Consider the following 144179-nt stretch of genomic DNA (forward strand, 5'->3'; position numbering starts at 1 on the left):
ATAAGTGACACACAATACATAAGTTACAGCAAAGCAAAGAGTTTCAAACGGCTTTAATCGCAAATTCCTCAGCGAACAAGTCCCGGTAGATTGGTGATAACCATGAATATTTCAACTTCCAAAATTTTTTAACCCATCATATATCTTAATCTGAGCGCCACGATTACAGATAACGTACAATATATCAATTGGAATAGTTATCTCTGCACGATTTTGTATACATAAGCGACTTCAAGAACCCGTTTATTCGTTGCAAGTTTATTCACATTTACCATACAACTCCCAGACATGAATATCTTTACAGTAGCTGCGATCCTCATCGTCTGCGCTCACGCCCAGGTATTCACGCCATTTTTCTAAATTTGTCATATGATAGCATGATGATAGCATGCCATTACATATATATAAATAATATTGTTAAACTAAGTCACTCTAAATTAGACATAAAAAAATATTCAGTATTTTTTTGCATTTTCTACTGAAGTTCTATAAATTCTTCCCATTCTGTCTCATTACTCTCAATATTTTAAAAGTTTCATAGCTATGCTTAGGTACTAAATATATTAATAAATTTTCTCATCCGCTCAATTATTTTCACAGTTTCACTCATACTCTCGTATTCAAAAATTGAGGGCAGCAAATATGAAGGCTATTTTCAAAATAAGGAGAGAAAACATTTGAGCACATTTATTTGATAAATTCTGCAAAAATTGTCTCTGTGCACTTGGCTTAATGGATATATTTAGTATGATCCGCTAGATTAATTATTGACCACGGGTATTGAGTTACCATTTATATTTACGAAAATTTTAGCCAAGTGCCAAATGAGACTACAAGGATTACGATTGTATACACTGTGCACTTGTGAGCTCCATAGCTAACATGTAGGAATGAATATGGAAAATTTAGGAATCTATCGACCCGTAATAGCCCTCTTTGTAAAATATATTTCTTCCACGGTCGTAGAAACTATCAATGACTCAATTTAAAATTTAGCCGTCGCATAATAAGTGACTTAAAAATTCCCTCATTCTCTCGTGTAGACCAAGAGGGAATTTACACCTAGGCAGAATGTAACTCCGCAAGTGCTGAGTTATTTTTTGAAAAAGATAAACTTGTTCTGAAATTTTCAACGAGTTACTAGAATTTATATAGAAACTTTAACATCATTTTCATAGGAAGATTTGCTTATGAGCAGCTTTAATAAATTGTTTATAATAAATAACGATCTTTAAATAGGCATTCGACGTGAGGAGACTTCATCCTGTTGGGGGCCCACTGGATAATGCGTCCGTGGTCAAGAAAAATACCCTGCAGGGGACGGTAGAAAGAGGTAAATAAAAATTCTATAATACATTATATTAATGTCCATGATTTTCATTAAGAATACCTACTGATATTCATATCGCCAACTTATGGACTACATCACTTCAACCTTGAGATGAAATATGCATATATGTCCAGGTAGGTAAGCATGGTAGCCTAATGAGTAAAATAAATCCTAGGAAAAAGATTACTAGGAAAGTCCGATGACAAAGTGAGAGAAATAAGCTACCACTCCCTCATTTTACCCTATTTAGAATACGCTGCCAGTGTATGGGATCCTATTGAGTTAGAGAAACAGAGTTAGAACGCATGAAGAGAGGTACGTGAAAAGTCGTTACGATAGTCTTATTAGTGTAACTGACCTTTTAGATAAACTGGAATGGGAATCTCTGGCAGATCGTAGACTGAAAAATCGAGTAAACATATTATGAAAATTCAAGAGCAGTGTATTTTTGAACAAAAATATCCATATCTTACGACCGCAAACATCAAATTAACGACAGAATTAGAACTCACAAATAGATCAGTGGAGACTATAACGCCAGCGTTATAATGGTTACTCACAAATAGGTTAGTTGAGTACTTTAGCCTACAAACCCATGTATTCCTTAATGCATGTTTTTGAATTTTCTTAGAATTTCTAACAGCATGTTTTTTTGCGTTCTAGTTTTATTGACATATTGCCTTCATGATTATTTGGCAAGTTTTGCATGAATGTGTAAGTATAATTTGATTGTATGCGTAACATTTTTATGTCCGTGGGGTGTGCAAGTGGAAATCCTCTTGCATGCTTCATGCTGGTGATTGATCACCACGAACCAAACATCCTACAGATGGCTCATACGGTATTATGAAGACGAATGAGTAGTGCGCTTGCCTTCGGTCCGTAAGGGTCGTGGGTTGAATTCTCGGTTGGATCCATCGCACACCTCTAAAAAAAATAAAAAAATTAAAAAAACATTTCAAAAGCGAGGTAGTTCAAGGAAAGAAACTGGCCCCCGCCCTGAATGTGCTGATCAAGTAATACACCTGTAGTTTGGTCTGGGACGAGCCTTACCTTACTATTCCAAGCAAACATTTGGGATAAAAGTCAACTTTTTGTGGAGAGAAGTCTCGGAACAAAACAACTAATGATTAACGAAGATATCGTATTGCCCACGATTTTATTAACAGAGTACTACACGTGTTTCAATTGTTTACTATCATCATCAGGTAGTAAGAGAAACTAACAAAAGAATTACATTTATTCCATTCTGACAGATATATGTATCTTCAAAATAGTGGGGCGGTAAAAGATCAGAAGAAAAAACGTGGTGGGGGAGGAATGAGGAAGGGGCGGGTGACATGGGGGTAGGAGGAGGCACAGAAACAAAGTTGAGATATTATATCATACAGAAAACCAAAAACTCCGGACTTGTGCCATGTCATAAGGTGAGAATGTGGGGTCACATCACGTGCAATACTCTGTTACTCTGTCGAACGGATAGATATGCGAATTCGTTTTTCCCCCGAACCATAAAGGACGGTGGTAACTTCGTTGGATCGTTTCCTTTTTATGTGCAAATGGCTGGTGTCCTAACACCCCCTGCCACACGCCTTTTAGGTGGCTTGCGGGGTAGTATTTAGATGTAGATGTTACTAAAATGTTGGGCAATACGATATCTCCGTTGATCATTACTTTGGATAAAAGACAGTTTATCGTGCGCGTCATTATAAAGTTGTCATTACGTGAAACAACCATCATGCCCCGAATATGTGAAATTCACAGGTATTTAGTTTAACCAGGAATGATCTCTACCCTCATGCAAAGCATACCAACCGTTGGGTTTAATCACCGAGTGAAGGAAGGCATGATTTCCGGAACACGTTAAGTAAACAACACCATTGGCTGGAAACATTAATTTTTGCATCTTTATCTTTCAGAGCACGATGTCAGCAAGCCGAAGATAGCAGGCGGCAAAACAGCCGAACTGGGAGATATTCCCTTCCAAGTTTCAATAGACATAGATATGGCTGATTTCTGTGGTGGAACCATCATCGACCGTTTCTACGTGCTAACAACAGCAAACTGTGCTATGAAGTGAGTCAAACTTCCCTACATTACAAGCAGGGAAAGAGAAATAGCCATAGAAGATTAGTAACATAGCGATACCTACCTCCACTGCAGAAGCGCTCAACAACCGCCCACCGAATCCAATCCGCTCATCTAGGAGCTCGACAATACGAATGCGCTCAGATGGCTGTATCCGGAGCATAAACGCTCACCTCCGATTCTCCAAGCGCCAGGTGAGAGCGTTTGTACTCTGGCTACTTCCAGCTGAGCGCATCCGTATTGTTAGGCTCCTAGATGAGCGGATTTGATTCGGTAGGCATTTCTGGAGTGTTTCCACAATGGAGGTATCAATAGTGGGCAGGGCGTTTTTCCACTAACCAAAAGTTCCCGATTCAAATTCTGTATGAATATTTTGGACGGCCCCTACAAAAATGACATAGGTGACAGGGAAAGGCACTCACCTTGAAAACGCGAAATCAACACGCATAGGCCAGAGTCTGAGTTGAGCTCTACACAAAACCTTATGGCTCACTACTTCAGTCATTGAGTTATTGTTAAATTATGAAATATATTTTACATGAAACTTGATCGCCATTATTTTTTTACTACACGTTGGTTTGGCGAAAAGTGAGATTAAATATTCTTTCACAACTTTCCACTAAAGTTCAAGGTTTACGACTGGACTGAAATCGTATATAGGGAGTGAAAACAATTATTGCAATATTGCCGCAGTGGTCCATTTCAAAGGAAGAACAGAAAAAATACACCCATTTCTCTCAGAAATGTAAGACTGGAATTGTTGGGGTCTTGAGTACTCCTGAAAATAAAGAAATAGAAATGTCGGGAAAATTACAATTACTTTGAAAAAGGCCAAAGGGTTAGAATTGATAGGGGTTAAAGGGATATGTAAGGAAAAAATCGTGCTAAATACGCTGAGGCACTAGGAATTAAAACCATTCACAACAGCTTGACATTAAATGATCCAGCATGGCTTACTATGAACTAGATAAATTAAGATATTTATTATATACATACCTTCCATCATAGTACAAACCATGTATTGGTCGTGAAAAATATTTGGATGACCACATTTCAAATTCTGAAAACGTAGGCTTCAGGTTTTTTTTCATGAATGCCTTGTAGATTTCATTGGCACACTTAGAGCCGTTTTACACGGGGATGGTCTTTGCGCCATCGGACGTATGTATGAAGGAGCAATCGAAATTGCGTCGTGTAAGCGGTGAATAGCTAGAGCATATGCGAAAATGCCTGGATGCGAGACGGCAAAATAGCCCCTTCTCTAATTCCGAGTTGGCATTTTCGCAATTTCAATGTTTTCAGTGCTAACCTGCGAAGAAACGTGCCCCGCGTAAAACGGCCTTTAGAAAGACACCAGTCGTCCACTCATTATAGCTGTCTTTCAGTAATATAAAGTAATTCCTTCCCATATTTTTTCAAACGACTAGTCAGAGTTTTAATACGAATTCTTTTATCTTCAATCAATTATACTTTTCACCCAAATTTGATAATGACATAGAAAATATTTAGAATAAATCCGTTTTCCCTAGAAATTATGTAGAAGTTTAGTATGGATGTTTAATTCCATGAAAAAAGGTGATGCATATGACAGCTGATCATCTTGAAATTATTATGACTTCAGCTTATCCACGCAAAATTTTAGTTATTTCCTGAGTCCTTTGTCCACTTCAGTTTATGGTATCGTTTCAGAACTAAAATAAGTATGATTTAATAACGATCTCTAATAATATTAAATTTTTTTAGAGGGAGCCAATACGTCATTTACGCAGGTGTTGTTAAGCTACGCGGAGATGAGAGTTCACGAGTGGTCATACAATCCAGTCACGCTATCATTTATGAAGGGTTCAATCCAGGCAGTTTCTACGGAGACCTTGCCTTGATACAGCTGCCCAATTTTCTCGAGTTCAATCGTAAGTTTGATTTTTTCACTTAGCCCTTTTAAAAAGCTTCGCAAGCCAATTACATTTTAATTTTTAGCAGCAAAAAGCAAATGCAGCAAAGCACAGAAAAGATAGGTGCTCATGGGCAGTGGTTGATCTAAGATAGGTACAAGAGGGGGCTAAGATTACGATTCTATCCAGTGTAAATTGAATACCCAAGGGGGGGGGCAAAGCTTCCCTAGCCCCTCTCTGGATCTACCACTGGATTTTAACATACCAAAAGCGTGTAAAATATGGCCTAAGTTCAGAGCTAATTTGTAATTCAATTCTTTTAAGTAGGAAAATGCATAGAAAAATATACCTAAATATTTTAATACAAAATGGTTACCCCCAAAAACTTCGATTTTATCTAGTTTGTGTTTCGATTCCAATGGGGAGGGCGCTATAGCCCCCTTAATCCCCTCCATAGATCCACCACTGCTCATGGGTTCTTATCAAGACAACATAACAAAATTTTTTCCCAAATCACGATATTACAGGCTGATAATTGTCCTAATGATGCAAAAAATAACATATAAGTGCATGTATTCACTGAATATGATCATCGTCGTAATAAAATAACTTTTCAACGATTTGTATTAATTATCTATTTCCAGAGTTCATTAAACCGGCCTATATTCCAATAAATGATGATACGTACGCCGGCGAAATTGCATGGATTAGTGGCTGGGGTGCATCTTCTTCTGGTATTGATATTTTTTATCAGTAATCCATCATTCTAAATCCCGTTAGTGAATTTTGAGTTACCAAATATTCTAAATTGGTACAAGTGTTTCGGATGAATCTCAATTGTGTGATCTCAAGTTCTTCTCACTCAAAGCCTTGTGCATTCATTTTGGTTAGAAATCAAAAATTCTGAAAAATAATCCTTTTCGATAACCAATTCTCAACGCAAAAGAATATGTCATTATTGGCACGTAATGTTCTGATATTATCACCAATATATAAGAATTTCAATTTTTTCACCAAGTTTCTCTGAATGGTGAATAAGTAAGAAAGAGAGTAGTGCTACCGACGGAGATTGGCGAAGCTTGGTGGTTGAGCCAAAATAAACAGAATCGTTTTAATTAAAAAAATGAAAAAAACATTGACAGCTAAGATCCGTAGGGGATACGTAGTAAATAATAGCACCTTAGTGAGTACTTCACTGCGTAATATTTCGCGAGACTGCACTGCTCAACTGAACGATTCATGTAATAGGGATGCATACCATAAAGAATTGAAAACTTAAATCTGAGTTTAGTTCAAATTGGACGATTCACCTACTTCACCAAATTGATTAACATAGTGAGTAGTTCATTTTGAATCGTTCATTCGGGAACTGCCCATCACTAGAACAGAAAAGCCAATTGATAAAGTGCTACCGACAGCCTACACAGGGAGAGTGCAGAACGAAAAAAAGTACCCATTGTTTTCGTAAGGCTTCTATCACTTGCTTTAGTACCTACTTCATTGCTCACTTCATTGATTGGTATGACAATGTCACGATGTCATACAAATGCCATACTTGACAGGCATTGTTCTTCAATCTCAATAAGTTACAAATTGTTTAGCTCTTTGCTTCTGTAATGCAGTTAACGTCTATCTCTCGCTTTCATGAGTCAGAAAAAATGAGCACCCAGCTATTATCACTATTCTTTGCCTTCAAAACTTATACACGCAAAACTATTAATCTATAATTCGAAGCCACTAACTTTCTGCCCATCTCTCTCGATAGCACTGGAAGGAAAAAAAGAATAAATTTCACCACATTAATTTACTTAATCACCGAAGAACACACACTACTTGTAAAAGTCATCTTTTTCAATTTCTGAATGGCTTCTCTGTGATTATATCTAATTTCAAAATTGATTTTTTTTAGGTGGATCTTTAGCTAGTGAACTTCAATACACACAAGTGCCTATAATGTCCAATGAGCACTGCAGAGTACACGTCGGAGCTTACATAACCGACTATATATACACTACAACGGACTATATTTGCACTACATATTTGCAAGGTCATGGAGAATGCTTTGTAAGTACCTCATTAGTGTAGACAATTACCATGCATTAGCCAATAGCTTATTTAAGCAGTCTTACTTTAGATACTTATACGTATATCAGATTAGTGATAATCTATTTCAGCATTGATAAATTTAGTCAGTTCATACATATTATATTAATGCATTAATACCATTCATTTTTATATATTGTATTTGGCAAGACTTGACTCGTATTTGAAATTGCATCCAACTTTCAAATACGCTACATTAACACATGCGCTATCTTTAGAAGCAGCCTTTGTTTCCACATATGAATGCTGATAGCGGTGATGAGAATATCACGCCGAAAAAACGCAATCAACTTAAATAAAAAGCATAGCGGTGCACTGCAATTGGACAGTTGGAGTATCCATTTAGATCGGTTCGGTGTCATTTTGGTAAAATTGTGATTAGCAAAACATTTTCAATCTAAATCGCAAATTTATTTTAAAATTTGCATTATGAAAGGGAAAGATAAGTTATCGTGCAAAAACATCCGTTTGTTTTTTATCTCATAAAGTTTTTCAAAAAATTGCGAAAGTTGTCGGATACTTTTCAGTAGTTGGTGACGTCATTATTATTTCGGTGTATCAAATCTTTCGATGAGATCCGCTTATCGATATAAGGATTCGCCCACTAGAGTGTAGGTACTAGCCACGGAGCTATGCCACGTTCACATTACGATTGTCCGAGCGATCGTCCAAACGATAGTTGGCCGAACTAGCCGTGTGAATGCATGTCCTGACAATAGTTCACGTAGTTCCGAACGTTGCCACTTTACGATGGTTAGGCGCTGGGAGACCGGAAACGGAAGCGACAAGAGAAAGACGAAAAGTTCGTGAAGTTCTCTTCGCTCTATTTTTTTCATGGATTTGTCCTAGGAAGGAAGAATATGGGCGGAAGAAAAATTATTCGGTAAATACACGTTGAACACAGTAATATCTTGACCCTGCAACCTGAACAGCTTTGCTAACCGTCAATTTCTCGTTCACTTTAGATGTCAGCACTAGAGGGCAGCACTGGTTTTTAACCATCGTCGTGTGAATGCACGATTGTTCCGACGATTGCTGGAGCAATCGTAATCTGAACGAGGCATTATATTTTACTCAGTAATTTAGATCAGTGGCCAGGCTATTTTAAGCTTTTCACGTGAAATTCTGCGACAAGTATTTCGATAAGTCATGTCCCAGTTATATTCTCGTTGATCTAATTTCGCGTCAACGTTGAACATTTAATATATTTCATCCTAATTAGATTTTCCGTTATGCCACGCACGCAGTTCCCGATGCCCCTTAGGGCTTATATTTGCGCTGCTATCTGTGGTAAAACTTTGGGAAAGCGATAAAATTGGCGTCATCAGCTATTATGGCTGGCATAGGAAAGTTGCCGTAAGCTGATACAAGCAAACTAATAGAGGCCGAGAATTGACAAAGAAGCGGTGACACGCTCAGCACTCGGAGGTATTACACAACACAATTACAATCTGCGTCATTATCTGATAATGACGAAAGCGTGTAAACCCGGGTCGTGAGTTCCAATTAGTTATTGTGCTGCTCAGTGGAGTACCCAGGAATTTTGTTCATGGGGGATCCAAATGGGGGTAATTTAAAAAACAGGGTACTTAGCAGAGGATTTTAAACAAATTTTTATACGTTTCATAATCGAAAAAAAACTTCATTTTTCAAAGGAATCTTTTGTAAATTCATGATTTTTCGATATTTTTTTTATTTTAAGCATTGTATTTGTGTTTTTATATTTCGGGGTGGGGGATACGGAACTCCCCCCTCGCTACGCCACTGGTGCTGCAAAAAAGACAAATAATGAACCCATTGTCAGTTCCTAATCGTGGGACACTTCTAAATCCGAAGATTGGCTTCCTCCAGAAGCTATCTATTTTTACTTGACAAGCCTTCTAATGACTTGGCCGCCCCGCGATTTTTGCTATGTAAATTCATAAGATAATTACGAAAGCGATAATATTATCAAAATATCATTCGCTATCTACGTAAGGCCTAATTAAATCCCAAATACATTGGTGGCACACAACTAAAGCCTGTAATATAGGAGAGCAATTAATACGGCTATAAAGTAATGTACGGAACGACTTTCTACCGATATCTTTAATTTAAAAATTGAGTGGCGACTGTGCGGACGTTTTTCCGGATTAGATACGTTATCTCCTCAAAAATTACGATAAATAATGATCAGTGTTAAGTATTAATAAGATAAGTAATGATAATATGTGGTACCAAGAGCCTCGGAACAATTATCATGGCAATTCAGGAATTTGTATAGCGTAGTGGTCTGCGTAGTGACCCGCAAAGCCAAAGGTCCATGACTCAATCGCCTGAACAGGGGAATTTTTTCTCATGGCAAATCATGTGTAGGTAATGGTTATTGATAGAGATTTGAATTCATGGTTATGAATATAATGAGCAGCCATCAGACATATGTTGTTAGTTCGTTTAAAATAACTGAAATAATCAATAAGAGTTTAACGAATAACAGCTCCTCAATTTCCCTCAGCCCTCAGTCTGGCTTCGTCGAACAATCTGCACCTGCTTATATAATATCCATAAATGATACACTGAAAATAAAATTTTCCCATCAATTACCCAGCAAAATAGGTTAATCAATGTATGAAAAATGATTGAACTACAAGAATCAGTTGTATCCGACTAAAAAGCGGCACTAATGAAATATTTATTAATTAAAATGGAATGTTTTCACTATGAAAACTATCCTTTAAATAAGTTGTGTTTAATTAACCCTCAACCGCATGAATTACTAGACAGGTGCCAAAAAATGTTTCATTATAAAACCTATCCTAAAACGCTTCAACTGCTACATTTTAATAACTTTTTTTGGTATTTTTTTTAATTTTTAAGAAAAATTATAAATAAGTATAACATATGATACATTATGGTCATGGACAATTTTTACATTAAATGGATATGTATCACAGATTTGGCAATTTTCCACAAAAGGTTTTCATTTCTCATACTGATTGAAAACTTCGCATTGACGCCCGTACCTTTACTAATTACATGTATAGATATCATCCGGGTAAATCCTCTTAATCGTTTCCCTTGCGGGGAGCTGACTTCCTTCAACCTAATTAGCAGCAGACCATTTTTGGTACCTACTGACTGCTTCGAGAACCGCATAGTATAACGACGGGATGTATCATTTCTGATACACCACGTGTTAGAGAGGAATAAATGTGCCCTTTAGGAAATAACACAGACAATGAGTGTAGTGTATCATACATGATACAAAATCCAGTTAAGGATTAACAAACAGCACTAGTGAAGTATTTCTTATTTACAATGTAATATTTTCCTTTCCACTACAGGGAGATTACGGCGGCCCACTTTTTGTGGGCAAGTTAGGAGGTTCAGCCACTCTCATTGGAGTATATACCGACTCCACCCCGGCACATTGTGGACAACGAACTGATGTTTACACGAGAGTAAGCTCGTTTAGAGGTTGGATAGATGGCCATATACGCTGAACCTGCAAAGAAGGGCAACTGTCATCCCTAGAGGAACCTGATCCTTTATTTTGATTTTTTCCGGAATCTATAGTGCTTGTATTTATTTCCTCAATAAAAAACATACACGCTATCAAAATATAAGGCAACACGTTGATAAAATCATACATCTTCCCATTCGCTTTTGGTCGCATTTTAATTTTTCAAACTAAAACAATCAGTTACAATAAAAACCCTGTAAACAATATTTGAGCACTTTTCTGTTAAATTTATAGCCAAATCAATGTTTAATTATCACGTGTCAAATTTGCCTTTACATGAAAAGTTTTTTACCTTAGAATTTTATTTGTATCACATGAACGTTTATGCTAACGTTGAGAGTAAAATATCGGGTACAAGCACCTTACATAAGGGAAGTCATAGGGCCACCATCATTTGAGGCTAGCTCATAAGGTAACTTGAACTTTTTTTATCGCCACAACATAAGAGCAATCAAAATAAAATATTTAACTAAGAAAATTATGCATATTTCCATAACATTTTTATTATTCATTAATTCTTCTGTGTAACATATTAGCTGGAATAAAAAAAATCAAACAATATTTGACAATTTTTTATCTTTTTAATTTGATTGTGATCAAAACTTTTATTTGTTTACTCCAATTGGTTTTACGGTTTATTGCTCGCGCGATCGTTGACCATTTTCTTTTGGAGATGTTGGCATGTAATGCAGGCTAACATGTTTTGGCTCGCAATATAACGGATCGTTTTACACTAAGCGCATACTTTGTGCAGTGTCGTAGATACAGGGGGGTATTTTCTGGGTTACAACCCTCCCCCCCCCCCCCCACTTGAGCCTTTAAAAGAGGCGCCAAAAACGAGTGAGATGGCCTCAACATATATGCGATAATATACATATAGTTTTTGAGTCCTAAAAATCACATTTTCAGCATCAAAAATGCCAAAATTTTCAGAAGGACCCCCAAACTCCATTTGATATTTTGAATTCACCCCGTAAGAGCCCAGAAATGACAGAAGTTTCCATTTCAAGATCCTGTCCACGCCACTGACTTTGTGTGATACATTAAAGTGCATACAGACTCAATATTTTACACCATAGACGCATTAATTTCGCCAAGAGGAGAAAAATCAATGCCATTTTGAAGCATCTTCAGCAGCAGCGATGATTCATATGTTGGTGAACAATAGCTTTACTGATTGTGAGTGGTCAACTTCATGGGCATCTTAGCGTTAAGGTACTGCATGCCACGATAAACAGCTTAAATCGTGGTAAGAGCACTATTTCTTGGTAAATTATGGCAAAAATATTTACTTGCTCCAAGCGAGCGTATTATTTATTATTTGTTCTTCTAAGTCGGCAATCCCAAAGAATAGAGCAAATGGTGAGAGAAAATGACATATTTCTGAAGGGGCATATTACTTCTGAGCAGCTAACTCGGCGGCGTGGATACCGGCGAGCTGAAGGATCCGCAAAAATAAACAAGAGAACGTCGCCGTTGACGTTTCTACCACGAATATTACAAAAGAGGATCCTAAAGTCGGCCTCGGCCTCTAAATCTGTTCTCCCCCACCGTACATTTAAATGGGTTTACAGAAGCCGGCACTCGCGTCGTAGACGGATGAATTTATACGAGTTCCGTGGCTCGATGGCCGTGGCTCGATTCCCGGTCCAGGGGAATTTTCTCTAATGGCGTTTTTCAGTCTGACGTCACCGAATAATCTGCACCTGCTTTATTATATCTATAAATGATACACTGAAAACACAATTTTCCCATCAATTACCCAGCAGAATTGGTTAATCAATTTATGAGAAATAACTGAACTACAAAAACTAGCTTTCAAATCGGATGTGTCCAATTAAAAAGCGGCACTAGTGAAATATTTATCAATTACAATGGAATACTTTCAGAGTAAATCTAGCCTTTAAATCAGTTGTGTCTCATTAACCCTTAACTGCATGAATTTCTGAATAGGTACCAAAAAAATATTATCATTATAAAATCTGCCCTGAAACGCTTCCACTACTACATTTTTAATAGCTTTTTCAGCTTTTTTAATTTTTTTCTGCTATTTTTTTAATATTAATGAAATATTTCGATATGTATCACATATTATACATTATGGCTATAGACAACTTTGACATTAAATGGCAATGGCAATGGCAAAATATGTATCACAGATTTGGCAATTTTCCACAAAAGGTTTTCATTTCTCATACTGATTGAAAACTTCGCATTGACGCCCGTACCTTTACTAATTACATTAATAGATATCATCCGGGTAAATCCTCTTACTCGTTTATCATGCGGGGAGCTGACTTCCTTCAGCATAATTAGCAGCAGACCACTTTTGGCACCTACTGACTGCTTCGAGAACAACATAGCATAACGACAGGGTGTATCATATCTGATACACCAAGCGTTAGAGAGGAATACATGAGCCCTTTAGGAAATAACACAGACAATTAGTGTAGTGTATCATCTATATGATACAAAATGCAGTCAAGGGTTAACAAACAGCACTAATGAAATATTTCTTATTTACAATGGAATATTTTCCTTCTCACTACAGGAAGATTACGGTAGCCCACTTTTTGTGGGCAACTTAGGAGGTTCAGCCACTCTCATTGGTGTATATAGCAACGACAGCCCGGAAAATTGTGGGCAAGGAACTGATGTTTACACGAGAGTAAGCTTTTTTAGAGGTTGGATACAATAGAACCTGAACCTGCAAAGAAACACAACTGTCATCCCTGGAGGAATTTGATCATTTATTTTGATTTTTTTTGGGATCTATGGGGCTTATATTTCTTTCCTTAAAAACAACATATCATCTTCATCACCTGGTTTTCTACCTTTCACAGGCAGGTCCTAAACATCAAAGTCGTTTCCACTTAATTCTGTCCAAGGCCTCCCCTTTAGTTTCCTTATGCCTTCTTCCTAACCTCACTGCGCCGGTTATATTCAGCCTTCTTCTTCCTCTTCCCTTCTCTCCTTCCGCTGTTCGCTCTACTGCTGTTTTTAAAATCCCCTTCCCTCTTAAAATATTCCCGATCCAATTCCCCTTTCTTTTTTGTGCAGTTCTAAATAATATTATTTCCTCCCCAACTCTTTCCAGCACCTCCTCATTCCTCATTTTATCCACCCACTCCACTCCCTCCAGGGTTCACACCCACATCTCAAAAGTGTTGATCCTATCCCAATCTCTTCTTCCCAAGGTGGACGTTTAAAAAACATATATTCTATCAAAATATAAATCAACACATTGATACAATCATACATCTCCTCATTCACTTTTGGTCGCTCATTACTTTGTCAGCCTAAATCAATATGTTATAATAAAAACACTGAAAACGTTATTATCGAATTTTCCCTTTAAGTGTGTTGTCAAATTTTGTTTGACGGATCATTGTTTAGTAATCAAATGTTTCAAGTATACCTTTACATGTAAAATGTTTCATCTCAGCATTTCATCTGTATTTAATGAGTGTTTATGCTCACGTCGGTAGGTGTAAAGTATCGTAGGAAACATAATGAAATACACTTTTGTATGTTCCACAAGAGTTTTTAATCCCGACCTAGGTTTCGGCAGTACACACTGACATTATCAAGGTAAGGTATCAAGGTAAAGTATCGTGTACAAGAACTTTACTCAACATACGTAAGGGAAGTCATAGTGCCATTTGAGGCTAGCTCATAAGGTAACTTGATCTTTTTTATCGTCACCACATAAGTGCAATCAAAATGAAATTGCTAACTAAGTAAATTATGCATATTTCTATGACGTTTGTTTTTCCTTTAATGATTCAATGTAACACATTAGCTGCAATTAAAAAATTTGAACAATATTTGTCGAATTTCTTTTTAGGTTGATTGTGATCAAAGCATTTATTTGTTTACACCAATTAAGATTTATTGATCGCGCGACAGTTGACCATTTTTTGGAGATCAGTTGGAATTGAATAGAGCCGAATATGTTTTTCCTCGCGGTATAACGGTTAGTTTTACATAATACAGTGTTTTTTACCGAAGGATCGACCATACAGTTTTTACGGTCGGTCCAAGGCCCTTAAAGGACCATGGGTCGGTCCTTCCCCCCCCCCCCCTCTCCCCCGGCACTCGCGAACCCGCACGGGCCCGCCAGCTACCTGAGTCGGTCCCATAGAGTTTTTATGGTTGGTCCTTTCCTCCCACCGGCGCTCTTGGCTCGCGGACCGGCTCAGGTAGGTGGCGAGCCTGTGCGCCCACCAAATTATAGTCTGTACACCCGACGGTGTACAGACTATAATTTTGTTGTCACCGAATGAGAAAATAGGTTTTCCGAAGTCGCCACTTTCTTCGCTGACTGACAAATTGATCCGAGTTTCACGGGGAAATTAGAAATAATTAGGGGCATAAATCAAAATTTACATTCATGATGATTCGATATATCTAATTGATAAATCTTGTACACATTCATTGCATTTGCAAAGACCATACTGCAAAATATTGGAAAAAAGTGGATCGCATTGCACTCATCACCGCGCCGTGGACATTTTTGAAAGTCGATTAAAATGCGACCGAAATGGCAACAGAAATCAGCTTTCTATGGTATGGTATGGTATGGTATTGGAGGAGGCGACCGACAGCTGAGGTCATTTGCGCCATTGGGGAAGGGGTAGTTAAGGAAGGGTGAAGAGAAACCCGGCGTCACCATTAGCACTTAACGAAAGGGGCCTAGGGGGCCACGGCTTAACGTCCCATCCGATGGATGGAGTGTTACGCTTGAAATGTCCTCCACACCCCATTCAAGCAGGGATCGGGCAGTCTCTGAGAATTCTCTGCCATCGCTGGGATTTGAACCCGAGCCCGCCGGGTGGGAATCCAACACTCTAGCCACCACACCAACCCGATCCCCCTTTCTATGGAATGGAATTGGGCTTCTATGGAGTCCCCTCTGTTTCTACAGCCGGTGCATACAATAGGGAAATTGCATACTTTTTATAGACAGTATGCTGATATACTTCAGTAAACACTTAGTACCGCAATATACTTTTTTCCCCTTAAAATTCCGTTTATACACTAGGAAATGATTCCCAAAAGTCTTCCGAGTTTCGCGGGCTATAAAATGCCGCACCCACTTATCTTACGCCGCGGCGTGACGTCATAAGTAGGAGGAGTCCAAGATCCAAGCCCAGTGACTGCAGGTTTGGAAGAGCCACGTTGCGTTTAAAAGACAACATGGCTCAAATAAGGAAATATTACAAGTGGTGCATTGATCCTCTATGCAATAACACCCCAGAAAAAAATTTTCCTCTGCATTCCCTCGGAGGAAATTAGAAGAAATGCCTCGATGCATGCCGTCTGTCGGGATGAGCGTTACGGAAAAATAAGAGTATAATAAACGGAATGATAAACCCGTGTGCTATGTGAGCGAGGATAACTTGAATATAAATAATATTTCCATATTTCATCGACTGAATAACGTGAAACAGATTTTTCTGTAATTCGGCCGCCGTAGAATAAAAACTCAACTTCTCAACAAAAATCGAGATACTTGTTTCTCGATGGTTACGATGGACTCGAATTATTTATGGCACTTGTTCAATTTCAGTTACGGAAGGACATATAAAATTCCATGATGTTTAAAATCAAGGGAGGAAATATGAAAATAAATAGCAACGTTGATCTTCATGCATTCGACTGCCAGCCAAGAAGACAGCGTTTTCTTCTACTGTCGGCGTCAAAATAATGTGCCACTGTACTTTGCAAATTTAAATCCTGGTTTCACTGCATGCTATAATAATGAATTATACGTCATTTTAAAGAAAATGTTATCCAAAATTCTGATTTATTTTTTTTCAAATAATTCGAAAATGTAGACACCAGTGCAATAAATGACTCCGCACACCGTAAAATTAGGCGTTTTGTCAACTTCATGAACTTTGTAACTCAACCTAGGGAAAACTACTACGTCTACAGCATTCATCTTCCACAATAATTTACACTCATCAGTGAAGATTAATAAAATGGCTTTTGGGTATTTTTAGAACATATATTTTGTTATAAATTAATGAAAATATTTAAACATTATCTTGTCCTATAGTTTACCCCGAAAGAAAAAACAAAACTGATAGAAACACTTTCACCTTATTTGTAATTTTTCTATGATCCATTGATGCGGGAGTTTCGAAAACCGATTCGGATAGTGACTTGAGTCGCTGCGTCTACGACTGGGCTTTTAAGCCCTGAATTGTTGTAGTTGCTTGGGGGTTTATGTGTACCACCACTTCAGAACAGTACCATCACTTGCATTGGAGAATAAATTTATAGGTTTAAGCATTGGCCTATTGGAATCAGGGGCGTAACTAAGAATTAAGGCTGAAGGGGGTTTTAGGTGCAACTAATACCGGGATGGCTGGGGGGACGGAATACCCCCCATAGTAAGCGGTAGGTGCGAGACTTGATAAATTGCGGAATTTTAAGACAAATGATTCAAAATGGTGAATTTACGGCTTTCTGAGGGAAGTTTTATTAATCCTTACACTATTCTATTAGTAATATTAATCCTTACACTATTCTATTAGTAATATCAATCCAATTAAATAAAATGGATTAAACTTAAAAATTTCCCTGAGCTCTGGGGGGGTTTTTCCCCCAAAACTAAAAAAAAAACCCTCGCTGCGCCACTGATCGGAATAATTGATACTTGAAGAGCGTAAGAGACCAGTATTTACTTTTCCAGTGAAAGTGAAGGAGAAATTGAAGTCTCTTCTTTAGATCACATGCATGAACATACATATGTTCATGATCACATGAACAACAACTAAGACTCCCTCTCTTGTGAGGTTCGTACATCAACAAAACAAAAGAACAATAATACAAAACAAGATAACACACTATACAACATCTTCCCCTTAAAAAAAACTATTATATTACTACACACAACAATCAGCAGACAAAGTCTTTAAACTTACTTGGCCATTTGACTTGTCTGCCAGACCTAGTATTAACTACAGGATTACTCTTCTGAAGAGAGAATGGCTCTCCCCTTGCTGACACATTCAGATTACTCTTCTGAAGGGAGACTGGCTCTCCCCTTGCTGACACATTCACTTCATTTCTTTTGTACACTCCCCTTCCTTCCTCACCCTCAACCACATACGATCTGGGAGTTTGACCCTTTTCCAAAATAGTTCCCGGTACCCAAATGGAGTTTGGTTTCTTTTGAAACATGACCTTTTGACCCACCCGGTACTGGGGATGGGATTTTGCAGACCGGTCATAATACTGCTTTGATTTATATTTATTCTCCTGGAGAATGGGACGATCTTTATCATATGTAATCTTTGGAATCAAAGCTTGGAAACTACACGGTATATTCGTGCGCAAATTTCTGCTCATTAGATTTGATGCAGGGGAGTGAACTTTGCCTCTAGGAGTGTTTCTGAAATTTAAAAGTGCTAAGTAGGGGTCTTTATTTGAATCAAATGCCTTCTTAAAAATCTTTTTAATAGACTTCACTCCGCTCTCAGCTAAACCGTTTGACTTTGGATAGTGGGGGCTGGAGAGAACATGAAGAAATTCCCACTCTTTAGCAAATTTCTTAAACATTTAAGAGTCAAAACATAATGCCCCATCTGTATACACAACCATGGGAATACCATGCCTAGCAAAGATCGATTTCATTTTCTCCACCACCGTAATAGTCCTTAAATTGTCCAAGGTAGTTACTTCAACAAAGTTAGACAGAGCATCAACCACTACCAAATAATATTTTTGATAGAGTTCAAATATATCACATCCTACTTCTGACCAAGGCAATCGGGGTAGTTTTTTGTACTTCAAAACATTTTTTGATTTGTTATCCTGAAATTTAAGACAAGTTGGACAAGACTTGACAAATTTCTTAATGTCTTGCCCACATCCTAACCAGAACATGGACATTTCAGCACGACTCATCATTCTGTTAATACCAGGGTGACCTGTACGTAATTTTTTCAGCATTTCAATTTTTAAAGAACAAGGAATTACAATTCTTTCACCCCTAAAAACCATTCCTTTTACCAAAACCAGTTCATCCTTAAATTCAAAATAGGCCCTACAATCAGAATTAACATCTTTGAAGTACTGAGGCCATCCATTAGAAATGTAAGTCTTGAGTTTGCAATACACAGTATCATTGGAAGCATGCTTTGAGATCAGCTCCCAATTCTCCCTTGTCACAGGCAGATTTTCCAACAGCAGCGCTACCTGCATTTCCACATCATCATCAAATTGGGTATCAACATCACAACTTTCAGCACAAAAATCCCTTGACAAAGTATCAGCAATGAACAAGTATTTACCTGGAGTATGCACTACATTGAGACGGTATGGCTGCAGCTTTAGCATCATTCTTTGTAACTTTGATGGAATTCTGTGAAGTGGTTTGTTGAATAATCCAATTCAGTTTCCACCCTGACATAATCCTTTCCTAAAATATACTGATTGAATTTTTCTGCACCAAAGCAAATGGTTAATAATTCCTTCTCAATCTGGGAATATCTACTTTGAGTGTCAGTCAAAGCACGAGAAGCATAAGCTATAGGCCGACCCTCCTGAAGCAATGTTGCCCCAATCCCTATTGAACTTGCGTCAACACTCAATGTTAGGTCTAAATTAGGATCATAAAAAACCCAATACTGGTGCCTTCGTTAATGCAGCCTTCAGATCGCCAAATGCTTTATCCTGATGCTCACTCCAAACAAAATAAATATCATTTCTTAACAATTCCCTCAGCGGAGCACTCCTCACTGAAAAATTTGGTATAAATTTGGACACATAATTAAACATACCTAAAATTCTTTGCAATGACTTTTTATCAGTGGGAGGTTTCAAGGCATTAATTGCTTTTACTTTCTCTTTATCAATTGACATTCCCTGAGAATCAAATGTATGGCCTAAGAAAGTTATTTTATCAGCCAAGAAAACACACTTTGTGTAAATTGAATTTAATACCATTAGCCTTTGCTGCCTCCAGCACCTTAATTAAAACCTGCATAACTTCCTCTTTTGTATCTCCCCATATCAAAATATCATCCTGGAAGGAGACAACATGATCTATCTTATCAAAAGTTTGACAAATTATCCTGTGAAAATTTTCAGGTGCACAGTTGAGACCGAATGGAAGTCTTTGAAAAGAATACCTTCCCCAGATGGTTTGAAATGTACACAATTTAGAGCTTTCCTCGTCTAGAGGAAGCATCCAGAATCCAGATTGAGCATCCAATTTACAGAAATATTTTGCCCCAGCCAGCCTTGTTGCTACCTCCTCAATCGTAGGAAATGGAAAATGAGCCCTCTTAATTGCCTTATTCAGTGGTCTAGGATCCAGACATATCCTTAACGACCCATCTTTCTTTTTAATTACTACCATTTGGCTGACCCAGTCTGTTGGTTCAACAATTGGTTTTATAATACCTGCTTTCTCCATGCGATCGAGCTCATTTTTAACTTTGGGCACTAATAAATAGGGTATCTTCCGTGCAGGGGAAACAACAGGTTTCACCTCAGAGTTAATGACAATTTTCACCTGTTGTGGGAGACAACCCACTCGGCCATTGAACAATTCCTGATAATTAGCCAAAATTACCCCTTCAGGACTTAGTGATATTGTTTCGATTCTTGAAATTAATCCCAAAGCCTCTGAAGATTTTAACCCAAGAATATTGGCACACTTATGAGACACCACATAAAATTCTATTGGATAAAAACCCCTTGAAATCTGCAGTGCAAAACACATTTACCAATAACCGGAAGTTTGTTGTTTGTGAACGAAGTAATTACCACTTTACATTTTTTTAATAAACCGGCATTCAATCCCAAAGCCGTGTACTGAAACAAACTAAGCACATTACACTGCGCACCGCTGTCCACCTTAACCTGAAACAGTTGCCGGTTCACTTCCAGGCTAGCCGTGTACCAATCACCACCTTCCTGCATTTGTTGCTTCACTGAAGATACTACCACTGAAAGTTCGCTTATCTCTTGGTCACTATCACTTTCCTGAATGTCCGGGAGTCCATTGATAGAGTTTACTTGCTGCCTTCCGCCTGCGGCTCTACACATTCTAGCAAAATGATTATTTTTCTTACACCGAGAGCACTGTTTGCCGTATGCCGGACAACGGCCATACTCATGCACATACCCACAAAATTTGCATTTACTCTCATCACCCTTATGAGTATCCCGCAGTTCCTTTGGATGCTGCCTCTGCCGTGTTTTTTGTCGTGTTCCACCAACCCAGTTTCGATTAAGTACATCAACATTGGGCTCATCCTTAACTAACAGTTCTTTGTCCATGTCCTTTTCACTCTTAATATTATGTACCTGTTGAGATACTACTACGTGGGATCTACACAAAGCTAAAGCGCCCTTAGCATCAATATTAGGAACGCTCAACAGCTTTTCTTGGAGTCTTTTGTCCTGTATCCCACTAATAAATATATCTTTTACTAAGCTATCTGTTAGCGTTCCAAATTCACACTGTAAACTCAGATTTTTTAGTGTCGACATAAAATGCTCAAACGATTCACCCATATCTTGGCGCCTGTTGAAAAATAAATACCTCTGGTAAGTCACGTTGGTGGCCGGAATATAGTGTTCGTCAAATTTCTGCAGTACGATATCTAGTTTTTTTTCATCTCCAGCAGCCAGCTGGAAGGACTCGTATACTTCCTGAGCCTCTTCACCAGCTGAATGTAGCAATATCGCTACCTTCCTGGCTTCCGTTGCCTTGTCGTAATAGGCATCCACAAACGTAACGAATTGGCGCCGAAACTTCTTCCAATTCACTGCCATATCCCCAATTGTGCTTAACGCGCCCAACATTCCAACTGGCGAAGCCATCACCGCTGACACCAAGTTTTATTACTGAATCTTTCACAAAAAACATCACATACTTTGTGATACAGATCTCTTCTTTAGATCACATGTATGAACATACATATGTTCATGATCACATGAACAACAACTAAGACTCCCTCTCTTGGGAGGTTCGTACATCAACAAAACAAAAGAACAATAATACAAAACAACATAACACACTATACAACAGTGATTGCTATTCAGAGGTTTTTTTTCTGATGTCATTATGTCTTGCATGTTCTCGCAGTTATCCAGCGTTTTTCTTCAAAGCGAGTCTGTCTGTTGTAATTGAATACGAACGTATTAAGCGCAACCGCAAAGTTTCATTTTCTGCCTTTACCTCAAAATAAAATGGCATCAATCAGCCACTGCCATTAACTCACAAATTACGACCTATACGATAATATTTAAGCCTTAATTGTAGCGATTGTGTCCCTATGACACAAACAGTGAAGAAAATTTGTCTTCGTGGGTGGGTCTCTCGCAGCCTCTCATGAATATTCGTACCCCATAACATTCAAGAGTTGAACATTCGGATTTGTGGCATTTAAGCCAGGCCTAACCGAGAGAAAGCATTTTAAATCTCTTTGGGACCCTACGTGATATAAACGTTAGGTTTTTGTGATTGACTTATGTATGGTACCATTTCCATCGAAAACTACGTAATATTTTGCATTAATATTTTTAAATATATTATTAATGATTTAAATTTGGTCGACATGTCGTAGAGTCGGAAGATATCGAGGTTCTGGGTAAACATCAAATTGAGACAAAGCATAAGCCACTGCGAAACAAAATACCCAACTAACCAGAGTCAAGGACAATCTTGGACTGAAGACACCAGGAGGGTACCAAATACCCTGAGAGTGCGGAGAGGTGTATGTTGGAGAGACTGGCCGGACTATTGAGACTCAGTCCAATGAACACAAGGCAAGCATTAGACTGGCCCACTCCTGGAAGTCAGCCGTCGCGGAACATAACCTCAGCCGAGACCATCGGATCGTTTTTTACGACGCAAAACTTGTTTGCAGTTCTAACAGATATTCGGACTGGCTGACAAAGGAGGCTATTGAGATAAGGTCGGGAGAGAAAAACTTCAACCGCGACACGGTGTACGCAATCAGCCGAACATGAAAACCAGTGCTCAAGATCATTAAGACGTCACGGGAAAACAAAAACGACGAGGTCGACGTCGGCCAATCAGAAATTACCCTTTGCACGACTGGAAGATATATAAACGCAGACAAATCTTGACCCAGCACTCAAAGCCCTGAGGACGATGGCAGAGTTAGCGATTGAAACGTTGGCTCCAATGGACCAGCTCATCTGGTAAGAATCCCGCGAAACATTCATCCACATCGTTCGCCAGGAAAGCACCGAGTTTTATATGCTGTTAATGGTATAATAGGACATGTACTCACTTAAGAAGTTATCGTAATTTTGCAAACGCTCAGTAGTACGTATAGGTGTCTCCTACAAAACTGTTTTCAATATAATGTCAAGTGATTCCTTCTTTGGATGAGGAGTAGGTAGAAAATGATGAATCAAAAACTGCCTCTGAGGCAATCCCTCCATTGCATCGTAACCATTTATCCCTTCTTATCTCCTCAAATGAAGACTGTCCCAAACCACTTGTAAAACTGAAATTTCTTATAGGTGTTTCTGATTTCCTGCTCAAAACATATTCCTTCCGAATTTTTAGGGATATATAGTAAGTATATACATGGTAGCAAGTAAATTAAGTTTACATAGGCCATAACCAGCTTCAGGATCCCACTCTTATGGCAAATGTAAATACTTTTTTCCCATAAAATACCTTTCATACTGCCTCAATTATAATTATTTCTATTTTGTTATCATAACTTTTTTTCTTTAAATATTCTTCAGTTTTCGCCGAGTTGTCTCAGTGTTTTAAAGAGCCCGGGTTCTCACCAAGGAAACTCTTTACTATTGAATTGCGTTGAGAAATTTTCTCGTGATATGACAGGTTGAAATTGTCTCAGCTTTTTGCAATTTGATGTATGTATTTGGATGAAGGTCGAGTGTTTTGAAACTGTTTTGGGATGATACCGGTAGCGGAGATGACATTTGGAGCTATAAAAACCTGCTCCATATTCTTTTTATTTCTATTGCCAATTCTTGGTACTTATTTATTTTTCCGGCTATTGTCTTTTCGATGTTATGCGACAGTGACACAGCAATATCAACTATGTAATAAGTTCTACATTTCTTGTCTATCAACATTATATCTGGTCTATTATTAACTATGGTTTTATCGTTTTGGATAGGCAAATCGTAGTAAATTTTTAATGCGCTGTTTTCAAGTACTGTTTCAGGGTGGTATTCGAATATGATCATAGTATGGGGTCTTGGTATCAATTAACTTGTCTCATTTGGTAGGCCATTTTTTTATGGATAATTTTTGCAACTTGATAATGTCTACTTAAATATTCTGTATTAGCTAACATCTTACAGCCAGATATAATGTTTTGAATTCTTTCAGGTGCTTGAAAACATCTTTTACATTTGTCATCTGTTATGCTTTTATCACCTTTGTACTTTGCATAATTTTTAGAGCGAACAACCTGGTCTTGCCTTACCTGCATGAGCCCTTCGGTTTCTCCATAAAGTTCACCTAATGACAACCATTTGTTCGATGAGACTTTATCAAGATCCTTCAAAAACATAATAGAAAATTCCATCTTCGAAATTTATTTTTCACGCTGACATGTTACGCAGGAGTTGCATCAATGTCACAGAGAAAATGGATATGGTTGGATCCAACTATAGATACTTATGATAATTATTGTCATAACCTTGCTGGTGGTTCTAAAATCGGATTGAAGTGCCCATGGAGACAAGGAGAGTTGCACTTTTTCTCAATAAAAGAACGGTATTCTTTCAGGCGATTTAGAAGGTCAATTGAGATATTGAAATCTTATCACATTCTGATAGACACAAACCTTATAATCCTAATCTCGGGAAAAGATAAAGTAAAACTCATGTCTATAGATCGTTTGAATTGTTATATCTTTGAGTGTCTTCTTTATAAACCCCCACGCTTTACTGTGTTGCAATCTAACATTCTTTTGCAACGTCGACAAAACTACACTCCGGCATGAAAACCTTTCTGGTTCCGGTGGTCCTCATCATCTTCGGTCATACAGAGGTATTTACGATATATCCCTTTACTATATACCCGATATCAATCAGTAATAATACATATACATATTCCAAAGATTATACAGGTAGCGAAATTCTCACGGTTTATTTTGACTTCCATGCCTAAAAGGAAATGTTTTGAGAATATAAATTGCTCATATTTTGGCTAAATATCATCATAAACATAAAAATTATGCCGAAAACGGAATGTTACGTTCATGATATCATAAGAATCACTCCCATCACTTTGCTAAAATATTGTTGCGCGTCTATATGCTTCTACGGGAACGAGCACTATGACGCCATGATGTACCCCTGATGTCGTCACTGAACCCGTACAGCTCCAGAGTGAAACCGATTGGGAGATAGCCTCGCGTTCTACCGTGTTCGAGTGCTCCGAAGTGAGGATTGGTAGCGTTCATTGGACCGATATTGTGCGTTTATCTGTGATTTATTCCGGATCCGCTACCTTGTAAGCAACTTCGGAAGTAAGATACAAGAAATTAGTGTTTACCTTTGGGTAGTGACACGGTGAATTGACTCCTAAAGACGAATTCCGCCCTTGAAAAAGTGAGAGAAAATATTAATGTAAATTTAAGTGGGTATTTTTAATGATTCAAACTAAGCAGTTCAATGAACAATTTAAAGTAGCAGCACTCCCGGTTCTTCCGATGCCTAAATAAACATGTCTGCAATTGCATTCTTCACTAACTACCCTGTCGATTTCTGTAACAATAAAGTCTGTTCATTGTCTGTCAGTTGGCTGTTCGTTCCCTGTTCCCTGACCAAGAGAGAACAGGCAGGCGACTGTTCGTAGAATGTAAATTGGAACGCCTTGTCTGTTCCTTGTCTGTGAGAAAAGGGTTACTTGTCTGTTCCCTCCCTGTTAAGAAAGCGGCATTCTCTGTTCCTTACCTGTTGGACCACAGACAATGAACAGGCAGGGGACTGTGCGCTATCAGTTCATTGCCTGTTTTCTTAGGTTGTTTGTTCCCTGTTCCTTGACCAAGAGAGAACAGGCAGGCGACTGTTCGTAGAATGTAAATTGGAACGCCTTGTCTGTTCCTTGTTTGTGACAATGTGGGAAGATGGTTATTTGTCTGTTCTCTCCCTATGCGCATACTTTGTTCCTTAACTGTTCGCTGTTGCTAAGTTGGACATAATAGACAAGAGATAATTTATGTTAAAATAGAATTAAAAGTTGAAATTCATTTGAATGATTGTAAGAAAAACTTTTATTGTGCTTTTCCACATATTCCATTAGTTATAAAAATCTTGAATAGTTGCAGAAAAGCAAGCTTTGTCATCATTAACAGAACAACCACTACATCAACAAATATTTCACATGCCTTCATCAAAGAAATATGTACTTCCTTAAATTAATACAACTCGGATTCTGCACTATGTCAATATAATACGAGTGATTTTAAAAGAGAAACACGCCTTTAAAGAATATTTATGAACACGATGATTTCACTTCTCACAAACAAACCTACAAGAAAGACAGTCCTCTGACAATGTTTGTTGGTTCTTATTGGCGACGTAACGCACATACGCATAATACAAATACAATACAAATCTCAGTACTTGCTCAAAAACTTAAGAGACACAATAAATTATTAAATAAACACACTCAAGAACAAATATCACTTCACGACTTTCACTATCACTGAATGGATGCACGAATTACTTAATTCGTCACTGCGGGCATTTAGCACAGGTTAAATAATAATCAAATAAATAACTGTTTTCTCCGCAACCAACAACTTCACCACAACACAGTCGACCATGTGCTCGTAAACTGTCCGGATAACGGTATCGGTTATTGGCGTCATTGTTTGCGTTTCCTATCTTCTATAGGTAGGTAGCAGCACCACGCTATCTTTCCGTCCTTGTTGAGAACCTGTTCACTAGCTGTTCACTGTTTTCTGTTCGTACCCTGTACCGTGAAACGGACTATGAACCGGCCCTTGCCTGTTGACTGTCCGTTCACTGTTGTCTGTTCGTTCCCAGTCCGCTGAAACCACAGAGTACATACTCTTTGGCTGAAACATACGGCCCCTGCCTGTAATTGGCGAAGTAAAGTATTTAACGTGCGTAAGCCGAGCAGATAGCTAATATAATTTGCGTGCTCACTTCAATAACCGTCATCCGTGGTTGATGGTAATCGTGATAATGAATTCAACCGTATATAATTACTGTTTAAGTAGATGATATTTTCTTTGGATTCAATCAAACTTCCTTGTACTCAATTAAATTTGGATTAATCCAAATTGTTGTCCAAATTCCGAAACTTAAAACAATTGTTCGTACGTTGTTCATAATCTGTTCTCAAAATCTCCAAAAGGTTCCAAACTGACAGCGAACAGGCATCATTTTTACGTAAATCGATAGGGTGTTTAGTGTTTGTTCACTGTTGTCTGTTCATTCCCTGTTCGGTGAAACATACTACCAACCGGCCCCTGCCTGTTAAAAGCTTGTTCACTATTGTTCCCGAAATGCTTGTTGCCTGCCTGTTAAGGAACAAGCTGCAAACAGAGTACAAACTGTTGGTAGGCTGTTCGTAAGTTGTTCCTACTTGTGAGTGACCCGAGATTGTTCGTTGGCTGTTTATACTCTGTTCACTAATCTCCAACAGGCTATCAACAGACTTCAAACGGACAGCGAACAGGCATTGTTGTTTCAGAAATCGACAGGGTAACAGCTTGTCCTTCAACTCGTAAAAATTTCTCAAAATTTTATTGATGTAAATATCTATAAAATCCGACAGTAGGTGACTAGAATTTAAAAAGCACTCGCTCACAAGGTACTCGGCTGCACGGGATGGTCCGCACACATCAAGTGTACAGACATACATAGACCTTGGGCCCTCGCAAGATTGGTGGTCCTGGTCGGAATTCGCGCCCGCCCGCCAACCCGCCTATGTTTAGATATAATAACTTTCCAAATATGTATCTGTAATATCGGGGCTCAAATATCCTTTCTAGCTACACATGCTTCATTGCCAGGGCTGACACAATGTGACCGAGATATCGGGTCCAATGAACACTTCGTAGAGCTCCAGGCGCTCTCACCCAGTAAGCATCCAAAGTATCGTTTTTTTCGCGACCAGAGCTACTGGTGTTTCCGCTTTGCCTTGTTTTGGGAGCGAAATGCCATGACGTCTTGTAGGCAGTTGAGTACAGTATTGAAAGGGAATAAAAGGCAAAAAGTGCTTGCATGGCAATATCTTTTGCGTCACGAATGGGAACGAGTTAGTCATGGAAATAGCAGGAAACCGGAATAAATAGATAACTCATACTCACAGAGGGCTTCCAGTGCGAACACATATTTGTTTTACTCTTTCGAGGCCTTACGTAGCCATTTTTTCCGTTTACCTGTCGGTAGAAAACTGTTTAACTGACTTAAATCGGACTGAAGTGGATTATTTTTATCACTTCTATGAGGTACACTTCCACATATAAAACTAATAATTGCACTCTGTCATCTCTGTCTATCGGGGTTGAGCCGCGACGAGTTGTCTCTGTTCACATAGGTGACTAAAGTTTCGGAGGCGATGCAGCACTCCATCTTCTGGACCCACGAAGCGATCAATAGGTCTCTGAACACCTATTTAGGTAAAGACGTTTCTGAAAAATAGGTGTAATTATTAAGCTAAAATTTGTAACAAAATGGCTGTAACATAATCTATTTTTTATTATGAGTATTTAAAATACCCCTTAAAGACATCAAAGAAAAACGTAATTCGCACCACTGCCATCTTGAATGACGTCAGTTCATGCAATAGTGTTGTTCTTAACTAACTTGGTCGTGCTCATTATTGAAGTTTACCTTCCAGATATTGTGGTTATTACACCGTATTTTTATTGTCGTAGTTATTCCTCGATATGTCGAAGAGTATCTTCAAGTACTTTATTATGCCTAAGTGCAACAATACGACTGGAAATGCTCCAAAGAAATATTTTCATACGGTCCCCCAAGACGTAGAACGAAGATTGGTTTGAATGAGAAAGTGTCGTCGAATGTACATCCTGTCTACAAAAGCAGCTGTGTGCGAATGCAGTGTTGGATCTATGGGGGGATAAGGCGGTTATAGGCCCCCCTTGTGTATCCAATTTACACTAGATAGAATGGTAATTTTGTTCGGACCCCCACCACTGCTGGGAGGTTGCCCCCTACTTAGACCCTCCTTTCCCTATCCTGAATCCACCACTGTGTGTCCGTGAAGATCACTTTGATGTAAGTTGAATAATGTTCGTAATTATTTATTGTATTTAGGTGTAATAAATCTGTGGAAAAACTATCATTATTAAGAAAGCTATTGCTGAACAAGTCTTCCATTGAGTACCTCCTGATAATCAGTTCTTCTATACTACTATTTTACTGTGTGAAAAAGCTATTTTGCGTACGTATTATAAAAAGAAAAGGTTTCCTTCCTTATGAAGCCTCGTGTTAAAGTTTCTTTTTCTTAGTGTTTCTTTTATCAGGCTCTTCTTCTACTGCGGGTCACACGGGCTCGAACGATACATTTTTTTTGATTGCGCATAATTTGCACATGACCAATGGCTTAGTCACCGTAATCTCCTCGTCCGACCCAAATAAGTGGAATGTCATTGTTAAATTTCATGAACACAATACGTATTTTCCAAGAGCCAGTGATTATATATTTCCATACCTCTGCATCTTCACTCCCCGGCTTTCAGCTAGTAGGTACCTATGTAGCAATTGCTGCTGCTTATCTAAGCAAACATTCCTGTCATCGTAATTTTCGGCAAATTTCTGGAGTCAGCCTTGGTGAAACCAGGTTGCATGGCGTTTGTTTTTTTTACGATAAAACCTTGCGTAAAGACGTTAAATAAACCGAGAAAATTGGTAAACAATGCGCAACGCCGCTGATATTTTCCACACGATTGCATGAGCTGACGTCACTTTACGGCTGGCCAGGGGAATTACGATTTTAGTGGGTGTGTTTGTGGAAATGTTACGGGAATTTTTTTGTTAATTCTTGAGAAAATACGTGAAATAAGTGTGTTAAAAATGCATCAATGGAAATTTTACTATAGTTTACGATTTTTAGTTAACATTTGAATGGGTATTAAAATTTTGTCCCGAGAACTACTGAAGAGAAGTGGTTAGCGCTTGAGGTTAGGGGGCGTCCATTTTTTACGTGAGGTAATTTTGGAGATCTTTCGACCACCTTAATCACCACCACATAATCCCTTAGTGAGGTATCCTAAGATTTATCGATCACCCTCCCTTAGTGAGGTATCCTAAGATTTTTCGACCACTTCCCCTTTCCCTTAGTGAGGATATCCTAAGATTTTTCGACCAACCTCCCTTAGTGAGGTATCCTAAGATTTTGCTTGACCCACACCCCCTCCCTCTAATCTCACGTGAAATTCGCAATGTCAGTGTAAATACGTTAATATATACTTCATTTCGTTAGATTTATTTGAAAAAACGATTTGTTTTATTATTTTTATTTAAGATTAGTCAATTCAACCCAGTATTCTCGCAATTTTACACTCTTTCTTGAGACAGAAAAATTCTTGATACTTGCCAGGACCCCCTCCTACCCCAAAAAAGATTGGGTGAAAATCGGCTTGGCTCCCTCCCCCTTCCCGCCTCACGTAATTAATAGATGCCTCCGTATAAGGGCGCCGTGGCAGAGGGTGTGGGCGATAGCTGTGTGAGGTTTCATTCACTCGATACCTTGTGTGGTGGCATGTTCCGCAGCCACCTCCCTCATGCCTCTTGAAGATTATCCAACGATTTGGTCTTTGGATGTTTCTCTTTCATAGAAAGATCTTCCTAAATCGTTGGCACAACAAATTATGGTCTCGCTAATAGTGGGCCCTGGTCGCTTTCATAGCGGCGAGGGTATTCCCTATTCCAGCCCTTCCGTTCCTATCCCAACCCTGGAGGCGTCGACGGGCTCCTATCGCGGCGGCGCTTCCATCCTTTTTCCTTCCCATTCCACTACCCTCCCCCAGGTTCGCGGGCGTATCAGTTGTATTACTGGTTGCTGGACCCGGTGCGCTGCAATCTTCTTAGTGCCCCCTATGCGTCTTCCTTCGTTGCCTCTTGAAGGTTAAGCCGCATTCACGCGATCATAATTACCATCCTCTCCGGGGGACAGCTCCATCGATCGCCCAAATGATGGAGGAAAAAAATGATCGTTTCACGCTATCATTTTCCGCTACGGCTCCAGGGATGGAGATTCCATCCCATTTCCCATCACTAGGCACGTTCCTTTTTCCGTCGCTGGTACCATCCTCGAACCAATCAGAAAACGCGGGTGCTAACAACGACTGTCACGCCACGCTTGGATTTTAGTTGAATGACAGTCGTATAAATACCGAAAGTGACGGAATTAGGTATAGAAAAAGGGCGGTGGGAATGACCGTGTGATTCATAAAATTTTGGGTCCAGCTCATTGGGACTCATTTGGTCCCAGTAAACTTATCGCTTGAGCGATCAGTCTGAGGGGAAGGAAAATGATCGAGTGATTAAAGCTTTTGATGGCCTGTCTTCAAAATATCGGCTTCCAAGAGGGTGGTTTCCTTTTATTTTTTATTGCCTAAATCGAAAGATTATTACTCCTGGAGAACACATTTCACACTTTTAAATTTTTAAATGACGATATCTATTTTTCGCGATTAAATGAAAAGTGAAAAATTTCAAGAGCGCGAAAGCGTGACGGCTAAGTATGAATGCCGGGAAAAGCCCGAGTGACGTCATTCTGATTTCCGCTGCCGCAAAATGAGGTGACCTTGGGGCGAGGACTGTGCGGCGCTAGGCGCATGCTGCTGATGCAAGCTGCTCGCAGGTAGCAGAGTACTCCTGCTAGCAGGTAGCGCTTGGCTTATGTGACGTCACGTTGAGTGGCATCGCATGGGTGCCAATCTGGCCTTTTTCAAATGAGGTTAAATTGACCATTAACATTCGTCTAAACTTAGATTTCTAAAACCAAATAATTAGTATGTTATGAATACACTAATGGTGGGTCACGAATCGCAATCAATGCCTTTCGTTTTCTTTGATGAAGGAAACTACCCTATTACTGTATGAAATATTCTCTTTATTTTATATGGAAGTTATTAATATGGAAATATTATTGAGTTAGATGAGCAATAAAGACAGTTTTTGAGCCCCATTCCCACTTGAGCGATGCTTTTTTTTAGCCCTGAATAGCGAATGACCAATGACCGGCAAATCTACCATAATGACTTAAGGCTTAAATGATTGAGACTCCATAATGCACAAAATAAAATCAGCATAATGACAACTGTATGAAAAATCTTGTCTATTTTTTAAGTGTCTGGGAGGGACATCATGTGCCCCCAAAGTCTCCCACTTCCCTAAATCTGCCTATGGGGTCCGTGGGATGTAAAGTTACTCAAATTATTTGCATGTGTATTTGTATGCATTAAAAATTATGTTCAGTTAATATCTTTATGTAAAAAGCAATCAAAAACCAGTGGTAAAACAAATCATGCGTATATAACAACCACATTCTGAAAATCTCTACCTACTTCGATTTCAAAAACTCAGTAGTAAAAGTTAAATTCAAGTTTAATTTTCTTTGGATGAATGTTGTCACTCGGCTCCGAAGCTAACTAGATTGCAGTAGCCCCTTCGTTATAGAAAATTCATGCATGGAAGTAGGTGGGTCCTCATTCTTCTTTGGTTCAGCTTGCCTCAAATTATTTTTGTTGTCTTGGTGCCAACTCAGGAGAGAAAATCTAGTGTGACATGGCCTTCAGCTTACTCAACCACAGCGTTTGAGGAAAATATGTCCAAAATTCCATCCAGAGTACATCCCACCTTAAAATGGTTACAAATACCATCTATGTACTATGATTTTGCACATGCTTTTACAAATTTCAAATTCCATCTATAATATTTTCACTTGTACCATGGGCGTACCCAGCAAGGGGCAAGAAGGTGCAGCTGCCCCCCCCACCCCCAGAAGCAAAAATCGCAAATATCTTTAAGGAAAGTAATATTTTTTCAGGCAAATAATTTTAAAAACTAATAAAGAGCTGTTATAGTTTCCTTAAAATGTTGATTTCATTCACCTCTTCCATGCTTAAATCTTACCTACAACTTGAACAGCCATGGCTTGCCCCCCCTGGTTTTGGTCCTGGGTACACGCTTGACTGGTATAGTATTATTTCATTCATTATGTAATTATATATTCCCCTTATTTGTTCACCAAACACATTTTCAACAAGTAGGGAAGCAACATAAAAGTGTGCTGATTCTCCTTAGATGAATTCCCTGTCCAAAAATATCGCACATTTGACTTAGGATGGCAGGATGAGCACTTTACAACCCGTACTCCAAAACAGATTAATATTTTGAAGTTAGGATCCATTGTATTAAGTCCTAAATAATTTTCAGTTTTGACTGGTAGGAACTCCATTCCCCTTCCCAGACTAAAGAATATTTGATAAGGGGTGTGAAGAAATTAAAGCAGGCATACATTTGAGAGATGTCCGAGACTGGTCCTCCTCCTATCCTTGTAAGCTCCTGGCAATGTAATATCATTTTATTAAGTGCTGCAGCTCTTGTATCTTGAGTGCCAACCTTTGAGATTTTTCAAGCTTATAACCAAGGCACTATAATACATTAATATTTTTGGAGGTGACAGAAATGAACGGCATCTCAGCTGTGCAAAGCTGTATTAAAAAAGATGTGTGAATCATGCAGACAAATCTTCATAGGCTAAAAAACTTATCAGGAATACTATTTTACAAAATATATAATTACTTAAAATTCTTCATGGTAATATCATTGAGCATTTTTTTAGAAAATTTGCCACCTTTTTACAGGGCTTTGATATCAAAAGACTTCATCCTGTTGGTAGCCATTTTGAAGATGCTTCTGCATTGAAGGAAAATGGTGAGTAGAGGAAAAATATTTTTAATTCCATTGCATGTTGTCCATAAAGTACACATAAACTTTTTCTAAATTCCTTGAACTGCACTAAATTTGCCTTAGTACGTACCATTGATTACATTTTTAGATGCAATTTTATCACAATAAAAACTGTAATCATTTTTCATTTTAAAATGCTGTTTTTACAGTTATAATATAATCAAGTTATGATCAAGGGATCACTACAAGCCTCTTTTCTCTGCCTTAGATGGTCAAATTTTCACACACATATACGAGGAACAGGGATGCCCTTCATGCATCCCACAGTAGACTAAGAAAAAACTGTAATTAATAACTTTTTTCTTTAGTATTAGCGTTTCTTAATAAAAATTATCATTATTTTTACCATTAAAAATTTTATACATATTAACTGGGAATTTCAAATCCAGTAAAAACATTTTTTAAACTCATTTATGAAAGCTAGGCTGCATTAATTAGTTTACAATATTATTAGTGGAAGGAAATATCAACATTCAAAATTCTTTTACATGCACATTATCTGTTTTTAGGTAGACATTCTGCTGTACCGAAGATTATAGGTGGTGTCTCAGCTTCCCTTGGAGAGATTCCATTCCAGGTATCGGTAGACGTAGACGGTTACTGGTTCAACGGAGGGGCCATCATTCATCCTTGGTACATTCTAACAAATGCTTTCTATGCTCCAGAGTGAGTTAAATTTGCATTGTTACATTATTGTTGTCAAGTCTGTGCATGTGCAATTTTTGCACATGCACAGACTTGACAACAATAATATTTGTTTGAAAGTTTGATTTGTTTCAAAGTTAGGCTCAGCCCGAATTTAAACTGATAGGGGGCATAATTTTGTGGTATTTATCTACAGAATAGTTATTCTGGGCTACATTTCCACACCTCAGGCATAGAGGGTTGCATTGTTTTTTACACAGTATTCAGATGTTAACTGACTTTATTTCTTCAATCTAAGGCAGGTCAAACGTTTTTGTTACCTCATTAGTTAAATCAATTTGTTCTTGGTTATTAAGTCATGTGGATAATTTGAAGGTTATATATTATTGTTAAAACTTTGTTTTATATTTATGCTTCCATGTATATTGCATTAAAGACTTCAATTTAGATAACAGTGACCATAAGAGGCAAGTAGACTGCTGCAGAAGGTTTTTATTCTAAGGGAAGAAACTATTGAATGGAGGTATTAAAGAGCATGCTGAGTAATACACATTTGTTACCCCTCATTGAAAGTCACAGATAAGTGCAGCACAGGCTTTTGGGATATGAATTAACCATTGACTAAAGCACACAAAATCCCAAATGCACTGATTTCTAGGTCTGAAATGAAGTAATTTCAAATATGACATTGATTTCCACTTATTGGTATCATCCAGCCAATTCAAAATCCATTTCTCACCTTAATTAGTGGTCTATTGAGTCCCCTGATCTCACACGAAAATGGAGACAGTGGCTTTAAATTGGAAATCCATCATTTACCATCTGAGTGGAGCCATAGTCGGTCGCAGAAATGTCAGCAGCATCGGAAAGGATATATGTACTTATTTAAGTATACCAGGATTAGTCATGGTGATAACTTTACAGGAGTCTTGCACAATGCACAATTTGTGCAAAAAATCAACAGAGAAAAAATCATTCACCTTGACCAGGATACGAACCCGGATCCCTCGATTTCCAGCCAAGTGCTTTAGCCAGTTTAGCTACCGAAGCGTCATTCTCCCCAGCAGAAATTTGTGGACTACACCAGACAAGGTGGTGCTGACTGCTGAGCATATTATGCCACAAGCAGTCCAAATTGTGCACACAGTGCCACAGCCGGAGAGCAAAGCCAGAACTTAGAACACAAAGAGGTGTTTGCTCTAGATAAATTTTAGTATACCGGGACAAGCCACAGTGATAACCTTTACAGGAGTCACCCGCAGTGCACAATTTGTGCAAAAACAGCAAGCACATACTAGTAAAAACTGGGAAAATAGGTAATTGGTATATCCATCTTCATCGGAAAAAATCCATTCTCCTTCTAATTCTCATGATGCCATCCACAGAAAGTGCCCTAATTAGAGATTTAACAGCAAAAATAAAATTATTACATATATTTAATGCCCACTGGCTATATGCAGTCATAATAATAATTTAAGCACATGAATGCAGAATTTCCATTGGTTTCACTCCATCATATTGATTTTACATAAAGTATTTAAAAGATAAAATCATGACAAATTTTAAGTTAAAAAAACTGAAAGTGTAATCACAAAACACTACTCCAAAACACTTCCTATTTCAGAGCGAAAACATTCACAATCTATGCAGGTGTCATTAAGCGACATGGAGATGAGAGCTCACGGCAGGTTATGGTAGCAACTGAGAAATATGTTCACGAAGATTTTAATAAAACCACTATGCAGGCTAATATTGCCCTGCTGAAACTTCCTAAGGGACTGGAATTCAATCGTAAGTCGAAATTCTGTTGAGATTTTTACTTCTGATTTTTAAAATTGATTATGATCAAATAAATCCAGGCTATAGAGCTATAAGGAAAAGAGTCATAAAAGTTTAGTTTTCCATTATTCTATATTAACTATTCAATTCAGGCTGATTTAGAACACTCAGTTTTCAATTTCCTTCAAAGTAAATATCACAAATATGGTTTAGTTTTGGCAAACAAATCTCCACTTTGATGAATTAATTTTTTCGTCTTGAGTAAAAATTTTACTTTCATACAGTAGAATACGGATCGTCTGTCTTTTGATTTGCCATATCCTCTTTTATTTTACTCCTATTCTTTTGAGCTATGTGGAATTCTTCCCCTCATTACATTAACTAATTTTTAAATGGATGGGAGGTAAAATATCTTGAGAAAGCATGACATAGCAGTAATGTTTTTGGTCTCATTTACCATTTATTTTTTATTTATCAATTGTGATGCATTTGATAAATAAAGGGACCCATAATTTTCCATATTTTGATCTACCACTAACATCACAAGCACCCAATGAAAATCAATAGACTAATTCTCCTATACATAGATTACTTGATGCCATCACAAACTCATCCAAAGCAGGTCACCACTACTCAGCCCCTCCGAGGAGTATGAGAGCATATATGTACGGATAAATAATGTGGATTAGTTGGGTATTTTGGTATTGTTTCAATTATTTTTGCATGCATTTGGATATTCACGTCCTTGTAAATGCAATTTTAAAAATAAGCAGGAAAAAATGAATGGACAATTTTAAATGGAAGACATTTCTTTATATATTTTCAATTCTCAGATGAGCAGCTTGTTTAATTTCATAACTCTACATGACGTCCACCTTTCCCTGGCAGTGGGGAAAATTATATTGTTCTGAATGATTGTTATTTAATATTTAGTGGTTTTTCCTTTTTTTTATTTGAGAGGTAAATAAACAACTGTGTCAACTTACTTCTTGTGTCAATGGCTTCTCTTACCCCAAACATTTAGAGTCAACCCGAAGAGTCTATTCTTCACTTTGCCCCACATCCAAGTGCATGGGTGCCTCTCATGTACATACTTCTCAGGCCATGCATTTCCAAACCCTTTGCTAATTACATTCTCAATACTTCAACACTCTAACACAGTGGTCGTCTTTCAACCCAGGAGGTCATATTAACTATGTACATACATTCTTTCTTTCCATGATTTTGCTGTGTTTTGTTCTGATAACAGACTGGTACCACAGAGCCACAATTAAAATTTCAATAAAATACTCAAAAAGTTTATTCATCACACCGAAATAAAAATGACAAACAAAATCTAGGCAATTTTTATTTACCTACTTTATATTATTATGTATTTTTGGTCCTATAGGTCGCCTGCTGTAGCATCACTTGCGTCTTAGTGCCCTCTATCTTCACCCATATGATTGTGTAACATGTTAGATATCATCAGAGAATTTGGCTATGAACAATACATACATCATGAGAGGGTTTTTCACCAAGTATTGTAAGCTTAGGTTAAAAATAAAAAAGTTAAATTGAATGAACCTTTTTTCTCTTTCAAGAGTATGTTTCAGCAGCCTACCTTCCAGCTAACGATTATTCATTTGCCAATGAAGTCGCATGGGTTAGTGGATGGGGTAATGACCATATACGTAAGTTGTAAATATTATATATTACAAGTACATACTTCTGCATTGGTAATACTTTAGTTTTCCCAAAAGTATTGCGATAGAAATGTTATTTTGGGTCACCTCAGTATTTTTTCTCTAAATATTTTGGTACAACACAGGGGTGCAGCTAGGAATTAAGGGTAGGAGGGGTTTTAGGCATGACTGATACTGGGGGTCTGAGAGTGGGGAATACCCGCCTGGGTGCACGGACCCCCCCCCAGAAAGTTTTTCAGATAAATGGTTCAAAATGGTGAGATTTATGGCTTTCTGAGGGATATTTTATTGATCCTTACATTATTCTATGAGTTATATTAATCCAATTAAGGGAAATGGATTAAATTTAAATATTTCTCTGAACTCTGAGGGGGGGGGGTATCATCCCCCAAACCCCCTCTGTGCCGCTGGTATAACGTACATGCAGTAGACTAATCTTCTTTACTGCTTTCTATCGGTATTTTTTTTTGTTTTCACAAATAGTACAAGTGTAATATGAGACAATGAGAATTACAAATTTGGCCAATTTTTGTGTCAATCCATCCTCAGACATTGATTGTAAATGGGAAATTTGATTGGTGGAGAGCACCTCAATTGTAGAGCCATATTCACAAGCACTGCTAGTGAGGACAGAGTTAAAAACCGAGAATTTAGACCATTTCTCTCTTTTCATGGTCTATGTCATGTAGTCCTCTGGAATATAAATTCTGTCCTTGGGAATTGATAGTATAAATCCTGAATCACGATCTTTTGTCTTCCAATGGTAACAAACGCGAATGGCGAAAATTATAGGAAACCAATTTTTATACAGATTTTTTTTATAGATGGAGAGTATGCCCCTACACTTCAGGTTGCTAAGGTGACAATTATATCCAATGAGGAGTGCCTTAAGGCATGGCCTGACTATGTAGTTAGCTCCACACTTTGCACTGCAGCCGAATATGGAGTTGGAGAATGCAACGTGAGTACTTCTTTTTATTGAAAATAAACTTTGATCCACTGGGCATCATAAATAGCCAAAAAACAGCTTTTTAGAAGTATAAAATCATTTAAGTAAAATGTGTAACGAGAAAAATTTTTTCCCGAGAATGAATATTGCATAGCATATTACCTGTATTCAAAGCTATAAAGGAATATAATTTGATCTAGCTATATACGAGCTAGATTACAATGGATCTACGTATTGCTTACAACGATAAAGTGGCAAATGGACTAAGAAATCGAGACAGAAATGAAACAAAGTAACAGTTGCAGAGTAGCAAAGGAAAAGGCTTGGAAAAATTAAATGATGCTTTCACCAAAGCCACCTTCCCAAGGAGGTTTTGCACCCTCCTGAAATGGAGCTTGATGTTGCTCTTACAGACCGCAGCGGTCGAACGCGGAGCGGGACCCAGCCTAGGCCATGAGGCCGCCTTGCTGTGTGCGCTCCCTTGAATAAAAGTGCGACAAATGACCGCAGATCGCGCCCGCCACGGCAGCCGTGCAGGTGTGGTAGAGCCTCCCTCAGAGCAATGTTAAAAGCAAGCCCTCAGAGTATTTCCCATCTCCCGACGGTAGTTTAGGCACAGGTGATGTCACACCAAGCCTCGGAAGAGCTCGGGTGTCTTCGTGCTGTGGTCGGCTCAGAGAAATTTTGTTCGATTTTAAAAGTCAATTTTTTATTCTTTTTATGATCAATGGAGAAACTTTGGGTATTTTTGCGAGCCAATACATCCGTTTTACCTGTTCAAAATAGTTGGTATAGCAATCAACAACCCATGCAAGTTCCCATTGATCTACCCCACAAACTACCCTGCAGTGCCCATCAGAGATAATTTTACTAATCCTTTCTTGCTTCTCAAGAGGTTGGACACCCTTTAGCCCGATGGTTCTACCCACGGGTGCAGCTAAGAATTAAGGCTAGGGGGGTTTTAGGCACAACTAATACTTACGGGTGTGGGGGTATTGCATACCCAACAGGGTAAGCAAGTGTTGCTGTGGCCCTCCTCAAGAAAATTTTTATGAATAATAGTTCAAAATGGCGAAATTTACGGATTTCAGAGGGATATTTGATTAATCCTAATACTATTCTATAAGTAATACTGATACAAATAAGTAAAATGGATTAAACTTAAAATTTTCTCAGAGCTCTGGGGGGGGTTGCTTCAAAAACCCCCCTCGCTGCGCCAATGGTTCGACCTAAATTTACATAATCAATGGCTTATACATATCAATAAAAGATAAGTCGCGGGTGGATGCCCATATGGGTCTACTTCCAGAATTTAATTTTTGTCCAATGATTTAGCTATCCATGTAGAAGCCCCAGTCAAAATAAATGGATGAAAGTGGGAGTTGGATGGAGGTTATGCGTCTCGAGCTGAGAAACTGAAGCATAATATTAAAGAAATAATTACCCTCATTGATCAGCAGAAGCACAAACTTCCTTGTCTCCTGGGACACTTATTACCTTTTTTTGAACAAGTTACAGGCGAATAACAAAAATTGCTGCAACCTAAACAGTTATATTTATTATCTTCATAACTTCGATGCTCTCTTGATTCGTTCATAGAATTAGAAAAAGATCATCAACATAAAGAACACGGATGAGGTATAATAAAGTTGTGAAATTGGAAATGGGTATAACTGATAATGAGTAATGGTAAATTCATTCGCTACAATAGTTTAAAGCTGGAGGAGGAGACGCAACTACTCAAACTTTAAAACTATCTGACAGATATACGTCGCTATAAAAAGGTTAGCAGATAGAAGAGAGAAATGGAGAGCCAAATCAAACCAATCTTAGGATTGTTGATCAATGATGATGATGATGATAATATATCTACAATAGATCCCATCAAAGTATATAGTATGTTTTGCTCTGAAAATAAGATACACCTATAATCGATCCCAGATTAACATGTGGTTTAAGAGAGCCTTTATTTGCAGAGATGAGAAGGGGGAGATGGTTACAAGGTAATGGACAGACTGCCTCAGAGGTGGTTCATCTTTTTGTCCCTACTATAGTTGTCCAAGTGGGAATCACTTCACTCTGTACTGAAAACAGTACCAAGTCAGGTGATTACCCTTACGTAACAATTAATGTCAGAAAAATTACTTAACCTTCCTAGGTTAAGGTACAAGAGCTCAAAAAACATTTCAAGCATTTATGAAAGAATTTAATATATTCCTAATCCATTTATGAAACAAAAAAATAACTCATTTAAAGTATTCCCAATAAATAATGTGTAATTCCAATACCGCACAAAAGGAAATGTGTATTTATTTTTCACAGCTGCCATACTTTTTGGTTGTCTTTCAGGGTGATGCTGGTGGTCCGCTCTTCACAAATTCCACCGTTGGAACTCGATCCCTCCTTGTAGGAATTGTAAATTTTCATGCTGCAAGTTCTTGTGGTAAGGAACCAGATGTTTACACAAGAGTAAGCTCATACAGGCAATGGATAGAAAACCACATTGAATAATTTTGCTGTAAAACTGTTTTTAAATTTATTGAATGTTGTTCAATCGCTTAATATGCCGGAATTTTCTTCCTGTGAATAGATATACATCCAAACTACATTATCTCAATATTTTTTTCATAAAATATATCAAATTGTGATCTTTTATGGTAAGTTTTCCAATGATTCATTTCTCTGAGGTAGTAAAACTTTGAAACTTCGTCAGATTTTATTCAAAGAAATAACCAAGGAATAAACAGCGGTGTTTCTTTCCAAGCCACCCATTAACGAATCAAGATGCACATGGTACTCGCAGCAACATTTTATTGTGAAATAAAATGGCTGCCAATGGAGACTAGTCTCACATGAGGTGACAACAGATTCAGTTTCTTTGAACTACAGGGAAAATAGTAGTTAATTGGAACGGCAGCTTTCTCCAACCCTAAGAGTTAAAGATTTCTCTTCCGGGATGGGAGATTATGACTTGCAGCAATGTAGTACGTGACATCGCAAAAATAAAACAAAGGCAAACGGAACAGAGGTGTTCATTGCTTACTCCCTGATTATATTGCTGACACAGGATTTAAACCCTTCACTGTCTGAGTTCAATCCATGTGCTCTGACTCCTGCTTCTGGGTATCTCTGTGTTGCCGATCCATCGATACTCCATAATTCGATACATGTAATTGATACCGGTAGATCATGGCAACCCTTTGATTTCCCTCGCATTAAACTATAAGAGCATGTTAGGTAGCTCATTCATTGATTAGTAACGGAAACATCTAGAGGTAAGATTCTTTTATTTGCAAATTATTGAAGTTTTGGATTGTAAATGCTTGTTTTATAGAGCATTCTTCCCGTGATATTATATCTCTTCCCAATTGTTTAACTATGAACGTCACTGAAGCTTTCAATCATTTGAAGTGGTGCATAAATGAAAATTTGAACAAAATCAAGCAACAACCTTGGTATACGGTATGGGAATGAAATTGGAAAATTAAACTTGAAATAGTACACAAATTGGAATCAAAGGGAATGCAAAATCATAAGTACTAAGCAATCAAAAGTAGGAGGCCATCATGACGATAGTCCAGAAAGACCTTACCTTTGAATGTCCTCTGTGCAACTCCATCCCATCCGCCATTATGGCCTCCCCACACCGTCAACTCAAATATTGATAATTAATCAAACTCAATAATTATCGACACACTCATCAAAAATAAACAATGTAAAAAATCGCATTGATTGATTGAACTTTTTAACCAATATAGATTATTTCACTTTGAAATTATACGTTTTCTTTATTTTATTGAAGTGGCGGTAAAGTGACGTGATGCATTGTGGCCCTCCGGACGATGTGAATTCGATTTTTGGCCCTATCATAAAAAAGGATGAAGACCCCTGCAGTAAGCCATGCCACAGCTGCATGAGACGTTGTCTTCAATGATTGTACAAGCACCTATAACTACTTATGCTATGTTACATATTTAAGGGAGGGGATGACAAAGGCCCAGCTATTCAGAAAAATACCACTTTCTGGACCCTGTATACTTGCCGGGTATTCTAAGTGCCACCAGAGAAATTCGAAGATGCAATCCTCTTTCCCTTCAACATTCAAGGATCTTCCCATACCCATATTGTCATATCCAAAGTAATGATCAGCAAAGCATAAATGCTATATCATATTTCTTTATCCTTGGCCGGTAAGTGTATCATGCAAATTTGAAGAAAACTTTTTAAAAACAAGTATTTTTGTAGGCTAACATTTGGTTAACAGTACTTCGCATGATATATGCATATTTATGTTGAGAGTGAAATACATATCTTACTTTTGAATAGAATAAGCAATAGAATGAAATTACTTATTTTATTATTTTAATAAAATGTTGCGCTACTGTCAGGAAATACCAATTCCCTAAATCGGCAGGTGATAAAGAGTGAATGCATGGGATGACTATTTTATTCTCTCATCTGAGAGGAAGGCAGAAGCCATCTTAAATTTTTAGCAAAAATATGGAAAGGTGAGTAGCCTACGCAGAAGGAGTTCATTTTTGTTCATATAAAGGCACCTTTATACTTTAGGGAAACCATAAGTACATATTCCACTAAACCTTTAAACAAGTTGAATTGCTTACTAAAATTCTTGCCTTAACAAGTTGGCAACATGTATAACATGTTGACTCTTGAGGCAAGCTTGTATCAGTTTTGGACGTACAATTATGTAACAGCGAACTTGCAGCAGAATTGTGATGTAAATCCAAATTTAAGATTTGACAAGACAGATCTGGGAAAATTTTTGCGTCATAAGCTATAGCAAGTCTTGTTTAAGCTAGCTTTCTGTCTCCAGACTTGCACGTTTCAGAATTGGCAATGACATTGGTTTTGTATAACTACATGGGAATGGAAATAAATCATGTCCACCACTATGTATTGATTTCTAGCTAAAAAAAACAACATGTCAAGTTTTTTTACTTCTCCCGTAAATACAAAATAGAACATTAGAAAACCACAAAAAATTGAAACTCGAATCGGGTAGTCTAATCTTCCCCGATTACTATGCCAATATTCATTGGTTGAAGAAGCAATGTTCGCTCGTATAACTAAAAACTTAGGTACAAAGATACATAATTCAGTATTCCTGTCTTACGCATGAAATCAGCACCTAAAAATACCTGAACTGGGGAAGCATTAAGAATGAAAAACTCATGTTGCCACGAATTTTCTTGTTTTTTAATAAGAAGCTTGACCTTTCTAGTTATGCTAATAAGGGTCGATTCCACTCCATAACAAATTTTGTCCGGATCAATAACTCTCCGTCGAGCCCCCGTCAGTGTGTTAAAAATATCTTTCCGAAATACACGACCCAGTCTCATGCTGCTGAACTCGAAGAAACTGATCGGGTCCGCGGATATAAAATGGGCAAAGCGTGTCCTGAAGGAAAATTACTAGATGGAATTTTTTAAGTATAGGAGAATTTCCCCACTTTTTGGCCTTATTTTTCATACAAGAATTATCAAAATCTCCCGTTTCTCCGATTATTGAAAAGCTCATCCTCGCATTGCCTCAGGAGTGAGAAGTAGCGTGATAAATTCATGTCAACTCTCCAAGCCCTTCAAATCAACAAGAACCATCTATGCTCTCTGACTCTAACACTCCTCTGACCGACTGATTATTCAAAATTTGCCCCGTTATAGATGCATTCAAGGAAACAATGGACAAAGTAGTGACCCCCTAACGTGACCTAGGTTTGGAAGAGTCTACGGTTCCATGGAGAGTTAGGCTGGGATATAGTGAATAGGACTGGAATATAGGACTTCAAGTCCTCGAATACCAAGCATCTTCCAACTCAGAAGTGTCTGGAAAAGGGCATTAGGAGAAGATGGTAAACAAATGACGGAGGATCATTTGGCTGCGGCCAATTCTTTAATATAGATAACTTTTATAACAATGTAGCCAGTTCTAGATTCCATCCAAGTGGGAAAACTAACGTGACGGGGACACTGAGGAGAGGCAAGAAAGGTATTCCTCTTGTGGTGCTCCGCCAGGAATTAAAGAAAGGTGAGGTGGTGGAGGCCTTTTCTGAGGATGAAATCTGTACCCTGTGGTGGAAGGATAACAGGGAAGTGTGAATGATCAGCGAGAATTCAATGCAAAAAAAACGATTGAATCCATGAAAAGACGAGGGCACTCACCAAGAAAGCTGCAGGCGGTGGTTGAATACAGCAATTACAATTGTGGCATCCATCATTGGGATTAAATGATGTCTTACATTCCCATTGAAAGGAAATTCATCAAATGATACCAGAAATTGGGAATCCACCTACTGAAGTTACTGTTACTGAACCGTTATTTTTTATAAAAAGAAATTTTTTGGAAAATTCCTCCCATCGAATTTCGAATTCAAATTATAGTATCTCCTATGGCAATATCTGTGCTTCCTTGACCTTCGACTCCTTTGAAGAGACCGTCATCCTAGCCCACCTCATACCGAAACCAAGGGCTTATCAGGGCATTTCCCCGATTATATGAAAAACACGATAGACAGAAAAGACGAAAACAGAAGAGATGTAGGCAGTGCTTCAAGAAGAATTTCCACCAGGACACATCATATTATAGCCCCACCTACCTTGCTGAGCCTCGATTGTATCTTGAGTGTTTCCAGAAGTATCACAAGAATTTGTTATGCAGAAAATTATTTACCCAGCGGGCAATATATTTTTTAATGCATACCTTTTATGTTTTCTATTTAAATGTTTCTTTTTAAAAAGTATATTATTTGATGCATAGTAATTAGTAAATGAAAAATTATTCTTCGTATGCCAGTCAATTTCAGATTTGTAAAACAATATGTTTCATTGCAATAATTCTTCGTTTATACAATTTTTCCTTTTCATTTATAAACCAATGTATATCATTACAAAATCTTTTCCAGAGGATAAAATATCGTTCAGTTGCATTTTCCATCACAGGGAACAACACTTTTGCAGGAAATATTGGTAGTACTCACAATATTTACTTTCGTGCAATAAAACATTTTAAATCTTATTTAAATGTATCATTTCCAGATTAAAAAATGAATATCAGCTGCATTATTATTTCCATTAGTTTTTCCCAGAAAATGATAAAGTCTGAACGGGTTTCCGCTACAGTACTGACAAAGAGCAAAGAATTATGGGAAACATGTAGGTGTGTTGCGGGAAGGTATCACAAGTTTGACAGGATACTTAGAAAATTTTAATTTCAAATTTTTAACAAATGAAGGGTTATTTTTGGAAAAAAGTGTGAAAACATGTACCAGGCATCACAAATCATAAGATAACGTCGTTAAAATAATAATAAAAAAATACAAATTTTTGCCAAAAAGTCAGCCACAGGGCATTTTCTTCAAAAAACGGTCAGCACGGAATGTGTTAAACAACCCTTCTACCCATCCCTAACTCCCGAGTGTTTGACGGTCACTGTCGTAAGCGAGAGCTTCACAAACCTGTGTGTGTGTGTGAGTGCGTGTGTCCCGCGCGGACATTTGTTCCTTAGAACAAATCCGCAAGGTGCGTGAGTGTGGGCGTGATTTTCCTAGTTCTATATTTTTGTCTATTTCTTTGGTGTGAGTGGATCACTAAGCTGAAAATTTGCAAACCTGAGTGTGTGTGTGATTGTGACCTACGTGGAAATTTGTTCCTTAGAGCAAATCCGCGTGGTGCGTGACTGTGAGCGTGATTTGCCTAGTTTTATATTTTTGTCGTTTTATTTAGTCATCCTTCCAAATTCCCACACCCACATTTTTTGCCCAGCAAAGAGTAAGGCCTTGGGAAATTTATTATCTTTCAACTGTTAAACGGCCGTAGATCGTTCAATTAACTACATGGGTACAACGCTTCCCTTATAGATATACCTACTACTTGACCGGGAAAAGCCATTTCTATCACATCGCCTAACTTACAGACGCCCAGTGACAAAGTCAGATGGAGGAAGGTACTGTTCAGGCAACGTTTTTAACATAAACTGGCCCGTAACTTAGCCAGGAACAATTTTAAAGTGTGTTTTATACAAATATGACCCTTGGTAAAGCGGTTTTTAATGCCAAAGAGTAGGTGAAGAATATACAGAAAAGTGGTGTCTACCTTCTTCGATGTAACAATCCTGACTGTGACACCTTTTATGTTGACCACACTGGCCGCCAAAAAAAGAATAGGGCCCGTGAACATTTTAATTCGTTTTTAAAATGTGACAATAAATCTGTTTTTGCCAAACATCTATGTGAAATATGTTACACGAGGCTGATTTTGATCCTTGTATTTTACACACTTGCGACAAAAAACTGGACATTTTAGAAAATTTCGAAATTGTGTCATATTCAAAAACTATGTGGTAAGAAATTGCTTAGTGACGTTGTGCCGACCCGTCACCCCTCCTCAGCGTTAACCAACCCCATCCATCAATACCTCCCAATTCCACACCCAGATCCCATTAGGACGTGACCTTCTCCACTCAAACCACCAACCTTCACCCTACCTCAATATCCACATCACCTACTTCCCCTCCCACACCCCACTTGCAGTATAAAATGAACCTGGCTTGTTTGGAGATGGCAGTCTAGCTTGAAAATGACGTGGAACACGTCGAAACCGGTTGCAAAATATTAAAATTGTGTGGAAAGTACAAAGTGCTTTTACTTTATTCTATTATCAATCTCCATTCAATCTTACTTCCCGATCAGATCGAGACTCCTCCACATCACATTACGTCAAGTGCTGATTGGTCAAATGCTTATCCGATGATAAATTTACTCTGCATTTCCTCCTTCTTTAAGACAAGTAGGTTAAAGAGGTATTGAAATCTTATCTCATTATGATAGACATAAACTTTACAGAGTAGACACTTTACTTTACATAGACTTCCTCGGAGAAAGATATAGTAAAACCCATTTTTATAGATCGTTCGAATTATTATATCTTTGAGTGTTTCCTATAAAAACCCCCACTATTTACCGAGTTGCATTCTACCATTCGTTTGCAACGTCGACAACACTGCAGTCCGGCATGAAAGCCTTTTTGATTGTGGTGGTCCTCATCATCTTGGGTCATGCACAGGTATTTACGAGGTCTCCCTATACTATATAACTGATATCACTCAGTAATAATACCGATATTCCCAAAGAATATACCCGCAGTGAAAATCTCACGATTTATTTTTACTTCCATACCTAAGAGGAAATATTTTCCGAATATTAATATCTCATTTTTATAAGTATCACCATAAACATAAAAATGAGGTAATGTTGAATACGGAATGTAACGTTAATGATTTCGAAATGACCACTGCCGTCACTTTCCTAAAATTTTTCTGCGAGTCCATATAATTTGGCGGGAACGAGCACGGTGGCGCTACTTGCTCCGTAAAATTGGTAGCTGTAGCGGCCGTTCGCTTTGGAGACGGGTAGAGAGAAATCACGACACCCTCGCTTTAAGCTCCAAAACTCAACTACCTTTCTTATATCCCGTTTTACCCGGGGCTAAGGCCCATCTCCCCATCCCTTTGTAGAGGGCCTTCACTCCCCCTCCTCCTGGCTCCTCCTTTAAATGGTCAATAATTGATTTTTTTTTCTATGGCATCCCACTGCCAAGGAACAGATCCATTCCCATTAAATAATCCCTGAATAAATCTCGTATTTCTTGACTCTCATAAGATGAGCGATCACCAACGTTCCTGTCAATTCTACCTAGGTTGGTAATTTCACCTTCCGACAAGCCATCCCCAACCCCCTCCCCCCTCGCTGCGCGCCTGCAGCATATTTAGTCGCAGTCCAGCCTTCGAGCAGTGCGGATCGCTGTCTGTCTCTCTTGCTCGTGAAAGCTCTTGCGAAATGCCTAACTGTAGTGCTTGCGTGAAACCCATTAAGCGAGACCAAAAATCGCTCACTTGCGGCAAATGTGGTGACTTCTATCATCCGGTTTGTCTCTCAATATCCGATGATGACTTCAAGTTACTTAGTGAGAAGTGCCGACAATGGTTCTGCGACGCGTGTCGTGCCAAAACGCCGGGTCATCCTGTGGTAGCTGCACCGAGACCTGAGTCTTCTGAGGGCACCTCTTCCGATAGTCAACTTGTGCGCACGATGCTGCAAGAAGTCCTCGATCGCATGAACGCTCTGCAGGGCAAGCAAGAGGAATTAATTAATCTGGTGAGTGCTAACAGTGCCTCCTTAAGCGACCAGTCGAAGCGCCTAGAGTCGCTTCAGAAGGAACTATCAGTGATGTGTAATAAACTAGAATCAGTGGAAGCCGAGAATAGACGTCTTCAAAAGAAAATATGTGACCTTGAAGTTAAAATTAACAAAAACGAACAAGACTGTAAAAGAAACGTTCTTGAAATTCGTGGCGTCCCGGTTAACACCGGTGACAGTTTAACCGGTACAATCCTAAAGCTAGGATCGGTATTAGGTGTCCAAATGAAACCTGAAGATATCGACCAAGTTTTCAGACCGCGCCCCTCTCACAATCCGGAAGGTCTCACCAGAATCCCTCCTATTGTTGTTCGTTTCACAAGACAACTTATTAGAGATGAGTTAATAAACAAGCGACGAACACGCAGGGATCTCAATACCCGAGACCTTGGCATGGACTCCTCCAGCCCAATATACGTAGATGAGTCACTCACAATGGTCAACAAAAAGCTGTTTGCGTTGACGAGAGATTTGAAGAAAGCTGGAAAAATCAAGTTTGCCTGGGTTAGGGGTGGGAATATTCTGGCAAGGAAAGAGACGGGATCCCCCGCAAAAGTTATTTGTAAAGAGGAAGATCTTGATCATTTTTTATAGATACTCAAATAAGGGTACCAGTACAATTACCAGTAACATCCACCTCGCATGAGGAAATGAGAATTTCTCATGTCAACGCCCAGTCATTGATTGCTCACATCGATGATTTCAGACATTACTATTGTACAAACACTTTTCATGTAATCGGTGTGAGTGAAACGTGGTTAAACGAATCAATTGACTCTGTAATGGTTTCCTTACCTGGGTTTGTACTATACCGAAATGATCGTGAAGGAAAACGAGGAGGAGGGGTCGGCATATATGTACACTCATCATTAAAAGTCAAAGATTTGGGTCGATCTGCTAATGTAATTGATAATCAACTGGAGTATATCTCTCTTGAAATTAGCGGTCCATTTTCAAAATTATTAGCGACTGTTGTATACAGACCACCAAAGACAAATGGGTTGCCCGAACTCGAAAGTTTTCTTGTTAATACTGTTCCTAGTTATGTAAATCGAGTTGTCATGGGTGACTTCAACATCAATCTTTTAAAAGAAACAGCTGATAAAGATGCCTTCCTTAACCTATTACAAGTGTGTGGTTTGAATATTGTGCCAACTATGCCAACCTGTCATACGAAGAGCTGCAGCTCTCTCCTAGATATTATCTGTGTTGATGACCTTAATAAAATTACGTCCTCTGGTCAAACACCGGATCCGCCACTCTCATGCCACGACCAAGTCTTTGTTACCTACAAAATGTTAATTCCATCATTTACGCCAAAAATTGTAACCTTCAGAGACTTCAAAAATTTTGACGAGGAAAAGTTCATCACCGATCTATGCCAGATTAACTGGTTTTCCATCAGTAGACTGATTTCTGTGGACGACAAAGTTAACGAGCTAAACTCCCTCCTACTCAACACACTGGACTCGCATGCTCCAATCCGAAGTGTACGTGTCACCCATCCCCCGACACCATGGCTCACACCAGAAATTAAACTGAAGATAAAGGAAAGAAATATTACTCGAGCAATGTTCCGGCGATATAAAGTTCCGGCTACTCTCACTAGATACAAAACCATACGTAACCAAGTGAAGAGTATGATACGCAATGCAAAAAAAAATTATTTCAAACGCACTCTAGGAAAAAAGGGTGATCCTAAATCTATGTGGAAATCCATTCGTAATCTTGGAATTTTACCTCCTAAAACCAATAGCAATATCTTAAATATCCATCCAGATGTTCTCAATAATCACTTTGTCAAAAGTGAACCGCAAATCTCTCTCGAACCTCATATCCCACCTCCAGCGAATCATAATCAGTTCTTCTTCTCACATGTCTCATCGTCCTCAGTTTTTAGCGCGTGCAAAAAAATCACCTCCAATGCCAAAGGACATGATAAAATTCCCATTTCTTGCATTAAGAAGGCTCTACCTGTCATTTTGCCCTCGCTCCTAAATATAATAGATGCCTCACTTCAAACAGCACACTATCCTGCGACCTGGAAGCACTCCCTTATACACCCAATTGCTAAATGCCCCCAGCCCTCTACACCTGATGACTTCAGACCGATAGGAATTTTATGTGTTTTTGCCAAGATATTTGAGCGGATTGTATTTCAGCAATTAAGCTCATATACATCCACTGCTAACTTACTAAACCCCTTGCAGTCTGGCTTCCGTGGTCGACATAGCACTCAAACTGCACTCTTAAAAATTACCGAGGACATTCGTGAGGCAATGGACAAACGCCAGGTGACGATCTTAGTATTATTCGATTTCACCAAGGCTTTCGACTCCGTTTGCCATGAATTGCTCCTCCGCAAGCTGAGTACCCTAAATTTCTCAAAGAGTGCTGTTGACTGGCTTAGATCTTACCTCAGCGGTCGCACTCAAGCAGTGGTGGTCAGTAGTAACCTACAGTCAAACTGGATCCCTAATCCCGTGGGGATGGTACAAGGCTCAGTTCTTAGCCCACTTCTTTTTTCTCTCTTTATAAACGACCTCCCTGATGTCCTCATGCATTGTGACTACCACCTTTACGCCGACGATTTTCAAATTTATCGTCATTCATCGCCGTCCAATATTATTAATTCAATCGCACTTATCAATGAGGACATCGAGAGAATTAACAGTTGGGCGCAGGCTAATCATTTGGTTCTCAATGACAAGAAAACAACAGCAATAATTATAGGGAGCAATTATTTCTTTTCCCAATTAGACCATGAAAATCTACCTAAAATAAGACTCGGTAGCCACAATATACCTTATGAGGAAACAGTAAAAAACCTTGGAGTCATATTCGATCGAACCCTTAGTTGGAAGCCTCAAACAAACTATGCGAGGCGTAAAATTTTGGGATCACTACATCAACTTGTCAGAGCCAGAGAAATACTTACACCCGACATACGAATTTCATTAGTTAAAACACTAGTCTTCCCTCACTTGGATTATTGCGCAGCCTTATTCACTAACCAAGACGACGCAAACAATAATAAACTCCAATTGGCCATGAATTCAGCTGTAAGGTTTATTTACGATTTAAAAAAATGGGACCATATCAGTAACTATTACATTCACCTCAACTGGCTTAAGTATAAAGAGCGTCGCACCCTTCACATAATAACTCTAGCCTTCAGTATCTTAACGACCGGTTATCCGCCATACTTGTATGAGAAATTCATTAGAAAATCTGAGGTTCATGATATACCTACCCGAAATCATAACATTGACCTCCATATTCCAAAACATCACACGCTACATATGAACAAATCATTCATAGTAACCGCCTCACAAATATGGAACTCTCTCCCAGCCCAAATAAGAAGCAGTACAAATGTCAATAGGTTCAAACACAGCACATATGGGTTTCTGAAGAATGCCTCCTTATCCCCAAGTTAAATTTCTTTTGTTTATATTCACTTTCTTATGTTCATATTTCTTGTTTATATTCACTTTCTTATGTTCATATTTCTTGTTTATATTCACTTTCTTATGCTCATATTTCTTGTTTATATTCACTTTCTTATGTTCATATTTCTTGTTTATATTCACTTTCTTATGTTCATATCTCTTGTTCATATTTCTTTTGTTTGTCACCTTTAATTTTGTAATTAGTGTGTTATATCGAAGTGCGATTATTTATTATTTTTTTTTTGTCGAAAATATTGTATTGTTTCTTTCATGTACTAGGCGATATGCACTGTTCAAATTTGACTGTATATGTATATATATTTATTTACTTTTTATTTTATTTATCTATCTCAATGTGAAATGTAGAAAGATGTACTTATATTTTCTTATGGGCCCCAGTGCCTACGAAAATAAACGATATTATTATTATTATTATTATTATATTTGTATCTCATTTCCAGCCTCATCTCTCCGCTGTATCCACGTCCTCGTCCACCTCCTCCTACTCCTCCACCTAATATTTCTTTCTCTTTCTTTCCTAACCACTCTCACTGCTTCGACAACAGCAATGACTCCCAACACGTCCTGAACGTATCGAATATCGGCCATTTTGGAATAGCTGCAGTCACTCGGGCTCTACTGTTTCCACGACTGGCACCACTGACACGGGGTAGAGTACGGCACAGGGGTTGGCTTCGTGTGTACACATAGCCTGCAGGCAGTCCGCTATCGGCTGCCGCCAAGCCATCCCGCAAGATTCTGCACAATATTTCACGCCGTCTACGTTGCCAGAAATATCACCGTGTGTGCAGAACTTTAGGGGATCCGTGCGAAAGGAGAGACCGACCACCCTTTACAGTGGCGTTCATTGGACCGCTCCTATGCGATTATCTGTCATTTATCTCGGAAGTTAGATACACGGATAAAGAATTTATCTAAGGGCCTATTCAAGCAACCTCGGAAGTTATAGATACACCGACAAAGGGATTAGGTACCTAAGGGCCCCGGCAGCGACGTGTTCAAGTTGCCCCAGAGGACGAATTCTTCCCTTAAAAAAGTGAAAGAAAGCATTAATATAAATTTAAGTGAGCATTTTTTTAATAATTCAAAATAAACAGTGCAATTTACGATTTTGAGTTACAGTGTTATCAGTTCTTCCGATGCCTAAGGAAACAAGCCCATAATTGTATTCTTGACTAACCTTGTCCTTTAAAACGAAAATTTTTTAGAAAATGAATATCACTGGAAACTGGAATGAAAATATTACTTACTCTAACTCACATAACGTTGTTACTTTGTACGGTAGGGTTGGAGTGCGAGCATATTTTCTGACGGTGGATATTAGTTGGGGATGTTCCAATAATCCTTTTTTATTATAATATTTTATTATAATATTTTTTATTATAATAATCCTTTTTTATTATAATATTTTGATCTTTGTCCTCTCTTTTGCGCCCTTAATCTTATATAAGTTTCTCATTTCACAATACCCAAAGGAAGTATGCGTTCGCAGCCTCGGTACAATACCTTGCTATATACTGGCCACCAGGGATGCCGAGTTATAAAAAATATAGTCATATGATCAACATTAGAACCCTAAAAAATCGACTCTTGATAACTGGACACTCCAGGGAAAATCGACAAGTCTGACACTTTTTTCCTCACCCCTTAACGAATTTTTGAGGGGGATCGGGCACCCCTTCAGGCCCCTTGGAGTCGGCGCCACTGCTGGTCACATTGAACCGAGCACGATGCGGATTTGAGAATAAAAACAAGTTTGTAAAACAAGCATTCATTTTTAAAATGGCAGCCTGCCAGCACCAGAAATTAATGTCATTTTGACTATAGTAGTTGAGGATATTGCATTTGAGGAAACCACGCATAGCTATGCGTGGCTTCCTCAAATGATTGGTCACTAACTACCTAAGGTACCTAACTAACTAACTACCTAAGTTCAAGGAAAGTAATTCTAAATCGTACTGCATGACGATCTGGATTGCAATCAGTGGGCACTGGTGAGGAATTTTTTGGGAAAATAAAATGCTTATATTATTATATGATACCTTTATTATCAAAATAATAAGTCATAAAAAAGTCGAAAGTGCTTAAAAAATAGGATATTTCGCACAATAAATTCCTATCATTCCTCTCACATTTTGAATGTTGCGCGTCAATGTGCCTTCGCCGCAGACGCGGCGAAACGATCCATATAGGAACAGAATCTGTAACCCAAGGTGCGTATAATAGGCACTAACATGCTCTAACTTCTGCTTGTTCTATACGCACGGCTCAGCTCATCCGGCTATAAGCTCAGCCAAATCACTCAGCGGGAACCCATTTCTGGCGAACTGGTTTCGAAGTTAGCAGATTTACATTGTTTACAACATATCCATCAATTTTTGTGGCATAAAAAAATTGTTTTCTGAAAAATTCTAATGATAAATCTAGCTTTCTTGCAACAAAATTCCAAGTTATTGGAACGAAAACTACGGGAACACCAATCGCTCAAAGTAAGGCAACTTGATTTTACGCGCAAAAAACGGGTACTTTTTCAGAAAAATTTAGTAAAGGAAATAATATGGGATGAAAACATTTTTAAAGTAAATAATTCAACGTATAAATGGATTTTCTATCGTTTGCTTTTTGTTGCATTTAAATTGATTCCTTCGTTTAGACGATAGAGCTCCTCAAACTCGGATGTCTCGCTTTTTTTACAGACCATAGTAGTGGGCATTCAGCCCTCACTTCCCGAGAAAGACGATTTGCAATTATATATGCACGGACGGAGAAAGAGCTCATACAAGAAGCATCGTCTGTGCTTCTTGTGATCGTATTCAAAAAAGATAGTGGGCATGTTCCAGGCACCTGCCTAGGTAGAAGAACAATAACTTTCATATAACTTTAATGGCGACTAGCACATGGAAACGTAACACATCATAGTCAACAAGATTCTAAATAAATTCTAAGATTCTAAATAATAAACTCTAATAAAGCTATTCAAGATTGTCAGAGGTGATGGAAGATATGGAAGTACATTTAAGGGTTATGACACTGCTTCAAAAAAGATTTTAACCGTGATTTCTGTTAACATATTTTATTTATTAAGAATTCGGGATTCGTGAAATTTAGATTTTATGCATAAATTTATAAATAGTGGACCTTATAAATTTACCATATTTTATAAATAAAATGATTGCCTAGGATACAGTAATTGGGTCAATGCTCAGAGTAAGGATTGGGGTAGAGGGCGCTTTCAGGCTGCGCAGTAGCAGATTCTTGTAGTCAACATGGTTACCACGTGATCGTGGGAAGTAGTGCGGGAATCCCTTGTGGGAAGAATTGTGGGAAGTGTGGGATGCATATGCTGTATATGCGGGATCTTGACTACATGCGCAGTAGCCAAAGCGCACTCTCCCCCATCCTTACTCTGAGGGTCAATGTAATCAATACCTGAATATAATCAAATGGCATTTCTATGCAAGAAGAACTCAATGGATGGGCATGACGAAGTTGATGCCGAATGTTACGAGAGCTGGTTTGAGCACTAACGACATGCAAATCTAACCGAAGGCTCTATTATAATGCCTCTTATCACTCATTCTGGAGGAAAAAACATTGAAGAATAGTTTGGAGTGGTAAAGGAATTAGCTTTGATGAGGACAGCTTGAAAAGAGAACTTTTATTTATGGTTAACCAAGTACGGGATACATTTTTAAAAACATTGAGATTGATTAATTAACTACCACGACTTTTATGTACGTTAAATATTTACTTCTCCTATAAAAAGATAGTGGGCATAGTCCAGGCACCTGCCTAGGGAAGATAGCTAACGACAACAACGCCGATACCGTATTAAATATTTACGTACACGTGGTTGACTGAATTGCGTTAAGTTTTTGCTGTCGGAGAAAACATTTATTAATATAATTATGATTTGACCTGTGCTAAATCCCCGAAATGCTGAGTTAGATCATTTGTGTTTCTCTTCGGTGATACCTAGAGTGAAAGCCTTCATGTGATTGTTGTGTTTTAGTGTGTTCATTCACTGATTTATCGCTAGTTCTTCAGTTTTTTCATCGATTACTAATATTTTTATTTAACATTTCAGCATATTTATTTAACAAAATTATGCCTAAATGCGTTACGTCGCCGACAAGAAACTAAAACCATTGTCGGAGAAGTGTGTATCATGCTAGTTTGTTTGTGTGAAGTGAAATTCCCGTGTTCTTGTAATAACATGAGTGACATGTTTCTGTTGTGAAACACGCGTGTTATGTTGGCTTAATGCACTACCAGAATTATATTCTTTAGTAATATAAAGAAGTCTTTCTTAAATAAAGACATGTGAGGTATTTGTTGATGTAGTTGTTCTCGCTCTAATCACGGCTTAACTTGTGCTTTTCGATAACTATTCAAGCTTGATGGAACTGGTGAAAGTTGTTGTTCTAGTGTTGTGGTTCTGTCAATATGGCAAAGATTTCCCCTTTTAGATGACTATTCAATATTCTTGGAGCAGATAAAAAATTGTATAGTTGTTCAGCTGATAATTATGGCAAAATTGTATAGCTTTTCTGTAACTATTCAAGATTGTCAGAGGTGATGGAAGATGTGGAATTACAATTAAAGGTTTTATGACACTGCTTCAAAAAAGATTTCAACCGTAATTTCTGTTTACGTATTTTATTTATTTGGAATTCGGAATTCGTGAAATTTAGATTTCAAGCATAAATTATAAATAATTAACCTTATAAATTTACCATATTGGATGAATTTGTATATTTGAAACTTTTTTCAATTGAATAATTTTCAATTGAACGGACCAATTTCGATCTGATATTTCCAATAGGGCATACGATTAGTGGAATTACCCTGCTGGGCGCCATTCGTTTCGAGCAGGCTAATGCCGACACCGTGTTACTCTCCACCCTTCCTTGCCTAACCTTCCGTCATGGTGCAAATTACCTCAGCTGTCGGTCCCTTCCTATATATACAGTACTTGAGAGCTAGTCTCTGATATTTTCAAGGTTTTCGCCCCATTATTAATGCCGGGCACGATGGTACATAAATAATTTGGAAAATGACTGCGCTAAACCAGTACCACAGCTCCTCGAAGCGGCACTCAGAAGATGTGTTTAAATTCATGTAGACAAATCTTCATAAGAAAAACATTCAATGCTTTGTAAAACTTCCCAAGAATATTATTTAAAAAATAAATGAATAAATATATATATGACCTAAAATTCGAATGAAGATCTTCATTACCATTTCAATTAGCAACTTTAATAAAATTTCCCATCTTTTTACAGACCTTTGAAATAAAGAACCTTCATCCTGTTGGATTAGAAGACGCTTCTGCATTGAAAGAAAATGGTGAGTGATGGAAACCAATTTTTTATATCATCGTAAAGTACCCATAAATTGATCATTATTGGCTTTGAAAATATTGCAAGTTATGTAGACCACAATACCCGCAGTATTGAGTTTGGACGAAAAACTTCTGGCCACTGGTTTAGGGCATAAAAAAACGTTCTAATAGCATAAAATCAAAGGACCTTTTTTCCAAGAGTAAACCATAAAAGTGCAGTGAAAAGACAAGGCATTTTTTGTTGAATCCCCCATCCCCAATCATGTAAAAAAGCAAATCATAAGAGCATTTCATGATTATTTACCTAGTCTTTCGGAAGGGCTCATATTAGGATTGAAATATACACAACAAATTTTGAAATTTTGGGGGAGGCCGTAGGAGTACTCCTCCTGTTGAAAGGTCACAGAGCCCCCTGGTTTTCCTTCCTTGTTCCAAACTTAGATCAGCCACTGCAAGAAATGTTTTCATAGTAAAAACCGTAATCATTTAACGTTTATAAATGCAATGTTTTTACACATAAAACTGTAATCTTGCTATAATCAAGGGATCTCAGCGAGCCTCTCTAAGTGACTGTGCAATGTAAGAGAAAATATCAGCCAACTTGTGAAAAGGTCAAATTTTCACACACATTATTCCAGGAATGAGGATTCCCTTGATGCATCACCCTGTAAATTTCACTTTAGAAAAAAGTTTTTCTTTAGTATTTAAAAAATTTGTCTCTTTAATGGATAACCTGAAGAGGCTGAGGATGTAAGTGTGTCTTAATTTTATTCAGATATATCCTCTAGCTTAGTCAAAAAGCTTTCTACTCTTGAAATCACTATTTTTGAAAGTGATAACATTAAGATATCCTTTGGCACTGTCTAATATTTTGTGTTATTATATTATGTATAATCTGTATCTGAATAGTTGTATAAATAATGTATTTTTCTTTGTCTTATATTAAACCTTTCGCTCCGGACGTCGGATGGAGCTGACGGGCATTTTCAAACGAAGAACACTTGACGTCGGGTATAGCTGTCGTGGATTTTTCAACGTAAAAGACAGGACGTCAGCTCTGACCGACGCGAGGAAAGGGAAGTGGCCGCTGAGGTAGCAATAGGGTAGTTTCCTTCATCAAAGAAAACGAAAGACATTGATTGCGATTCATTACCCACCATTAGTGTATTCATAATACACAAATTATTTGGTTTTAGAAATTCCAGTTTGAATGGCAATGGTCGACTTAAACCGCATTTTAAAAGGCCAGATTGGTGCCCATGCGATGCCACTCCACGTGACGTCACAGGGAGCAAGTTTCTATACGAGTAGATAGGAGTTTTACATGGTCTGAGATTACCAATGCATGCATGAGGCACAGAGCTCAGGTAAACATCTCTTAATAATCACCTATTAAAACTGCCTAAGGTATGAAAGTTTTCTTCGTTTGATAGGGTATTAATAATCCTTATTTAAGCCAAGCGCTACCAGCTAGCAGGGTACTCTGCTACCTGCAAGCATCCTGCGTCGTATCAGCGCTCAAAACCTCGCCCCAAGGTCACCTTACTTGCGGGAGCAAGAGCCAGAATGACGTCACACGGGGTTTTCCCAGCATTAATACTTTGCCATCGCGTTTTCGCGCGCTTGAAAATTTTCACTCTTCATTTAATCGAGAAAAATAGATATCATCATTTAAAATTCTAAAAGCGTGAAATACGTAATAATATTCCGATTTAGGTAATAAAAAATAGGAAATTATCCCATTTTCAGATGAATTCAGGCCCGAGACCCAGCTTAGGGCCACTCCTCGGAAATTAAGCCCGACCTTCCCACTCATTTATGATCACCCTCACTGCAGGAATCCGTTGCGAAGTAGTGATGTTGTTATTAATTTTTTCAATCATATATGTTGTTGCATACTACATTTTTTTAATGAATTCTTTGTTTTTTTCTGTGCGTAAGCAATTTTTAAACGAAATTTTAGAGTTAAAAATAATGGACTTCCGGAAATATAGCCTCATTACCTTTTATTCACTAACTTTGTTGTTATTAACGCTAGAAATCCACATTGCTGAAATAAATTCTTTTAGCAGAGTAAATTATTGAAAATAAAATTCAATGTTTGGTTGAAAAAAAACACTGGTAAGGTAATAAGTTGACCGTGGATTCGTGCTATGATAGGGTTAGAGGGTGTAGTCCAGTGGCCGGGGTAAGGGACGGGCCCCGTTTAGCTGCGTCCCATTTCTGAGGGACGAAAATACCAGGGTAACCCCCCCTCAAAAAAGATCTGTGTAAAAGAGGTTTAAAATATTCTCATGATACTCGTACCTCGGAAAATGTTTTCCAATTGTAGGCGGCGCGCCGCGAACCTCACACTATTATACAAATGCATAAAATACATTACTTACGAAGTTATCAAAGCTTGATACTAAAAATTTATCCAGAGAAAACTGAATACACCCTACAATGCCTATCACTTCGCAACGTGGTTTCTGTATTACCTACGTCACAGTACAGTGACGCATTGTAGCAATGAAAAGCAACTTAAAAATCCTCATACACAATATTAATGGATAAAATATATACATTACGACGTAATGATAGCTTAATGTCAACAAAACATGAAGGAAATCAGAAATTACCGAACAATACCAACGCTTGATCGACCTACGGCAAATGCATAGCCTCTGTTGCAATGCGTTGGTTCCCTCGAAGCTCTACTTTCGAGACGGAAACGAGATCGCGCGCGTTTTTGAAAAATTGGTCATGTTTGAGCTGCTGTATCTCAGCAACGGATCAAATGTATGTAAAATGGCATACATGTTCATAATCAACCATCATATATGAGTATTTATGCTAAGTTTTAAGTCTCTATCTCAAAAAAGCCATTTTCGACTTTTGTCCGGCTTTTTCCGATTTCAGACCTCTGTGCTCCGGTAGGAAAGGGTTAATAGTGTATTTTCCCTGTCCATTTCTTGCACTCATTCCAGATATATTTTGATGCATTCTATGCTGAAAACTATTTCACGCTCAAGTTGCTTAGTGTCCATTAAAAATTATTATTATTAATACTACTACTATTATTGTTATTGTTATTATTTTGTTATTATTGTTATTATTAAAAAATGTTTTTATGCACGATAGCTGAGAATTGCAAGTGCAGTAAAAAGTAGAAAAAAACTGACTTATAAGTGAAATCTATGCTACAATCATTAGTCAACAGTATTATTATAATAGAAGGAAATATCAACCATCAAAATTCTCTAATATGCATCTACATTATCTGTTTTTAGGCATACATTCTGCAGAACCAAAGATTGTAGGTGGTGTCTCAGCTTCCCTAGGAGAGATTCCATTCCAGGTATCTATAGATGTCGATACTAACTGGTTCATCGGAGGGGTCATCATCCATCCTTGGTATATACTAACATCCGCTAAATATATTCCAGGGTGAGTTGATTTATTTGAATTTTTCAATCAGATACCTGTGCATGATTTCTTTCAAAGTTAGGCACAGCCCGAAATTAAACTGGTAGGGGGCATAATTTTATGGTATGAATCCATGGAATAGTTATTTTGGGCTACATTTCCAAACTAAACTGGTAGTTTGTGGTGATATTTTTTGGAAGTTAAGCAAATGGAATTTATTTGTTGAATCCAAGGCAGGTCAGACATTTTTGTTATTTCAATAGTTAAATTAATATTTTTGCTTTTAGTTTACCATAGTTAAATTAATGCTCAGTTTTGTATATCTTAAAGCCAGGCACTAAAAAATTTGTTATAGCTACCTAAGATGAAAGAAAACATTTACAAAGCCTATCTTTTGTTTCGCTCCATTTTTTATGCTTGTGTGGTGCTCAGCAGCACTGCAGTGGGAAGATAATATCAGCACTAACTGATAAAACTGTACTAAGCATATTAACAGATTTCCGGCAGACCCAACATGGGTATTTTCCCTTTCTATATTTCGTATCTTTGTGCCACTATGTATATAGCTTTAAAGAGTTCAATTTAGGCGACTATGACCATAAGAGGCCAGTTGACTCTAGCAGAAGGTTTTTATTCTATGAGAGGTAACCCTCCTCTATTTGGATGCACTTCAAAGGGTACTGATACCTATGGCTGAAATGAAGTCAATCCATCATTTACACAGAGCCTGTCTCAAAAATTTCAGAAGTATTGGAAATCATTAATGAATAAAAAACATGGGAAAATTTCTGGAATCTCCTTCCTTGTCACGAAAAAAGCATGCTCATCCTAATTCTCATTATGTCATCCACAGAAATTTCCAATTTAGAGACATAATAGCTAAAATGAAATCAATACATATAATATATTTAATATAGGTACTCAATAGATATATGCAGTCATAATAATCAACTAAGCACGTAATTGCAACATGTTGATTGGTTTCACTCCATCACATTGAATTTAAATAGTATTCAAAAGATAAAATCATTAGAACTTTTAATAAAAAAAACCTGAAAGTGTATTCATAAAACACTTCTTGGAAACATTTCATATTTCAGAGCGAAAACATTCACAATCTATGCAGGTGTCATTAAGCGACATGGAGATGAGAGCTCACGGCAGGTTATGGTAGCAACTGAGAGATATGTTCATGAAGATTTTAATAAAACCACTCTACTGGCAGATATTGCCCTGCTGAAGCTGCCTCATCAACTGGAATTTAATGGTAAGTTGAAATTTTGCGGAGACTTTTACTCCTGACTTTTAAAATTGATTATGTACAAATCAAATAAAGGCTATAGAGCTATGAGGAAAACTAATATAGTCATAAAAGGTTGGTTTTCTGTTATTCCTAATTAACTATCCAATTCAGGCTGATTTAAAACACTCAGTTTGAATTTCCTTCTAAGAAAATGTCACTAATATCTTTTGGTTTTGACAAGTAAATGTCCTGCAGCGATGGATTAATTTTAATCATCTTCAAAAATTTTACTTTCGTGTAATGGAATCTGATCATGCAGGGGAGAGTGGGGTCATGGTGTACACATAAGCATTTTTACTTTATATCTTTCAGTTGAAAACATCAGCGCAAGTGGCAATCATATTATTTTGAAGTAAATTTGATTCCCACCAATTATTTGCTTCATATTTGGAAAATTTAACTTGCTTTGAGTTGTACACCTATTTTACAAAACCCTTACGCTGTACGGTACTGTCCCGAGTACCGGGGCAAAACCATACACCAGTTGCGGCAATACCGCTCTGTGCGGTATTGGCGCTGGTGATGATGAACGATAATGCAAATAATGTGGGAGGGGAAAACAAAGATGGAGAATGTAATTTAAAGTTTTATTCCATCATCAGAATAAGTAAAATATAGAATATTAGCTTATATCAAAATTAAAATAATACCAACCCCCGATCTTAGTTGCAAAAAAGTGAGATAACATAAAACTAAAATCAAAGAAAATCCTTTTATAGTTACGATTAAATGTTTTATTGTAGCATCAAAATATGAAAATCCATAATTAGCACAAACAAATTGACGACACGACGGATGAAGGTCATTCGGATTATTGAGGTGTTCCGACTATCGAGGTTTGCCTGTACTTGGGAGGATTGGCAACTCACACACTCAAACGTCCTTCATAATTCACATAAGCATTTTAATATTCAAATTGCTCAGAAAAATTATAATACTATATGAGGCATTATCGTTCAACACGGGGAAATACCGTACACCTTGCGCCTTGCACGGTATTGCCCCATGCAAGGGGTACGGAATTGCCCCAAAACCACATGACGCAGCATTTTCAACCCTAACCTAAAATAAGAACAATATAGGATTTGTGTTTGGTGTTAAAAATAGCCCATGATATGAGCTATTCAAAACCACTAGTTTGAATATATGTAGTCACTAATAGCATGTTTCTCTTACCTCAGTTCGAGTTACTCTTTAAAATTTTAAGAAAAGTTGACAAAACAGAAAAACTTTCATCACATACACGTACGTAAAGGCAGAGGCTCCCAGATTGTCTTTATCGGTTACACTTTTCTTCCGCTATGCAGCAGTACTTTCACTTACTACATACTCCAGCGAATCTAAAATTATGCTGCACGGTATTGTCCCGCCGTATGGTATTACCCCTGTCTCCCATACCCTTCGCTTTACTATTAATTGGCTATCAATTCCTAAGCTAAAACATACTCTTAATAACCTTTAAGCTCTCCCTTTCTCTCCCCTTCTCCCTAGGTTTCCCCCGAATTTTGTCACTTTCTCATATCATACCGACTTGTGCTTCACCCGAAAATGCTTCAATTGCGGTGAGGAGGATTTTGCTCTTCCTCGCGATAATTTCACGCTACAGTGCACGCAAATGGTATGCATTGGTTCTCCTTATCTCAATAGAAATGAAAGACATTTTTATTGGTAAATCATTAAATTAAATTGCAACTGCGCAATCTGCAATACAATTAACAGTATTTAAAACAGCATCAACGTCACGTGCGACGAGGTGCTCGACCGCTCAGCATGAGGAAAGGGTGGGCAGCAGAAGCGCGATGAGGTGGAGGGCAGGGACTCCGACTTACAAAAAGCATTGGGGGGTCGAAACCGGGGATCTCGCCCCGGGAAATTTTATAAGTAGTGAGTTTTAAGTTTTTTAAGCATTTTAGAAGAGCCGTATGATCAACATTAGAATCCTTATAACTCGTATCTCGAAATCTGGACACTCCGGGGAAAATCGAAAAGCCTGAAACTTTTTTTCCTCACACGGATAACGAATTTTTGAGGGGGCTCGGGCCCCCTCAAGCCCCATGGAGTCGGCGCCACTGGTGGAGGGGAAGGAGCGCGCTCCCTCCCTATTTCAAGCAACGATCTCGTTCTGATCTCAAACTGGCACCACAGAGCCACATTTAAAATTTTAATAAAAGGCAAACAAAATGTAAGCTATCCATATTTACTTACTTTATCATATAAGGCTGGCATTTATTTTTCAGTTCCTTGTTATCACCTGCATTATCATCACTTGTATCATAGCTCCCTCTGTCTTCAACCATATGAAGGTGTAACATGATATGATCAGAGAAAGTGGCTATTAACAATGCATACATTATTTGAGAGATTCTTTTATCAACTATTATAAGCTAAAGTTAAAATTAAAAAAAATAAATTGAATAAACATTTTTTCTCTTTCAAGACTACGTTTCTTCAGCCTACCTTCCAGCTGATGATTATTCATTTGCCAATGATGTCGCATGGATTAGTGGATGGGGTAGTAATCATATACGTAAGTGGTAAATATATATGCTACTAGAACTTCTTCATAGTAGATGATTGAGTTTCCTGAAAGTCTTACAACATTACTGTGTTATTTTGGGTCTTTTCAGTATTTTTTCTCAAAATTAATATGTTTCAACATACATGCAGTGGACTTATATCCTACACAGCTTTCTATACGTAGGTATTTTTTAAGTCAAAAACATGAGTATAATGCGAGATTACGAATGATAAATTTGGCAGATTTTTTTGTCAAGCCATCCTCAGACATTGCCGTTCTACATAAATGGGCCACTTAATTGATATTGACAAGCACTGCAAGTGAGCACATAGTTAACAGAGAATTTAGGTCATTGCACTCTTTTCATATGGTCAATGTCATTTTAGTCTACTGGAGTATAAATTCTGTCTTTGGGAAGTGGTAGTAAAAACATTTAAGTACAATCTAATGTGCTCCAATGGTAACTAATTCCAGAGACAACAATTACATAAAACCAATTTTTACATATAGCCTTATTATTATACTGATTTCATTTTAATAGATGGAGAGTTTGCCCCTATACTACAAGTTGCTACGGTGACAATTATGTCCGATGAGGACTGCCTTGCCATATGGCCTCACTATGTAGTAAATGCTACTATTTGCACTCGGGGTGAAATTGGAGTTGGAGCATGTAATGTGAGTACTTATTTTTGTTGAAAATAAACTTTCATTGACAGGGCATCATAAATAGCCAAAAAACAGCTTTTCAGAAAGAACAAATCATTTCTTTAATAAGAAAAACATTTAACAATATTTAACTAGAGGGATTTGTGCTGGCTATCTGAGGCATTAGCGTGATGTCTTGTACCCTATCAGCCAAGGCAGCGCGGGTATTCAAATCTCCGTCCTGCTGTACCGTTAGGATGGCGTGGACATGAGCGGACAGCTGATTGAGCCATAGCGTCCATAGAAATGAATCTGGGATCAATGTGCTGGCGAGGGATCGGATATGATGCAAAAATTAGGAGGACTTGCGATCTTCTATCTCCTCATTTTCGAGGAGCTGTCACATCTGCTACTCTTGGGATGCTGTGAGAGGGCTTATATTAATCAGCTCCTCCTTCAGCCACATATATTTGACTTCCACAGGTGGTGAAATAATAACATCACTCACTTCTGTGGTGTATCTCTGGTCTAACTGGGACAAAATATAATAAAATTTTACCTTTAATTCTCTTTTGATACGTTCTTAGAATTAATGATTATTTTCTGGGGGGAGGGGCACAAGGGGCTGACAGGCAAACGGTATTCTTACATTTGAGATTTAAAACAACATGTAACAATTACTGCACAAAATATTCCCTTTATTTTAATATGTAAGTCATTAATACGAAATTATATGATTAAGGCTCTGTAATGCACAAAAAAACGAATGCAAAAATGCCGTATTAAAAATCTTGTCTATTTTTTAAGCATCTAAGGGAGGCATGCGCCCCTGTGCCCCCCTAAATCCTTGTTTGCACACACCCATATGAAATTACAGATTAACATGCGATTTAGGACAGTCACTGTTTGTGGAGATAAGAAGATGGTTGCAAGGTTATAAGAGAAGGTTACAAGGCAATGGGAAGACTGACTCAAGGCCAGTCAGTGGTTCATCGTTTTGTATCTTCTAGTCGTCCAAAGAGGAATTACTTGACTTGGTAGTGAAAACAGTGTTGTAATAGACACCATTATCTACCAATGAATGTCAAAAAAATTACTCAAGCTTCCTATGAGGGTACAAGTGCTCTTAAAACATCTTATGTATTTATAAAAGAATAGCAAGTAATCCTTAACCATTTACGAAATAGAAAATTTACTCATTCAAAGTAAATTTTCATTTAAATGTTTTAATTTCAAAGTAAATTCAGAACCATTTCTAATAAGTGATGCGAAGTGCTAAATCTACATAAAAGGAAATATTTATTTTCCTCAACTGCTATGTTTTTTGTTGCCTTTCAGGGCGATCGTGGTGGTCCGCTCTTCACAAATACCACCAGTGGAAGTCGATCCCTCCTTGTAGGAACACTAACTATGCATACTTTAGGTACTTGTGGTACGGATCCAGATTTGTTTACCAGAGTAAGCTCATACAGGCAATGGATAACTGACCATATTGAATAATGTTCCTGTGGAAGTGTTTTTAAATTTATGAATGTTATTCAATCAATTAATAAGCTGGTATTTTCTCCTGTGAACCGATATGTCCAAATTACTAATTTGTCTCAACAATTTTATAATAAAAGATATCAAACCGTGATCTTTTGATGATATATCTTCCATTAATTCATCTCTCTGAGGTCGTATAACTTTGAAACTTTCATCAGATTTTATTCAAAGAAATGACCTGGACTGAATAGCTGTGTGCCTTTCCAATCCATCCACTAGTGCACACAGCCACACTTTATGTTGAAATAAAATGGCTGCCAATGGAGACTACTCTTAAGTAAGGTGACAATAGATTCAGTTTCGTTTAAACGCAAGGAAGAGACTATGCAACTGGACTGGCAGCGTTTTCCAAGCCCAAAAAATAAAGCTACATATTTTTCTTTCAGGACGGGTGATAATGGCTTGACCCAAAAATAACAGCATGGCACATTCATTGATTCGTACCGGAAATTATGTAGAGATACGACTATCTTTTTTACAGATTATTTAAGTTTTGGATTGTTAATGCTCGTCATAAGGAACCCTCTTCCCTCCGGTAATGTAGCTCAAGAGAAGATTCTCTATTTTTTAACAATGAACGTCACTGATCGTGTTGCCGCGAGACTCGAGACTTTCTCGTCTCTCTCTCGTCATCTCGTCGAGATGGGACGATACCACTTTCACGAGACTCTCGAAAGTCTCGAAATACAGATGTATGTTTTGCATTGGTATTTTATATAGCTTTATCCCTAAAACTATGTCCTTCTGTTGAGATGAAGTAAATATTACTTTTTCTGAAGTATTACATTTTAGATTTAATTCAATAATTACTTCGTCCGAGACTCGAGACGAGACTGGGGTTCACGAGGCGAGACTCGAGACGATACCTGAGGTCAGAAAACGAGACTAAGAAGAGACTGGCGCAAGCCTCGTCTCGTCTCGCGTTAACACTAGTCACCAGGGGCCCTATGCTCGAAAGTGCACGAGCTCCTCCCTTACGGTCTTCGTTTCGTGCGGTCCCATCCGTAGGGTCAGCGAGCGGAGGGGAAATCGGTATGCTCCAGTACCCTACGGATAGGCCCATGCGAGGGGAGCTGCTATACGTACGGCAAGAGTTGGCAACGTCGGGCCAAGAAGGCGTGCGGAAGACTTCAGCCAATCACAGCCTCCAAAATCACAGCCTCCCCTCCCGTATACGAACTGAAGTTCGAGCATAGGGCCCCAGGGGCGGATCCAGGATTTCTTTCTGGGAGGGGCACAAGCAAGGCCGTATCCAGGATTTTGTTCAGGGGGGGGCACAAGGATACCTTGTTATACAAAACGAACGAAATTATAATGGGACCGTATTAAAAATCTATCATATTTTTAAGGGTCTGGGGGGGGCACGTGCCCCCGCGCCCCCCCCCCTGGATCCGCCTATGCTAGTCACTGAAGCTTTCAATTATTTGAAGTGGTACATAAATGAAGAGACGTCGAATATATATTCAGCAACAGCCTTGGCATACGACACGGGAGTGAAATTTGAAAACTAAACTTCAAAGAGTTCACAACTTGGAATCATAGGGAATGCAAAACCGTAAGTACTTCACAATCAGAAGCAGGAAGACGATAGTCCGGAGTTCAGTAAGACCTTACCCTAGTAGGAATGTCCTCCACGCTATTCCAGCCCATCTGTCATTATATGGCCTCCCTCAACTACAATTTGCTTTACTTTACGTAAATATGCTATTCTTCCTAGTAAATGTCAGTAATGAATGATGCCATCTGTCACAGATGTGTAATTTTTAGGATATTAACTTTAAAATAATTAGGAAATACAGTTGATCTTATTTGAAATTTGTGATCCTTTTTGACCTTACACTTATCCTTTGGCCAGAAACCTTGTCGCAGTAAGCTGGCTAATGTGTTCTATGGCTAATGGCTATGGCTAATGGCTGGCTAAGACCCCTACGGCTACTAATATTATTTTGACTAGAGATGGGACGAATCATTATTTTCTCGAATCTGAATCCAAATCCGAATCTCAAAGGTAGAGGTGGGTCGATTCCGGTTCTCGGTTCAAACGGTTTTTGGTCTGTGGAACCGGTATCGAGAACCGATCGCATAAAGTCGGTATGTTGGAAACCGGCTCGGAACGGTGGCGACGATTTGAATTTGGCGCCCAAAGCCGAAATGGTCTGCAGGCCAAAAATTGAAAAAAAAAATTAAAAACGCATGTATTACTTTCTGATAGCATGGCGTCCACCTTTTTTTCTTTTGAGGGTTGCTTGTTAACACGCGCATTTTAGGGTTCGTCAGTTGGTCGCTCTCGCCATTATTTATGTAACATTTTCGTAGCCGCGGCCGCTTTCAAACGATCAGCTGACTTTTCGCCTGCCGCCGTCCACGCACGGCGCCGTTCTTTCAACTTACCATAAGTCTCTATGCTTCTATGCATAGAGACTTATGGTAAGTTTTAAAATATTTACAACCTCCTTGTCTCTATGTCAAACGAGTATATGCACCGTTGACGGCACGGCGTTGACGGCAATGGAATTCAATGCCACTATCATTTAATTAAAATAAAGTGGATGTCATTTTATTTTTAGCTAGTATTCCATTTTTCAATACGTGATTAGGTCACTATAACCTCAGAAAAACAATTCAAAATGGCAATGCGCACGTTTTATGGGATATTATACGGGTAATACTGAATAGCCCGGTTCGGGAGACAGTGTAATATTATTCATGTTATTACACCCCTACTGGGTGCGATTCGCTGATCACCGAATTCGAATAGGGAACTTGCATATATTTCAGATATAATCAATAGCCCCAAAGTTATATAAAAATATGTTTGCATGCCTCGGTGAAAGTTTTTTTTATTATTTTATGACGTGGTTTGCGATATTTAATGCATCAAAGTTCACGAGAATTTTCAAATGCAAGTGAGAAGCGAAAACGCCCGATGATTGGCTGGTAGAAAAGTGACGTCATTATTCAGTACGAGGAGGCACGGCCACAGTAGCGGTTGCATACTTGAATACAAGCGACGGCGTGGTTATGATTCATTTATTGAAGTGCATGTTGTGGAATTTAAATATGTTGCTAAACATGTGACCTTCTTTTGTCCACTTCCCATTATCCCCTTCACTACTTGGTTTTAATGTGTCTTTTGTTTTTACACACTACTACTTCCGGTTACCATTTTTATGTGTGTCTATGTATTTTGTCGTGCTGCAATAAACTCTAGCAGTCCTATGGCATCCTGCGTCTTATTACACTCCCAACAGGTCATGGACCCAGCAAAATAACCAATTTAGGACTGTGAAATAAGTTTTCAATTCGAGTGCGTGCGTATGGCGTAAAGTGAATAATTACTAGCCGAGCACATGGCCGCGATAGCCGTTTAAATCTTTAATAATCCAGTGTTGTGTTTCCTCTTCATTCCAAAATGCAGAGTCAATCGACAGCTTCGTCGTTTCAAATTAAAAAGTTAACTGGTGCTGAAGATTATAAAACGTGGTGCTTCGCTACTCGAATGTACTTAACACACGAGCGGTTATGGGACTACGTCATTAATGCCGTTGATGAAAAGGACTTTAGCCAGGAAAAGAGTGAAATAGCTCTCTCGAAAATTTGCCTCCTAATTGATCCTTCTCTGTACGTGCATGTTTCGGAAGCGAAAAGTGCGAAAGAGGCTTGGGATAACCTCAAGGATCTCTTCGAGAGTAAGGGTTCCGTTGGACGGTTGTGTCACCTAAACAAACTCTTAGAGATGAAACTGTCAAATTATAGTGGCATGTCAGAATATATTACTGACCTAGTGAGCACTTCCCAGAAGTTGAAGGACTTGGGTTTAGAATTACCGGATGAGTTGGTTGGTGCGATGATGCTGACGAAACTAACTCCGACGTATGAGCCTATGGTTATGGCGTTGGATCACTCCGGCAAAGATCTAACCGTAGATTTCGTCAAGTCCAGACTTCTAGCGGAGGAGAGCAGACGGGCCATGCATACTCCCGGTGATGCAGCATTGGCGGTTCACAGAGGACCACGAGAGTCAGCATTCGCGAGACATCAGAAAACGTCGTACAAGTGCGGCTTTTGTCATAAAGTCGGACACAAAAAGGCGGACTGTTATGCTAAGAAGAGAGCGGATGAGAGGAACAAACATCAGCAAGATGGGGAATTCAAATCTACATCCCACGGTCACACGAAAAAACCTGAAATCATCGGACTTTTTTCTGCGGCACTTAGTGCTGGAATTCCGAACTCAGGTTGGATAATGGACTCTGGGTGTACTAACCATATGGCGAAGGATGGTAAGATGTTTGTTGATTACCATGAAAGTATTACTGAAATACCAGTGGCTGAAGCTAACAACACTCTTTCTCATACTAAAGGGTCAGGTTCTTGTAAGGTAATTGTTGCTGATGGTACAAAAATTGTTAGTGATGTAATGCACATTCCTAGTTTAACTGCTAATTTAATGTCCATTTCCAAATTATCTGAAAAAGGATTGATTTCTGTTTTTTCGTCAAAAGGTTGTGCAGTGTATCATAGGGATGATTTCAATGTTGAAGGAGAAGTAAGAATTTCAGGGTCATTAGTTAATGGATTGTATATCCTTGATGAAGTGCCTGCAAATGATAATATCACCTTTGTTAATCCTCATTTGTCTAATTTAGTGGTTAATGCATGCAGAGAACAAGCTCTTCAATCTGTGGTTCCTTCTAATTCTAATAAAGTTGAAACTAATGTTGCCCTGTATCAACCTGACTTGGTGATTTCAGCGAATTCTCCCGAACTTTGGCACAGAAGACTCGGTCATATCGGCCAAAAAGGTCTCTCTGGTATCAGGGGCGGATCCAGGATTTTTTTCTGGGAGGGGCACAAGCAAGGCCGTATCCAGGATTTTATTCTGGGTGGGGCACAACGATACCTCGTAATACAAAACGAACGCAATCATAATGGGACCGTATTAAAAATCTTGCATATTTTTGAGGGTCTGGGGGGGGCACGTGCCCCCGTGCCCCCCCCCCCTGGATCCGCCTATGTCTGGTATCAAGGATATGGTGACAGGTGTTAATTTTGAAGGGGCTCTGAACCAAATTTGTGAGGTTTGCGTCAAAGGCAAACAGCACAGGCAGCCTAGTCGCAATCCTGGTAAGCGTGCAACAGAGGTCCTCAAGCTTGTACATTCAGACCTGTGTGGACCAATGGAGAATGTCTCCCTCAGTGGTTGTAAATACCTTTTGATCTTTGTAGATGATTTTTCAAGAAAGATTTTTCCTTTTTTTCTCCGAAGTAAAGATGAAGTTACTAGCAAGTTCAAAGAGTTTGTGGCACTTGTGGAGAATCAGAGTGGGAAAACCATCAAAAGTTTAAGATCTGATAATGGTGGTGAGTTTGTTAACGCTAGAATGTCCGAGTTCATGACTAGTCGTGGCATACAGAATCAAACTATAGCATTCCAAAAACTCCTGATCAAAATGGGGTAGCAGAACGAACAAATAGATCCGTGATAGAAAAAGCCAGATCTATGTTATTAGATGCCAACCTTCCTAAGAAATTTTGGGCTGAGGCATGTAACACAGCCGTGTATCTCAAAAACCGTTCCCCCCATGCCAGTGTCAAAAATAAAACACCAGAGGAAGCATGGTCAGGCCAAAAACCTGATCTTAGTAATTTGCGTGTATTTGGTTGTAAAGCTCTAGTTCATGTTAAAGATAGTCTTAAAAGGAAATTTGATTCCAAAAGCCAAGAACACGTAATGCTCGGATATTGTGAAAACTCAAAAGGTAACCGAGTCTATAATAACATTACTAGTAAAGTTGTGAAAGCTCGCGATGTTATTTTTCTTGAAAATTCACTAAACAGTTCAAGGATTTCATGTAGCAATATGGCTGATGATATGCTTGCTTTAGATCACCCTCCTACTATATTAGCTGTGACAGTGGAGATATTGTTACAGTGGTCAGTGAACAGTCAGGTAATGGAAGTGATGTCAATAATTGTGTTCCTAATGCTGAAGAAACCCCTCCCCAGAGCTTTAATTTTGATTCTTTAGCTAATCTTGATGAAAATACAGTGCCTGAGCGTAGATATCCTACACGGATTCGAAACCCCAAGGTCATGCATGATTTTCATATGTACCATACTGAATTATGTGAACTTGACATTCCTACTTCTGTTTCTGATGCACTTTCTCGGCCAGATGCTTGTAAGTGGAAGGAAGCAATGAATGATGAGTTGAAATCACTCCACGATAATGAAGCTTGGGTTCTGATTGATAAACCAACTAATGCATGTATTGTAAAATGTAAACGGGTTTTCAAAATTAAGAGTGGGTCTAATGAAAATCTGGTGAAATATAAAGCTAGGCTAGTAGCAAAAGGTTTTTCTCAGCAACGTGGTGTAGACTTCGAGGAAACGTATGCTCCAGTAGTGAGACGAGAAAACATAAGAATGCTCTTATCCATGGCTGCACTTAATGACTGGGACATTTTGCACTTAGATGTGAAAACTGCCTTTTTGAATGGAAAGCTAGACGAAACCATTTACATGTGCCAACCAGATGGCTTTATTGAGAAAGGGAATGAAGGAAAGGTCTGTCTTCTTCAGAAGGCTATTTATGGCCTTCGCCAGGCACCTAGAGCCTGGAATAAGACCATTCATAACTCATTGATCAATCTTGGGTTGATTCAATGTAAAAGGGAACCGTGCATATATTTTAAGGTGAATGATAAATGTATCCTTATTGTAGCATTGTATGTAGATGACATGCTAATAATTAGCAATAATCAAGGTGAAACTGTTCAAATCAAAGAATCTCTGATGTCTCAATATGAAATGCAAGATTTGGGTGAAGCTGAGTATTGTTTGGGTATGCGCATCAGGCGCGATAGACCAAAGGGTCTTTTGATGTTAGATCAGACAAAGTATATTGAAGATCTACTCATGAAGTACAAAATGAGTGAATCAAATCCCGTTGGTACCCCAATTGAACCGAATAGCAAGTTGAAGCCATTATCTAAGGGGGAGTCATCTCCTGATGTTCCATATCAACAACTGATTGGTGCTCTTTTGTATTTGTCTCTTTCTACTCGCCCAGATATTGCTCATACTGTAAATAGGTTAAGTCAATTCAATACATGTTTCTCTCTTGAGCACTGGAATGTGTTAAAGAGGTTGCTCAGGTATCTGAAAGGAACAAAGGACTTGTGTCTTGTGTATGGTAATGCTAAACAACCCCTGACTGGTTATGTTGATGCTGATTGGGGTGCGTGTGAAATGGACAGACATTCTTATACTGGTTATGTATTTACTCATGGAGGTACTGCTGTGTCATGGGCCAGTGTGAAACAGAGAAGTGTTGCATTGTCAAGCACGGAATCGGGATACATAGGGCTCACAGAAGCCTCTAAAGAAGCATTGTATTTAAATTCTGTTCTTTCTGAAATTTTTGACTGTCAAAACTGTCCTGTTCTCTTCAATGACAATCAAAGTGCTAAAAACTTAGCCATCCATGATGTATATCACAGCAGAACTAAGCACATTGACATTAGATTTCATTTTATACGTGAAATGGTAAACAGTAAAAAGATTGACTTACAGTATGTCTGCACTGATGATATGATGGCTGATATACTGACTAAAGGTACACCAAAACCTAAGCATGTCAAATGTGTTAAATTACTGGGACTGTCTCATGTTTAAGGGGGAGTGTTGTGGAATTTAAATATGTTGCTAAACATGTGACCTTCTTTTGTCCACTTCCCATTGGGCGTAGTCCAGTACAAGCTACCAGTGCTCCGAAGCACTGGGAGCGAGTCTTTGTGTGGTCCAGTAGAAGCTACAAAAGCTACCGTGGCGCTCTCGTACGTCACGCATGACGTCACTATATTCGCTTCTCTCTCGCTACAAACGCTCCCAAGAAATAGGTAGGGCGGCTGGAGCGGCTGGAGCGAACCGGTTTTCAGCGCGAATTTGAACGGGAAGGAAGGCAAAAGAAAATGGTGTTCATAACAACTGTGGACCTGGCCGGCAATAATATGACCATTTGGAGTTGATGGAAGAAGTCGCTAAGAGAGCCTGGATAGTAAATGCTAAAAACAAATGGTTAAGGAACTATTCGGGGGATATTACGGTGAGGCAAATGGCTGTAACTCAATGGTTTCACAATTCAGAGTCGCCACGGGCCAGATCGGGGAAGAAATTGAGCGGCAAGACCAAGATATCTTATAAACTTTGTTGTTGTGATAATTAATTATATATAATATTATTTAATTATTAGTGGTTTAAGCTTGAGCTAGCGAGAAGGGTAGATAGAAAATGGCTATTCGAAATTAATAAGACATGTAGTGAGTGAACTTTCCGGTCGAAGCATTCCGTCCGTTACATAAGAATTATGTTAATTTTGTAAGTTATATTGATTTATTTGTTATTTAGATCAATTATTAGTTATTTGAACTTGATATTGCGTGAAATTGAGATAGAATATGACTTCTTAGGTTAGGGTACGAGAACTTCTAGTTAAAGCATTCCGTTTGTTGCTTTTTGGCGGCCAACCTAGGTTTTCTTCAAGCTTTCCCCATGAAGATTGCATTCTCTGTTAAATGATGATATCTTCCTCTAATCTTCAACTGAAGGTTAATCAATTATTGATGTTCGGTTGTATTTTACTTATGTAATTTTCTTAAGGTCAGGTTGACACGCATTGCATTTATGCTTAAGGCTCGTTGTTGACGAGATGAGTTCAAGTGTAGGACTGCTTTTGAGACTGTCATACAATGTCATGAGTGCAATTGATAAATCGTATAAAGGACACTCCACTTAAGACCTTTTTACACCTACATAAATCCGCACAAGTCTAAATGTATGAACGCGAGAAAGAACACGAAATGTACCGTACGGTTGCGTTGTTGCACGTTAAGTGGTTACACGTACGTAACCACTCAACTTGTGCAAATGCATGATCGGCAAATTTAACCTATTTTAGCTAGGTTCAAACATTCGTACATGTTCCGCTTCGGTCCACAAAAATAATTCACGCAAATAGGCATTAACTTGTACGTGTATCGTTTAAACGCAGGCTTTTAGGTGAGTTAAGTTAATTAGGCTTATTTTTGGTTTCATTGAAATTTCTCTAATAAGGTATTTAATCAGTCTTATCTTCTTTCATATGTATCATATGATCTGCTCTTTATATATTAAGTTTATCACCTTGTTGTTAGAGGATTTGCAAACCAGTGGGTAAAATCTTCAGGACAAGCATCGGTCTGCTGTGGTGCCCGATCATGGTATCCAATGAAGATCTAATATTAAATAGGTTTCTTGTGGTGTACCCCATGGTCATATTCTTTTTGTCATTTATTTTACTGACCTCTCTAACAAGCTAAGTAAAGTACAAGGGGCTATAACAATCCCTAATTCAGACGATCTAATATCCGAGCAGACGATACTAGTAAAACAAACGACTAACAAATGCTACAATCGCTCCAGCCGTGATCCAGTAGGGTAGCACTGGGAGCGATAGGAGCGAAAGTGGACCACGAATCTGTAGCGTCTGAAGCGGGAGCACTCGGGAGCATTGGGAGCGTGTACTGGACTACGCCCATTATCCCCTTCACTACTTGGTTTTAATGTTTCTTTTGTTTTTACACACTACTACTTCCGGTTACCATTTTTATGTGTGTGTATCACGGTCAAGGCCCTTATATAAGGGCCATGATCACGGTCTTAGAATATGAGAAGGTCTGGACCAGTCTGGACACTCTCCGTTCAGGCATGGTCATTTAATGAAGCCGTTTCCCGTTGAGGCCGGTAGGGGCGCCACCTATCCTGAAGGGCAAGTTTCCTACGTATCTGTATACGATACTTCAGTAATTATGAACTAATTTATGGCAAAAATGAATATAAACACATCGACAGTGGTTACTAGTTAACAAGTTCATATGCATTTAACATCTTATAGCGAAAAATACCTAGAAATCGTTCTCATACGTGAGTATTAATCAAATGGAAGGCGTTGGATTTCAGCTTCGTCTGCTTCCATACCTTTGTAAAATCAGTTACAGCCATAACGAAAGATTGTCAGCAGTTAAAACCTTATGTAGTGAGGAAAGGTATTTTTAAGGAAATAATTATTTATAACTATCTTGTGGTAAACGTTAATATAAGTTGTCATAGAAGCTACGTACGCACCATTGCCTCTGAGCCCATCGGCATGTTTCCACGGCCTTATAAGAATATAGATGTTATTCCTTGCTTTCAAACACTATTATCAAATATAATATCAGAAACGCAAACGGCTTCTTACCAAGGCCGAAGTAAAATACTTCTTATGAAGTGACGTATGTTAATGTTTTTAATCTCCTGAGTCTCGATCAAGTGATAATAATAATGGCAGGGCACAGCAAACCTAAAAAAATGAATCTATCCTAGGGACGTTTTGCGGGTATAGAATAGGCATATTTAATCGTTGAACAGGGTGAATAATTTCCGGAAGTACCATTATTACCGTTAAAGGCTATTTTATAACGATGCTTGCCTACTCACCAAAGGAATAATTTGAGATTTAAGGAAGTAAAATACCATATGAAAGATAAGAACGAAAGAGATTTTGCTAATAATTTCCGAATAAACTTCCACGAAAACAGTGCAATGGATATAATCCGAGGGATTTGCGGATGTCTGATCACTTTCAGGTGCTGGCAAATCTGAAATATTATCCCTCGCCCAAAAATAAGATGAGTAGTACGACAGAAACCACAGGTTGATACTGCTAATACGCGGTAAATGTACTTTTCATGAGAGTTGCACGCACCATCGATAACAGCTGCATTAAAAGAAATCATCGAAAGAGGTATTAAGAATGAAAACGATTCACATTTTTCCAACTTATATAATGTACACACACATCAAATCTACATTTCCAGAATGATTGCACAATGCTATTGAAACTGAGATTATTTATACAATCAATGCAAGGTAATGTCATGAAAAATAAATTTTAAGTACTCACAATTTAACATTTCTATTAATTCTTTCTATAACTAATTTCTATTTCTAATTACTTACTAATCATTCTAAGAGATTCAATTTAGTCGGAGAGAATGATGAATAGTTGATGAAAGCCGTCGCACATCTTGCATTTTCTCAGTGTCACTTCATTCCTCCACTGTGAATGACATTAACCACTGGAACAGCAGAACCTGTAATTTAAAATATGTATAAATTTTGGAGCTTTAGCACACCAAAAAAAGGAATCGTACAGCTATTTCATCGCTTCTCAGGGTCCTTGGGGACTCTAAAAAGCGAAATCCCCGAAGTCTTGTGGCACTAACCAGTGGTGCAACGCGGTACCAGACACGTCCACGGCATTTTCCTTTTTTCAGTAAATCCGCGATATATATCCACGAAATATTAATGTAGAACAATAAGGAAATAATGCAGAAGACTAACATTCGAAAATAAATGAAAACTAAATCTTAATTAATTACAAAAATGACTATTTCCACTCACCTGTAGTATGCGCTCAACAATACGGAAATTAACTTACCCGCTAATTCTTGCCCTCCAGAATACGTGGCGCTGCCTCGGAAAACGTGCGGCAGGTTGAGGAAACGACTTCAATAAAAGACCATGGGTTCCCAATGAAGTGGGATAGGAAGTGTCATGGGGCTGGTGTGTATGTATTTTGTCGTGCTGCAATAAACTCTAGCAGTCCTATGGCATCCTGCGTCTTATTACACTCCCAACAGTGCAGATGTATCGGAGTCGTTCATTGTGACTTCAGGGCTATTATTTGATCTATTTTTCCTCCATTGAAAGCGATAGATTGCGTAAAGATGAAGGTATATGGTTATTCTTAGGCTGATCCTAGCAAGCTTCCTGTTACTGTTTCCATCATGATAACTGTGTATTTTAGTGAAACTGTAGCATTCGTGGGCGCCGAAAGTCGATGCCAAGAAATGGAAAGGTAGCTGATGTGCATCTGAAATGTTTTATAGTTCATAACAAAGTGAGACTTGCGTATAATATTGGCGAAAGCGTATACTCATGTGAAATGTGTATTCTTTTGGCAGTCCGGTAGAGTCTTATGGTGAACTTATTTCCGCCTCGAAGCTGTCGATGATACTTTCAACTTAAAAATACCTTGCCTGGAGGGCGACAGGAAGCTTCAAAAATCAAGGGCCGCGGAACATTCCTCTTGTGACTCAACTTTTTCTGAAAAGCAATTGCATCGGCGTAGAATAAAATCAAAGAATGCTGCGATTCATTTTTTGTGACCACCTCTGGATTCCATTCTTTTTCCATCTACGACTTCCTTTATCTTTCGGGGTAAACTATGGGACAAGAAAATGTTTAAATATTTTCATTAATTTATAACAAAGTATAAGTTCTAAAAATACCCAAAAGCCATTTTATTAATCCGCACTGATGAGTGTAAATTAATGTGGAAGATGAATGCTGTAGACATAGTAGTTTTCCCTAGGTTGAGTTGCAAAGTTCATGAAGTTGACAAAACGGCTAACTTTTCGGTGCGCGGAGTCATTTATTGCACTGGCCGTGTCTACATTTTTCAATTTTTTTGTAATAAAATAAATCCGAATTTAGGATAAAATTTCCTTTAAAATGATGTATAGTTCATTATTATAGCATGCAGTGAAGCCAGGATATAAATTTGCAAAGTACAGCGGCACATCATTTTGACGCCGACAGTAGAAGAAAACGCTGTCTTCTTGGCTGGCACTCGAATGCATGAGGATCAACGCTGCCCTATATTTTCATATTTCCTCCCTTGATTTTAAACATCATGGATTTTCTATGTCCTTCCTTAACTGAAATTGAACAAGTGCCATAATTAATTTGAGTCCATCGTAACCATCGAGAAACACCTATCTCGATTTTTGTTCGGAAGTTGAGTTTTTATTCTACGGCGGCCGAGTTATAGAAAAATCTCAGTATCACGTTATTCAGTCGATGAAATATGGAAATATTATTTATATTAAAGTTATCTTCGCTCACATAGCACACGGGTTTATCATTCCGTTTATTATACTCTTATTTTTCCGTAACGCTCATCCCGACAGACGCATTGCATCGAGGCTTTTCTTCTAATTTCCTCCGAGATAATGCAAAGGAAAATTTTTTTCTGGGGTGTTATTGCATAGAGGATCAATGCACCACTTGTAGTATTTCCTTATTTGAGCCATGTTCTTCTTTAAACGCAACGTGGCTCTTCCAAACCTGCAGTTACTGGGCTTTGATCTTGGACTCCTACTGAACTATGACGTCACGGCCTTAGTGGGGGCGGTATTTTTTTAGCCCGCGAAACTCGGGAGACTTTTGGGAGTCATTATCTAGTGTATAAACTGAATTTTAAGCGGAAAAAAGTATATCGCGGTACTTAGTGTTTACTGTAGTATAGCAGCATACTGTTTATAAAAAGTATGCAATTTCCCTATTGCAACTGTGTTACAGAAATTTTGAGAATTACGCCTTCTGGTGTAATTGAAACCGGATTACACCCGTACAAAATAGCGTATTGCTATAGGGGTGCAATACGCAATATTATTGCACCTTCATGTGTAATATCGGCGAATAACGCGGTGTAATTCCACCCATAATATCAGCCTTCCTCTGTACTAAAACTGTTCCTTTCATATTGCACATCTTATAGCATTTTGGCCCCACTGCGCGGTACTGCGGATAACCCTTGATCATATTCGGGTACCCTTCACTACCTGTGTTGCTTATTGGTCCCCAAATTCAATACTTTTTACATTTAAAGCACAAATGCGCAATTTAGGACAATAGGGAACTTGCATATATTTCAGATATAATCAATAGCCCCAAAATTATATAAAAATATATGATTGCATACCTCGGTGAAAGTTTTTTTTATTATTTTATGACGTGGTTTACGATATTTAATGCATCAAAGTTCACGAGAATTTTCAAATGCAAGTGAGAAGCGAAAACGCCCGATGATTGGCTGGTAGAAAAGTGACGTCATAGTTCAGTACGAGGAGAGACGGCGGCACGGCCATAGTATAGGTTGCATACATGCGACGGCGTGGTTATGATTCATTTATTGAAGTGCAGACGTATCGCAGTTGTTCAATGTGACTTCAGGGCTATTATTTGATCTATTTCTCCTCCATTGAAAGCGATAGATTGCGTAAAGATGAAGGCATATGGTTATTCTTAGGCTGATCCTAGCAAGCTTCCTGTTACTGATTCCATCATGATAACAGGGTATTTTAGTGAAACTGTAGACTTCGTCGGCTCGGAAAGTCGATGCCGAGAAATGGAAAGATAGCTGATGAGCATCTGTAATGTTTTATAGTTCATAACAAAGTGAGACTTGCGTATAATATTGGCGAAAGCGTATTCTCATGTGAAATGTGTATTCTTTTGGCAGTCCGGTAGAGTCTTATGGTGAACTTATTTCCACCTCGAAGCTGTCGATGATACTTTCAACTTAAAAATACCTTGCCTGGAGGGCGAAAGGAAGCTCTGAGGAGGCCAGACTATTAATTTTTCAATTTAGTAGCGATAATATAGACGAACTTCCAACACAATCTACCATCTTGTGACTAAAAACCCCGAAGCCACTTCCTATTCTGCAGAAAGAATCGGTCAATCGCACTTCGATCAATATAATAAACACAACGTCTTCAGGTGTTCATAAGTTACTTTTGAAATGAAATACTTCCTAAATTAGCATTAAAATGTGCATGTTTTCCAAACAGAGTCTTTAATACATTTTGGGAGCTTTTCTCACGATATATCTGAAACCTTCTCTAAAGGCGAGCTCATCGTCATTGCGATCGATTGTCACTTAAAAATTCCGTATCGGAAATCTTAGAGGGATGACTTTCGACGATGACCGTGATCACCTGCACTCTCACTATCACTGGAACCCGTGGTGAAAATATCATCCCAATCCAATTTCTATTTGGTTTTAACTGGGGAAAGAGCAACATAGAACTGCACATTCTTTGGGCAACTTTGGGTTTGACTTTCCCTCAAACACACCATTTCCCCTGTGGTGCACATCCCACGTAAGACACTGCCTCCAAAAGGCGCCTTAAAGGTGCCTTTTTTAAGGCAAGGCACTGCCTTCAAAAGGCACACACAAGGCGCCTATAAGGTGCCTATCATCTTCTAGCTTAAATGCGCCTTTTAGGCGCCTTGAGAAGGCACCTCAAAAAGGCTACTTGAAGGCACATGTAAAAATTTTACTTCAACAGTGCCTTCAAAGGTTGTACAATGGAATCGCATTTATGAACCAATATCCAGTACAAATATCGGCTACACCAGTTACAATTATTCCAATTCATATAAATACAGGGTTCTGAAGCATAACTCAAAAAAATAATATTACTTGCTTTTACACACGAGATATTAATACAGCAAAATATAAAAAATGACTAACTCAATTTTCAGGACATATAACTGGAGCACTTACCCCTTCAATGACCCCTTGACTCTGAAACAATTATGCAATCTATCACCATTATATCTACTATAATATGGTTCTATATGCAGCCTAAGACATAAGTAAATTAAAAAATTATCCAAATAACTAATGTCATTTATTCAAGACAAGATTTCTATGGACATTGATTTCTCAGCCATTTCCCAATTGCATTTATATATAGCCTCTTTATCGATTGTACCAAAATGATAATCTTGAAAATATCTGCACCATGCACCTAGGGGATAAAGAATGAAATTTCCAAATAAGAACTTTGAATGTTTACTTCAAAATTAACAAGAAACTTCAATGGTAAATATGAAAATTAAAAAACTAGCCCAAGTAGTAAATAGAAAGAATTACCTTGAATGAAATTTAAAGTTTCTGTAGATTTCAAGCCCTTTTATTTGCCCTTTTGTTGACTGAATGTTAACTAACAGAAAGCCCTACTGTGAACACTTTCCTCACTAGGGGCCTACATATTTCTCTGCAGTTGTCACCCCCAACTCTGCTGAAATGATGCACCTGCATTGAAAATATATTCCAGCATTAGACATTAATAAATAGGAATAGGGGGCACAGTTAAACACCATTAAAACTGTTTTTATTGATTATCCATCCATTTGAGATTTTATTTAGTACTCGGGAGTTTTAAGGTCAATTAATAATTAAGGTCAGGTGAAAACATGCGATTATAATTGCCTTAAGGCCTGGTTACACGATACATTAACACATACGGGTTAATGTCTAAATGTATGAATGCGTGAATGAACACGAAAATGTACCGTATAACCACCAAACTTCTATGAATGTATGCACTGAAAATAGAGCCTGTTCTAATTTGGTTCATGCATTCGTACATGTTCCATTTGGGTCCACCAAAATCATTCACGCAAACATACATTAACTTGTACGCATTAATGTACCGTGTAGCGAGGCCTTTTAACAATCATAAAATGAGTGAAATTGAGCCATGGTATTGTTGATTTCCACTAAAATCTCTGGTTTAATTAAGTTTAAAGATTGACTGATTAAAAATACCTCATTCATTGGTGATACGCTCCAATATTGAACTGAAAAATTTGCGTGCATAACATGCAAATATATCAATGAATCTCTATTTTAGTTAACACTCTTCCTAACTGTTTTAACAGACTATTTTGCTATCTTTATTATGTATTTAAATTGACAATGGTGTCAATTGACACCATTTCAAGATTCTTTAGCCAAAAACATAAAAATCATAATAGTGGAACAAGTTTGGCTGTGGGATGGGGTTACAAGGGTTTTCTGGTTCAGAAATCATTCTTGGGTCTTTAGGCATAGGAAAAATAGCCATGTTACACCACATGCATAGGCCATTTAAGTTGTATTGTCCCTTGGTACACATGAAATGCAAAAGCAATGCTGAAAAGTCGATTTAGGGAAAGTATGGACAAGGCTACGCCTATGATAAGGGCTAATTTCTGAAAGCCAGTATCGTAAAAGAAAGACAGTACTTGCAACTTGGCATTAGGCGGTTAACATAAGTTCCCTATTAAAAGTATTGACTGACCGTAAAAGCATCAAAGCAGCATTCTAATTATGTATCCTTTTTCATGGTCCCTTTTCACCTCCTCGGGCTCTTCATGTCCAGGACCTCGATAAATGTTCTTTGATCCTCATTAGGGGTCGATCTGGAGAGGCTGCGATTTCATAATCCTGGCATTCTAGTATATGAGGCGTCACTATGTTTCCTTTATTCTCAAAGGGCCACGCATCATATTCCAAATTTATGTAGTTTTCTGCATCCTCTTCCAACTGTAAGGAATTTGTGAAAAATGTACAAAAGCACAAATCGATACCTAAAAGATAATGATCGGAGAGAGTTAAATTGATGGCTATGTCTTGAACATCTTATTAATTACTATGATTATTCGACATATTCCCAATGGTTATTCATTTTCAATAAAAACCCTTCATGTACATTTGTTAATTGAGATTGAGACTAATGCTTTAATGTCATAAAGAACTGCTATCAAAGTGGGTTCTACTGCGAGAACCCTGATATTTCCACTTAATCCGTCTAAGTAGATTGTATTTTTACTATGCCAGCGAAAGCAAAGATCGTGCTAAATTGTAATTACACTGATAATATAATTATGAATAACCTTATATAATTATTTGAATGTAATTAGAGGTTCATTAGCCATATATAGTACGTACTACACAATCGTACAATCGAACACAAGGGTACATTCAAAGTTCGGTGATTTACAAAAAAATATTCCATTTACTTACATTTACATGATCAGCACCGCAGAGATGGGTTGATGCTGACAGAAGCATCTCCTTATATGTCTTCGTCCCACTAAGAGCCACTGTTTCAGGGAAATCTGTACACAGAAACCTATTCCGACGTAGATTTTATTGTGCAGGAAACAATATTCTTCGTATCCCTTTTCGCCAGACTTCACTGCGAAATACGGATTATTTTCCTCTTCCGCAGCGTACTTCAACGTAAATTTGCTAGCAAAACAAGTTTTTATAGCACAGCTAAACTCTCTAAGTCACTAAGGGTGCTTTCCAATCACCTTGCGCAGATTAGCTCACATCGCAACAGATTGAAACACATTAGCGCACAAAGAAACAGACGATTGGAACGCATCTGTGCTGATGTGTTTACAAATGGTGGACCGATCGGCGGCAAAAGTTGAATGTTCAAATGACCTGTAGCTTTTGAACTGACCTTCGCCACATGATCAATCAAGAAGGATGATAAATGTTCGTCTATATCATTTTGTATTTATATAAGCACTAGTAAGTATCAATTGAAATAAAATACTATGGAACTATCGCTACTTAATAATTACCTCTCCCGAACCGCTACTGTGCCGGCAGTTATACCAGTTATACTTCATTTCGCATTTCTGGATTGAGATACACATACAATAATAATTAATAATCCATATCACGCAGGTAAAGCCGTAAAAAATGTTAACACTGCATTATAAATCTGCCGATTCTATAGTTATTTTGCGGTACTGAATTACAATAGGGAAATTGCATACTTTTTAAAAACAGTATGCTGATATACTACAGTAAACACTTAGTACCGCAATATACTTTTTTCCGCTTAAAATTCAGTTTATACACTAGAAAATGACTCCCAAAAGTCTCCCGAGTTTCGCGGGCTAAAAAATACCGCCCCCACTAATCTTTGGCCGTGACGTCATAGTTCAGTTGGAGTCCAAGATCCAAGCCCAGTAACTGGAGGTTTGGAAGAGCCACGTTGCGTTTAAAGGAGAACATGGGTGAAATAAGGAAAAATTACAAGTGGTGCATTGTTCCTCTGTGCAATAACACCCCAGAAAAAATTTTCGTCTGCATTCCCACGGAGGAAATTAGAAGAAAAGCCTCGATGCATGCCGTCTGTCGGGATGAGCGTTACGGAAAATTAAGAGTATAATAAACGAAATGATAAACCCGTGTGCTATGTGAGCGAAGATAACTTTAATATAAATAATATTTCCATATTTCTTTGACTGAATAACTTGAAACTGAGATTTTTCGATCATTCGGCCGTCGTACAATAAAAACTCAACTTCACAACAAAAATCGAGATAGGTGCTTCTCGATGGTTACGATGGACTCAAATTTTTTACGGTACTTGTTCAATTTCAGTTACGGAAGGACATAGAAAATTCCATGATGTTTAAAATCAAGGGAGGAAATATGAAAATATAGAGCAACGTTGCTCTATATTTTAATATTTTGTACGTACGTTGATCCTCATGCATTCGAGTGCCAGCCAGGAAGACAGCGTTTTCTTCTACTGTCGGCGTCAAAATGATGTGCCGCTGTACTTTGCAAATTTATACCCTGGCTTCACTGCATGCTATAATAATGTACTATACGTCATTTTAAAGGAGATTTTATCCTAAATTCAGCTTTTTTTATTACAAAAAAATTGAAAACTGTAGACACGGCCAGTGCAATAAATGACTCCGCGCACCGAAAAATTAGCCGTTTTGTCAACTTCATGAACTTTGCAACTCAACCTAAGGAAAACTACTACGTCTACAGCATTCATCTTCCACATTAATTTACACTCATTAGTGCGGATTAATAAAATGGCTTTTGGGTATATTTAGAACTTATATTTTGTTATAAATTAATGATATTATTTAAACTCTTGTCCCATAGTTTACCCCGAAAGATAAAGGAAGTTGTAGATGGAAAAAGAATGGAATCCAGAGGTGGTCACAAAAAATTAATCGCAGCATTCTTTGATTTTATTTTACGCCGGCTTGCTTTTCAGAAAAAGTTGAGTCACGAGAGGAATGTTCCGCGGCCCTTGATTTGGAAACTGTGGAGATAGAGGAAGACGTGTGGATAGGCAATTTCCATTTAGTTGGTTGTCAGGATAAACCAAGGATCCATTTAAAGGTTGTCAGGCCATCGTAAAGAGATAGGACTGATGCACCACAGGGGAAATGGGGTGTTTGAGGGAAAGTCAAACCCAAAGTTGCCCAAAGAATGCGCAGTTCTATGTTGCTCTTTCCCCAGTTAAAACCAAATAAAAATTGGATTGGGATGATATTTTCACCACGGGTTCCAGTGATAGTGTGAGTGCAGGTGATCATGGTCATCGTCGAAGATCATCCCTCTAGGATTTCCAATTCGGAATTTTTAAGTGACAACCGATCGCAATGACGATGAGCTCGCCTTCAGAGTTTCAGATATATCGTGAGAAATGCTCCCAAAACATAGGCGGATCCAGGGGGGGGGGCACGGGGGCACGTGCCCCCCCCCCCCCCAGACCCTCAAAAATATGCAAGATTTTTAATACGGTCCCATTATCATTGCATTCGTTTTGTATTGCGAGGTATCCTTGTGCCCCACCCAAAACAAAATCCTGGATACGGCCTTGCTTGTGCCCCTCCCAGAAAAAAATCCTGGATCCGCCCCTGTCCCAAAATGTATTAGATTCTGTTTGGAAAACATTCACATTTTAATGCTAAATTAGGAAGGATTTACATTTTACAAAAGTAACTTATTAACACCTAAAGACGTTGTGTTTATTATATTGATCGAAGAGCGATTGACCGATTCTTTCTGCAGAATAGGAAGTGGCTTCGGGATTTTGAGTCACAAGATGGTAGATTGTGTTGGAAGTTCGTCTATATTATCGCTACTAAATTGAAACATTAATAGTCTGGCTCCTTCAGAGCTTCCTGTCGCCCTCCAGGCAAGGTATTTTTAAGTTGAAAGTATCATCGACAGCTTCGAGGTGGAAATAAGTTCACCATAAGACTACCGGACTGCCAAAAGAATACACATTTCACATGAGTATACGATTTCGCCAATATTATACGCAAGTCTCACTTTGTTATGAACTATGAAACATTTCAGATGCACATCAGCTACCTTTCCATTTCTCGGCATCGACTTTCCGCGCCCTCGAAGTCTACAGTTTCACTAAAATACCCTGATATCATGATGGAATCAGTAACAGGAAGCTTGCTAGGATCAGCCTAAGAATAACCATATTCCTTCATCTTTACGCAATCTATCGCTTTCAATGAAGAAAAAATAGATCAAATAATATCCCTGAAGTCACAATGAACAACTGCGATACGTCTGCACTTCAATAAATGAATCATAACCACGCCGTCGCATGTATAAGTATGCAACCTCTACTATGGCCGTGCCGCCGTCTCTCCTCGTACTGAACTATGACGTCACTTTTCTACCAGCCAATCATCGGGCGTTTTCGCTTCTCACTTGCATTTGAAAATTCTCGTGAACTTTGATGCATTAAATATCGTAAACCACGTCATAAAATAATAAAAAAACTTTCACCGAGGTATGCAAACATATATTTTTACATAATTTTGGGGCTATTGATTATATCTGAAATATATGCAAGTTCCCTATTAATGGAATAGAATTAACGCCACATGAACGTTAAAGGAAATTTGGTATATAATACGTCCGCTATCCATGTAAGCTAATGAAATAAATCTGCTTAGAATCTAAGCAATATAACATATTAGTTTAATAGCTTACATTCTCCATTTCTAATTTTTTTGATAAGGACAATTTCTCTAGAAAATCGACTAGCCTCCTCTTGCTATCGTCCTTTGCTCATGTTATATCAATCATTACGTTTGACGAAGATAATATTATATTTCCCAAATTACGAGCTTAATTAAACTTATGTAAGACATATACAGATCAAATTATAGTTTATTATTCTCAAATGATCATCATACTTATCTTTGTGATGGTGGAATTCATTTTCCGTCAGCAATATATTTTCCCGCCATCATTAGTTTTGTCTGCTAGCGCAGACGAACAACGGTGCAGGATGTGTTCCCATCTGTTTAGCGCAGATGACGTCACAGGTGCGATTGGAACACGCTCTGAGCTAAACAGTTTCAAACAGATCAGCGCAGATACGTGATTGGAAAGCACCCTAAATAGAGCAGCTTCGGAAGCTACGGAAGTAAACACAAGTAAACAAAAGAGTAGCAATGGCTGTTGGGTACTCAAGATGGCCGCCGGTCGTTTTGGCGCAAGTTTCAAAGTACGATTTTTTATCCGAAATATTAAAATAAGTTCGTCATGGGCAAAAATTTGTAACTTGAGTTTTTTATATGGCAAATATATATTTTCTGTAAATACAAAAAGTAGTGCAAATAATTGCTAGTCCCTGTTTGCACATTTTGTTGCTTAAAGTAATTTGTTGGATTTATTGTGGTGGATCACTTATGAAGAGAATTGCGTCAAACGCGATTATATTGATGTATTACTAATATTCTGATTAAGTGTATATTATTAACATTTTATAACCAAGCTTCCAGTTTTATTGTGAAAATGAAAGTAACTGTTTTAGTGATTAAACGGGCCCTTTCCCATACATTTTTGCATATTGTATTCACTTGTGTAAATTGTATACCGTTTGTTACACAATGTGTAAATTGCTATGGCTCTAAAAATTTATATAAAATTTGTAAATTTATTGCACAATTTTTATACAGGTAATACAACTGTACTCAGATTTGCACAAAATGTGTACGTTCCGTATGGCAATTGTGTACTTTCTATAGAATTTACATATTTTATACGTCCTATACAACCATATACATATGTATATAAAAGTTTTACATTGTTTATACCATGTATAGAAATTATGCACAAATTTTTCATTGGGGTGCCTGCTAAAGGCAACTGAAAGGCGCCTTTAAAGCGCCTTGAAAAAGGCACAAGGCACTAGCGCCTGCTCTAGGCACCTGAAAGGCGCCCTCAAGGCGTCTTTTGGAGGCAGTGTCTTACGTGGGATCAGTCCTATATCTTTATACGATGGCCTGACAACCTTTAAATGGATCCTTTGTTTATCCTGACAACCAACTAAATGGAAATTGCTGATCCACACATGTCCATTCTTATCTCCATAGTTTCCAAATCAAAGGCCGCGGAACATATGTTCAAAAAAAAAAGTTGAGTCACAAGAGGTATATTCCTCTTGTGACTCAACTTTTTTTTTGAAAAGCAAGCAACGGCGTAGAATAAAATCAAAGAATGCTGCGATTCATTTTTTGTGACCACCTCTGGATTCCATTCTTTTTCCATCTACAACTTTCTTTATTTTTCGGGGTAAACTATGGGACAAGATAATGTTTAAATATTTTCATTAATGTATAACAAAATATAAGTTCGAAAAATACCCAAAAGCCATTTTATTAATCCGCACTGATGAGTGTAAATTAATGTGGAAGATGAATGCTGTAGACGTAGTAGTTTTCCTTAGGTTGAGTTGCAAAGTTCATGAAGTTGACAAAACGGCTAATTTTTCGGTGCGCGGAGTCATTTATTGCACTGACCGTGTCTACATTTTTCAATTTTTTTGTAATAAAATAAATCAGAATTTAGGATAAAATTTCCTTTAAAATGATGTATAGTTCATTATTATAGCATATTAGTCCAGGAAATGAAGCATTTTGGCTTGCAATTTTTTCAAACTGAATCGATTTTCCTGAAATTTTCACAATAAGTAGGGAATACACCAAGAATCAAAATCTATATCAATCTGACGGGCGCTTTTACCCTGGGGGTGGTTTCCACCCCATCTCGGGGGTGGAAAATTTTAATTATATTTTGACCACAGGAATCGATAGAAAAATAAATTCTAAGAATAAAATATTCTATCCATTTTTTGCGTAAAATTAATATTTTTCGAGTTATTTGCGATTGAAAGTAACAGTTTTTTGACGAAAAAATCCACGATTTTAATCGATTAAAGGCAAATAACTTGAAAAGTATTAATTTTATTAGGAAATTGTGAATTACAAAACTGTAGTTTGTAAAAAATTAAATAAAAATCTTATTTTATATTTCCTTTATGACCAATTCGGACCGAGCTACAGCTTGTTGATGGTTATCTATTGCTTGTCATACGCTAAATTTGAAAGATTCAATACCAAATAGTGGGAAAAATGTAATTTTCGAGGAAAAATTATGTAATCTGTTTAAAAGTGTTTTTAAAAAACTTTCTTATAATGAGAGAAAATATTTTTTATCGTGAAAGTTGAGCGAGTTATGATTAAAAATAAGATCAGTCCCTACTTTTTTGTACGAAAAAATCAGTGAAAACAACTCCTTATTACCACACTAGACAAAATTGATCAATGCCCTTCAGTATTTCTCTTTATTTAAGTATTTGTAATTGATCCTAGAAGTGTTTTTAATTTACAACTCTAAATTTTGAAAAAATTGGAGGAAAAAGAGAAAAGTCATTTTTTACAATTTCGTTAAAAATGCTCATTTTTTCAAAATAAATCCAAAAAAACTGGAGATATGAAAAAAATGCAAGTGTAATAAATTGTAGCTTCTTTATTTTCAAATATTTTGGTGTGTTTTAATTTTCTTTACAATAAATATTTGGTGAGATATTGATAGTTAAAACCTCTATTTCCAAGGGAGCTCCACCATATTTAAACCCTTGAATCCCTCCCCTTTCAAAATTAATGACTCGAAAAAAATTTAATTCACATTACCTTGTAGTCAGTAAAAACCCTACAAAATACAATTTAAATGAACTTTCTATCATAAAAAATAAAGGAGCTATGTTTGAAATACCAATCAAATTTTATTTTCGAAAAATTCGAAAAACACAATTCAGAGCATAATATTCCTCATAATCAGCATATACTTTGTGTACTTTACGTTAGAAGCTAAAGATACACTCAAATTTGCTACAAAATAAACGCACACCCATAAGATGTATATATATACATACACATATGTATGTGTGCTCTCGCTCACAGTGACCTGTGAGCATGCATGTGGTGGGAAGACTGGAAGCCATACAGTCTCCGTTTGATTGTGTTTCATATAATGTCTACATAAATGTACATTTGTTTGTTTATGTTACCATGACGAAGTTTGTTCTGTTTATTCTATTGTTATATCTTTTCTGTGCTGTGATTAAATTCATGAGAGAAAAAGTGAATACATATGAAAAGGAGTAAGAAAGTGAATAAGAAGATGCAATGTGATAAATAATGTTTATTTTTAGGGTAAATAATTTTTTTTGCATAAACCCCCAATAAGGGTTGATTATTATGGGTTGAAACGCCTTAAAATTATTTTCCAAACAAAAGAAATAATTATACAAATAATTTAAACTAAATGTTACCCGTATTTAGCTTTAAAAAATAATTTTTTAAGTTCCAGCTTTTAGGGGTAGTTTTCACCCCTAAAACATAAAAGGCGCCCTTCGGCATAATATAGATTTTGAAGAAGGGGGTATGATTAGTCTAATCCCAAATATATATGCAAATCGATTCGGTTTGAAAAACATTTTTAAAGGAGGTATGATTAGCATAAACACAAATTTTTATGCAAATCGATTCAGTTTGAAAATTCTTTTTTACATTAACCCCCCAATAAGGGTTGATTATTATGGGTTGAAACACCTTAAAATTATTTTCCAAACATAAAAAAATAATTATACATATAATTTAAACTAAATTTTACCCGTATTTAGCTTCAAAAAATAATTTTTTAAGTTCCAGCTTTTAGGGGTAGTTTTCACCCCTAAAAAATAAAAGGCGCCCTTCGGCATAATATAGATTTTGAAGTAGGGGGTATGATTAGTCTAATCCCAAATTTTGGTGCAAATCGATTCAGTTTGAAAAAATTGCGAGGTTTGTCACTTTTATGAGCTTCATTTCCTGGACTATATAGTGAAGCCAGGATATAAATTTGCAAAGTACAGCGGCGCATCATTTTGACGCCGACAGTAGAAGAAAACGCTGTCTTCTTGGCTGGCACTCGAATGCATGAGGATCAACGTTGCTCTATATTTTCATATTTCCTCCCTTGATTTTAAACATCATGGAATTTTCTATGTCCTTCCGTAACTGAAATTGAACAAGTGCCTTAATAATTTGAGTCCATCGTAACCATCGAGAAACACCTATCTCGATTTTTGTTCGGAAGTTGAGTTTTTATTCTACGGCGGCCGAATTATCGAAAAATCTCAGTTTCAAGTTATTCAGTCAATGAAATATGGAAATATTATTTATATTTAAGTTATCTTCGCTCACATAGCACACGGGTTTATCATTCCGTTTATTATACTCAGCCAAAGGTCACAGCCAAAGATTAGTGGGGGCGGTATATTTTAGCCCGCGAAACTCGGGCGACTTTTGGGAGTCATTTTCTAGGGTATAAACTGAATTTTAAGCGGAAAAAAGTATATTGCTGTACTAAGTGTTTACTGTAGTATATCAGCATACTGTTTATAAAATGTATGCAATTTCCCTATTGAAAATGTTGCGGTATATGCTACCCGCCACCCTTGCATGCCACCAGAGTCCTCTGGATTGTTGATAATACACTACAAAGTTGAAGACCATATGAGGGAGTAGTGTAGAGAACTGCCATCTAGAGGACTCTGCATGCCACTTGCGATCAGAGTCCTCTGGGTTGTCGATAACTTAGACCATTTAAGTAAGTAGACCTGCCGTTCGGGCGGAACGCTGTGGCCAACATCGCACGGCGGGGAAGTGAGTGGGATGAGGGATCGTGACGTCACGGTTGGGACTGCAGATGATATTCCGTATGCGCGCTTGAGATATTTTAACGCTCATACGCTGCAAAGTCGCTGAAAAGTGACGATATTGGGCACGCAAAATGATTATACACTTAATGAACATATTTTTACGATGAACTAAGGCATTTTATAGCCTTGACTCTGCGCAAAAAGCTAAATAAATCAAGATGAAGCGAGAAGCGATCGTATTAAATACATTTATTAAGAATGTAATTTTAGTAAATTTGCATGGAGCAATATTCATGAAAATTGGCACACTTATGGGGAAAGGTCCTAAGTTTTTGTTAGTGTAAGCAATATTTTACAATTTTGACCTTTTGACCTCACAATGTGGGTCCAAACCACAAACTTGAATTTGCCTTATGGGGTTTAAATGTTTAAAAAGTCGAGATAGATAAAGTTTGAATTTCATTGATCAAGATGTCAATTCTTAGCTAAGGTTTTTGGACCAGAGAAACCCGAAAATAACACTTTTATTTACGAAAATTCAACCGTTGACCCAGTAAGGCCACCTTCAAGGTCATAAGGGTGGCAAAAGGAATAGCATACCAACAAAGGTGTTTTTCATGGATTTCGATTCATGGATTTTATAGGGCACCCAAGTCATTGGTTCGATCAAGTCATGGATTCGATCCATGGATTTTATAGGGCACCCAAGTCATTGGTATTGTCCAAATACCCGTATTATTCACTAATCGACCTCCAAGGTTAATACGGAGGTCAAAGACCATAGAGGTAAAAGTCCGGCCATCGTGACACCCAGGTTTCGAACCATATGTTTTGAAGGGTGCCGAAGTCGATTTTTCAGTTAATAGATCCGTATTGTTGATTTTTTTGACCACCGAGGTCTCAAAGGTCATAGAGTTAAATGTCTGGCCATCATGACAACCAACGTGTCAAACCATAGGTTTTGAAGGGTGCCCAAGTCGGTTACGCAGTTCATTCATCCGTACAACAATTTATTTTGAATTCCGAAAGTCGTAATGGGGGTCAAAGGTCATAGAGATTTTAGTCGACCGCTTTGACTTTCTGACCGCTTTTGATTCAGATATTTTAAACTTCATTCGCTACTTCGATTTCCAAAATTTTATCACCCTCAATAACTTCAATAGCATTTTAAAAAAAGGTGATTGATTGTTTTAAAACTCTAGCTAAATTTGAGGATTCTTTTTCAAAACTCTCTTCTACAACTCTAGGACATTAAGCCTGTTATAGAAAGTAGGAATTCATGGTGTGGTACAATTGAAAAATTCTATCTGCAGCTGACGAAAGAGGTAACTAGCGCGTTTTACAGTAACCAAGTGTTTTCTTATACAAGCGACTTCCGCAGTTTCACAAAATTCGTTCAGCATTTGAAGTCGTACAGTGTAATGTAGAAATAGAAATATATTTTAATGACAATATTTTTCACATCTGCGGGCAAAAAACAGCAGCTGTTTGAACGGCGTTACGTATCATGTGCGCTGCAAAACCGATTTGATAACTTGTGATGTACAGGCCTTAATGTACAGGATCTGAAGGAATGACTATGAAAAATAGCATTGAAAGACATCCTGCTAATGTTAGTTTCTTTTCTTCGTCTCCATAAATTGTTTTTACTAAAAATGTCTGTATTTTGGAGGAAGATGCAGCAGTATTTAAATATATTTTATGCTCCTGCGTCTCCAAGTGCTTCGAAATATTATACTGCTGTGAAAAATAGAAAATTATCCGTTACATTTCACACATTTGACAGAGTAATCGCTTCTGGATTTTTTAATAAAATGAGATTCATTTCTTAGATGATCGTTGAATCCGCATCCTCTTTTCTTACGTATTGTGACAAGAGTATAAAAAATAAAATTATGTCATAAATTGTTTTAAAAAATTTAATTGAAAACTCTGTAAGTACATACGTACAACATTACATGAAAATATTTAATAGTGCTATGCTAAGTGCTATGCTAATTTATAGAGCTAAAATGCTAATGAAGTTATTCAATATATTTAATATATTTGATTGTTATAAAGAAAATTTATATTTAAAATTATTTTAATCCAATCCTCTCTTTCTTTTTAATTATAAATACGTTAATAAGTATTATGTATTCCCAGATTTTCCGTAGCGTACGTAAATCGTAGGTGTCACTTGCAAAGTCGGCGCTAGACCTTTTTCCACCATCGCAAAATATAAATAACACGAGAGCTTTCTGCTAAGTAAAAAATTATGCATTCATGAAATAACTAAATTACTTACCTAAATAATATGGATGCTGATTTGTTGACATCACTTTTTAGTAGCGCTAGCGCGCATTTCAATTTGCTTCGCATAACGATGTTCCGAATTATGCTAGATCGCTAACGAGACAAGAAAAAAATCTGCGGAAGTTTACAAAATGCTTTGTCTTCATTTTACTGCCACAATAATTTTTCGTCGCTGCCAATGCCGAAAAAGGCCACTGTTCATTAATTGTAAGTTCTTCAATCCAACCATGGCTGAGAGAATACTTCTCGTACATAACGCAATAAATATTAGTACTTTTAATTGAAAAATCGCGAAGAAAATGGTCAAAATACCCCAGTGATACAGTGAATCCCCATTCGTAGCCATGCGCTACGACGATGAGCGTCCCAACCGTGACGTCACGCCCCTTTAAAAGTGGGTGGGGAAGGAAGGGAGCGGAGGGGAATGTTGGCCACACGGCGAGACATGGGTAGGGGTGGGGAATGGCGGGTCTAGTTCTTATATGGTCTAAGGTCGATAATACAGACAAGCTTGCCCTTAGACCATTTAAGTAAGTAGACGTGCCATTCGGACGGAACGCTGTGGCCAACATCGCACGGCGGGGAAGTGAGTGGGATGAGGGAGCGTGACGTCACGGTTGGGACTGCAGACGATATTCCGTATGCGCGCTTGAGATATTTTAACGCTCATTCGCTGCAAAGTCGCCGAAAAGTGACGATATTGGGCACGCAAAATGATTATACACTTAATAAATATATTTTTACGATGAACTAAGGCATTTTATAGCCTTGACTGTGCGCAAAAAGCTAAATAAATCAAGATAAAGCTAGAAGCGATCGTATTAAATAAATTGATTAAGAATGTCATATGTAAACATGGGCGTACCCAGCGAAGGCCAGGGGGAGCAGCTGTCCCCCTAGAAGCAAAAATCGCAAAATTCTTTAAGCAAAATCAGTACTGAATTGGAACGAAAGTATTCAACAAATTTTCTTCAAACCAACGAAAAATAATATGTATTAGTATAAGTTAAGTAACTGAAATAAAACTATTTTTTCAAGGAAATGATCTCATAAACTAATAAAGCGCTGTTATAATGTTCTTCATTCATCTTTTCCATGCTAAAATGTCTCAACTTGGCTTGCCCCCCCCCCCTCCTAGACCATGGCTTTCCTCCCCCTAGACCATACCTTTTCACCCCCTCTAGGTAAAAAGAAGGGGTCCTGGCAAGTATCTCGTAATTTTTTCCGCAAAAACCAGTTTATTGCGATCTCGGTAATCTTCAATAAAAATAATTAAACAAATCGTTTTATTTATAAGCCCAGTACAATGAAGCCTAGATTAACGTATTTACACTGAAAATACGCATTTTGAAAAGTCCTACGTGAGATTAAAAAGAAGGCGTGGAGCAAAATCCCACGATATTTCACAAAGGGTGAAGGGAGGGGTCCATTAAAAGGCAAAATTATTTTTGAAATATTCCTTATTACTAGTAAATTAACCTATTAACGGTGACATTCCTAGAAAATGAATATTAAGACTGTCCCAACGGTCGTGTGTCATTTTTGACCCGTAATTTTAGTAAAATTGCATCGAGCAATATTCATAAAAATTGGCACACTTGTGGGGAAAGGTCCTAAGTTTTGTTGAGTTTAAGGAAAATTTTTACAATTTTGACCTTTTGATCTCGCAATGTGAGTCCAAACCAAAAATTTTAATTTGCCTTATGTGGTTTTAATGTAAAAAATCGAGATTGAAAAATGTCTAAATTTCATTGACCAAAAATGTCAATTCTTGAGTTTTCGGACACAAGAAACCCGAAAAAAACACTTAAATTTACGAAAATTCAACCGTTGACCCAGTAAGGTCACCGTCAAGGTCATAAGGGTGGCAAAAAGAATAGCATACCAACAAAGGTGTCGATCCATGGATTTTATAGGGCACCCAAGTCATTGATATTGTCCAAATACCCGTATTATTCACTAATTGACCTCCAAGGTTAATACGGAGGTCAAAGGCCGTAGAGGTAAACGTCCGGCCATCGTGACACCCAGGTTTCGAACCATATGTTTTCAAGGGTGCCAAAGTCGATTTTTCAGTTAATAGATCCGTATTGTTGATTTGTTGACCACCGAGGTCTCAATGGGGGTCAAAGGTCATAGAGTTAAATCTCTGGCCATCATGACAACCAACGTGTCAAACCATAGGTTTTGAAGGGTCCCAAAGTCGGTTACGCAGTTCATTCATCCGTGCAACAATTTATTTTGACCTCCGAAAGTCATAATGGGGGTCAAAGGTGATAGAGATTTTAGTCGACCGCTTTGACTTTCTGACCGCTTTTGATTCAGATATTTTAAACTTCATTCGCTACTTCGATTACCAAATTTTATCTCCCTCAATAACTTCAATGGCATTTAAAAAAAGGTGATTGTTTGTTTTTAAACTCTAGCTAAATTTGAGGATTCTTTTTCAAAACTCTCTTCTACAATTCTAGGACATTAAGCCTGATATAGAAAGTAGGAATTCATGGTGTGGTATAATTTAAAAATTCTATCTACAGCTGACGAAAGAGGTAACTAGCGCGTTTTACTGTAACCAAGTATTTTCTTATACATGCGACTTCCGCATTTTCACAAAATTCGTTCAGCATTTGAAGACGCACAGTGTAATGCAGAAATAGAAATATATTTTAATGACAATATTTTCCACATCTGCGGGCAACAAAACAGCAGCTGTTTGAACGGCCTTATGTATCAATTGCGCTGCAAAACCGATTTGATAACTTGTGATGCACAGACCTTAGATCTGAAGGAATGACTATAAAAAATAGAATGGAAATACATCCTTCTGCTAATGCTAGTTTCTTTTCTTCGTTTTCATAAATTGTTTTTACTTAAAATTTCTGTATTTTGGAGGAAGATAGAGCAGTATTTAAATATCTTTTATGGTCTTGCGTCTCCAAGTGCTTCGAAATATCATACTGCCGTGAAAAATAGAAATTTATCCGTTACATTTCACACATTTGACAGAGTAATCGCGTCTGGATTTTTTTAATAAAATGAGATTCACTTCTTAGATGATCTTTGAATCCACATCCTCTTTTCTTACGTATTGTGACAAGAATATAAAAAAATTAATTTATGTCGTAAATTGTTTAAAGAATTTAATTGAAAACTCTGTAAGTACATACGTACAAAATTACATAAAAATATTTAATAAGTTATTCAATATATTAAATATAATTGATTGTTATAAAGCAAATTTATTTTTAAAATTATTTTAATCCAATCCTCTCTTTCTTTCTAATTATAAATATGTTAATAGGTATTATTTATTCCCAGAATTTTCCGTAGCGTGCGTAAATCGTAGGTGTCACTTGCAAAGCCGGCGCTAGACCTTTTTCCACCATCGCAAAATATATATAACACGAGAGCTGTCTGCTAAGTAAAAAAATTATGCATTTATGAAATAACTAAATTACTTACCTAAATAATATGAATGCTGATTTGTTGACATCCCTTTTTAGTAGCGCTAGCACGCAGCTCAATTTGCATCGCATAATTGACCGTTTAAAAATTACTATATGCGAAGGCGTTGCCGCGTTACTTCGTGGACGACCGGCAAATTCTTTACACCATGACCCTTTTCCTCTCTAAAATTCCCCCGTTTACAACTTTTGTGCAAGATTTCATGTTTTTATAACGATGTTCCGAATGATGCTAGATCGCTAACGAGATAAGAAAAAAATCTGCGGAAGTTTACAAAGGGCTTTGTCTTCATTTTACTGCCACAATATATTTTCGTCGCTGCCAATGACGAAAAATGCCACTGTTCATTAATTGTAAATTCACCAATCCAACCATGGCTGAGAGGATACTTCTCGTACATAACGCAATATATATTAGTACTTTTAATTGAAAAATCGCGAAGAAAATGGTCAAAATACCGCAGTGATACAGTGAATCCCCATTCGTTGCCATGCGCTACGACGATGAGCGTCCCAACCGTTACGTCACGCCCCTTTAAAAGTGGGTGGGGAAGGAAGGGAGCGGAGGGGAGATGTTGGCCACACGGCGAGACATGGGTAGGGGTGGGGAATGGCGGGTCTAGTTCTTATATGGTCTAAGAGCTTGCCGTGAAACAAGCGAGAAGCGTTGCTGCGCATCGAAGATAGTGTGATCGTGTGATAGTGATTGTGTCGCAGAAAGAGGGTAGTAGTGACTCATGTGCTTCGGTATTTCACGTGGAGATGTACTGCAAAAGTAAGAATTTCACAGAATTGTTAATCAAAGTATCATTATAACCCCCTGGATAAGACGGTGGTTTTAAACTGCAGTCTATTTTTGGACTTGTAGGACTCAGATTAGTCATTTTAAATACCCTTTCTGTTGTCAAGTTATCAAACTTAGATAGTAAATATTTGCTTGGTTACGAACTGGTTGTATTATGATGTTAATGTAACCTTCGTGTGATTGATTTGAATTGTCTCTAAATTGTATACTGGTATATGACGAACAAATAGAGTAGGTACTTCTACTTCATAATTGGTGCGACTTCTACTTTTCCTTAAATAAATAATTTATTCATTAGGCTAGCCATATTCACTTTCGTTGTGCTTAAAAGCCTCTCTCTGCAGTCATTTTTTATTTTTAATCTCTCACTCCTTCCCGTGGGGGAAATTTGCTTCTTCATCGAAAGCTAGGTCTCTCGACCGGTATGTTTACTTTTTTATCGTGGCTGTAATGTAGAATTCACTTGAGTAACCAAAGGTCACACTGTAAAATGAGTATGATTTAAAACTATTCGGTGGGAGACAGTAATAAACTGTTGTGATCTTTAAATCCACATTAAAGATACCGTGGCAACTTTGCCGCCTAAAAAATTAATTTCGCAACCGACCATGGCGCTTAGACCATGATGGCACATTGTGCCGAATCCATGGTTGCAATGAAATTGTTGATGAATTGCTTGACTACTTCCGAGTACGTGCGCTTCATTGGATGACCTTATTATACGGTTCTAGTACTATTCCAGGTGGCATGAAGATGATAAAATTTAATGTGTCATTTTTGCGATTAGCGGTATTCATGGAGAAACGTGCGACATACAATGAAAAATATTATTACCTCGTCGGAATATTGACGCTAAAAACAGATTAATATTGATGACGTTAGGTAACTTAGTGACTCGTTCAGTAAGTTTGATTCATATTGATGTATTTTGGTGCCGCATTCTGTATTTATGGACTTAACAACTGGGATCGGTGTGTGTTAGCTCTTGCTAAAGAATTATGCATTGTCTCCTCTATGTTTTGGAATCACAATATGGCATATCAATGGCGCATTTTTTCGCTGTTTCTTTCCTAAATTTTTGGCGATTTGAACCGACTTTTCACGGTCCGGTGGGCTATGTTACTGAAATACAAGTTGTGCATATATCAGTGCGTTTAAGGATGATTTTTTATTATCCCTTAGGCGGCAGTAGCGATGAAGATGAGGCGGATCACTATGGGAAAAGGAAATTATCCTCCGATGATCCAGATTCGCCTCCTGGTAGGAGTGGTAAAAGACGCTCGATTCAACCAGGAAATTTCCATCAACAAAATACTGTCGAAGACACCCTTCAGTTGAGTGGTTCCAGCAGTGAAGATGACGAAAAGGAATTGTCTCGGCGGCCCTCCCTTACTAGTCGTGTGCAAACGTTGGTCAAGGAGGCTGAGCAGCCAACGTTTGAAAACAGTAAAATTCAGCGAATGCTGGTAGGTGCAAATAATATTGTTTAGTATTTTAGAATATCTGTTCCTATTAGCCTCCTATTCAATCAGTTATTGATGTTAGCTTATAATTTTGCTTTATCAATGTTGTAGTTCAAATTTTCTATGTAACTTGAGCGTTGCTAATACGTTATTGCTGCAGGCTGTAACTATTCACTGTATTTTTTTCATGGGCTAATCCATGCTGGAAAGGGATTTTTATATCCCCTGGGGTATTTTTATTTATATCCTAGACCTTAATAAGTGTGTTATATATGTGCACCAAGGATGAAGATCGCAATGTAAAAATACTTCCGGCTTGGTTGGGATATTTTTAAATTATTTTATTCCAAGTCCTTTTTAATATATTGCGAAATATTTTTTTCATGGCAAACTAATCCTTGGTTTGTGTATAACTTTGCACCCATGTGCGCGTCTGTTTACAAAGTCATTTGTTTCATGAAAATGAAAAAGCAGGAGCAATTTCCACAATTTTACATTTATTAATACGACCGGTTTCGCTTTTCAGCATCATCAGGTTTCGCTTTTCAGCATCATCAGGTTTCGCTTTTCAGCATCACACCTGATGATGCTGAAAAGCGAAACCGGTCGTATTAATAAATGTAAAATTGTGGAAATTGCTCCTGCTTTTTCATTTTCATTATGTCACGTTTCCACTCCATCTCGCCTGAAACCTCAGACTATAGTCATTTGTTTCATGCAGTACTTTAATATCAGTTATAAGATTTTCGAGCAGCATGGCCAGGTTGACGCTATGACTACATTTCATTTTTGCGTTAAGTACATTTAAAATAAAATTTCGGCGCGACCGGAGTTGGAGCCCCTTATTCGCCAATTGGCGGATTGGCGGCGGTTTCTAGAACTATTTTTCAATACAGTCGCACACACTTCTCTACAAAAACTATACCAATCAGTCACTGTTTTATCTGTCAATTTCAAAACTGCCATATTGTACTTTTGCATAAACTGCCCTAGCCATTGACTAGTCAATTTTAAAATTTGACATATACTTAAATGACTATTGAAAAACCAAGAACCCTTTCTTACAGATCGTGAACGTTCATGCGGATTATTTTGACTTTGATTTTTACATACCCATTCATTTCCATCAGTCTACTTTGGTCTCTTAGTTAACTTCATTTGCCTTTCACACTTGGGACATTCATAACTTGACGCAATAAAACCTTCATTCATACACCAATTTAACACACACTCTTGTCCGTAAACAGGCAATAACGCGAAATATCCGCTAGAATATTTAACCTCTCTTGAAGAACATTCATCCAAATTCTTTTTTAATCCACTTCCATTAAAGTCATGTTCGAACGTTTTATGAAATGGTAACTTCGATAATAAATCCGATTTATTGATAAAAATTTAGTAACCATAACGCGCGGGGAAAATTGTTCTAGAAACTGCCGCCAATTGGCAAATAAGGGGCTCCAACTCCGGTTCACCCAAAATCTCACTATCACAAGCATTATGGGACTGCAACATTTTAATTATATATTGTACTTTTGAAGCTATACCACTATTGGGAGTCACGAGGTTACTGTACAAAATACTTATGAACTGTTACTATTTATTAAACCAATTTATCAAAATATCAGTATTTAATCGTATCAATATCATATTAAATATTGCATGAATGAAAATACCTTCATATTGTGAGCATAAACCATGTGCTTTTTTACTTCATATTTTGTGTAGATTCTTTTTTGAGCCATCAAACTTTTGGGACATATGTGGTATAGTCAATAAGGTTAATATAGATTTTTATGCACTTTATTTTAGGTTATAAAAAAACCTTTCTCACTGATTCAAGTATTGAGCTTGTGTTGATTTTGTCAGGTAACCCAAAAGCAAAAATGCAACAATGAAGATGTTAATTATAAAAATGTTTAAGCATCAAATTCCAATCGCAACATCCCTCCTTAATTTAATGACTTTACTTTTGACATATGCCAAAAAGTAAAGTAAAATGAACATATCAATGTGATGAACCTGGGAGCTGGTAGCCCTTTGGTGTCTATATATGTGTAAGTTGATCTTCTGAACATAAATGTTCTGCTTTTATAATTATTTGATTATAAAGTTATTATAAAGAATAAAGTTATATTTCTGTTATGTTCCTACTATTACAGTATTTGTATATACGCCTGATTATCTTTGAATACTCATGGAGTCATGGTTCATTTTATATATCTCAGATATCTCATTAATCAGATCCAGAGAACTTCTGAAGGGTGACTTTGATATCTGATCAATAAGTAGACTACAACACTCAAATCTGGGCTAGTTCCTGTCATTTTTGTCAAAAACGAAAAAAAGTCTTCTTTACGTCTTTGTTACAAAAAACTATTTTATTCGTCTTCTATATCCCAAGGCCGCACAACAATCACTTTTTATATTGGCAACGTAAATAAAAAACAAAACAAACATTCATCATCACCTTGAACGTAAAAATGCAAAACCCTACAAAATATTAATTTTCACATTACAACACCTCCCCTCGTTCGAGGATGATGGAAAGGAACACAAAAAACATCATAGATAACTTCGTAACTTTTAGTTGTGAGTTTCTTACTCCAACTTAATTATGCCCATTTCTTTGGCAAACAATAATGTCTTAGGTCCAGACAAACTCTTTGTCAAACAGTCTGCAATGTTACTATCAGATTTCACATATTTCAATGAAATCTCTCCCTCCTTCACAGCCTCTCGGACATAGTTGTATTTTACCACGAAATGTTTACTCCTCTCATTTACTATGTCATTATTGGCAATGTATATGGCACCTTGGTTATCACAAAAAATGGTGCAGGTCTTTGGAATGAGGCTGCTTTGCTTCAATTCACAAAAAAAAACGGCCTCATCCACTGGATTTCACACACACATTCATAAATAGCAACATACTCAGCATGCGTGCTTGAGGTGGCTATGCTTCTCTGCTTCCTACTTTTCCAAATCATTGCTCCACCTCCCAGCGTGATAACATACCCAGTGACAGACTTTCGATCATCTCTATCCCCTGCCCAATCTGAATCACAATAGCATGCAAAACCTTCACCTTTCCTGAAAACAAGTTGATAATCACATGTACTCTTTAAATATCTCATTACATGTTGAACTCCATTCCAATTTGTTACAGTGGGGTTGCTACAGCATTGACTAAGTTTGCACACTGCGTTTGCAATATCTGGACGAGTATTGGTACTCAAGTATAACAAGCTGCCTATTGCACTCTGGTATTTCTCCTTACAAAAAATTTCTCCTTCTCCTTTACTCTCAAAATTTGCACCTGCTTGTAGTGGACAAGAAACACATTTACCTTCTAACATATAAAAATCTCTGAGAAAAGACATGACATACTTCTTCTGACTCAAAATGACAGTTCCCCTGTTTGGTCTGGTGAATTGGATGGACAAAAATGTGTTCACCATACCCAAGTCCTTCACCTGAATTAAGGATGCAATTTCATTTTTGAACACACCTACTTCTTCCTTCTCACCTATAATCAAGAAATCATCAACATATGTTCCAACAATTACATTGCTCCTTAAGTACACACAAGGGTCACTGATACATTTCACAAACCCTAACTCCACCAAAATCTTACTGAGAAACTCATACCAATTTCTCCCTGACTGTTTTAAACCATAAAGGCTCTTCTTCAACCTACAAACAAAATAATCTCTGTTTACGTCCATCCCTTCAGGAACAGACACATACTATATGGTCTCATCCAGCTTGCTGTTTAAATAGGCCCCCACCACGTCTAGGTGATCTATTTCCCAATTATTTTCCACAGCAATATAGGCTAACAGACGAACTGATTTCCTTTCAACAACTGGACTGGAAGTGTCATGATAATTCACACCGTATGTTTGAGTAAAACCCTGAGCCACAAGTCTTGCCTTAAATCTTACAATGTTACCTTTGTTATTCCTTTTAAGAGCAAAAAACCCATTTACAGCCCACTACTTTCATATCCGGTCGTCTTCTCACGATGTCCCAGGTCTCTTGGCCTTCGATGTTCCGTAATTCTTCTTCAATGGCTAACCTCCAGTTGTCGGCTTGAGATCCTTCTATGGCTTGGTGGTAACTGGTTGGGACATCATCTTTTCCAAGGACAGAACGGGTGACGTTGCAGCATTCACACGGTCCTTTGGGCACCCGCTGCCGATTTGACCTCCTCAGGACTTGAGGATTTTCCTGCTCTTGTTCCTCATTCTGGACCTGGGCCTCTATTTCTGCATTTTCCTCTCCTGGCCTCTGGGCTATGGCTTGTGGCATATGTGTCGGGAGGGCTGCATCAACTTCTTCTTTTTCACTCGATGTGTCTTCTGTCTGGTCGCCTTTCTCACTGTTTACCTTTCTATGGAATGGGAACACAGTCTCATTGAATATGACATCTCGACTAATAATGACTTTCCTTGTATTTAGGTCCCACAATCTGTAGCCTTTGGTGCCCTCTGGGTACCCCAGCATCACTGCTTCCTTTGCTCTGGCATCTAGCTTGTCACCATGGACTACTCGATACCAAGCCTGACAACCAAACACCCTTAGGTACTGAAAATCCTTCTCTTCAAGTTCTCTTCCAAGCCACCTCTTTAGTGGAATTTCAGAATCTATTGCTGTTGATGGACAATGATTTCTTAAATGACACGCGGTTTTTAGGGCCTCAGCCCAAAAATGTTTTGGCATACCAGATTGTTGCAGCATAGCACAGATGGTGTTCAAAATTGTCTGGTTATACCGCTCGGCCAGACCATTTTGCTGAGGAACATATGGTACAGAGAGACGATGTAGGACTCCACTCTTCTCAAGGTGTTTCTTGAATTCATTTGATGAGTATTCCCCACCGTTATCACTCTGGAACTCCTGTATTTTAGTTCCATGTGTGACTTCCACCATTTTCTGATATTTTATGAACTGCTCACTTTTGGCCTTCAAGGGAACTACAACAGTGAAATGAGAAAATTCATCAATAAAAGTGACAAAAAATCTGCAGCCACTCAAAGAGGCACAGGGCATAGGCCCCACGACATCAGAGTGGACCCTTTGGAGGACATGTGTAGTCTTACTGTCTTTTTCTCCATTGTAGGAAAATTTCAGTCTCTTAAACTTTCCCTGTATACATGCTTCACATTCTTCTTCTGTCTTCTTACTCATTAAGTTCCGCAATGGTTCTATCTTCATCATCCCTTCATGGTGCAGGTGTCCCAACGGTTGTGCCATGTTGTTGCTGCAATTTTACATGCTTTCATACCTTCATGTTCTTCAGCTTCTTTTCTTATTTGTGAAATAGAAGCACTCCCTTCAGTAGTGAGGTAATACAGGAAACCAACGCGATACCCCTGGAACAGAGTAGCTTCTTCGTCGCTAACAGTAGTCTTTCCGTCTCTCCTCACAATGGTCAAGCCCTTCTCTTCTAATTTCCCTTCCGAAATCAAATTGTCTTGGAGGCAAGGAATATATAACACATTAGTTAACTTTATTTTCCATCCACCACATTCATTCGACATCTGGATGGTCACTGATCCTTGACCTTCTATTTTTAGTGATGTACCATCACCCACAGTTACTTCTCCAGAGAGGGGTTTGAAATCAACAAACAAATCTTTCCTAGGGCTCATGTGATCCGATGCTGCTGAATCCAGTATCCATATGCCGTTGTTTGCATGGTTTGGATTTCTTTGCATGCAGAGTACTTTATAGCCTCTTGATACTACTGATGCTGATGACTTCTTCTCTTCTTCATCTTGCTTCTGTATGGCAGGACAAAATCTTGCAGTATGCCCCTCCTTTCCACATGTGAAACAAATGTATCTCCTCCCAATGGGATTCTTTGGAGCATTTTGTGATTTATTTTCACTGCTTACTTTAGGTCTGTTTGGCTTCTTCTTTACCTTGAGAACCTTGTGTTCTTCTGTCTTCGCGTAATCCTCATTTTTCATTCTCTTCTCTTCTAGCAGGAGTTGGGACTTAACATATTTGGATGTTATGTCTCCTTCATTTGTTCTGTAAATACTTCGTATAAACCCAGCATATTTTTCTCGAGGCAGACCCATGAGGTAGAACGCAGCCAGTGCTCTATCCGGGAGATTAATGCCACACTTAGTAATTTTACGGTTGTAATTCTGGATCTTGCTCATGTACTCAATCATGGAAAGGTCTTCCGTTTTTTCGGTATTTACCATTTCCTTTAGGAACATTATCTCCTGGAACACGTCGTAAGTGGTGCACATGTCTCTTAATGCCTCCCACATATCCTTCGCTAGGTCCAGTCCCACGATATCATCCAAAAATGAATCATCTACGTATTGTATGATAATGGCTCTGGCCTGTTGATTTTGTCGCTGACGGCGCCTAACCTCTTGTGGTGGGAGTTGGCTTTCGTCTTCCATTTCTATCTCGTTTCCATCACTGCCGAATGTTATGTATGGATGGAAATCTTTTACCGCTTCCCAACAATCTTTCTTCATTAAAAAAGCTTCAATTCTTACAGCCCATACATCGTAATTATCGCTGTCGAGTATTGGGATACACGTCTTCTTTTCTTCCGCCATTTTTGATGATTCCGAACTTACAAAGAACAATTATGGGGTTCACTTCTTCTAACCTCAAACGTATTCGCCGTTCACACCATCAAAAGAAAAGCTTCGCTTCGCATCAACACTTAGTGTTTAAGTCTCATAATCTGTCAAAAACGAAAAAAAGTCTTCTTTACGTCTTCGTTACAAAAAACTATTTTATTCGTCTTCTATATCCCAAGGCCGCACAACAATCACTTTTTATATTGGCAACGTAAATAAAAAAACAAAACAAACATTCAATTTTGTACACCAGGAAAGCAATTATGTACACAATTCACCCCTTGGCGTATCAGTCTTCTTTTCTGCCTCTACTTCCAGTAGAACTTTCACTGGTGTTTTGATGGAGCTACATTTCTGTATGTTTAATTGTTTTAACAAACTATTCACATAGGATGATTGACTAAGATACATTTCTCCATTCTTTGAAATCTTGATTCCCAGATATATTTGTTGTTCTCATAATTCCTTGATTTTAAACCTTTGATTCAATTTGAATTTTTGCTTCGCGATTTTCTCTTTATCATAACATGCTATCAGGATATAGTGATTTTCTTTTCGTGTGACTCTTTATCCAGCAATCTTTTGTTCGCGAAGCTCAGTGTGAGATCCTTCATCAAAAGTGTCTCCATTGGAATGATCATCACGTCATAAACAGAGGGTATTGTCAAAAGTAGATGACATAATGTCGGATTCCTTGTCTCTTTCCAATTGAGCATAAATCTCTGATCAGTTCTTGAAACATTAGGAAATGATTACCATCATGTCATTAGTAGTACTAAATTTCATAGTTAATGAGAAATTGGACGAAACTACCTGCATATTACTGGCCTCAAATACTCATACAGAAAATAGAGCTCAGTTGGTACGTGTACCAGGAGCCTCATGGATAGTAAACCAAATCATGAAATGTCAATTGTAACTAACATTTTGGCTTGTTGGTTGAAGCTAAGGCTGCAATTGACACTGTGACCAGGGATACGAGTTGAGAGCTTCCTAGTGATTTAGGGTACCTTTCCATCAAAACTTAAGCTTGGAACCAGAAGTCAGCTTTTTTCATTCACAATATTTGATTAGAAACATCTTAGCAGTCATCTTAGCAGTAAGATTCTGTAAATACCTAATTTTTAAAATGGTACACTGAGTGAAATGAGGAAATATTAAATAGAATCTGTATTTTATACTTTTTTCTGTTTCTTTTTAGGACAAAATGGGTCATAAAAAGGGAGAAGGACTTGGGAAGCACAGCCAGGGTCGTGTGGCTCCTGTGGAGCTCTCCAAGCAAAGAGGTCGATTAGGTCTTGGTTTTAGTTTGAAAGGTTTAGAAGCTGCAACTCTAGAGTGGGATTTTTCCCAAGAGGTAAGTACTGCTGTGTGGTATGACACTTTTTGTATTTAATTGACCAAAGGACTTCTTTATATAAATTTTTTTTACAACGTGGTGTTTTCGTTTGTTTTAAATAATGTGGTATTTGGACAATCTTAGGTGATCAGCGTTGAGGAGGAAGTATTATGGCTGGAAGAAAAGGATCACTGCACTTTACGAAGTTCTGATCTCGAGTCTTGGATGAAGGAAGGACCCAAGAAGCTTGAAATTGATGATGAAACTGAATTTTGTGACGCTGAGATACTCCAGGGTGTACTTAATAATAAGGTGAGTTCATTTTTGGCATTTAACAAACACAGAAATTCTATATTGAGCATTGTGATAATGGGTTAACTGGTGAAATCGTTCTGGGGATTTCATTGCTTAATGTTTGAATTGGCATGTTTCTGAGTTTGCTTTGAACAATAAAACATTCTACCACATCTATCTTAATGAATAATAACTTCTCAACCTACAGATTATTTTCCATTCCTATTCAGTAGAACCTCATTTATATGACCCTCAGTTATACGATGACCTCACTTATACACCAGTTTTTTTTGGTCTCATAAATAACCCCATATGAACCCATGTACTTCCAATCTAGGTTATGAAACTTTTCACTTACATGACGACCTCGGTTACAAAACATTTTTCCAGGCCAATGAGATAAAATACCTCACTTATACGACTTGTCAGAGAACTGCTGTACAAGAAGATTGTGGTACGTGCACCGATTATAGTCACACAAGCAGGAGTAGTGCATGCGCATTACATAAGTATGTCAATAAAAAGTAATAAGTTTTAATGATGAGCGATGCTGTTTGTAAGATATTAATTGTAATTATAGTAGATGATTGTTAATCCAGAATTATGAATCACGGAATATCTATGTCAAGCGGAAGATTTTCTAGAATTTTGCCATGGTTATGTTTTCCTTCACCCCAGTGAAGTAATGCCCAAACTAGCCATTTCTTAAAAAGATAATTGTATTTGCAGTATGAACGTAAGTTGATGGTGATTCAACACGATGGTAAAAACAACATAAGTGGTCTTATTCCATAATCCCACATCTGTGGGACGAATTGAGGCTGGGGAAAGTTGCTTACGCGGCGTGCAGATCAAAACTGACCCACCTTGTATCTCAATGGGTTTAAATGAAACATAGTTGGACCTTGAATAGCTACAGTAAAACTTCATTGCATCGTAATGGAGGTCCCAAAATTTAGGCAATTTGATGTATGGAGGTTCACTATAGAGAGGTTTTAGTTATAGGCACCATTTTTTGATATCCTTCACAAATGAAAGGCACTGCTGTCTTTTAAATCATAATATTTATGTGTTTAAACAAACATGCATGCATTAGTGAATATGTATTTATTAATAAATAAAAGCGAACAAACTATGTATACAGAAAGCGGGCGCTATTGAGTGATTTTTACCATGATTTGTGAGAAAACGATGTGATCTCTCTTTATTCAACATTTACTTAAAATGATTAATAGTTGGATACCTTTTTTTCTTATTTACTATTAATTCCTAATTACTATCACTACCTAATTAGGTATTCTCTCATATGGAACAAAATGGCCATAACTAATGATAACGTGAAAATTACAACATAATAAATGTCTATGAGAAAAAAAATATGGGTGAAAAATTTATCGCTGAAAATGTCATTCCATGTATGTAATCGCGGCTGCATTAATGATCTCTAGTTGTCTCGGTACGATTTGCAGAGTTAGATAGGCTGTCTCGGAGGTGTGTCCTCGGTATGATAAGCAGAGGTTTTATGAGATAAATAGGATCACTACGTAGGGGTTTGCTTATAAATTTACATGTAAACCTGACGGGACCGTAGGGGTGGTATGAAGTATGGATGTTTACGATGTAAAGAGGTTCACTATAAAGAGGTTTTACTGTATTAGCTTAACTCTGCCAGGTGGCTAGCGCCTATCTTTTTAACAGAATAGGAGTTAGCGTGAATGCCCTTGGAGAATAACTTGCATTGTCAGTCGTCATGTGATCATTAAAGTCAAATTCAAAACGTGAAAGGTAAGGCAGATCCTTTCAACTCTGGAATGGCTTAGCACCATTATGTCGAAGTGCAAAAAGTGTCCAGTGGTGTTATCAGAAATGGGAAAGTAAAATATTCTGTGAGGACAAATCAAGCAGATTGTGTGTCGAAGGTCCCGGCGCTGAAATCACAGAAGAATGCCAACAGATAAGCTTACCCGGTAGATTCAATCTACTATTGCTAAAATTTCATGGGGAAATTCTTTTTTAGTGCGTAAACATTATATGTAAAGGGGAGAGATTTTTCCAGGCTCTTAATCTATATTTGTTCATTCATCACTGACAGCAGTTGCGCAGTTATGTAAATTGATCACTTAAAGAAAGTGATGTAAACACAGGAATAATCTTAATCACGGAATATCCCAAGTGCCGGGTGCTGCGTATTATCAATGGAATGGCATTTGAAGGGAGGTAACCGACAGCTGGGGTCATTTTCTCCATGAGGTAAGGGTGGGAGGATAGAAACCCTGTGTTAGAATTAGCCAGGTTGTAATGATGGGCTTAACCAGGGCTTAACATCCCATCTGCCGGACAGTGTGTTGCACTGGAAGTTCCTTCCACACTACTCTCAAGCAGGGATACAGCCATCTCTGAAAAGTTTCTGCCACTACCAGGACTTAAACCCAGGCCCACAGGGTGTGAAGCCTTCTTTATGCATTAGTGAAATTTTGCTCCCTAATAATGGGGTACATTTGGGACTTTCCTCAGGTATCTCATTTCTTCTATCTCCAATCTTGGTTTGTCTATAGGTAGTAAAATGAATTTCCTGAAAACTGCCGTTTATGAGCCAACTTTTTTCGAAAATTGGCATCTCTGTGAACATTTAGTGTCACCATTCCTAAATTTCTCCGAAAAAAACGGAGAACCTCTTTTTTATGTTTCCTATGCATAAAGCCTGTGTGTGCTATTGTGAAAAAATGTAATTTTAATCGCCTGCAGAATGCATCAAGAAAAGGAATAAGTAGGATATATTTAATGCTTACTTATCGTAAGGAATTCCAACTTTAACATTGAGGGCGTTTTTTTAAATCTGGCTAAATATTAATGCTTAAATACGATAATAATAACTCGAGTGTTTTTGACACCAGTTTTTTGATCATGTTTCAAATAACAATTTTTACTAAAAAATTGGTTCGTATTGGGAATGCATAAAATTAAATATAAGTTTTATAGTAGTTAAGCAGCTAAAGAAACATTAAACTAAGCAATAAAAATGACGTTGCAACATTTTATGAATTTTATATTTATTGCGGTCTTTCAGACTGAACGTCACTGTTAGTGTAACAAAAATTGCGCGTCACTGGTTAAGGGTTAAATCTCTTCTAAAAAATTACAAATTCAGGGAAATTATATAACTGATCTCTCCACTAAAACACTTGAATATGTTTGTGTAACCTTTCTTTTCTCAGACTATCTTTGATCAACTACCACCCCATGAACTGAGGAAGGCAAGAATGCGGTGCAATCCATATGAGACAATCCGGGGTGGAATCTTTCTGAACCGTGCGGCAATGAAGATGGCCAACATGGATGCTATTTTTCAATTTATGTTTACCAATCCAAAGGATCCAAATGGGGTAATATTATTTTTCTCTCCATCAAATGGAAAATTGAGGGAAATTTAGTTTGCATGTGAGTGGATTTTTTTATATTCATGGATACATAAGGAATGCACTGTGGAAGTCCATTATAAAGAGGGTGGCCTTTAGCAAGGGTATCATTTTTGCGAGTTAATTTTTTTGTTGGTTCATGTGGAAAAGCAAAGGGAAATCATGCTCCCATTACGAGTGCTCATGTTGGTACAAGTACTTAACCAGTTGATATTTCCACAGATGTCTTCCGATATGTATAGCTCACAGGGTAACCCGCACTCACTTTTTTTCAGGATGGTTGTGAGGGTTTCAGGATGATCATTTTCCATGTGGACAAACAAAATATCACTGGCTATAGTGTTACACTTGCTATATCTGTACTCATTATAGTGAACTTCCTGTGTACTTCCATTTATGATGGAGGCTAACCCCCTAATTTTGCTTTCAGAGGTCAATGGTGGGAAATAAGCTGCTCTATTTTGCTGATGTTTGTGCTGGACCTGGGGGATTTTCAGAATATGTATTATGGAGGAAAGGATGGGAGGCAAAAGGGTTTGGATTTACCCTAAAAAATGAAAATGACTTCTGCTTGTCTGATTTCTTGGTTGGAACACCTGAAAGTTTTGAAACACACTATGGTAAGAAGATGCGTTATGTGATTTGATTTTTTAAAGTGTACATAATCTTAATGTTTTTTTTGGCAGTTTCATTTGTGTTTTATTGTTCAATCAAGGTAAATGTCAATGAAGCTGGGCCCTCCTTTAAAATTATTTTCCCAAGATGGTGCTATTGTCCAGTGAACATTTTCTAATCCATTCATTTGTGTGTGAAGAATGATAGCTCAACCATAGCTGAGCCATATGATTTTTTTTCAGAATTTTTGCCTCTCAGGTGACTCCTCAAAGGTTCTCTGCTTGGTATCCTGTTGTATTTTCTAAATAACCACAGTGGTTTTAATGAAATCACTATTTTGTGTAAAACCTGTCAATTGTAATTATTTCCTTGATCATAAGCTGTGGTTATTTAATGTGCACCAGGTGCATGCATGTAAAGTACATATTTAAATTGAGCATGACTCATTGCCAATATTCTGGATTTTTGTGATGATCATCTCCATAGCTGAACTGTGATGTTGGTATATCCATAATTAATGCTATAGTTAATGTGAACTGAAAAGATTTAAAGTGGAATATCTTTTACAGGTGTTGATGGACTTGAAGGTAATGGCGATGTTACTGTCTCAGACAACATAAAGGAATTCACGAAGTATGTTATGGACAGAACTGAGGGTCAAGGTGTCCATTTCATGATGGCTGATGGGGTTAGTAAAATCAAACACTATATTAGCAGAATAAAATTAGTTTGAGCATTTTTATTCAGTAGATGGTACCCCATGCATAATATCGTTGAACCTCCCATTTAAAAACCTCTAATTAGTGAAGTGACTACATTTGAACTACTGTCCCTGTCCTGATAGTACACATTGGGAAAGCTGTGTAAAATAACCTCAAATTTACAAAACCTCCATTGTAAAATGTTACAAATTGATCAACTGGTACATTTAAGCGAAATCACCTCCGTTTTTCTGAGATATCACCTCAAATTCATCGATTATCTACAGCAATGGAGGGAGCTGCCTCATCAAGAATAGAGAAGATTGGGGCAACATTTTCAACCAAAGTGATGAAACAAGCAGTCATTTTCCTTCCATCCCCGCATCAAAGTCAAGAAAACCGGTTTGGTTCCTACCCTAATTTAGTAGCAACTTCAAGGGACAACTCGCAGTCTTGGCTAATGTATGAGTGCCTTCAGAAATACATGAGTTTATTTTTCTGGGTTTCTTCTGGAGAAGTGATTTTTGTGATAACAGTGGTGGAGCAAAATTTTAAGATATGGCCGATTCAGATGCATCTCAGTTAGGTTCATCGGGCTCTGATGATTCTTATATTTCATCCAATTTCAAAGAAAATAATGATTCTCCATGCACAGAGGTGAAAAGTGGAGAAGATTTTTCATCTGAAGAGGAAAAGCATTTGACTTCATCAAGTTTTGGTGATTGGGGAGGCTGCACCAATACAATGAGAAGAATAAACTTTTCTGGTGGCATAGCTTAGACATGAAACGAACTTTCAGATTAGACCAGGGACTTAGAATAATCAGGACTGGGCACTTAAAGCTTCATCTGTCGTCGCTATTGTCGCTGATGAGAAATTATTCATGCAGATGGCAGCACTTTAGCTAGCCCGAAACATCTAAGGAGTTTAATGGCGATTGTACGGGAATTATCTTTTTTCGGCATATTTTTTAATATAGAGGCTACTTTAGAACGATCAATTTTCTTGAGATACCAAGTGCGTTGTATAAGGAAATTTTTCTCAATGAAGTTTTTTTTTTATTTTGAAGTTTGATTCTTTCGAGAGAAAGAACGAATTCCTAACAGTAGAATTGACTTTGTTGAATTTCCATATCTATCCCATAAGATTTTCAGCCTCCAACTTTTTGACTACTGCAGTGGGAATCTTTATTGGGAGCAACTATTCCTGTTGAAGTAGGGCATTTTAAGCTTGTATATTAGATATGGCCTTATTAGTTTATTCTGTTCCTTCCGCATTGAGTAGTAAAACAACTATGACGTGCAATTATTTCCAGTCTAGCATTCACTTTTATAGTATCACATATGCCATGAAACAGAGTTACTTGTTCACCATTCAGAAGCTGAATTTCACTGATAAAATGCTGAGATAAGTATTTAATGTTGTTCCGTTCCATGCAATTTTTACTTAATTATGCATTGTTGATTGATATAATGAAACCCTACCAGTTGATATTAAATGATACACTAAATGCGAAGTTTGGGGGCGTACACTTAGTTTTTTCCACAGTTCTATCGCAGAATAAAAATATAGTGTGTTAAAAATGGATTTCAGGGCTTGATTCATTATTTAAAAGCTTTGAATTTGTTGCTTAGAATCTATATTATATACAACCCGACGTGTGACAGATAGCTCATTGACCACTCACTCATTCACGTATACAAATTCCCGACCACTTCCGGACGTGCTGGGAAGACGAAATTTTTACAGGTCGTGGAGAAAAAATATTCATCGGGGGGAAAAGTCCGAAAACTCGAAAAAGTCGATCGGTTTTCGAGATATATCGATCCGAATTAACATTGGAGCCTTATGGGACTAAAACTTTTTCCGTTCCTTGCCTTCTTTCGAAAGTCACGGGAACGTGAAATTTCACTGACGGAAACTAGATTTTTCGGCCAATTTTTTGATGTGAAAAAGTTTGCCGTATTTTGTTTATAAGTATTTTTTATAATTTTTTAAAATTTCCAATGCTTTTCTTATGGGCGTATCTTTGGATTTTTTTAAAACCAACTTATAATCGTTGTAGGAATAAGTCCTTAACGTATGAGATACTAGATTTTTTGGTTGATTTTTTGATGTGGTCGCCTTTGCATTTTTTTGTTTAAAAGTATTTTTTTTAACAATTTAAAATTTCCAATGCTTTCCTTATGGGCTCAGTTTGGGAATTTTTTTGACCAATTTGCAATAATCGTAGGACCAATTCAATTTAATGCAAGATACTAGATTTTTTTCTTAATTTTTTGGCTATCCTTTGATATCCGCATGTTAATCGAACTTCGAGTAATTAACGATTATGTATTTTCATTGAATTTGCGACTCCTACAACGTTTGGTAACTTACAACACATCCGCCGTGAAGTTTGCATTCCCTCAACACACGATTTTAAATTTTTCTGAATTTTATTTCGCCACTTCCAGACGACGTACGGACACCAAATTAACGTGAGTGACGTATTTCTCGTGCCCCTACGTGCCACAACCAGGAGAACGCAGAATGTTTAATTTAAACGGGTGACACCGTCGAAAAAACATGCTTGCACTACAGCTAAAGAGCCGAAATTTTTATCGAAGGTGAACGATGCCGCGTTATACGGGACAAGCACAAAAAGTCCCCCGATAACCCCCTGGGACCCCCCCAAAAAAATAAAAATTATTTAATAAGTGGTATATTTCGTGTACCATTCATCCGAGTTGTATCGTTTTTATTTATTCGGACTGGGAATTGTGTCGGCTATATTTACGCGTCATGTTCAATTATCCTGCCCCATTTACACACCCGCAATAAAATTTCAAATTTTTAAATGTACATTCCTTGACAACATAGTAGATGTATTTTAAGGACTCCAGGACATGGACATCTAAAAGCGATTTTTTTAACCACTTCCCCATAAGGTACGGCTACGAAATTCACACGAGTTATGCCTTATTACAGCGTTTATGCACCGCTATCTGGAGAACACAGAATTGGTAATATAAATGTGAGTAATACGGGAAAATTCATTGTTCCCCTAAAGCTAGATCGCTGGAATTTTTATTGTAGGTAGACAAAGACCTTTTATGCAAGAAAACCCCTCGAAATTTCACGTGGCTTCCTTAAAGACCGTGGAAAAAATTCTTCTTTTTCTGTAAATAGCATGTTCTTCGCTGTTTTCGCATATTTTAGCAGTACTTCCCTTCTCCTAAGACTCATCCCTAAGGAATTCTTTTCGATGATTATGACCGTTGTCAGTACACTCATAAAAAACCCTGGAAACCCCCCGGACCGCCTTGGAAACATCGTCATAAGCTAAAATGCCACAATCACGGCTAGCATGCGTCTAGATTCTGCCTCATTATCCCCCGGTAGCCTTTGTAAACGATGGGGGATAGCTGGTAGTACGCATTGCTCCGTGAGGAGTGAAAACCCTGGCGGCCAGGCTGCCCCCGCCCCAGGAACGACGGAGCCATTCCGAGGAGTCAGAGGCGCGGAAAACCTCCGAGAACCCTCGGGCGGAAAATCCGCTCCAACACGTGGAGCAGCCGAATGGGTGTCTTACGAGGGGGGAGGGCGCCGATAACACTTGAGCGGCGAAGCCGCCCACAGTCGAGGAACGGCGAAGCCGTTCCGAGGAGTCGACGTCCCGGGGATACACTGGGAAGCCTTGGGCGGCGAGGCCGCCCCATCACGAGGAAGCTTACGGGGGGAGGGCGCCGATAACCCTTGGGCGGCGAAGCCGCCCACAGGCGAGGAACGGCGAAGCCGTTCCGAGGAGTCGATGGCTCGGGGGTAAACACAGTAAAGTAAAGAGGAGTCGACTTCCCGGGGGGACACATGTAAACCTTGGGCGGCGAAGACGCCCCATCACGAGGAGGCTTACGGGGGGAGGGCGCCGATAACCCTTGGGCGGCGAAGCCGCCCACAGACGAGGAACGGCGAAGCCGTTCCGAGGAGTCGACGGCTCGGGGGACACAGTAAACCTCGGGCGGCGAAGCCGCCGCATCACGAGGAAGGGCGATGCCGTTCCCAGGAGTCGACGCCTCGGGGGGACTATGGTAACCTTTGGGAGGCGAAGCCGCCCTTCCACGGGGAACGGCGAAGCCGTTCAGAGGAACAAGTGGGTCTCCGTCAAAGGGCTACCTCGATATCTGGGCGGCGAAGCCGACCCCTGACGAGGAACGGCGAAGCCGTTCCGAGGTGTCGCGGGTGGGACGGCGAAGCCGTCCGGTGGGGGCAGCCGGCGAAGCCGGATGCGGGGGAGTTCGGGGGGACTCGGGTAGCCCTTGGGCGGCGAAGCCGCCCTCCCACGATGAACGGCGAAGCCGTTCCGAGGAACTAGCGGGTCTCCGTCACAGGGCTACCTCGATATCTGGGCGGCGAAGCCGACCCCTGACGAGGAACGACGAAGCCGTTCCGAGGTGTCGGGGGCGGGACGGCGAAGCCGTCCGGCGGGGGCAGCCGGCGAAGCCGGATGCGGGGGGGTTTCGGGGGGACTCGGGTAGCCCTTGGGCGGCGAAGCCGCCCTCCCACGATGAACGGCGAAGCCGTTCCGAGGAACTAGCGGGTCTCCGTCACAGGGCTACCTCGATATCTGGGCGGCGAAGCCGACCCCTGACGAGGAACGACGAAGCCGTTCCGAGGTGTCGGGGGCGGGACGGCGAAGCCGTCCGGTGGGGGCAGCCGGCGAAGCCGGATGCGGGGGGGTTTTAGGGGGCGTAGCCCCCTAACGAGCGCGCGCAGCGCGGCGAGTCTATTTTATAACACACGCTGATTAAATAATGTCACCTCTAGTCTGGCACTATTTCAATGCATCATACATGTCCTTGAATCGGAATTACGTGCTTACAACCCAGGAAGTTGAATTCCACTGATAAGCTGTTGAGGTAAGTATTATCTAAATTCCCATTCTGTACAGTCTGTACTTGATTGACACCATTGACTGATCTGTTTGAAGCCTGGCAGACGGAATGCTATGAGGCAGAAAATGTCAAGTTCGGGTGCTTATTTCATGGTTCTCCACACATTCATATGAGAGAACAAAGATTTTTAACTGTGAAAATATGTTTCAGTGCTTAAGTCGGTATTTAAAAGATATAAATTCATGTTGAGAGCCTTTTCTGTTACGTCCTATCCAGGTAAATTAATAGGAGCAGTCGGGCTAGCTTTAGTGCTGCCATCTACATTTGAAACCATTGCTGGGCGACAGTAAGGACGACATCCCTTAGCATTACCAGGGTTGCGGAGTTGCACTGAGCTGAGTTAGACTGATAGATTAGACAAAAATTTTGTGAACAAAAAAGTGCAAAAACTTGTAGTGTAAGGGACTTAAAGATATGCAAATCTGTTAATGGATTCTGAAGTGATTTGCGGATGATCCAGGATGCAGAAGTTGAAACACACAAATGAGGGTGAAGTGCAAAAAGTCATGGCCATCCTGATTGTGATGGGTATTAACTAGTTACCTTAAATGCTGCTATATTGTTGTCAGAAACCATTGCACGGAAATAACTTGTGGCGCATCGTCCGCCACAATGTAGAGTTGGACCAGTGGATAAGTGTCCGCCTACTAATCGGACGGCGCGCGTTCGAGTCCTGGCGCCGGCCGGTATTTTTTCCTATATCTTTTCAGGAATTCTAGAAGGTTCGAGGAAGATCCGGCGCGGCGTTCCAGAATATTCGCCGCATGTATATAAGCTAGCCATCTGGGCTACCCAAGTTCAGTTCTGTATTGTCAAGTCACAATAAACGCCTCTCCGCAGATAACCGAAGTGTGTTATTTAGCGTAGCCATCGCTACAGTGGTGACCCCGACAACACGCGACCATGGCAGACGCAGATCAACTCGCCAAACTGCAGGCTCAAATCGCGGGACTCCAGCAGCAACTCGCCGCACACCAAACGAACCACAGCCAACAGCTAGCGCTCCTTCAAGAACAGCACCAGCAGGCTCTGCAGCAACAACAGCAGCAAACAACGCTGTCATCGCAGCAAGCCTCACCGTCTCCATCATCCTACGGCGTCGACACTGCTGCCGTCTACCGCGTCACTCCGAAACTGCCTCCTTTCTGGCCAGCACAGCCTGAAATATGGTTCGCCCAAGTCGAAGCACAATTTTCTTTGGCCAACATCACCTCGGACAAGACTAAATACGATTACGTCGTGGGAAACCTAGACAATCGTTTTGCCAGTGAAATAAGCGATCTTATCGTGAATCCTCCGGCCGAGAATCGTTACCTAACGCTGAAAAACCTATTGATACAGCGCGTCTCTCCCTCCGAGGATCAACGGGTGCGGCAACTCCTCACAGCAGAAGAGCTCGGTGATACCAAGCCTTCGCAACTATTACGACGCATGTGGTCTCTCATCAGCACCACCCTTGTGGAGGATTCTTTCCTCCGCACATTATGGTTGCAACGTCTTCCGGCCAACGCTCAAGCCATCCTGCAAACGCAAGTTACTTCAATGCCTCTTGATGAACTTGCAAATATGGCCGACCGCATCGTCGCCGTGGCTCCGCCTCCAACTGCACCCGCCATCCATGCAGTACGCCATACCAACGATGTTTCGTCATTGGCCCAACGGGTTGAGAAACTCTCAAAGCAGCTCGAAGATATACAAGCTCATCTGAAAAAACCTCCGTACTCACGGACTTTGAGCAGATCTCTACCCGCGCCGCGCCCCGCTCAGCCTGAGATGTGTTACTACCATCGCAAATTTGGAGCCGAAGCCAGACGTTGCATCCAGCCATGCACCGCAAATGCAGTGAATCCGGTAAACTCCAACAGCGACTCGTAACGGCGGCTATGAGTCGTTCTATCACAGGCTGCCGCCTCTTCGTCACCGACCGCCTCTCCCAGCGGCGTTTCCTCGTAGACACAGGATCGGATCTCTCAATCTACCCTGTAAAATTATGCACCGAACAGCGAACCTGCACTGACTACGAGCTCTCCGCAGCCAATGACAGTAGGATCCGTACTTATGGTACTTTACTTCTACGCCTTCAGTTCGGCCTCCCGCGTGACTTCCTTTGGAGATTCATCGTTGCCGACGTTACCGAGCCAATCATCGGAGCAGATTTCTTAACCCACTTTCAACTCATTCCTAACATGGCCACTGCTCAGCTCATCGACGCAATCACTGGCCATTCTACATCGGGTCATCGAGGTCGAACTTACCAGGACAGCGTGCGCGCTCTGTCGGGCTCTTCATCCTACCACGACCTCCTGGCCGAATTTCCTGATATCACGCGGCCATCAGGGACTCCTCGGGAGATCCACCATCATACCAAGCACCACATACGCCTACAACCTGGACCGCCAATCTACCACCGTGCCCGCCGTCTAGCCCCGGATCGACTCCGAGATGCACAGGCAGAATTCGAGCTACTAGTACGCGAAGGCACTGCACGTCGCTCACACAGCCCTTACGCCTCACCACTACACATGGTTCGCAAGAAGGATAGTAGCTGGCGACCTTGTGGTGACTACAGGGCTCTCAACGCACGTACGATACCGGACCGCTACCCCGTCCGCCATCTGAAGGATTTCTCCCACGCTCTTCAGGGGTGCAACATCTTCAGTGTTATCGACTGTGCCAAGGCCTTCACTCAAATTCCAATGGCTCCCGAAGACATAGAGAAGACAGCCATAATTACACCCTTCGGCCTTTTTGAATTCCTATTTATGCCATTTGGACTTCGAAATGCCGCCCAAACATGGCAGCGCTTCATCGACGAAGCTCTCGAAGGCCTAAATTTTTGCTTTCCTTACATAGATGACATCTTAGTATTTTCCCGTTCGCAGGAAGAGCACCATCAACACCTGCGGATATTATTTCAGCGCCTTTCTGACTACGGTGTCATCGTCAACTCAGCTAAGTGTGTCCTAGGATCTTCCAAGGTCACATTTCTGGGCTTTCACGTGAGCGCTGACGGATGCTCGCCGTTACCTGACAAGGTAGCTGCTATCAACAACTTCCCTCCACCGAAGACCATAAAGGACCTTCAGAGATTCCTCGGTATGCTGAATTTTTATCGACAGCACATACCACACGCCGCATCCACACAGGCCCCTCTCAATGCTCTACTTCAAGGTCCTGATATCAGGAGCTCCACTCCAATTTTCTGGACACCAGAACTTCAGCAGAGTTTCGATGCCTCTAAAGGCGGACTAGCCAAGGCGGCAACCCTGTCGCATTCAATCGACTCAGCACCTCTGGCTCTTGTCGTCGATGCTAGCCGAACCGCAATCGGCGCTGTCCTACAGCAAAATTTTGGGAACTCTTGGCAGCCACTCGGTTTCTTCTCTCGCAAGCTGACACCTTCCCAGCAGAAGTGGAGCACTTACGACCGCGAACTCTACGCCGCCTACCAAGCAGTGAGGCACTTTCGGCCGATGGTTGAAGCCCGCGATTTCGCCATCTTCACCGATCACAAACCACTCTCTTATGCCTTTGGCCCCAGCAAGAAGAGTAGCGACACCTGCTCACCACGACAATTTAATCACCTGGAATTCATCTCACAATTCACCACGGACGTGAGACACATCTCCGGACTTGACAACGTCGTCGCGGACTGTCTCTCCAGGGTAGAATCCATATCCACACCGTCTCCGATTGACTTCGCCGCTCTCTCTCGCTCCCAAGATGAAGACGAAGAGCTCCAAAGACTACGCCACAGCGGTACGGCTCTTCAACTTCACCGTAGGCCTGTACCCGGAACGAACATTTCACTATGGTGCGACACCTCCATGCCAACCCCACGCCCCTACGTTACTCCCTCATATCGCCGGCAAATCTTTGACAACATCCACTCCCTTAGTCATCCTGGTGCAAACTCCACCATTAAACTCGTCTCCCGTCGATATGTTTGGCCATCCATGCGAAAGGACTGTCGCGCATGGGCTCGCAGCTGCCTCTCCTGCCAACGTTGCAAGGTGTCTCGTCACATCACAACGCCACTTGGAGACTTCGTTCCGCCAACCAGGCGTTTCGAACACATACATATGGACATCGTGGGACCTCTCCCGTCTTGCTCCGGCTACCGGTACCTCCTCACAATTATCGACCGATTCTCCCGCTGGCCAGTCGCAGAACCCCTAGCAGACATCACCGCAGACAGCGTCTCCCGCGCCTTTCTCCTTGGATGGGTTTGCTCACTACGGCTGTCCTCAACACATCACCTGCGACCGTGGACGACAGTTTGTGTCATCTCTTTTCCAGAGACTTTGCACCACTCTGGGAACAACGCTACAACACACCACGAGCTACCATCCCCAGGCAAACGGACTCGTCGAACGACTACATCGCGTTCTTAAGGCGGCCCTCATGTGCTCTTCTTCCAACTCATGGATGGACGCACTACCCACAGTTCTTCTCGGCCTCCGCACAACTTGGAGAGCCGACCTGCAGACAACACCTGCCGAACTCCTCTTCGGGGAGCAACTGCGTCTTCCCGGGGACTTCTTTGTCGACTCTGCCCAGCATCTGGACTCCCAGGATCTTGTTTCTCAGCTGCGTCCGACCCCTGCGTCACGCCACATCTCATCGCAGCGTGTCTTCATCCACAAGGACTTGGCCACATCCTCCCAGGTCTTTGTCCGCCAAGACGCTTTGCGGCCAGCCCTGCAACCACCTTACGCGGGACCATATCCTGTCCTCAGCCGCGGTGAGAAGACGTATACCCTGTACATCAATGGCAAACCAGCCACTATATCAATCGACCGTCTCAAGCCAGCCCATCTTCTTGAGGAGGACCCTCCGCCTACTCCGTCACCAGATACCACCACTCGCTCCGGCCGCGCCGTCCGTCCTCCAGAACGTTTTGTTGCCAACACTCTGTCTCTCCTCCAAGGGGGGGAGTAGTGTGGCGCATCGTCCGCCACAATGTAGAGTTGGACCAGTGGATAAGTGTCCGCCTACTAATCGGACGGCGCGCGTTCGAGTCCTGGCGCCGGCCGGTATTTTTTCCTATATCTTTTCAGGAATTCTAGAAGGTTCGAGGAAGATCCGGCGCGGCGTTCCAGAATATTCGCCGCATGTATATAAGCTAGCCATCTGGGCTACCCAAGTTCAGTTCTGTATTGTCAAGTCACAATAAACGCCTCTCCGCAGATAACCGAAGTGTGTTATTTAGCGTAGCCATCGCTACGAACTTAATCAGGAATGTAATGAGTAGGAATAGATTCAAGTTAATACATATTTATATGTTTTTATGTCACTAAAATAACTATTTTCAGGGCAAAAACTGATAGATTAGCCAGAGAAAGACTGCTTCTTGGTCTACTCCGTAGGATATTTCATTCCATACTCACTCTGGGGGAAAATATTGTGATAGATGAGTTGATAGTACCTTGGAGGAGTGTACTGCATTTTAGGCAGTAACTACCAGAAAAGGCTCCTGAATATGGCATTAAATTCTCTAAGCTGTGCAGCCCTGACTAATTTGCTTAAAATCTCCTGGGAAATTTACGCAGGGAAAAATGAAGCATCCACTGCTAGGGAAAATGTTGGTCATAGCCATGAATTGGTTCTTCAGTTGACAGATGTACTTTTGGATGCTGGGCAGACATTGTATATTGACAAATTTTACAAAGTGTGGGCCTTGGTGAATTGCTTTCGGATAGGAGAACATATGTTTGCTTATATTTAGGGGAAAATTTGTTGGAGAAAAATTAAGTTTATGGTCATAATTTCAAAGCAACTGTGTGTGCAGGGCACTGATCCATAAATAGAGTTATTTTTCTGTTTTGGTCCATCTTTGCATCAAGGGCATGCATATGCTGTTAAAAAATATTGGAAGTCATTCATGCCTTTCAGTTGGCTGTATAGCTTTAAAAAAATTCATCTTGTCCGCATTAAAAATGTCTTCTAGTGCATACCCATCCTCATAACTATTCAAAATTGTGCACTTCTAGTGAGAAACTGTTTCCAGATCAACACTGGCAAATTCCCCATGCATGGCTTTGTACACAATATTGTATCTGTTTTTAAAGAATCTATCCAACCATTTGATGCTTTGGATTCATTAATGTCTTGTCTTGTTGCCGCTTGCAGCAATTTTTTTCTTTGAACAATACTCCACTAATGGTATACCTGCAGCCCTGGAGGACTGAAACCTTGTCTTTAGTATTTCCTCAAGTTCATTGTACTAAAAGAGTATTTCATGTATGTATTTACATCGTTTACTCAGGGCTGCATTCCTTCTCACTTTTCTCTTATATATCACATGCTTTTATAATGATGTTTATGATAACTTATCTCAGAATAATAATTTTTTATATTCTATGTCTCTTTCAGGGGTTTTCGGTGGAGGGTCAAGAGAATATACAAGAAATCCTATCAAAACAGTTGTACCTGTGTCAGTTCCTTGTTGCCTTGAACATTGTTCGAACTGGTAAGATTCTATAATATTATTACTAATGTGTTGTACAAATGGAGACTTGATAGGTACAGTCTAGTGGGGGAATAGCATTCACTTGTCATTCATTCTTAACTGATAGCATTCACTCTTAAAAAAATCAACTACACAACCCTTTTGCTGTGGTCAAACTGCAGAGACTTTCCATGCCCTCTGCACTGAAAAAGTGAACTATTAGTCATGTCAGTACATAGGAGCTATGTTTGCCGCTGTTGTCTACTCGATTGTAGCTGTTACGTACACAGCCGCAAAATTGTTAACTGCAACCTGTAGCACAAAATGATGTGTTTTCTCTGGTTAGATGGCTACCAGGAAATAGTTGTTGCTTAGATGAAAATATTTTCTGTCTTTATTCCTGTTCTAACGATGTTAGGAATGTTTTCCTGTTTCAGTACAGGAAATGCCTTTATTTGGTGTATATTGAATGGATTAGTGCTGTTGCTCTTAATAGAGATGGGTCAAAAAGAACCGAACTGCCGAAAAGAACTGTTCACTGAAATGAACCGGTTTGAAAATTAACAGTTCTCTAAAACTCCCTATTCACTGTTCATATATACGCTGCAAAATTGCGGAGTAATCGGTCCAACAGGTATGCTCACTAAGAGGTATTTTGAACTGCAGCTTACTCCAGCAAGTGCGTAGTGGTCACAACAGATGGCAGTTACGACGCAGATCACCGAAGGTCGTCGAAGTGCGTCATAGACGAACGAGCCCCTCCCCTTCCTTCTCTGCCATTCCCCTCCGTCCAAGAATATGAACACTGTTCATCTTGGCGTATTCATTTCCTCGGAGTGCGTTCTTTTCCTCTCGGCGTTCATTTTATGAAGGGTATTCTTTTCTCAGAGGGCATTCTTTTTTAAGAAGCCGTTCGTTTCCTCTGGCTGTTCATTTGAGCTCTCGAATTCATTTTGATTTCGTGTTCATTTGAACATTCGCGTTTGTAGAACAGGATGCGATGGTTCAGATTTGCAGTCAATTTACGGCTCTCTTATCTGTTCATAATATTTGCTATGGTTCAAAGTTAATTTAAATATTAGGTTAAAACTTTATTAGTTGTATTAATACAAAAATGTACCTACAGTGCAACCTCGATATAACGACACCTCACGGTGCACTAATAAACACTCGCTATAGCGAATTGTCGCTTTAGCGGAGGTGGAGCAAATAATAGCCAATATACCTGTTGCGAACAGATATACAGGAACAGGAGTGGTGCGGCGACAGATAAACATCTACCCGATAAACGTAAGCATGAATCCAGACGAAAGGCGATGTTTTGTTGCATCACTAAATTTCCTTACTCAAATAACGACTAACTATTCAAACAATTTATAAGCGCCGCACTGAATAAAAATCATGCAAAGCATTGTTTCGTCAATCATTATATTTATCGAACGACAGTTTACCACATATATTTGAGACTGAGCACTCCATCAACTTCATTTCTAACAGATCGCTAGCAATTACAGAGGTTAAGGAGTCTTGATGAAAGTCTTCCGGCGGTGAAACCCTCGCTATGGCGAGAGCCAACGCCGAAAGGGTCTCGTAAAAACGAATTTTTTAAAACGCTTATTATAGGGTCAATTGACGGTGCATCGGCTATCTCTCGTAATAGCGGGGGTGTCGCTATAGCCCGTACTCGCTTTAACGAGGTTCCACTGTATTTCAGCAAACGGAAAAGTTGAACATAAATTGTTTAACTATGTTATAGCCACTATATATTTTGATATTAAAGTATTCGTAATGGAATTAACTTTTGACTGGGTTAATCTATATTTTACCATGCGTTGCTTTAAGAGGTCTGTACTTATGATTTTGAGAGACAAAAATTTGGCCTCAACTTTTCTCAAATTACTTGTTTGAAGTGTAATTAGACATCGAAGGGGATGTGCTTGGTACTCTTCTGGAGAAAGTCTATGGAGGCATATATCCATCATTTTCGAAGGAATGAAAGCAGAAACAATATGTTACCTACGGCGATTTCATTTGATGATATTAGGTTTTTCATGTCGCCACATTTTATGCATTTTATTGTGACCACTTAGCTTAATTACACAGAAATACACCTCAAAAGGGCTAACTCTCTCTTTGCTTTCAATGTTTAACATTTAAATATGTTACAGAATTCCATGGGTGTAACAGATTCCACTATTTTGTACATTCTATCAAAAGTACAAATTTAGCAATGAAACTGATTATTTCTCACCATCTTACTCATGCTATTATTGACAGTTAATTGCATCATTAGAGTGGATAGATACTTAAGAAATCTAAGAGAGAGATTCACAAATGACATTTATACTAAAGTCTCCTATATACATCTATAATATAATCATAATCTATGTACAGTCTCCTACCTAACTCTGAGGAAGGTGGTAATACGCCACCGAAAATTTAGTACTGTGAGTGTTTTTTTATCTTTTTTTTGTGTACTGTGATTCTGCCCAACCTGGGTTTTTTTATGTTATTTATACTAAAAATATTTATAAAGAACAGTAAGCTGTGTATGAAAGTCTAAATTGCTCATAAGAGCAGCATTTTAAAACTTTTCTGGTGCTATATATGCGAATAACTTCAAATGCTGGGTTGATAAATATTGGGTTATTCTACAAGTGAACAGCAGATGAATTGCCCTGCTCACGGATGACCAAGTAAAGGCCCGTGACAGAATTTCCTTGAAATTACTATGACAAGCTGGGCAAACCATATGATACCACACTAAGCCTTCATGTACTCGGAGCGTCTGATAAACAGTATTTTCTATCTGAATGACCCTGACTGTTCACCATGAACAGTTATTTTGAACTGTTCTTTTTAATGAACAGGTTCAAAGTGAACGGTTCATCAAAAGGAACTGTTTAACCCACCTCTAGCTCTTAACACTAATTCCTTATGTGTGGATAAACCTGATACATACATATGATGGAATTTACTTCACATTGAGTCCTCTGGTAAGTATTGGTGACATATAGGAACGGTCAACAGTGTATTTATTATCTGTACTAAATTTTTGAGCATTGGCCTTTTGTGTATCCCATGTGTAATTTAAACCCTTTTATATTTACTTTTCAGATGGGCATTTCGTTTGTAAAGTGTTTGATCTTTTCACACCCTTCTCTGCTGGACTCATCTATCTTTTATATAAATCCTTCCAGAAAGTATCTATCCATAAGCCAAATACAAGCCGACCAGCAAATTCAGAAAGGTATGTCATTCATTATTTTTCTAGAAAGCTCCTGAAGAGGTAAAGGTTCGAGGTGTTTCAACGTCTTTTAATGTTTTGGTTAAAAATGAGCTGTGTTTACTACCTTGATAATTAGCTGTGCTAATCCTGAGCTGCTGTTAAATTATTCAAGTAATCCTTTTACTTCCATGCTCTCTGCATGAAACAGAAAATTTCTTTAAAATATGTTGCCTTTATAGCTTTATTTCCCTTTCTAGCTTTCATTTCTGTTGCATGCTTTTCATACACTCCCTCTCCAATGCATAAATTGTTGTAGTTCTATGTATTTTAAAATGCAACATTGAACTTAAGCTGTGTTCTATACAATTAGTCTAATTACAGGTATGTGATATGTAAATGGAAACGAGATGATTGTGATGATATTCGAGAGTACATGTTTTCCATCAATGAAAGGCTGCGGCAATTGAAAAAAACTGATCAGGATATTTTGGGGGTGGTACCTCTTGACGTCATGAAAGAAGATGCTGATTTCATGGAGTATTTGGTTGAGTCAAACAATAGGTAGGTAAACTTCCTGGTAACCCTTATGATGTGTCTCAGACTTATATATGATCTTAATGTTATTTTTATTGTTCATTTCATCTTTTTAAAATAGTCACAATGAGTTCAGTATATTTTTGAATGAAATTATCTTGTTTCTTTACTTTCTGTTTCTTAAATATTTGTCGGGTATAGGGGAATTATTAATGATGGTGTGGTTATTGTTTAGATTCAAAGAGATCTATAATCAGCTTCTAAAGTTGAGCTCTGTTACTTATAGCTCCCCTGGCATAATTTATAGCCTAATTGAAAAAATGGGTGATTATTTTAAATTATCTTTCTCTTATAGGTATTTTGGGTTAAAATAGGGATTTTTATTGCAAGAAAATCCTAAACAAGTAGGCTATTACGATTATACGTGCTACTGTATGCCAGTTTTTCTTCCTCGGCCCAAAATCCCTATCTTAACCCACTTTACCTTTAATAATATATAATGAAATATTTAAGCTCCTTGTTGTAAATAGTGTCATTGGTACTATTTTTTCTTAAAATTATCAATCTGTTGAATCAGTCTAGGGGACAGGCAGGTGGTCAATCTTGTAAAGATAGCAGCCTTCTGTAGGGATACAAATTTAGTAGAACTGAGACAGGCAGAGTTGAGGACAAGTTGCCTTAGTTTATGGAAAGTACCTGACATACCAAGGAAAATAAATAACCTGAAGCCTTCTGAAAAGTGTGACAAATTACTTGGTGGAAACACTGGTGAGTGGTACTCAAATTCATTACTACCAAGCACCTTGTAAAAGTACTATATAATTAACTCCTCTCCATTTTAAAGGTTGAGTATCCAGTGGCTTTGGTTGTCGTTGCATGATATCAACCCCTTAATATGCCTTTTTAAATGTAAGATCTCTTCCATCAATTTACTTAAAAATTTTGTTGCCCTAACTGATATGCTATATACATATATTCTCTCTTTTAATCTGTCATTCATTACATTATTTAAGTGTAATTTAAGTATAAGTTTACTGACTTTAGATTTGGGGTAGGGAATGATAAGAAATTTGACTGTATGCTAAGAAGAGTGGATAATAGTCCAATGAATTTGGATTCAGGAGTGGTTGTCATCGTGTAGTGCAAAGATTGAAAGGTTATCTATTTTTTCTCGGAATAAAATTTTAACTTGAATTTTATGCAGTTTATTGAAAAATTCTCATGTACCTCTAAGGTTGCTCTCCAATGGAAATAATTTAATAGGTTTAACTAACAAATGTTCAAAAGTAATTAATTATTATATGAAACCCACTGGTGTGGATATATCAGATCTCAAAAGCATTATCGATGTTGCATACTACCAAGGTGGCATGGGAAGTAATGAAGTGTCTCAACCCCCAAATAACGACATTAATCTCCCCCTGTTGTAAATGTTATAGTTGATGGAAATTTATGTACCCCAATGAACTTAGCGTTAATTTTTGAGGTGCCGTACCCCCAGACAAACAAGTGACCAAGTTTCATGTTTGTTACAGGCATGAAACGAATAAATTATTTTGACTCTAAACTGGGATTATTTGTATTGGGGATTGTTAGTGTGTATGAATTTTCATATGGCTTGTATCTACATATGAAATGAATATTGTTTAATATCTTTATCTTTTCCTTTGAAGCCTGGATGACTGCAGCAGAAAAAGTTCTTGATGAAAAAGTATTGAAAGAATCCATCAAATCATCCCATGACTGGCGGTGCTATGTTGTTGCTAATAGACCTGAGGACCCGAAGCTAACATTCTACCTTGGTAAGTACCCAAAAAATATGTTTAGATTCATTGACAAAATTTTCAGATTTATTTTTTTTTTAATTTTGTATATATCATGAGAATTTAGCCGAAGTTAGTTGATGTGTTGGAGGCAATAAAAATTCAATTCCTTTTGAAAACATGAGACGATTTGGATGCTAATTCTCTGATATAAATTTAAATCCATCCAAGGTCTGGTTTTAACTAGAGTGATGTGTCACTAATTACATTTGTTATCTAGTGGTAAAGTTTTGCTCTTTTCCAAGGGTAATCAATGCTTACTCTTTGACATGATAATTAATTTTTCAGGCCTGGGCCAAGGAAAAGTCTATAGCATGAATCCAAAGAGCAAAGGTAAACCTAGGTGGGATCTTGTCAATGAGCTTAAGGTTGAACTTTCTCCAGGAACACTTATTCTTGGAGAGACTCTGCAGGAACATCAAGGAGAGGGACGCAGCCAGAAGCGGGTCCGAGCACTCCATATCATAGATGCTTTTTTCCTTGGAAATGTTGACTTAAGGAAGACACATCTGAAGGAAAGGTAAGTGGTGCTTTCTGTAATGAGAATTTGCTTTTAGACCAGTGTTAAGAATTATTGAGGCATGAAGTGAATCAAGAATTAAAGAGTCCCTTGGGTTTATATGTATCGGTTCAGGCATTGTTTCTGCTGATTTTCTGTTTGAATTTCATTTCTTTCTTGCCCACATCATGAACGCTTGTCTTTATTATGTCCTTTATTGCATGTACAAAAGTACTTTGATTTACTTCCCCATTGAAAGCTATTAGTTATAGTTTAGTAATGATATTGCTTGCAAGCATTATTACTGTTTTCCTAGATAATGGAATGAAGGCATCCTTTAGCATTGAAAAATATTCATGAAAATTAGCAGATAAGAAAAAATTGAGTGAAATTGAGAAATAACCTATAGAAAATGTTTTAACTCATAGTCAATTATTTGATGGTATTTTTGATAACTAAGATATAGGTCTGTTGGGTTATGAAGGGCATAAATAGAATCAAATTAATTATGAATGAGGATAGTTGGGTAATGGTGAGAAATGAAGCTAAGCAAGTGCGGTTTGAATTGCCTCTTTTTTCTAGTGATATTATCGCTAAATGTTCATGTCTCCTATTTTATTCTCTTGGAAAAAGTAGCTGTAATTTTTCTATTGCTGCATATTGACTTGAGCTATAGCTCGTGTGTGCCATGCTTCTGCCATCCCGAAAAATGGTGTTCCTGGGAATGATTCCTCTTACTCCAGTCATTTAAGTAGATATCAGCCATTGTTTTCTTTCTTTCCCTTCCACACATAATTATTTTGGCAATTTCAAAGTTATTTTTGCCTCTTTTGATTGACCTAAGTGTCAATAAATTGTCTTGCTCATCCTGGCTTTCATGTTGCTGGGGGTTATTTGACTGCTACTTTTTCTTTCCTGGTGGAAGATTTCTTCTTTTACAAATTTTGAAATGAAAATGAAAAATATTATTTCATTTACAGACATGCCCTGTGTGCTAAATTTGCTGAAGCAATGAACAGGCCTCTTAGGAGTGACTTGGCTCCTATTAGGGTAAAAACCATTTATCGGTCTCTAGAACTTCGGAGGATATTTAGGCGGTGAGTATTTTACATTTTAATTTTTATTTGTCTCCAAATTTTCAGTTTGTAGCAAATTATTTATTCCATGTACAGTAGAGCTTCTGTTGTATGTCTCTGAAGGGACCACAAAAAATGAAGGTGCTACCCAGGAAAAAATGCTAACTAGGGAAATTGGGGTAATTTCAATCGGTGGAAAATTTGTCATAGTTACAATTACTTACATGTCCAATTACTAAGTTCTTTTAGAATTGCCTTCCTGAACTCTTTTCACATTTTAAATTAATAAAATTAGCACTAAACTCTTAAAAAATACCATGTTAATGAAAACCACAATGTTTTCATAAATTTACCAGAGACAATTACATAAAAATGTAGCCATGCTCCAGTAATTTGTAGTTTATGCATTGACAGGAGAAGTTAAGCGAAGTCATTTCTTCTTTTTCACAGATTACTTATGGAAAATGACGATAACCCTGAGTGTGTCAATTGGCTGTTTTTCATATCATAAAAAATCATAAAAATTAGGCAACATTTTCTTTACCATGAATCCTGGCAGCAGCCATACACATTCGTTCTTGCAATGAACCCATATCGATTAATTTATTGGTTGATAAATCTATATTGATATGATGAATGATAAGACATTTGAATATTATTATAAGCATATTTTCATATTCTAACCTTTAAATTCTCTATAAATATTTGTTTAATGTAGTCTGCTTTCTATTTATTTTACTGAGATCAAGTATTTCTGAGTTAAGTTTCGTTTGAGAATCCAAAGCATAGTCTAGCTCCCACAACACTTGTCAAGTACTGGCGTGCACACTCGCTTTGAGAAATGCATTGTGGGATGAATGTAAGAAGGTCAATACTGATAATAATAAAATAACTAATGAATTAGGATGTTTACACACTTAGATAATACTAGGAAACGGCTCGCAGGTTGCTTTATGGCAAATAATTGAGCGTACTACCAAGGAAAGCGCCTCTATTTATAGTGTACTAACCAAGTAGTTTAACCTTCATTTTGCTAGGATTGTACGGGAAGAGAAATCGCCATGCTAAGAGGGAAAACATGCCAAGGAGGAATGTACTAACCAAGTTCTGCAATTTACTTTTTTCTATGTGTTATATGCTAATGCTTTATGATTTTTAAGTGTTTTTGAAAATATCATAAAATCTTTTGATTATGACATTTTATCTAAAATTTATTTTTGACTTGATTATCTCTGTTTACTGTTATGTTTTTTTACATAGGTGATTAACTGAACATAATCACTAATGATGTAATCCAAGTAATATCTCCTCATGTAATGTAATCACTTGTAATTAGTACAAATGAAATGATTTGTGATTAATTGATTTGTCGTTAAAGTAATGCAGAATTAGTATTCATAAAAAGTTAATTTGAGGCAATGCAGTATTGCAGTTGAAAATGACAAGTTGAGGTAGTAGATTTATGGAAGGATTTGCCAAATTTTCCATTTTCTGATAGCTTTATTGAATGATTTTCCTTTTTATCTGTTCACATACTGTTTGGAATAGATTATTGGTTGGTATTTAATTGCATTTAATAGAATAAAATGGCATGTCAAGGGATGCAATAAGTCTAAGTTTTTTATGTCTTTTTAAAAGGGAAGAATCTATGATGGTACCTGTTGCATTGTGTTCAGAAATATGTAATTTTTTCATGTCAACCTCTTTCATAGGCTGGATACCAAAACAATGAAGAGTAGTTCAGGAATTGAACGACTGAGTTATACATTAGAAGAGGATAACACCAAATATATTATTCCTAGTGGAATATTGTTCATCAGGGAAACGAAAGGTATTTTAGTGTATACGGTTATTTCTTTTACACTTTGTAATGCCTGGGGGTAGTGAAAAACCTTGGCCCATCAACAAGCATATGAATTCTTTTGAGTATGTACACATTTCATAAAACTTAAAGGCATTTTTTTGGAAAGTAGAAACATAATCTATTCATATATGGAACGCAATAATAATAATTATTACTGTTATTGCTATTATCATTATCTTTTACATATTTGTCATTAAATTGTATAAACCACAATGTGCATTCTGTTAATTATTTTCTGTCATGAAATTTCATGCATTACGCCAAAGTATGTATTATCGATATTTAAAAAAAAGATCCGTGAACTTAAGGGCCCAAAAGATACTATTTGTGTTTTCATTTTTCAAATTTGGAAAATTCATTCCTTTAATAATGTAAGGTGTACCTTTTAAAAGTTTAATTCCTATGTTAAAAAAATACTTTTGTTTTCTGCAATAATAAGTATCAATTTTGCGTTTATTCTAGAGATGTGCGAATAGTATCCGCGAATACTCGAATACCTCGAATAATAGAAAGTATTCGATATTCGAGATCTCGAATAGTTATGCCAAAGGTACCGTCTCGAATACCTCGAATACTTTGAATTTCGCTTCATATACTGTCGCTCGCACGTCGTTGGTAGTTGACTCGGAAAAATGAGAACTCGTCTAGTGCATGCAGCGCCGTTTTAGGCAAGCTGACGAAATACATCAAATTCACGGGTTTGAGCGGTGAAAAGAGTTCGACGTGGGGAACCGAAATTGATCGGATGAAAAAAATCCGAAAATCCCAGGTGTCCCCTATCAGGAGAACCTCAGTTCCGTGGGATAGCAACATTGGCGCATTTCCCACGATCCGCTATCCCCATCCATTCAGCTTTCGCCTCCCCCTCTCAGACGATTTCCTCTTCCCCGAAAACAAAAAAAAGGTCCCGGCTCGTGCAGGGATCGTATTACGAAGACCTCAGCTTTGAAAAAAATATCAAGTTACCGGAAAATAATAGAATCGTGTTTCACCCTTCCCTCTTTCTCCCCACTGACCATTTTCCCGCATCCATCTTATGATAAAATGAGAGGAGGTGTTTGCCGTGTGTCCTTTGTGGCTAATAATGACAGGCACTTATTTTGAATCTTCCCCAGGAGATGAAACTACCATAGGGAGGAACTCAGTGCCGTGGGATAGTGACATTGGCGCATTTCCCACGATCTGCTATCCCCCTCCATTCAGCATTCGCCTCACCCACTCTTGACGATTTCCTCTTCTCCGAAATCAAACAAAAGATCCCAGCTCGCGCAGGGATTGTATTACAAAAACCTTAGCTTCAAAAAATATCAAGTTACGCGAGAAAAATAGAAACGTGTCTCGCACCCACCCCCTTTTCTCACCCACTGACCTTTTTCTACCTACCTGCTTCGAATTTCCCCCTTTCTCGAGGTCAACTGCTGCATGAGTCATCTACTAGCCCGAAAGGTGTCTAACAATGACTTTCGGCAATTGTTATTACACCTTTATTGGATTGAAATATTAGTAATGTGCGCGTAATTTAAAAAAGAATAAGACCAAACACGACATATTTCTGACTTTATTTAAGCATTTAGCGCAAGAAAATAAATACCAGGAAGAAGAAGAAATATGACGGAGGCGTAATGCTCAAATAGGGTGGTTTCCTATTATTTTTTATTGCCTAAATCGAAATATTAATACTCCTGAAGTACGTATTTAACGCTTTTAGATTTTTTAATGACGATATCTATTTTTCGCGATTAAATTAAAAGTGAAAATTTTCAAGCGCGCGAATACGCGACGGGTAAGTATGAATGCCGGGAAAAACTCCGCGTGACGTCGTTCTGGTTCCCGCTGCCGCAAGTGAGGTGACCTTGGGGCGAGGCTCTGAGCGCTATTACGACGCAGGATGCTAGCAGGTAGCTGAGTACCATGCTAGCTGGTAGCGCTTGGCTTAAATAAGGATTATTAATACCTTATCAAACAGACTGTGTGATTATTAAGACATGTTTCCCTGAGCTCTGTGCCTCATGCATGCATTGGTAACCTCAGATGATGTAAAACTCCGATCCTCTCGTGTAGAAACTAGGTCCCTGTGATGTCACGTGGAGTGGCATCGCATAGGCGCCAATCTGGCCTTTTTCAAATGAGGTAAAATTGAACATTGCCATTAGTCTAAACCGGTATTTCTAGAACGAAATAATTTGTATATTATGAATACACTAATGGTGGGTAACGAATCACAATCAATACCTTTCGTTTTCTTTAATGAAGGAAACTACCCTATTGTTTACATAAAATTAAAATATTCCATTAATCAGCTAAATTCCTGTTTGAATCCTTTAAAGGCAATCACAATTACTCGCCAAAATCTTGGGTTTCCTGCTGCATAGGCGACCTAGTCAAACATTTTCACATTCATCGTTTAGTATTCGAGGTATTCGAAATTCGAGGTATTCGAATATTCGAGCAATGATTTAATATTCGAATTCGATATTCGAATTCGAGAAATCTACTATTCGACCCATCCCTAGTTTATTCCCTCTAATACCGTATTCCTCCGAATATAGTCCCCCTCTGTATGTAGTCCCCTCCCCCCTAATTTTGAGGCTCGAGTTTCGGCAAAAATAAAAAAAAATGGGTTTGAATATATTCCCCCCCTTAACTTTTATCACAGGAATTTTTGGAAAAAAGGGGGGGACTATATTCAGACATATACGGTATACTGATACAACTCAGCCCTAAGAGGTAGCATATTTATATATTTCTTAAAATAAATTAGTGCTTGTAGATCATGTTAACATATGTTGTCATATTGCCAGTCCATATTTATGAAAAGTTGCTTGAGTGATTATATCATTAAGTATTTGAAACTAACGTGAAAAACTATTTTTTTTAAGAGTAAAGCCACCTACTGAATGTGTTCCTTGACCTCAAGTTTATGGAATTTTTTAAAAGTTTATCTTGAGGCTGGGTTTATAAAAAGCTATTTAATCCTTTGTCAACGTATTGACAGTCATATTGGTCATCCTCAGGACTTGTCACTCCTGCGCAAAACTCATTTTAACTGGGAAATTTGCTAATATTTATGCAGTAACACTTTGATTTTACAAAGTTGGAGGGCAGGAAATATGGGCACTGTGTAAAATCAAAGTGTGTAAAATCAAGAGTTGGTATTGAGGAGGAGTATAGTTTTGGGAATTACCGTATAAGCGTGTGTAAGAGGCGCACCCCCATTTTGAGCATCGGAGCTATGAAGAAAAAAATTTTGCGGCATTTTTTTAATACTATCGCGCGGTGTTGCAGACGTACGCCTGGAATTTCGACAGTTATCAAACTTTCCTCTTTCAATATTAATTGAAAGAGAAAAATTTTGATAATTGCGGCGGTAATAGCGGCACAAGAGGGAGTAGAACGAGTTCCGATCCTCTCTTCGCATACGCCGTTGCTCTACGACGCTTGTCCTATTCTCGAACAATTTTGTTTAAATGCTCTCGCAGGAGTATTGCAATAGAATTGCAGCCGTGGAAAATTTTAAGGCAAAACACGACAGGCACATGGCATGAACCTTCCCAAGAGCTTGGAGAACAATCAGGGCAATCTCAGCGCCGTAGGATAATAACCACATCGTAGATTTAACGGAGCCACACTCGGCCCTCCATCAGCCAATGCCTCTGCTGCTTTTTTTCCTTTCCGAGACCCCACAGGAAAATAGGAAAACATCAAGTTACAGGGGAACAATGGAAACGTGTTTCATCCCTACCCCGTCTCACCAACTGACCTTGATCGATCTCCCAGTTTATGGAGGCCAAATGCTAGGTGAGTCATCTACTGAGCCCGAAGATATCTCGATAGCTTTCAATAATTGTATGACACGCACGAGGTTCAAAAAAAGTAAGAGATCTAACGCGACGCATATCTGACAGAATTTAAGTTTTTTGAGCCCTAATTGTTTGACACAAAGATTTATAGTTACAACAAGGCTTCTAATATCCAAAATAGTCCAAACAGGACAATTTCGGAAGAAACAAGCGTAGCATAAGCGCATTCAAACAAGACGAGACGGACTGGAAACTTCAGGCAACGCAAACTGCGTATATCACAATGCTGCGCCTTTGCCCCTTCGCTTTGAAGGCAATGACGTCACATCGAAGGCAAGATTGGACGTGTTCTTCCCGTGCTCCTTCGCTCATAGCCTTGTAGCTTGAAATACGGAGGGGAGGGAGCGCGCTCCTTCCCCTCCGTATTTCGTTGCTTGCTTCGAAGACGGGCAGATCGCGCTCCTTCCCCTGGACCTCACCTTCCTCGCTCTTCACTTATAAGCATTTCTGATTTCTTCCATCCACAATTTAGTCCAACAATGAACCCACTCGTTCGAATTTTTTAAAGCGCAGGTTTTGACACCAATATAATTTTCAGTTGCATTCATCCTCATATTAGCGTCTGAAGATGATTTTTGGAAAATCAGGTCCTCAGCGTGATGGAAATTTCTCGGCAAGATAGATATTGACTATTAACCAGGTATGTCCTTCAAAAATACGCGTTTATTTACGTTTGATAACCGATTACTATATGCAGTATAAATGCCGCCGGATGCCCACTCATGGCAGTAAATTTAACGTGCCCTCCGGAGCGAAAAGCCCCGCGCGATCTTTTCCATGTTCACCTCTGGGGTACCGACGTGACGGCGCGATGCTTACAAGAAAAGCAAACAGGAGCATTTTAAAAATACGTCACCAAGGGAGAAACTCCCCTGCCGGCCGCTTGTTTTTGACCTAGGATTACAGATGACTCACACTGAAAACCAAGGCCACTCGGTTCCCCTTAGACTTGCGACCAGTGAAGGGGAGGGGGGAAGAAAAGAAGTTTGTGTAAGAGGCGCACCCTCATTTTCGGCTGCAATTTCTGGGAAAAAAGGTGCGCCTCTTACACGCACTTATACGGCACACTTGCTCATTATTGTTAGAAGGCTTCATCATGCACTTTGGTATAGTTTTGATTTAAGCCGGAACTGGAACCAAAAAAGTCTCTTATGTGAGGTTTTATGGTAAAAGAGCATGAAATCCTTTTCAATCTCATCAGATATATGTTTCCTGGATTCAATTACTCATTTGGAGGCAAGAAAATGAAGCCTAATAATCTTATTTACTCACAAGCAACACCACTGATGACGTGTTACCTTAAGAGAAACAACGTTGCATTCCTGAACAATGTTTCCCGTGGTTGAACAACATGGTTGAATTGGCGCTAGGATTTCTTCTGTTACCCAGGAGGAATTTAGGAATGGTGGTACTAAGTGCTCGCAGAGAAGCTAATTTTTGAAAATATTCCCATTAAAAGCAGTTTTCAGGGAATCCGTTTAACCACCTGCAGACAAACAAAGATTGGAGATTGAAGAAATGAGATATCTGAGGATAGTCATCCAAATTAACCCCATTAACAGGGAGAAAAATTTTGCTAATGCATCACAAAGGCTTTACACCCTGTGGGCCTGGGTTCAAGTCCTAGCAGTGGCAGAAACTTATCAGAGATGGCCCTATCCCTACTTGAGTGTAATGTGGAGGGCACTTCCAGTGCACCACTCTGTCCATCAGATGGGACGTTGAGTTCTGGTCCCTTTGGAGCTTATCGTCGCAATTCCCTATGCTTTCTGGCCGGACTTGAGTGTCGCTGCGTAAAAATGAGACTTGATGTGAAATCAAAGTGTGTAAAATCAAAGTTTTACTATACTTGTTTGTTACTACATTGTTTTTTTTTAAGTTTGAGTTTCCCATTTAATTTCTTAGCCCTGAGAATTAAAATGTGCATTTCAGAGTATTTGCATAAAACTAAAATACTTTTTACTGACCAAACCTCAAAATAAACTAAAAAATTTCAGTAACATTCTTTAAAACCAAACTACTTCTGGCAAAAGGTTGATCCCTCCAGAGAGTTGACTTGCTCAATTACGTCTATACAGTGTTATAAATTGTTGCTGGTAAATGTTTATGTACTTGATTAAGTAGTGGAGTCAAAACGTCTTTAATAAATCCTGAATTATATTCCACTATGTTTTTGATGCCAATAATAAATAATTTTAATTTTCTTAGATCCTTGGTTGAAGACGTTGATGGGAAGGAATCTTTGCTGGTACAACTTGATTGATCATCAAGTTAAGGATAACATTCCAATGGACTCGATTGCAGATTTGAAGTAAGTAGTTATTTTTGGTTGGATACATATTTCTTTGACTTCCTGTAGTTGGGCCATAATATCTGATATCATTTTTAAGGCCGCTTTACACAGTTAATTTTCATTCGAATGATCATTTGAATGAACTTGCGAATGACCATCATTCACAGTGTATAGCAGAAATTTACTCCATTCGAATAAAATTTCAAGCATATTCTAATTTTTGCTATTCAATTTAATAAAAAAAAATGTAAAACGTCTGAAATCAACTTATCTGAAGAAGATGGAACAGATTACAAAAAATGGAGAAAGTGGCACACAGGAAAAAATTTACTCTCTCGGGGTCTCGAACACTGGCCTTTCAAAACGAAAATGCGATATGCTACAACTAGGACAAATCGACCTTGAAACAATGTGCGAAATGTTTATATTAAATTCAACGGGACCGTATTTTTAAATTTATAAATGCTTTTTTCTCTCAAACCCGGGCGTATATAGACACAAACCCTTCAACAGTAGTCCTTAGTAAGTGTCTACTTTCAAATAACATAGGTTTCATCTTCTTTCTTGACAGCACTCACACTAAGTCTCCTTGTCAGCTGATTTTGTGACCCTTGTTTAAAATTCAAAATTTTCCTGATTTTGTCTCCTCTTTAGCTATATGTTACCAACTATGTCATGCTACATTTCCTTCGTTTGTGGAACTCTTTTTTTTATGTTACTACAGTAACATATGCTGATGCATTTTAAACTTGATTAAATTGCAGAATCAATATACAATGAAATTCACGTCACGATCGGTCATCTGGAACAGATTTATATCTTAAGCAAAGGTCTAATTTTCAATTTTTTATCAATTTGTGCCATCTGTTATTAAGTAATTTGCATTATCTTTAAAGTGTAGATTTAAAATTTGAATATACAATCATGTGAGTCGAAAACCTTGTGTGCTCGGTAAAATATATATGTATAATATATTTAGTATTTTTTCCTTGAATGTTTCCTACCATTTATTTCTAGATGCTGTTTTGAAAGTCGTCTAATGTGGAGATGGAGAGATGGCCTCAGCAAGTTTGAGTGTAATGAACATGGAGATGTTTCAAGTCTTTTATGTGATACCCTCCCAAATAATATTCTCCTTGATCATATAGATCACTGTAGTGGACATTATAGACCTCAGAGTCGTCAGCGCCCATTTGCTTCATCATCATCTTCATTTGACAGCTCTTATTCTGCCAAACTTACAAATTATTGAGGGGTGACCTGAATATTATTGTGATTTGTTATCTACCTTCTTTCCATAGGAAGACTTTTACTTGTTTATGTGCAAGTAATGATTATTCATTTTTTTAAAGGTCTATTATTATGTAGCCTTGTTCTAACTATTACAATCATGCACTTAAGGAAAAGGCTCTTAATTTTGTTGTCATCATCCAGTCCTCTGTGAGTGAAAAATACTTGAATTGCAAGTAATAAATGAGGAAATATTCTAGAAATTTGATACTAAGATTGTTATTTTAGTGTTGGGAGGAGCTTTTCACCTTTGCTGCTGTTTCATTATGAGCTGCCCGTTTTTCTGGACAAATGATCCATAAAAATTGGAGGCAGGATTGGGTATCATTTTCTCCGTGAAGACACTTTAAATTGTAGAACTATTATCATTTTGTAATTATTCATTTGCAGACTGAGATACAATTTTACTTAATTTTATTGTAATCATTTGATTTAATGCCACCTGGGCATTAATGTATTTTATTTTTATGTGAAATGGGATGAATTTTTGTCCTTACATTAAAGTGCTGTTGATATAAGATGCTGTATTAAATTTGTTGGCTCTTCAACACACAGGTGTCATTTTCTTACTGGCCTTAATTATGTGATAATATTGAAAGGATATTTCCATTGTCATTTGTAAAATATCTTAATATATTCAGAAGAAAAATCTATGTGTAGAAGGTATAATTATTACGGATGCTAGCTCAAAATATTTGAGGAGTCATTTTGAGGCCACAATGGTTTCTTATTATTTTTGTATTGCCTAAATCGAAAGATTATTATTCCTGAAGTACGCATCTCACGCTTTTAGATTTTTAAATGACGATATCTATTTTTTGCGATTAAATGAAGAGTGAAAATTTTCAAGCGCACGAAAACGCGACAGCTAAGTATGAATTTTGGGAAAAGCCTGTGTGACATCATTCTGGTTCCCTCTGTCTCCATGTGAGGTGACCTTGGATCGAGGATACAGTACACGCCCAATTATCCGGGCTAATAATGGGGAGAGGCGGCACGAATAATCGGAAAACACGGATAATCAGATCTTTACTTTTATTTCTTGTAATTTTCACAATTTACGTAAATCAAACAATGTATTATTGCTTATGCACATTGTCTATTATTATAGATTGCTTTCCGGAATCGTTAAGAGCTTTGTCCTCCCGACCGTGATCTTTTTCGTGGTGATAACATGATTGTACTTGTATTCCTACTGCTACATGTAATACCTGGTTTCCGGAAACCACGCACCCGTGGCTGCGAGGTCACGGATTCACAAAAGTGGTTGGCACGAATGCTTCGAAACCACTGTGCGACGTCGGGAACTACACTGACAGGCACCATGCTGACAAGTCGCGTCTCGCACAAGTTTCCCGGGATATAACTGCTGCGGGACATGGATTGGTAATCACTGAGCCGGATCCCGCACCGCGATGCT

General features: G+C 38.5%; 4 protein-coding genes and 1 long non-coding RNA gene across 5 annotated transcripts; 4 read left to right on the forward strand and 1 right to left on the reverse strand.

Annotated features, from left to right (window-relative positions):
* The first annotated feature begins 230 nt into the window (after positions 1-230).
* On the forward strand, positions 231-11092 carry LOC124174064 (chymotrypsin-2-like). Its single transcript, XM_046553198.1, has 7 exons — positions 231-339; positions 1240-1333; positions 3250-3406; positions 5162-5328; positions 5955-6044; positions 7220-7374; positions 10737-11092. The coding sequence occupies exons 1-7, from the start codon at positions 289-291 to the stop codon at positions 10893-10895; spliced, it is 873 nt and encodes a 290-aa protein (XP_046409154.1). The 5' UTR covers positions 231-288; the 3' UTR covers positions 10896-11092.
* Positions 11093-24804: 13712 nt separating this feature from the next.
* On the forward strand, positions 24805-41550 carry LOC124153787 (brachyurin-like). The gene is made up of 7 exons (XM_046527144.1): positions 24805-24950; positions 33781-33850; positions 34396-34552; positions 36156-36322; positions 37894-37983; positions 38820-38956; positions 41294-41550. Exons 1-7 carry the CDS (start codon positions 24900-24902, stop codon positions 41453-41455), a joined length of 834 nt encoding a protein of 277 aa, XP_046383100.1. The 5' UTR covers positions 24805-24899; the 3' UTR covers positions 41456-41550.
* Positions 41551-47947: 6397 nt separating this feature from the next.
* Positions 47948-67477, forward strand: LOC124174065 (brachyurin-like). The gene is made up of 7 exons (XM_046553200.1): positions 47948-48021; positions 57913-57976; positions 61244-61400; positions 62480-62646; positions 65120-65209; positions 65742-65878; positions 67187-67477. Exons 1-7 carry the CDS (start codon positions 47971-47973, stop codon positions 67346-67348), a joined length of 828 nt encoding a protein of 275 aa, XP_046409156.1. The 5' UTR covers positions 47948-47970; the 3' UTR covers positions 67349-67477.
* A 16987-nt stretch (positions 67478-84464) lies between these two features.
* LOC124174066 lies at positions 84465-85393 on the reverse strand. Its single transcript, XR_006868852.1, has 2 exons — positions 85125-85393; positions 84465-84644 (listed from the first exon to the last, which is right to left on the reverse strand). It is a non-coding gene; the product is annotated as an uncharacterized LOC124174066 (long non-coding RNA).
* Positions 85394-100320: 14927 nt separating this feature from the next.
* On the forward strand, positions 100321-143311 carry LOC124153788 (cap-specific mRNA (nucleoside-2'-O-)-methyltransferase 1). Its single transcript, XM_046527145.1, has 17 exons — positions 100321-100431; positions 101644-101927; positions 109743-109898; positions 110025-110192; positions 113390-113557; positions 114021-114210; positions 114775-114893; positions 126216-126312; positions 129409-129541; positions 129902-130081; positions 130632-130822; positions 131728-131856; positions 132166-132397; positions 133357-133473; positions 135165-135283; positions 141385-141487; positions 142487-143311. Exons 1-17 carry the CDS (start codon positions 100419-100421, stop codon positions 142719-142721), a joined length of 2634 nt encoding a protein of 877 aa, XP_046383101.1. The 5' UTR covers positions 100321-100418; the 3' UTR covers positions 142722-143311.
* Positions 143312-144179: the final 868 nt, after the last annotated feature.

The sequence above is a fragment of the Ischnura elegans genome, chromosome 2 (genome assembly GCF_921293095.1).
Source record: "Ischnura elegans chromosome 2, ioIscEleg1.1, whole genome shotgun sequence".
Taxonomy (NCBI): domain Eukaryota; kingdom Metazoa; phylum Arthropoda; class Insecta; order Odonata; family Coenagrionidae; genus Ischnura; species Ischnura elegans.

Bases quoted from the DNA above. Each gene is read 5' to 3' on its own strand.
- LOC124153788 (XM_046527145.1), top strand. The intron at 101,928-109,742 runs GTAGGTGCAAAT...GTTTCTTTTTAG, and splicing joins GTAAAATTCAGCGAATGCTG to GACAAAATGGGTCATAAAAA. The intron at 126,313-129,408 runs GTAAGATTCTAT...TTTACTTTTCAG, and splicing joins CTTGAACATTGTTCGAACTG to ATGGGCATTTCGTTTGTAAA.
- LOC124174065 (XM_046553200.1), top strand. From the start codon at position 47,971: ATGAAAGCCTTTTTGATTGTGGTGGTCCTCATCATCTTGGGTCATGCA. The intron at 48,022-57,912 runs GTATTTACGAGG...ATCTTTTTACAG, and splicing joins TCATCTTGGGTCATGCACAG to ACCTTTGAAATAAAGAACCT. The intron at 62,647-65,119 runs GTAAGTTGAAAT...TTCTCTTTCAAG, and splicing joins TCATCAACTGGAATTTAATG to ACTACGTTTCTTCAGCCTAC.
- LOC124174064 (XM_046553198.1), top strand. From the start codon at position 289: ATGAATATCTTTACAGTAGCTGCGATCCTCATCGTCTGCGCTCACGCC. The intron at 1,334-3,249 runs GTAAATAAAAAT...TTTATCTTTCAG, and splicing joins GCAGGGGACGGTAGAAAGAG to AGCACGATGTCAGCAAGCCG. The intron at 6,045-7,219 runs GTATTGATATTT...GATTTTTTTTAG, and splicing joins CTGGGGTGCATCTTCTTCTG to GTGGATCTTTAGCTAGTGAA.
- LOC124153787 (XM_046527144.1), top strand. From the start codon at position 24,900: ATGAAAACCTTTCTGGTTCCGGTGGTCCTCATCATCTTCGGTCATACA. The intron at 36,323-37,893 runs GTAAGTCGAAAT...TTCTCTTTCAAG, and splicing joins TAAGGGACTGGAATTCAATC to AGTATGTTTCAGCAGCCTAC. The intron at 37,984-38,819 runs GTAAGTTGTAAA...TTTTTTTTATAG, and splicing joins ATGGGGTAATGACCATATAC to ATGGAGAGTATGCCCCTACA.